This window comes from Lontra canadensis, unplaced genomic scaffold (genome assembly GCF_010015895.1).
Source record: "Lontra canadensis isolate GAN:19392208 unplaced genomic scaffold, GSC_riverotter_1.0 scaffold53, whole genome shotgun sequence".
Classification (NCBI taxonomy): Eukaryota; Metazoa; Chordata; class Mammalia; order Carnivora; family Mustelidae; genus Lontra; species Lontra canadensis.
The window spans coordinates 6,223,579-6,345,474 of record NW_022631047.1 but is presented as its reverse complement, the minus strand read 5'-3'; the positions used below and the strand labels follow the sequence as shown (position 1 = coordinate 6,345,474).

Below are 121,896 nucleotides of genomic sequence, written 5' to 3'. Positions count from 1 at the left end.
TTATGGCTCTATCTCAAGACTACAGAACAGGATTAGTAGGTGCATAAATAAATGTTTAATGAATATTTAAATTAAAAATCAACTTTGAAACACATCCTTAAGAGGATCTGCTTTACTCTGACATGCTTTCTTTTCTATCTTTAATTATACAATAACTAAAAAGTCTATCATATAGTCACCCACCCATAAAAATAGGGGGTTTTTATCAAAAGATTCAGAGTAAGAAATAAAAGACTAAATAAGGCCTTAAATAGCTTTATTGAAATCTGTATAAATAAACATGCACATTTCAAATGTAAACTCAAGTGAACTCAAGTGCAGACAAAATTTTAACCTCTGTCATGCAGGAGGTTAGTTTACATTAAAAAAAAAAAGAAGAAGAAGAAAAGCAAGAAAAGAAAGGAAAAGAAAAGAAAAGGAAAAAAAAACAAAAAACCCAAAGCAGCTTTTAAAATACCAGGATGAAAAACCAGCTTTAATATCAAGGTATAAAGCAAAGCCATGATCAACATACCTCATTTATCCTGGTCAAATGCATCTTTTTTTTTAAACTTTTAAATGCTAACATAAATAAATAATTTACCAAAATGTGCACTCACAGAGTGAACTTTTATTTACAATACACAATTTATAATCTATTGTATTTGATTAGTTCAAGTGAAGAACATTATACTTTTTGCTTTAATAACAGTGGGACACAAAGCAATTTCTCAGGTAGTCGATATGTGAAATGTGCCCCAGCATTTAGATTTTCTATTAAAGGCAGTATTGTATGCCAATCGACAATACATTCTTTCAACTAGATTAAAGGGAAAAAGCAGCAAATGAAAAATGTTTCAAATGTTCACACGTATTTTTGGCATCCTGGATCCTTGAATGTGGTGAACGTAAATCAAATTCAAGGTTTGTATGCTTTAAATACTATACAGGTTCTGACTCTAGAACATGCAATGCCAATTTTCTTATAACAAGTTACCTTCTGAGAAAAGCTGTAAGGCTATGGTGAATTCCATCAGGAACACACAAAGAAAGTTAACAGACCTACCTTTAAAGCCAATTGTCCATTAATGATTTAAAGGCCAGTATATGAAAAAAATTTCTCATCTAAGCTTGATGTAGTTATTACTATGGATACAGAATATTCTTAAGTCTGTCCTTCTATTACAATAATTGGAAGAGCTAAAAGTTGCCAAATTACCAAAAAATGGGGTAGAGAAAAACAGACAGCAAAAATTTTAATTTTGGAACACACCAGATTAAAGATGTGCATTTTAAAGCAAGTCAAAAAAATTTTGAGTATCTAAGGAACAGATCCGAATAGCAGTAAAAAATACTTACATTTAACTGAAAAATGATTTTAGATGGAGTGTGAAATCTAGAACCTGTTTCCACAGCAGCAGTAAGATGAACATAATATTCTGGATTTTTAGTGATATTACAAAAGAAAATAACTTTTCCAAGATTGTTTCTTATATCATGATTTGGTTTTTTAATAGGCCCATGTAGATTACCAGGGATAGATTTGAAAATTTGGTTTTCCAAGAATACTACTGCAGTATTTATGCCACATTGATACCGCAGCTAAATATTATAGTAATATATGTGGCAGCCTAATGCACATGAACTAGATTATCCAAAAACTAAGTTCAGCCATAGTTTTCTTGCAGTATTATTAGAGCAAAATAAATGACCAACATCCACAAATTTAACATTTGTCATCAATTAACTCACATCCAAAAAATTAAAGAAAACGTAATTCATCAAAACAGCAGCAAACTTAAAAGGGATTTATTTGTGATTTCCTATATATATTTAGCTTGTAATTACAAGACTGTAAATGTATTAAGAGACAATTTCTGTTAAAGTTTTCATTGTGTTTCACTTCAAGTACTGCACAAGTTAAAATCTGATAAAGGATTTACATTCGGTTATCTGAAACTCCCCATCTCAGACTTTTGTTTAATGTGGTGGGTAACTTCATCATTTCAATAGATACCACCAGCAGGAAAGTCTCTCTTTTATGGCTTCTAGGACTTTCATTAGTTAGTGTGCATACAGTTTTCATTTTCTATATCATTGTCATTATCATTGCTATCTTCATCACTTTCTAATGGGATGCCTGTGGCAGCTGAAGCACCTTTAGTTTCTCGGTCAAGAGGAAAAAAGCCAGTTCCACTGAAAGTGTCTTGTCTCTGGTAGAAAAGTACATATGCCGCTTTGGACTGTTGAAACAAATAAAGCATGTTAAAATCGTCATGATTCTCAAAGATCACATTAAGTATACTACGTATTTTTCAGCTGGTAATCCATTTTGGTCACAGGGCATAAATCAAACAGAAAAATCACACATGGTCAAAAGGAAGTTACTAAAATTGGTTTAAATATAAGATGACATCTATATATAAAGGAGGAATAGTCAACAGAATTAACATTTTTTTTTATTCTCTATTACATTGGTTGAACAGATAAGTAAATGCAACTATTTCATAGATTGACCTATTTACTCTAACATGAAACAATTCTATGCTTCTTCCCTCCCATCTCTAAGGAAAAGGTAAGCTTCTTTCTAACACTAATCACTAAGTTTGCTTTAGAGTCCAGCTTTTCCTACTGTTAAGGATATTGCTCCATTCATCATCACTACATATCTTTAGTAAGTTCTTTATCTACTGGACTTCTTGGCATAACAAATACTCAAGTCTTTTCCCATCCTAAATCCCTCTTCATTCTACTGCCTTCTTCTAGTTGCCAGGCTGGCAGATAAAGCTGTCGAATATTCATTTTTCACTCTCGTGCACACTTCTCAATTCAGTATGATCTGTTGCCTCAATCATTCTAACGAAATGCCTTTCACTAGAGGCAATAATCTACTATAGACAAATTAAATGGGTGCTTTTTAATGTCCTTTTAGTCAATCTCTCGGTAGCATTTAATGCTTTACTCCTCCTCTTTCCCGCATCAAATAATTTTCGGCATTTATGACACTATTTTTTCTTAGATCTTCTATCTCCATGGTTGTTTCTTTTTTTGTGTTCTCATTAAGTCCTAACCTTAAAAAAAAAAAAAAATCACGTTCTGTCCTCTGCCCACCACTCTTTCTCAATCTATATCTTCTCACAAGGTGACTTATTCAAACCTATGGCTTCAACTGCTACCTAAGACCAATAATGCAAATTTGTAACTTAAACTAGTTCTCACTTCTGAACTCTAGTCCTGTTAGTCCCACTTTCTAGTGGAAAATTCCGCAAAGCTATCATAAAAGTAGCTCAAATTTCAACAGCAAATATTCTTCCTATATTTCCTATCGTGGTAAATGCTGAAGTAATCTTCAACTTCTTCCTCTTTGCATTTCTATGTCTTTATTTATATCCAATCTTGATCAAGTTCTAATAATTCTATTAAGGAACTATCTTATAAATCTATTTCCGCCTGGTCTATACATTATATCACAACCTTAAATTTAGAAGCTTGTATTGCAGAAAGGACACCCTTCTTTTAGCTGGAGGCTGTAATGGTCTGTTTCTTTTCTCAGTGCCTTCCAAATTTAATACTGTTCTACTGCTTAATAATCACCCATGCTTCTCAGTCTTTAAGAAAAGCTCTAAACCCTGAAGAATATCATCCTTTTTGATCTAATTGCCAAGTTTAAGTTTAGCCTAATTTCTGCCCCATATTCCTAACAAGTATGTCCTTTCAATAATACCAAATTATTTGCTGTTTTCCTAAATGTCATGTTCTGTCATGCCTCCTTGCTTTTGTAGGTATTGTTTTTCTGCTTAGAACACCTTTATTTCTTTTGTTTAATTTACTTCCATTTGTAAAGTTGCAGACTCAGGTCAAATACCACTTTCTCATGCAATCTTCCCTGCACTGGTCTTATCTCTAAACCCTAAATCAATGGAGAGATGGCTGTCCTGTTTCCATGCAGTCAAGATGTTTAATAGTACTTATGATTTAACTGTTAATTTACTTCTCTATCATTTCTGGACTTCAAGCCTCTTCAAGTCAGAGATAGCTGTCTTTTAATCTTGTTTTGAATTGAGTCCTATATAAAGAAGGTACTCAAATACCTGCTGACTAAATGAAGTATCATCACTGTAGGTAATTTCAGGATGTTTTGGTTGGGAGATTTAGAGAGAAGAACACAACTGAAAAGTGATGGTTGAGACCTGAAATTAGGAGTCTAAATATAAACTGGAAATGTAATTAATTTAGGTACATACATATTTAAAAAATATTAGTGTTCAAGTCTCTTTGTTAGGGAGTTAAGTAACAGTACATAATATATATACACACATAGATAAAGATATAAGATATCTGTAGAGAAGCAACTCAGAATTATTTCATATCTGTTCATGTAACAATGGATTAAAACTATGTCAATAATAGGGCTCAGAAGTTTATTAATTTATTAAACTGGACAATATATGTTGAAGACTTAAGGCATTACAAACTAAAGAAAAAGCTAGTATCATCCTTAAAGAATGTAAAATTTAAACTGGGAAATATGAGTTCCATGCTCACAGGAACAAATAATACATTTCTCACTCTTTGTACTATTGTGATCAAATAGTAAAATTTTAGGAATACAAACTTTAATAGAAAAATAGACCCTTATTAAGCCAAGTCTTCACTTTCTTCTTAGAATAAACTTGTCATCCCCTCACCAATCAATATTTGTTAACAAAAATATGCTTTGCTGGGAAGCAAAACAAATGCCAATATTTTGGCTCCATCTGTGGCTGAAAAACTGATGCAAATATGAACAGATATTACTTCCTCATTTTTCTACTATTCAGAAAATAACCAAGTAACAGATACTCATGGCCAATTTAAAAAAATTTCTCTAATTTGTTTCATCCAACCATGTAATTTTGAGTTTAAATGTTTAAGTGTCACAAAGCATAAGACTTTACTTTAAAAATCATAGGTATGGTAATGGAAGGCCCTTAAAGGTTTTTCCTTTTCTATTTTAGTACTCTAAGTAGTCAATGTCCCCAAATGTCTGAACCTATTTTCCAAAGGAAAATTTTATTATTTTCATTAGAAAACTCCATTTTTCATGATGAAATTTATGCTTCTTTTAGTAGGCAAATTTGGAGACAAATTTCCACTTAGAGGACAACTTTATATTTCTTTAAATCAGAGAAAGTCTCTCTTAACTATTAGAAACTGCTAAAATACAGACTGTAGTGTTTCATGGGAGGTTTTAAAGTGGCTCTTGTGATTTTCAGGAAATAAAGACATACTTACCACAATCTGGTCTTCAGATGCAGTTGAGACACTACTGTCATCAAAGTAGTACCATTTTCCATCATCTTTATTTTTTGCGAAAGCAGTATCTAATGAAAAAATATAATCACTTCTGTGACTGAAATGATCTATGGTTTCCTGGGGGGAACCCGCAAAACTTTACAATCATCTATATAAGGAATACATATTAAAATTACATGACAATCATCTACACAAGACCTAAAGACCTATCTATTACACATTCAACTGATTCCATTGATTACAGGTTTTAATATATTCCCTACAATCTAAATGCCTAATTTTCAAAGACATTGAAATTTGTGACTTTTTCATCCCAAGGACACACAGAATAGATTTATTATTTTTCAGTTCACAGAATAATACTACTGACAATACATGGGAATTAATATTTATGTAGTGCTTATGGTAGACCAGCTCTAGTGCTATGTACTTCACATGTATTATCTCATAGAGAAGGTATTATTATTCCTCTAACTTTAGAAATGGGGAAAGTGAAACATTAAGAGAAGTTTAATATGTAACAGTAAAGCTGGTAAGTGGTTGAGTGAGCATTTAAACCCAGCATTTAAACCCAAGTTATTTAATCGTAACTTAAATTTTGTATGACAAATATTTTTTCAGTACCATCCTATTAACTTGTAGTAGTTTTTACACCAAAATCTTTTTTAGTCTTTAACAAAAATACGGAGCAAGAAAAAAATAAAAAGTAATTTATTTGTACAACTTTTAAAGATTTGCTTTATCATTAAAAGTTAAAAATGCCCCCTTTACACATTTCATGCTTTGTCTTAACTATCCAATAACTGAGGAAACAAAGTTGCAAAATGTCTGCAAAATAATTATCTGTCATCATAGTTTCTAAAAAGTGACACTTTACAGGTTATATCTTCTAAATTGTTCTACCCCTCACAAAACAAAATTGTTGCTCTTCTGGGTGGAGCCTATTGTGGGTTGTAAGTTTGTCAGTTGAACTGCAGACCACTGTATCCACAATTAAAAATAAACACTGAATAAAAGACAAGATCTAGCAATAAAATGATTTATAAGAGAAAAACTGAACAAAAAGGCACCTAGAGTTTGCAAACCAAGTGATACCAAAAGAAAAAATATGTCAAATACTGGTAAAAGGAACAATAGAGAAAGAAGAGCTACCATTTTAAACATAAATGCAACTAATAATGTAAAACAATTAATAAAATTATTAGTAGAAATAGATAAATCAACATTTTAATAAGAATCCTGACAAATTCTAAGAAATATAACAAATATCTGAATATAACTGATAAGCTTCAAATATAAGAGAAATATAGAATTCTATGTCTGGACAGGAACTACATATGTTTTTCAGGTACAGAAACATTTAAGAAACAGACCATGTATTAAGGTACATGAACACTTTAATAAACTAAGGATTAATATAACATAGGCAGTATCCCCAACTGTTATGTAATAAAATCAAAATTAAGACAGAAGGAGAGGTTTAAAAAAAACATACATTTGGAAAAGCGTATGATTAAGTGCCCTGGACTAATAAGAAAATCATAAAGGAAATTAAAAATATATACAGAATTAAAAGTAGATGAAAATACTATATTTCAAAGTTAATGGAATAAAGACAAAGCAGTAGAGGGAAATTTATAGCTTTAATTATAAATTATACCCTTCAACAGAGGAGAAAAAAAGTAAAGATCAGGAGTCACATGCTACTGACCAAGGCAGCCAGGCATCCTACATTTTCCCTTTAATAAATATCTTAAGGAAAAAGTCTGCAGTAATCAAACATCATGATTTTGGCAAAACAGTAAACTGTCAACTTACAGTGTCCTCCTCCCATCCCTCCATAGTGGTTGGAAACAGCAATCAAATTATAGCGACAAGGACCTGCATTTGGATTAATTAGGAATTCTGACATATCCAGATCACTGTTTAACAAAGAGATCAAGTTAGTTTTATGTTTTCTCTAAGTGTCATGAATTCTATTATCTTCTGTCAATGTTGCTTGACTCTCATTTATATAAAAAATCTCCCTCACTAAAGAAATAAGAGTCAAATAACTGTAAAACATATCATATGTATGTGTAAATACATACATATATATAATTTTATATATATATACAGACACACGCGCACCAAAAATATGCATACACCTCTAAGTTTTGAATATTTTGGCAAAAATTTTCTTAGGGGTTAGGAATTTTAAAATTGTCTACTGACTGCTGTTTATTCAGATTTATGTTTTATGCTAATACATTTAACTCTCTAGTATATAGTAAAAGAGTCATCACCATTTGCCATTGGGACCCTTTTAATTTTTCATATTTCTGAAGTCATTTTTAGTAATTACGTATTTAAGGATTATTCTACACTTTCCTGGTTCTGATGATCTATATACCCCAAGTGGGCAATATTTTTTGAAACGCAACCGTTTGTAATCTGTCATGCATGAAACTGGAACATGACCATCTTATAACATCATTATTTTTTTTTTTTTGACTTGCATCATTAAAAAGCAATAATGATTCAAATTCCAAATATATCTCACAGATTCCAGCTTTTCATTACTTCAGTTCTTCTTGCACTTAAACTATCAAAATGCTATATTCTTTTTTTTTTTTTTTTAATGCTATATTCTTGATAAAACTTTGATGGCTCATAATTTTGTTAAGGAGAAAATTACCATTTTTTTTCTGGTAAAAAACTGCAAAATATTTTTAATTGTAACTTTACAAACACCAATCAGAATAATCCAAAGAATGTTTTCAATATTACCTCTATTTCTTTCTAATCACACACACCTGCCAATGGCAGCTGTCTACTTGTTAACTGTATCAAACACCTGGTGCACAAATACAAAATATAAAAGAATACTATCAATGTTCTTTTAGTAAAATAGGAGAGTACCAAGTTATTGCTGCAAAATATTACGTGATGAAGTCCTTCCTGGACCATGTGAACAAGAATACACAATTTCATTTTTGTCTTTATGAATTCTCAATTAAATTTAGTGAAAGGTTTAGAAAAAAATAAAGGACTACAAAGATGCTGTCTCCAGACTTTTTACAAAAATGATGTAATACCCTGACCAATGCAATAAACTGAAGTATGACACAAAAGGGATGACTGATTATACTACTGGTATCATCCTTTTCAACAATTACATTATTCTGTTTCACATTCAGTCTTTGTAAAAAAGTGTACTTAGGAATAACTGATGATTAATGATGAAATAAATCCTAGGAAAAAATAAAATCAGTACAATCCCACAGAGTACCTTAGATTTATTTATAAACAGTGCCAATGAGCCCATATAATAATGTAATACAGAATTACTTTTATTCTGTTTAAAAAGGTGTATTTTCTCTTTATTCTCTGAAAAATACCTGTTTTTAAAAAAGATTTTATTTATTTTATTTGACAGAGAGAGATCACAAGTAGGCAGAGAGGCAATCAGAGAGAGAGAGGAGGAGGAAGCAGGCTCCCTGCTGAGCCGAGAGCCCGACGAGGCACTCGATCCCAGGATCCTGAGATCATGATCTGAGCCGAACGCAGAGGCTTAACAAACTGAGCCACCCAGGCGCCCCTCTCTGAAAAATATCTAAAAAGGAATAAAAATTTTTACTGATCCTTACAAATTTTTCGGACTACTCACAAATACACTAAAAAACTGAAGTTGGATCCAATACTATCTGATGATTTTACGAACCTACAGTTGCCCAATGTTTATAAAGCATAATCAAAACTTACTTGATGGGAAAATCAACTAAAGTATCCAATTTGTCTCTCATGTATCGACTGTAAGAAAATCGCTTGAGATGTACCACAAGTACTGGAGGCAGGGACCATAAATCCAGTTTCTTTGTGGCTTGCTGATGTTCTTTACAATTTGGACAATACCTAAAAATAAAGTGAAATATTTAAAACTTGCTAAAGGTAATGAAAATAATAGATTAAAAAAATGCGTGGCAAGTTTCACATTTATTCAGTGGGCAATTACTATGTGCCTAATATACATCAGACTTAGATATATATATATATATATATATATATATATATATATATCTTCAGTAAATCAAATTGATTTAGAATATTATAAATTAATATGTATATAGGTATTCAAAGAAGTGATGAAGGCTAAATTATTTACATTTTAGTAGGCTAAAAGAACACAAAACTATGCTGAGATATAAGTATTAGAAAATCTCAAAACTTCTGGGCTCTAATGAAATTAATAACACCTAAAACATGATTTTCCTAAAAACGTTTCTATCAGAACAGCTGCACAGCAAAAAATTCTTGGGAAAACTAAAATTATCCATAGTAAAATTGCTACTGTAGAAAATACAGTACAAAGATTAAAGCTTAACATTATAATAATACTTCTAAACATCTGAGTCACTTTTCTTTTTAAAGATTTTATTTATTTATTTGAGAGAGAGAGAGAGACAGACAGTGACAGATAAAGTGAGAGAGAGCACAAGTGGGGAGGAGAGGAAGCAGCAGGCTCCCAACTGAGCAGGAAGCCTGATTCAGGGCTCGATCCCACGACCCTAGGATTGTGACCTGGGCCAAAGACAGAAACCTAAATCCACTGAGACACCCAGTGCCCCTTGAATCACTTTTAACAGACTATTATCATTTAAAGAAGTGCTTATTATTTAAAATATCAAAAGGAATTTAGTTACTGCTTTTTCAACTTGATATATCACATACCTCAGTACAAATCCTTACAAAATAATTAGATGCAATTTTTTAACTTTGTCTCTTACCAGGGATCTTCAGCACCTAGCTTTTCTTTTGTTGTAAAAAGCTCAATGCAATCTTTTAATTTCACAAAGGGTTTTTTAGGAGGTTTATATTCCACACTTTCATGTTTTTCAAAATCCTAAAGAGAAGTATTTCTTGAGTTAAGAGAACAAATGAAACAAAACTCATTTTAGTGATACCATCTTACTATGAATAGCAATGAAAAACTCCTAAACTTTCTCAAAAGAACTATAAAGCTTATTTCAGCTGAGATTTATACCACTCTTCTAAAAAAACTTCTCTATACACACCTACATGGATGATTAAAACTGTTAATAGAAAGCATGTGTGTAAACCAACAAGACTTTTCTAGTACATAACCATTTTTCTACTAGCAAAGTAACCATACTTGGTAGAAGGAAAAGAAAGTAACAAAACTGCAATCAACCTGGGTAGATATGGAATGAGTGATGACTTACCTCAGCAGCATTTTCATCAAAATATCGTTTTTTCAAATCAGGATCCCAATCCAAAGCAAGAAAAGATCTTTCTAAGATGAAAAACACATTTTTTTTCTTTAAAACTTAATATGCCTTCATTAAAATGAGTATATTTTAATGTTAAGATATATACTAGAATAAACAATCTTTTCTACTTGGACTACTTTTCTACTTGCTGTTTCCAAGCCATTAAAAATTTAAGGAGTTAAAAAAAAAAAAAAGACTGAAAACTTAAGCATAAGTCTAACCTCCATTTAATAAGCAGTGATGTGTTTTAGTACGCTTAGAAATTAAAACTTTTCATTTAAGATACGTAGATTTTATATAGATAAGTGAATGTTATTTTTCATGACTATTGAATTTCAGTTTTCACCTAAAATAATAACATACTTTGCTCAAGTTCAGTGTTCAAGCCAGTTTTCATACTTACCATCTAGCCTAAGCTGCCGCTCGTCAAATCTTATATGCCTGGTATCATCTTTGATGTAGTTGATATCTGTATTGCCTAAATTGTTGAACTGGAATGTAAATAATCTTTTTTTGTGTCCCGTGAGTTGACCTTTGCAAATTTCCTCAGTACATAATCCATTTTCAGAATCATTATCTCCTCCAACTGAATCTTCAGACTGACTATTTTCATTCTCGGAGGGAAGTTCCTGATCCTGGCTGGATTCATCATCTGGCTCATCTGTTTCCATTTCACCTAATTTTAGATATTAGAAGTCTTTAAATAAACCCAATGCTACATTTAAAAGTTATTAATATTAACAATATTTTTCCCAGGCTTGGAGAGATTTTTTTTAGTTCCTTAATCCCCATCTTCTTTTTTTCTGAGGCAATAATCCAAGTGAAAGGTTTTATAATTTAACAGGAAAGTCTTACTTGGTGAGCCTTCTTCATGTATGCCATTTGGGCCATTCCCATTAATATTTTGGTCCTTACAGCAGTGTAGGGATCCTTCAGTTTCTTCAGTTTCAGTAGATATTTTGACATATCGGCTTAAATAAAATCAGAAATCATACAAATTTAGTTCTATGAAGGTAAAAACTAAAAAAAAAAAAAGTTTTCCATTCTTTCAGTACTTTTTAATGAAGTAATAGTGGTCATTTAGTAGATTCAAGGATAAATCAAATTCAGGATATAGTACCATAAGTGCAAGTGACTAATCATTTCTGTTGTGGTTGTCTTTATAAAAAGAAAGGAGTTGATTTGTTACCACTAGGGTTTTAACATCTTTCTATGATAAAAGTTTGTGGCAAATAATTTCTTGACTTAAAATTATTTATAAATATCCTCATTTAGGTGATATATGTATTATTGCTAAGATCACTTATAATTGTATAATGGGATCTTTATGTATGGGTTATGGGACTATAATGATTAAAATAGTTATACAAGAAAGAATATGTCAGTTACAAAGGATAAAATCAAAGGGATCAAATGGCAGTTTTGATTACATTTCAAATCAAGGTTTTTAGGAAGACAAAAAGGGGTTGGCTTAAAATACTCTCAACCCTGAAAGTTTATTCTTTTAAATAAAACCATTTGTAGGAGTTCCTGAACCAGCAAGGTGTATAAAGAAATGAAGCATCTGAAATTTGTTATATTGTCAGAGTGCATACATGACAAATTCTTATTTTCTTCCAACTGTAAACTTCTGGTTTAAAATAGCTAAAAGATTCATGCTTTCTGGGTTTGTAATTACCTAAGTAATGTGTTTTACATGATCAACAAACTGAATTAAACTATAATTTGATTTTGTAAAATTTCTGTTTAAATAGTTGAGATAATATAGGCTTATCAAATTATATTCTGATAGACACTGCACATTTATTTTTATTAACTATTCTAACACTCATTTTGTTAATGTAGAATTGTTTGACACTTACCACATTCTCAAAAGCAGGAGATTATAGAGTTTATCTTCAGTATTATTTCGTGGTACAGCCATAAGAAAAGGCTGGCCAAAAAGTGAAGAACCAGTATGGTGGGTGTAACTTGAATGTCTAAATTTTTCTCTTAGGCAAACAGGAATAATCACATGCTCTGTATCTTCTGTCCTATTGATGTTAATTTCAAACCTATAAGGACAAAACTGACCATAAACTCTGAAAACTTTTATGTTATTTCTTCTGAAATTTTCCCAATTAATATTTTGCACAATGAATTTTATACTTACACATAAATATCATCCCGTTCCATAATACTACTAAGGTTTTCATCCATAGCGAATATTCTGTGAAATCTATGATTGTATATATCAGTAACTATCATCTAAAAGGAAATAAATTTCTATTAAGCTGGTTTTATATCACTGAAAAACTAAACTCCAGTTTACATACTTCAAACCCAGAAATACCTTACCTTATCTGCAGGTACTCCTGACAAAGCAGACAATGCTGTACAAAGATCAAGTATGTTTCCAATTTTGGGGACAACCACTTTGTACTAAAAAACAAAAAAAATGTAATGAATTTATTACTTTGGAAAAAATACTCAGTAGATGAAAATGAACTCATGGTTGCTTCCTCACATTCACTTAGTATTTGTTTTACAGTGTCTTTCTCCAATCCTACCATCATCCTCGCTGGCAATGTCTCTATGGATAATTTAAATTAGCCTTATTGTTCCCTGGCTCTTTGATTCAAAGACCCACACTTACATTCAACTGTAGTTCACCTCTTGCACCTTGCCATAAACTCATTCCACCTCCGGTTTCTTAAACTCTTATCAAGCTACTGACTAACCATTAATTACTTCTCCTGGAAACTCATTCTTCCCCATTCCTGGCTTGCACTTAGAGCTTTAGTCCTTTTAATTCTCAATTTTCTCCTGTTTTTCCAGCTTCCTACTGTCTTCATGGCCTTCCATCCAGATCCCACATGATTCATCACTTCAACTACTGCACTGCAAAACCTTTAACTATTTTGTTATTCAATTTTATTCTTGCTATAGTTTCTAAGAGCTGTTTGATATGCTGGAGAAAACTGACCAACTTAGAGATTGGTTTGCTACAAATTCACAGTGCCCAAGTCTTAACTGACTGTTCAACACTAGCCAGAAATTCTGTGCCTCTTTTATTTACTTCTTCCCTCATTTCTCTCAGTAACTATATAAAATCCTCACCATTCCTTAGGCTTCCTATTTCCCCACCTCTCCCTTCACCGTCCACAGAATACCAAAACAAAAAAACCAAAATACAAAACAAACAAACAAAAAAACACAAAGAAAAAAGAGAAAAAGAAAAAAAGAGGTTACTGGATAGGAAAATCTCCAACTTTGTGTCCTTCAACAAACTTCTAAAAGACCCTTTTCTCCATCTTTTTCTACATAGGGAAAGAGAATCAGGTGTCACCCTTCCCATCTAAGGCTAAACCTAGCACCTATGCTCTGAATCTCATCCTGTTCCATTTCCTTGGGAACCAGCAATCAGCCTTTATTCCATTTTGTTCTGATCGTTACATAAGCAGTGAAATAATTTACAAGCCTCTCAAAAAAAAAAAAAGGAAAGAAAGAAAGGAAAAAAGAATGAAATAAACCACTCCCTCACTGCCTCTTCCCTCTATCTCCCTTTCTATCTGCTTTATAAATAACCTTGCTAAAAGTAATGTCTACACTATCTTAACTTCCTCACTTCCCATTCACTTATCAATCCACCCCTAGCTTTTGTCCTCATTTCTTTCTTTTACCTGTTACCAAGGTTGTCAAATTCCTTTAGAATTTTACCCTTAATCTTTTTTTCTTATTAAGATTTTATTTATTTGTCAGAGAGAGAGAGAGAGAGAGAGAAAGAGAGCGTGCATACACAAGCAGGGAGAGCAGAAGGCAGAGGAAGAACAGGCACCTCCTTGAGCAAGGAGTTCAATGTGGGACTTGATCCGAAGACAATGGGGTCATGACCTGAGCCCAAGGCAGATAATTAAAGGCTTAACGAACTGAGCCACCCAGACGCTACCCTCCCCCACCCCCTTAGCCCTCTTGACTGTATAGGCTCTCTTTTTAGAACAGGTGACAATATACCCCAGTTTGCTTTGGCCAGTCCTGGATGAGCCTGCTGTCCTGGTATAATTATTAATAATGGCCCCTTTTATTTTTAAGAGAATTCTGGTTTAGATGATACATTACAGGATCACCCTAGCCTTAAGGAATCTCATCCTTCGAAGACATTCACTATTATTTTCATAGAGTTCACTGCCCAATTTCTATCTCAAGCACAGACATCTCTCCTCCAGTCTAGATAGAGAAACTCAATGCCAACTGATAGCTCTACCTAAATTTTCGTCATGCACCTCAACATGTACAACACTTAACACAGATTTAGGTCATGTTAGGTCAGCATACCCAATATTAAAACAGGTTTCTTTCTAAACCTTTCTTCCTGTATATCCCATTAAAACAAATAGCACCTCTGTCTCCTCAGTTCTGCAACCCAATAAGCTTGGCATCATCTTTGAATACTCTTAAACATTTTTACTTCTTGTATTCAACTATTTCTTCTAATTGCCATCCTGACACTAATCTTAAGAGGTCAAGCCCTTTTCATTTATCATCTGATCACTGCAAAACTCACTTACATGGTCTTAGTACATCTGACCTAAGCTTTTCCAATACAATCTTTGCACTAGCCTGGGTCTTCTTTCTCGAATACAAATCTGGTAATGTAATCTCTCATTTAATAATCTTTAATTGCTCCCCTCATTTTTAGGATGAAGTCCAAACTTCCTTTCATGGCAGCAAATTTCTTTATTAGCTCACTTCTGCTTACCATATTATCTACTTATAATTTCCAGATGTGGGCCATATCCTCTTTGCCTTTAGCTCTTTGTATATCCCACTCTTGTGCTCTACAATGTCTTTATTTCCAGCTTTCACACACTTAAAACCTAATCCTCCTCAGGATTTAACACAGGTGCATTGGTAGGTTGGGGTATGTCACTCCTGCATACTCCTACAGTACCCTGTCACAGCATTTTTCACAGTATATGAAAAGCTTCTTGGGAACAAGAACCAGGAACACCTTTGATTTCCAGCACTTTGCAGAGTGTGGGAGTCCAATACCTAATACATGTTCAGTACAATTACTAATAAACTATGACCTAAATCAACTTCAGTGATGGGAAAACTCATCAAGTAAGTTAACTCAGTTAATTTCCCTTTCCTCTCCAGCTGGTTAAAGCACACTGTTAATGAGCCCATCATTTTGTATTTGAATTGTTACCGCCTCCAAGTAGGAAAAAAATGCCCAATTCTTTGTGCTGACCATGGCTCCAATCTCCACAAATCTGTAGTTTTGGCCACCAAGTGAAAAAAGAGGTACAGTGGGTGGCTTAGTAGTTAAGAGTCTGCCTTCGGCTCAGGTCATGATCCCAGGGTCCTGGGATCGAGTCCCAGACTGGGCTCAATCCCAGCTCTGAGGGAAGCGTGTTTCTCCCTCTACCACTTCCCCTGCTTGTTTTCCCTCTCTCACTGTGTCTCTCTCTGTCAAATAAATAAATAAAATCTTAAAAAAAAAAAAAAGAAAAAGAGCTATACTAATGGAATTCATATTACTGGGAAAACAATTTAAAACTCAAATTATGGGAGAACATTCAGTACATGCCTTATAGGCTAATGTGAAATTTGAATGCAATCTGTCTCCATGTAATAAAGATTACTTTGTATTACTAGCACGGGAGAGTACTGTCTGTAACAAATGTAACGTAGAAAAACAGTATATTTATTTTTTTGTTGCGATAAATTTTACTTATTGTTTTATGCTTCTCTCTCATTCCATTATACTCATTGGCATATATTTACAAACTTCCAAACTAGAGGTACGAGTGTAGTTTAGCATTGTTACTGTTTCCCTCCACTGAAAAGAACATTAACAATTCTATGCTTATTAAAGGGTGTGATTTTAGAAATGTGAACCTATATTCCCCTGGCCAAAAATAAAAGCAGGCCTTTTCTGGCCCTGCTCAATATTCTTAGTACTATTGAATGAGATATTGACATGAGGGCATCAGGTTCAATGAGTTCATGAAGGAAACATATAAAGTAGCAAAAGAAATAGGGCAAATGTGCATTAAGTGTATGACTAGTCTTTACTAGACTTTAATCACTCTGAATTAAAGGACTATACTTTTATCATGAACACTTCATTTATTGTGTCCTTGTTGAGAGTAAACCCAAACACTTACTAAATTAATGGTAAGATTTTAACTTTGCTCAAAAGTAGACCTTTCATACAGATCTCATGATATTGCAATTGACTGAACTGCGTCCCCTTAAAATTTAGTGTTGAAACCCTAACCACTAAAAGTAATGGTATTTAGAGAGGGGGCTTTTGGGTGGTTTATAGGAGATCAAAAAGATGGGGTCCTCACGATGGGATTAGTGCCCTTATACGGAGATGCGACAGAGCTTATGTGCAAACAGGTGCTCTCTTTCAACTGTGCTCTCTCTAAACACAGTGAGGACAAGGTTGTCTGTAAACCAGGAATAGAGTCTGCACTAGATACCAACCATGCTGGTACTCTTGATTTTAGTCTTCTAGCCCCCAGAATTGTGAGAAAAAAAATTTCTATTGTTTAAAGCCACTCAGTTTATAACTACTATGCTCTAAGAAACTGCACTATCTGGTTGGAACTCTAAGCTAAAGATCTTCAGTAAACAGTCTTCTAAAGTAGGAACCATGTCTCCTGTTTGTCAGACAGAGCTTTACAATTTCATGAGGTGCCCAACACATATTTATATATATATAAATTTTTGAATATTTCTGCATCAGTAGTACTACAAGTTATGGGGGTTGGAAATACAAAGATTTACAAAGTCCCCATCTTCAAAGACTCATGGTCTAGTGGAGAAAAGATAAGTAAACCAAAGGTCATAATAAAATTTATTAAGTGTGATAACAGAAACTGAAGGTAGAAGAGGAAGAACTACTTTTTTTAAGGGTGGTTCAGGTGTCACAGAAGGATTAATTGATTAATGAAGGGAGAAAATATAGTGCTTTGCTTAGAACATTAGTGAAGCAAGTATTTATAGCCAAACTAAATTTCTATTTCTCTTCCAAGTTAACATGCCTAAATATCAGAGGTATTTAAGTATACTATTATCAAATCATGAATCAAAATGTATGCTATTAGTTCTACTTCTAACAGCCATTAGAAAAAATATATAATTAACATTAAAGTTCAAGTTGGAAAATGGGAAAAATAATGTCATTAATCTTTGGTAAGCTCATATTTATCCTAACACTGTAAATTGAACAACCTATCATTTTTCTTTCATACGAAAAAGACTTTGAGAATTCTGCTTTTACAAATAATACTTTACACATCCCTCACCTTTTCAAAATTCTAAAAAGCTGTACTAAAATTTCCAGTATTTAGTTTATAAAATCTCTTACACAAATAAATTTATTATTGAATTGTGCTTGAGCCACAAGGTCTGAACACCAAGTTTTTATAAAAGTAAGAAATGCAAAGAAAATAATCATGATTTACCTGCATAGGTTTAGTAAGTGGATCCATTCTAACTAAATATACTTCCAAGGTACGTTCTTTTTTCATGGGCAATGGAAGTGTCAAGTAACAAAAAGGATCAAATGTTACAGAAATCTTAGCACATTCAGGACAAACTAAAGTTGATTTGAAAAGGCCATGAAATATATCTACTATGATAGAATCATTTCTTTTTAAATGGTTTTCCCAGGCTTCTTCAGCAACAATCTGTAAGAAAAATAGACACATATTACACAGAGATATAACATTATTATAACAGTGGTGACAATAATATCATTAAATTTACCTTGTCTGGCCTTCCATCTGCATCTTTTAATTGTATATATGGTTTTTTCCTAATTCTATTCAAATCTTCGTGTAATCCATCTAATAGGAAAGCTAATAGCTCTTGACAGTCCTGCTGCTGGTATCCGGAGAACTGAGGTGCAAAACGTCCTACTTGTGTCTGTAAGAAAAGCAAAACTATAAAATCAGTTATAGGTACAAGGCTGATTAAAAAAATTTGCTTCTCACTATTCACAGATCTCATATTTTGTGAATTCATTGACTGCTAAAATTTGTTACCCCCAAATCAACTTGTGGCACTTCTGCAGTCATTTGCAGATAATGGCAATTACATATAAATACATACATATAATTACATATCTTAAAAACATTTTTTAAATAAACATTTTTAAGTAACTAATCTGTAATACAGATAAGACCGGAGGACAGAAAATATAGTAAAGTTTTGTACAAAGGATTTGGAAATACTAAAGCCTATCAAAATTCAATATTACTTCTGGGTCACTAGAAAAAATTACAAAGCTCTCATTTTGTTTCTGTGCGTAAAAAGAGGATAAATCTCAGGGATAAGAGGAATGTTTGTGTTCATATATAATTTTCCTAGTCTTTGCAATACTAGTATTTTTTTGATAAAACTGAAGAAATGTGAAAGAAAAAGTCAGATATCAGGACCCTGTTTACACATAATTTTAAGATAGTATCTAGTAAAATAAAACTAATTGGAATCACGGGTAAGGGTTAAGAAACAGTTTGTCTAAACTAGGTTGTCCAAAGCTTAGAAAGTTAAAGAAGATACATAAATGCAGTAGTGTTTTCATTTGTTGTATTTTTTAAGAACTAGTATATAGTTAATAAAATGTTGCCTGGTAGATATCCTATGTGAGTATCATTTAAGTTTGTTTGTGTTAAAAAACATCTGAAAACTGCTTATTCTCTTTAAAACAGAACTCACCTGTAATAAATAGAAAAATTATTTCCCTGCTTTCTGTGTCAAATAAATAAAATCTTAAACAAACAAAAAATAAACAAAATAAACAAAAATCTTAAAAATTGGAAAATTTTTTTAACTATATAAAACTAAATTTCAGCTCAATTCTTATTTGAATGGCAAATAAAACTTGAGGTTTTATTGGTTCTAAGAGGTAACCATTTCATAAATAAGAATAAACTTAAAAGTTTAAGGATTATATTGAAAATATTTAATTAATATGTAGTGCTGGTTTTGCAGACTAGTTTCATTTCAATAATATTTCAAACTTACAATGACTCTCAAAATAAACTGAGTTTTTAGACTTCAATGACATGCTGAAATTTAGCCTTTACATTTGTAATAAAAATTTATGTAGGTTTTTTAGATATGAACTGTATTCTAAAGCAACCTACATATGCTCTGCTGTTTTTTGTCACTTCGTACCATAAGTGTTTTCCAGCATTTCATTATTTCCCTACCCATCCCCTAGAACCTTTTTGGACATTTTAAAGTAATCATCTGTCCCATCCCCCACCCAGGAAATTTAACAGCACAGATATATTGTGTATCTGTTTGTGCTGGGTCCCTATGGAGGGCCACAAATCAATTTAACAGCTATGATTTTTTTCACTCCTTCCCCAAAGAACCTGTTTTTGTCCTCTTGGGGATGATATAGCCGTTATAGAAAATGTATTTACTATACTAACCTTAAAGGCTCTTGGAGTGACATAGCTAAATTTTCCAGACCACATTTGTTTGATCAATTCAGCGTAAGATTTAGCTATTTCGCCTCTCATTCCCAAGGGATTGTCAAAATTCAGTTCTTCTTGATACTTATCATTGAGGAAGTATTCAGTAAGTGGAGGTGTATTGCTCAAACACTGCAAAGAATAAAACACATTTTCAAGTAAAAGTAATCACACATTAAACATGTTAAAATGAAGAGAGAAATAAACTGACTTGCCATAATATACAGAGAAAAATTTACATGATGGTCTCTTGAACTAATAAGTAATTAGTCAAATAAACACTCAAATGATGCACTCAACTATTCATTTCCCAAATTTCAAATCAATTACTTATAATAAATGAAAATGCTAATTTGTTGCTGTAAAATCTGCAATTATTTTAACCACAGCAAACTACCTGTTAACTGGGAGAGAAGCTCAGAGTTTTCTTTCCTTCTTTTACTTGATTGGTAGAAATTATGGATTGTCTACTCATCCCAGGCACCTGCAAATTAGCCTGAGTAGGTAAAAACTGAGATAGAGTGCAACAAGAAATTAACTTTAAAGAGGTATTTACTGTGTCCATTGTCAATTCCTTATCACGAAAGAGCAGCCTTTACGTTTTCCATTTGGTCAACCATTTTTAAAAGGGACAGTACAGATTAGCTGAGCCTGAGGAAACCAACTTTTGTTATGTGAACTCTAGCTAAGTGTGTTCTTACATCATCAAGTTCTTCAATACTGTAACAATCCAATTTTCCTTTATGGCAAGATCAAAACTATGAATAAGTTAATTCTCCATCTCTATTTCCATTTAGAATTAAATAATTTAGGATTTAAAATAAAATAGATGGCAGAAGTATAGTTTTTCTATATTATCTCAAGATGAATAATTTTAAGTCAATAATACCATACAATTTGACTTAACTATAAACCCAGTATTACTTTATCAATTAGATGTCTAGGATCATCAAATAGAATATGTAATGAATGACAGACATATGGTCATATAGGTCACTTTCTTTTGCTGCAGGAAGACATTTGTTTTGGGAGTCAAGTGGCAAGGTACTTAAGTGAAGGCAGTTGCTTGCATCTAAAGGATTCGAAATCTATTCTTATGAGAGCTCGAATTTATATGAATGGAAATCAAGATTTTTTTTTTTAAAGGTTTTATTTATTTGACAGAGAGAGAGAGAGACAGCAAGAGAAGGAACACAAGCAGGGGGAGTGGGAGACGGAGAAGCAGGCTTCCCTGCTGAGCAGGGAGCCCCATACGGGGCTCGATCCCAGAACCCTGGGATCATAAACCGAGCTGAAGGCAGATGCTTAATGACTGAGCCACCCAGGCATCCTGGAAATCAAGGTTTTTCAAAGCTTGCTTACTATTCATTTGGATTAAGAGTCTGGGATTAAAATCTTGGTAGCTATTAAAAGTTCAGCCTGCTGGGTTTATGTCAATAACTTGGGTACCATAAACTATGTCTAAATACCATGTACTATTTGGCTAAAAATTCAGAATTAGGCATATTTGTTTTTTTGAATTAAATCATAAAGTTCTATTCTGTGGTTTCAAATATGAATTAATTTATATTTACTGAAGTAATATATATATGTATAATATAGTTACTGAAGTAACTATATCTATTTTGATATTTTCAATGAAATAAAAATAATACAGCTCAAACTGGTAATCTGGCCCCTGTCATAAGGCAAAAAGAACTATTTACAATGCGGAATCTGTTATTCTATAATTCTTGGGCAATGAAAGCAACATAGAAACAGTAAAAAAAATGTTTAGGGTAGACTATACAGACTTTACTGTAATTTACAAGTCATTTTTTAATGTGAGCAAGAGGAAGATTAGGTTACAGTGTAGGAGGCAATTTGGGAAAGGATACTTTCATACTTCTAAACTCTTTTTATACCTCAACCTTTCATAAGCTTACACACCTTTTGAGATTCATTCTCTCTTCCTTTTCCATTATATGTTCTTTTAGTCATAAACCCAGCACTAGAGGTAGGGTCAGGCAACCCAGAATATACCATGGCTACACTAAATGCCATAACTTAGTAGCATCATCTGATTTAGTAAAAATAGGATCAACACTATATAGTCAATGAGGCAAAGGGGAGGCGGTCTGACAGCATTTCCAACAATAAGTTTTCAAATCCTTATATATATTTTTTTCAAATCCTTGTCTTTGATCAGTTCAGAGTTATACGAAGTATATGATATTCCACTACTGTCTGCAACACCATTATACAAAGAACCTAATTGGTGGTTTGACCAAACTAAGACCCAAGTTGTACAAACACAAATAGTTTTTGAACTTTTTTACTTATTTACATGTATCATTATCTTGCAAAGAGCTTCCAAATATAACTGAAAATTCTGTAGCTTTCCAGTAGCATCTAGAGTGATCTTTCTAAAATTTTGTCTAATCATGTCATTTCCTTGCTATAAATCCTTTAATAACAATTTCAGGTAAAAATCTCAAATTTTTGGAAGAGTGTCTTTTGCTTCCTATGTAGCCTCAGGTTTTGCTAATCCCTTTGTCTGACTCCATCCTAGCCTCATTTAATTACTTGTGGTTCCTTGACCTCCATGCAATCTCTCACTCTGTAAATCTGCAGTATCACTCCATCTATGAGAAATATACCTTCTTTGTCCTACTAACTTCTACTAAAGCATCAAGAGTCATGCATCCTGTTTAGGAAGTATTCCTATATTTCCTTATAGTGTTTCCATGTGTATGTTTCCACAATGCACAATGCTCACTTTTATTATAGCACTTATTTTATAACATAGTGTAATTTCAATTTTTAGTTTGTCTGTCTTGCCAAATGGACTAAGACTTTCATGAGAGCAGGAGCCATAATATCAATTATACGTATATCTCCAGCACTCAGCACGTGTACAATAAATGCACGATTAATAAAACATGTTTTCCCCTATATTAACAAATGTTTTTATCCTCTTAGTTTTTTTTTTACTCTTTTCCTTCAATGTTTAGTACAGAGTACTTAAATTTTTCTTGAATGAATTCTTACTAGATGAGGCAAAAATATATTAGCTGGTAATAACTAATCTCAAAAGTTTCTTCAAGCACTTTTTTACCTGAATACTAAGCCAAAGAAAGACAGTATTTATTAAAAACTTCCCCATGCTTTTGTGCAACTCTTAATCTCAGAGTCATGAGTTTGAGTCCCACAATGGGTGTAGAGATTACTTAAAATAAGTAACTATTAAAAAAAACAAAAACCAAACAAACAACCTTCCCATGCTTTTGTTTCACTTTCATTCAATCCACTACCTGCCTTGTAGGGGGTCTCTGCTTAGATTTTTTTAAGTCCCTGACAGAGACCAATGATTATTTTCAAAGTGACACATGCGGTTTTGAAGCTGACTATAATTCAACATTACAAACTAAATAACAAAAAAAAACAAAGAGTTTTAATGATAAGTGCTTGCATTATTATGTGTCAAGATATCATAACCAATATATTTTGAGATAATCATATTCAAATTTCAACCATTAAGGCCTATGGTCCAAAAAAGCATTCTATTTGTTAAACACAATTAAAAAAAATATCTATAGTTGACACACAATGTTACATTAGTTTCAGGTGTACACCAGAACATAATATTTTAAGAAACTCACAAGCTGGAAAAAAAAAAAAACAAACTCACAAGCTGCATTTTTAAAAAAAGTTATACAAAGACATATAAATACAGAAATTTAACAGACAGCTTAAGTGTTCTACTAATGCACGTATCATAATAGTTTAAAAACTGACACTGAATCAGACTTTTGTTTCTCATGTTGAAAATACCTTCTCTCTCACCTTGAAAATAATATATTATTCTCGAAATAGTATAAAGACCACTTAAAATAATAAAAGTTCTCTTTATAATTTTTAGTACAAATTTCAAGGTATAATTAGAATACAGGTCAAACAACTAAAATTTTTCCATGCCTTAAGTGTTATCAGTATTCAATGCCATCACTGTGGCAGAAGAAGGTCATTTCTTAATACTGGTCAAAATGAACTCTGAGTTATAATTCATGCAACTCATTCTATCTTTTAACATGAGGTTATCTTAAAACATGAACATCTTTGACAAGTACATGAAAACTGGACACTTGGACCGGTTGCCATTAAATACAATGTTTTGAAGAATAAATATTTTGGCTGGTTCAAGAATAAAAACCACCATAACCATAGTTCTGAAGTATTTCTCTCAAAGATTCCTCTATTATAACAAACATCACACTTTTCCATCTGATTGGGACTGTCCCAAAACAATTCCTTTTTTGAGACATATATATATTAAAAGCCCTACATATGTAGACATAGGGAATTTCCTTTTCAACCTGTAAGAAACTTTACTGAGTGACAAAATATGGACCTGAAATCACACATGTGTTGTGTGCCTATGTGGATGTATTTCTTGCTCTCAATGATTCTTGAACTGTAAAACAGAACAAAACTCATCCTTTCTTAACATGCATGGTTATTCCTAGTAAAATCTGAGAATATAGATATAAATCTATCATAAAAACAAAAGAGATTACAGAAACATTATTTGTATGTTATTTTTGTGGCTACTTATGAGTTTTGTGACATTCTACCAGTCACATGCCATTTTGAGCTTCACCTTCGTTAATTCAGATTTCAACTCCCTACGACTGACATACCAATACTTCAGTATTTCAAGGAGAACTGCCTCTGGCAACTCATCACCAAAAAAAGTGAAGTCCAAATATGAGGTAATGTGACTGATCTTAAGACACATATCTTAAACCACATTTTGTTTATATCATAATGGTTCCTACAGTTGTTCCTAAACTGGGTAGAATTTTGTCAAATACCCATGTTAAAAATAAAGCTATAATCAGAATGAAGAAAAGGATTCTGTACCAGTAGTTTCAGTTCTTAATGTAAAAGAGAATAAGTAAAAACTCATAATAAAGAACAAGCAAAAATGTACTTGTTATAGGCTAAGTAGTTCTATACTTAAATATTTTTTATGATTCCTAGGCAAGTTAATAATGTGTGAAATTGACAAAAGCAATTGAAGATCTAAGGATTAAAAAACTGAATTTCATATTTAGTACATGTTAGTTTTGGCATTCATTTGTTTATTAGCCTTTGTGATAAAACAACCAGTTGGTTAACTGGAAGGTTCAGGATACAAGCAAATATGAAAAATTGTTGATCCATGAGGAATGAGAATGCCTGGGTAGGTGGCAAGCCAATCATTTTGTAAGCAGACATGACTGCTAAGCACCTGTTCCTGAAAGTGGCTCTGTGGTTCTCTACTTGTGCTTAGATATGCATTTTAAATGGAAACTCCAAATAATAAAGAATATTCTTGAATGTGAATTTGAATTAGGAATCTTAAGACATAGTTAGCCCTTAGTTTAATGTGTTAAGATTGAAACTCAGCATGTACTATTTCTCCTCCCTTTCTTAGAAAACTCTTCCCCTGTTAAGAAATTCCTACTCATTCTTTAACACTCCTCTCAGCATCTCTTACAAACATTACATCTTCCTCAACACCTCAAGGAAGAATAATATTCCTTCCTCTGAGCTAACTCTACACCTTGACCTCACTTATACTGCACTTATCTTGAGAGCAGTGTCCATGTCTAATTCACTTCTGTACTTCAGGGTCTACAGCACAATGCCTTACACATACCTTGATAAAGGTGTGCTGAATGAATGTAAACTTATATGACAGAAAGACTGGAAGCAGTCCTTAGAGAAATTGAGAGCAGTAGGAAAACACTAAAGAGATCTGAACTGCACCCCATTATAGAACTATAACCTATCTGAAAGTTGTCTAAGTTCAAAAAATAAAAGTCCAAATAGTGCCTAGGCAGGCTTCCCTAATGAAAGAAAACAGCTATTGTGAATGCTCCAAACTATCAGGATCAATCCATGTAAGTAAAAGATATGTAAAGGAAAAATATTTGGAAATAGATTTTTATAAAGACTCTTCCCCATTCCCTATTTTTATAATAGACTCTTCAACCTATAACTAGACATAAAAATTCTAAAGATAATTCTTCTAAATAATCTAATGTCTCATTGAGTGGACATTCTGCTATATGGTTCAACTATAGAACTTTAACCACTGCCACCATGAAGAACTATTTTTAAGAAGAATGCATATATCATTCAACTCTTTCATAAAATAATAATTCTCTATGAAAAATTCTCTAGTTATAAATTCCCACACATCTAAAATTGTACTATTATGTAAGGCTACGAATTTTCTTTCATTATTTAATTAGTTGGAAAAGCTACTATGCTCTGCACATAACTTTTCCTTATACACACATGTACAAATCCTATTGCTCTTACATTATTTTCAAAGAGTTCTACCATTAAATATGTTGTGATCAATAAGAGTGTTTTTAAAGTTCTCTGAAAAAAATAAGTGACCCATGTAAGTCTCAATTTTGTATTTCACTATAAATTTCTACATCATTTTTTTAATTGATGAAGTGAAATAAAGTTCTACTGTATAACAAAATCTCAAGTCTGTAATCAACATATTTTAGGAAATGAATAATTAATAGCCATCCCAATAACTTTGTAATGAATCTGGAATTTCCCCAGTACCTGGAAAATAGCCAAAGTAATCCCCTTCAAAAAGAGAAAGTTGTCTTTTGTAATGCTGAATATGAACCACTCCCTTTCTGTTCAGGTGCTCCAGAAGCCCAATTTTCAAGTGATCATGTATGCTCACTATTTTAGTAAACCGGTAACTAGAACAGGAAAGAAAACAAACTTAATTTTTGATTACCTAAAGCTTTGAGTTGTGTAACTCATTCTGCAACTGATCAAAATGTAATGCCACTCACAATCCCTTTAAAAAAGGTAGCTAAACCTTCAAACTAACCAATTCTAAAAATAAAAACCCAATCTTAAAATGAAGAAACCATTTTATCTTATGATTTAAAAATAAAACCTGAAGTAATCCATGGTGAAAGTAACCTTAGAATAACCCAATATTTTTTTTTTCTTGGATTTTAAGATTAGATGGAGTAAGAACTTTCAGATGTGCCATGCTATTGTTTTTCACTTTGTCATGACAACAGTATAAACATTCTGAAAAGGTACTGTATAATTCTGAAGGTTTCTGTTAATACTGGGATACTGGCTCTAGTTCTGTAAAAAATAGTGGATAAGAAAGGCAAGTGTGATGTAGACTTTTGCAATGAAGAAGTATAAATATAAGCCTGTATATCAAGTAAATTTTTAAAATGAGATATTTTTATTTTATTTTTTGTTACTTTTTTCCCTAGGAAAGGTAAATCTCCTATCTGAGAGATCAATTCTAAAACTTCTCCACATATTTTGGGAAAGCAAATATAATTACTCTATTTTGTTTGTCTATTTCCAATCTTTTTTCAAGCTTTCTTTAAAAAACATATTTAGGTAAATAAAATATAAGTGGATATAACTTTAATTCATTTATTTTTAAAAAACTTTAAACTGTTTTTTCCCCCATCCAACTAGTCAGAGAAGAGAGCACTGGCATATGCTCAACTTGAAATACTGAAATTTTACATAAAATAGTTTCAAAGGCAGCAGTTTTGAATTGGACAAGGATATTGTTCTAATGTTTTAATGTATGTCATTAATCTGGGCACAATGCTTAAGACCTAAATAAAATTAAATTTCATTTAAAGTTCTTGCTGTTACCCTTTCCTTCAAATTCTATGAAATTTCTTCATACACTACTTAAATTCAATGAAGAATTATGAAATCTCTGGGAAGCAGGAAAATTAATGGGAAACGTTTTGTTTGCTAGCAAAGAAATATCAGTGCTTTATTTTTCTCTCATCTACAGGATTGAGGGAGGAGAATTCTAAGCTTCTTAAAAAGACTACCCTGTTACTAGCAGTGAGTAAATCTTAAAATGTTAAAAAAAATCACGATTACGTAAAGATCACTAATTTTCATATTAAATGCTATAATTAGAAATTAGAAGATCCACTTGCAATATAAATTTTGAAAGCTTCTGTGATAATGATTTCACCAACAACAATACTATAATTTTCAGGCAGATGTATTTAAGGTTTTCAAACTACTAGACTATAACAGCAAATGTCTGAATTTTTTTTTTTTTAGTAACGGCTATTTAATGAGTGATTTTATGTTTAAAATTCAGTTTATAGGAAGTAAGCTAAAAACAAATGGTTCCAATAACATTAATAAACTTTAATGTAAGTTATATTTATTTTAAAGAACTAAAGTGTATAAATTCAATTTTAATATTTATTATTATATCTGCTCTACCCCTTTAATAATACAAAAATGGCTCACAGTGAAATGAATGCCACTATTTTAGTCAAGCAAGAGAAAGGATTTAGGATAAAAACAATGGTTCTTTAAAATTCTATGTGTGGTTCAGTACCTTGCACATGATATTCTGTAAAGAAACATTTTTTAATAAATGAGTATTATGAATTACGTGATTTAGTGATCTTTTAGTTCTCCTGTGAAGGCATACAGGAAAGGATAGCAGAAAATTTCTAAAAAGTTTAACTGATTTTTTAATATTTGTTAAGGGAAACCACCATGTCATATACTTCTCTGCATCATTTCATTATATTAGGCCCATAACTGACTATAAATACTTCAGGTGAGTTGAAACAGAAGTTTAAATACCATGTAATAGCATGAACTATGAAGGTTTCTGATTATTTTTTAAAATCAAAAAAGAACTTTAAATTTATCTAATCACTCAAAAAATATTTATTAAGAAAAGATGATCATTATTTCAAGAGTCTCTATAAAAAGTATAAAAGTATAAAAATAATGTTCTAAAAGGCTTTTTTCCTATAGTTCACTGTGAACTCATTCAAGAAACTATCTGCATGGTAGTGGGGGTTTCTCTGCCAAGCTGTGATTAACATGGCAGCCCAATCCAAGAGTTACCAGATTGGTTACACTGCTGGAGCATAAAGCTGTAGTATTACTTAGACTTTATATATACTGGTAGGTTTCTGACTCTTCAGCTGCAAAAAGTAAAGATAGATACTATATGCTATAATTATTTTTAAAATTAATGTGCTCTTTTGGAGTTTAGACAGTTTCAGAAATAACAATCTGTTACAGGTCAAGTTCTAAGCATTTCTGGTATATTTTCTAATGCAAATTTTCTCTAACCATTTGTGTGAAAGAACTTATTATTTTTTTTAAATTTTCAAATCATCACAGACTGATAGTTTCATAAGAAACAATAAAAATGAACCATTAGAAAAAATAAAAAATGACATACAAAAAACAAATCCCCACTTTTTATTGAGATTCAATAGATATAAAATTACCCTGACAAAAAGCTAAAAAAATTTTAGATCACGTATGCTTAATTTCTACACTTTTTTTATTGCTAACCATGCCGTCTCATCCATAGACACCCTGTGAGAAACACTGTTCCGATGTATTATTATCTGGCATTATATTAAACATTGGGGATATAAAAGACAATCAAACACAGACTCTATTTTCATAATTCTCACTGCGTAATGAGTATTTATCCAGAAGAAAGAGACAGAGGAAAGGGGGCAGAGGTAGAGGTGTGGGAAAAGGAAGAGAAAACAAGTATACACAAAGAAGTCTGAAACTTAACAAATTCCAAGAACCTCTAGTTTTGGCTAAAGAGGAGGTAGGGTCCCATTTGGGTTTTATCCTTAAGGTGACAGGAAGCAAGTTTTAAGCAAAGAGATAACATAATTGTATTTTCATTTTAAAACAATTACTCTGGAATCAGTGTACTAAATGTAGTGGAAGAGGATAAATGAAGGAACGAATATTATGAGTTAGAGATATATTTCAATCGTTCATAGAAAAGATGCTCAAGTATTGAAACAGTGTACTGACAATGTAAGAGAAGATGGGTATATGTGACATTAAGAGGTAGTGGAATGAACAGGATTTGGGCAGTAAGTCTCAAGTTTTTGACTTGGGTTAGTGGGTGGATAGTTGCAACTGTAAGGGAGTATATGAGATAAAAGGATCAGGTTCCTTCGGGGAATATGTTTGGTCCTAGCAGACATATTTAGTTTAAGTGTATGTCATATACTTCTCTGCATCATTTCATTATATTAGGCCCATAACTGACTATAAATACTTCAGGTGATATATACTGTAGTATTATCTAGGCAGAAATATCCATCTAATAGTTATATACTGAGGGAAACTCACAAGGGAAAATTATGAGACAGGTTTGGGATTTGTTAAAGTGGATGCCAACTTCTAAAAGGTAAAAAGGCTACAAAGAACTCTGCAAACAGAAGGTAAAGAATGACCTTATCAAAAGCAATTTCTACGGGGTGGTATGACTGTCACAGCAATGATGTAACAGTAGTTGATACTTACATATGCTTTTCTAGGTACCAAGCAATTCTTAAGCAATTTATCTACATTTAACAGACAAACTAATAAGTTTATTATCCAAGATTATACAAACAAGTAGCAGAACTAGGATTTAAATCCAAGCAATCAAGGTTCTAAAATCCATGCTTGTAATTACTCTTGCTATGATGCAGAGGACTACTGGATGGGAGATGAAAAAATAGGGAGAAAGCAGAGACCATTATTTTCAATTTTCAAGATCAAGAGTCCTCCTCACTCTATCCTCCCCGACCCCTTAAAGAAAGAAAAAGGACTTGACCATGTATATATATGTTTAAAGAAACACAGTGAAGAGGTAGGGTTAAAAGTCTGTAACAATGATATGATGCTTGATGGAACAAGTCTCAGGAAAGATGGCAGAGGTCCCCAGGAAGATGATGGTATAATCATGACGAGACAGACACTGAGGATAAGAACAATCTTAAAATATGTTCTGTTTTACTATTAACAAATTCCTTATAAACAATTAGGAACATTTTGGTAAAAAATTTATAATTTCTTTTAAAAATAGTTACTGAAAGCTTTTTCTGTATTTAATACTTGAATGGCCTTGGGCAATTACTGAAGAATCATTCATAATACTTCAATTATATAACAAATCAGTAAAAAAAAGTATATATATTCATTTATACATAATGAATATACACATGTGTATTATATTAATATATGTATCAATGATTCAGTTTATATTCAAAGCAAAATCTCTCTAAATGAAGGCCACTGTGTTTTAATTTTATACACGACATGGTTATAAAGCTGTGATTTTCAGTAAACCCTTCAAATTCAAATGAACATCAACATTGATATAATTACTTTAAGAGACCATATGCTTATTCTCTTAATATTGTCATTGCTCAAAATATTTCAGGTACTTCTCTTCAGAGTTGGCACACATATGAAAAAGCATCAATACTTAGCATACAGGGGAGGCCAATATGTTTTTAATTTAGGTATAAACAATGTGTTTTTTGCTACGGTAAAACAGGTTTCTAATGTAGAGATTTCTGTGGTGGAAAAAATATGGAACAAGTATGAGATATAATACTATATTTGTACCTCTGGTAATCCATTGTTATTTTTATGACCAAATGAACAAAAAAAGAAGTCATTATGAATAATGTACTCTACCAAACAAAATCAAGGCTCGACTCAGAAGTCACCTCTTTGGTGAAACCTTATTTCCCAAGGGCTCTCTTTTCTTTGCTTCCACAACATTTAGCTGATCATGCTTTCTCTGCTATCACATACTGTATCATATTTATTTATATGTCTTTTTTCATTCGTTACACTATCAACTCTATTACTACTGGCTGGAACAGTGCTTGGCACACAGTAGAGACTCAATGGTTGTTTGTTGGTTTAGCTAAATAAATTAGCCCAATAAAAACAAGAAAATTAATTTAGTAGCTCTTAATTCCTTTGCCCTTTTTCTCTCCAACCCTAGATGAACCCAGTGACTTATTATATGAACCCAGTCATCTACTCTATGCACCACGCAGCTGAACACTGCTAGAGAAAATTTCAAGTGAATACATTTCCACTGTTCTGAATTGATGATCTTCAGCCTCAAATGAGATCTCAGTACCGCTAAGCAATCTTACTCTTTAATTCTTAGCAAATAACTGGGCCTCGTATTTTTAGGACAATGGAATTCGAAACTACTTGCAAACAATCTTCTTTTCTCCCACTGCAACAGTAGTGTCTTTCCTCCACTCGAATGTTGAACTGTGAGGCTTAGTCCTGGGACCTCTTTTTCACAGATGCCCTCATTTAGATGCAATCATCCCTGATTTTAAATATCACTACAAGCAGCCATATTTCTGTTACTAACCTAAGTCTCTGGTCTGTATTCCCGACCAGAATATCCATCTGCTAATGACATATCTAACTTGGATATTTCATGGGCGTCACAAACTGAACTTGCCTAAAGTTAACTCATATTCTTCTCCCTACCCCAGATCTACTTCTGCCATTGTGCCCCTCCTACCATCACTCCGATTTCATTAAATGGTTCAAACTATGATGCACAAGCCAGAAACTAAAGACAAAACGTGACTTCCCTCATTCTTCATTAATTTGAGTGTCTACACTGTTCTAGGTAATAGGGCTACAGCAGTGACTAAAACAAAGCTCCTGTGCTCATAGAGCATGGGTGAGTATGAGCATGTGTGAGAGAGAGAGGTGGGGGGGAGGCAGACAGATAAATGGGGCTATAGCAGTGAGTAAAACAAAGGCCTTGAGCTCACGAACTGTGTGTGTGAGCATGCATCTGTGTGTGTGCTTGAAGTAGGTGAAGACAGACTGACAAAAAACCCCAACTACACACACACACACACACACACACACACACATACACGAGCATGTGAGGTGGTCATGATTCATGTATGGAATGCTGCAAAGGCAGTTACTACTGTATATGGAGTAGAAAAGGTTCTGACTGATTTTATACCATTCCCCCTCAAATATTATTCCACAGGTTACTCACCTTTTGGTTCCTCAAACTTGCCTGTCCTAGAGGCACTGCACATGTTGTTGCTCCATCTAACTACAACTTTCACCTGCCTAACTCATACCCATTCTTTGGTCATAGCTCAAATGTTACTTCTGGAGAGTAAGACACCCAGTATAAAGCAGGTACTCTCCAAGTTCTTGTTATTTACTCAGAGCACCTCAGTTTTCCTCTTGATGATGCTTAGCATAATTCATGATTTATTTAATGTTTATCTTCTCTACTAGACTATGCTCCACGGAAACATACTGTTTTCGTTACAATGGTGTAATTAGTACCTATGAGAGTGAAAGGAACTTAGTAGGCCCTCAGTAACTAAGTGCTGAGTAAATGAATGGATGACTTCATAAGTATATTTGATTTAAAAAAAAAATTACCCAGCTTGATTGCCTATAATATTCTGAGGACAATGCTCTGAATAACTTCAGGTTTTTGAAAATCAACTCCATCATCAAAGCAAGAAAAACACCTACTGGTGACGTTATAAAAAAGGAATGTAATTCCAAAAGGAGTTCTTAAAATGTTTTGAACACTCTTACTATTAAATGAGTTAAGAGTGTTTATGACTTCCTAGGAAACTGTTTTGATCTGTACAACAGTTAATAGTACTTCAGGGGAGCATCTTGTATTAAGGGGCATATATTTGACATAAACATAAAAACACTGTTAATGGTTGTATAATCTGCATATATCTAATGCCACTGAAACACATACTTAAAAATGATTAAAACAGTAAATTTTGTTAAGTATATTTGACTACACTAAAACATTTTTATGCATTCCTTACAAGTTGACAAGTATATTTTGAAAGACACATCATCTCAGAATGTTTGAATAATAACCCAGTTTTAATTCATTTTTTAACTTGTCCTAGTGAATGAAAAGTCACTTAAACCTTCCTTGCCTCAATTTTCTCATCAGTAAAATAAGGATGTTTTATGCCTTAAATGATAGACCTCCATGACGAGGAAATTAAGAAAGTGACAATGATATGAAAAACCTGCACTATGTAAAGAAGGGCAGTGCTGTTCTCAGAGGCTGCAGGTTCATTACTGGGATGCTAATTTTTTAATATGACTTTGAGAATTAGTCATTTTAAAAATTTATTTGTTTGTTTATTTTTTAATGAGAGAGGGAGAGGGAGCATGAGAGCGGAGAAGACCAGAGGGAGAAGCAGACTCCCTGCTGAGCAGGGAATCCAATGTGGGACTTGATCCTGGGACTCCAGCATCATGACCTGAGCTGAAAGCAGTTGCTTAACCAACTGAGCCACCCAGGCACCCAAGTAATTTATTTTAAATATTATGAATTAAACAATGATTTTCAGAACGAACTCACTGAGCCTCTCCCTACCCAGTATAGCATAATTTACAAATCACCATAAGGACTGATTGATAATACTTAATAACTGGTTTCTATAAATATAGTATTAAAAGAATATTGAACTAAGCAATTATTTGCAAAGTGACATTAATGAAGTTGTTCATGAGCAATAAGCATAATCACAAACTATTTCTACTCACAAACTAAAATAGAAAGGTGATTTTTTTTTTAAATATTTTATTCATTTATTTGACAGAGATCACAAGCAGGCAGAGAGGCAGGCAGAGAGAGAGGAGGAAGCAGACTCCCTGCTGAGCAGAGAGCCCGATGCGGGGCTCGATCCCAGAATCCTGGGATCATGACCTGAGCCGAAGGCAGAGGCCTTAACCCACTGAGCCACCCAGGTGCCCCTAGAAAGGTGATTTAAAGATAAATGACATCAAAAGAAAAAAAAGTCCAACAGATTAGGAACTTTTTAGTAATAAATAAAGCACAGCCTCAGTTGACTAGAATTTAAATGTACACATTAAAACAAACAAAAAGTCAATAAAACAAGCCCTAAAGAGGGATTTAGTGTGCCTTTCCTTTTTTTAAGGCTCTAATCACACCAATATCCTATCTTTCCTAGTGACACTATTTAGTAATAGCAACTTTAAATTTAGAATATTAGCCAGACATATTTTATAATCTTCTAATTATTAAAGTGTTGAATGATATTAGTATATATTTAATAAGGGAGGAAACAGATCTTAGAAAGCATTTTGATGTCCAGAAAATAAACTGTTTGATTTTTGGGTGATAGAAGTAAATTTGGAACCATGTTCCCTTCGGTGGTATTTTCTTTTTGGAGGGGAACAAATGTGTAGTTATCATTATAAATTACAGACTGACATTTCTTACATTTTCCTTTATTTATTAAAGATTTTATTTATTTATTTATTTGAGAGAAAGAGAGAAAATGCGCACAAGGAGGGAGGAGTGATAGAGAGAGAGAGAAGCAGACTCCCCGCTGAGCAAGGAGCCCCACACGGGACTTGATCCCAAGACCCTGGGCTCATGACCCGAGCCAAAGGCAGATGCTGACCCAACTGATCCACCCTGTCGCTCCTTACATTTTCCTTTAGCTACAAATAAATATCCTTTAAACAACTATTAAAATCAATACAAGAGGGGCTCATGGCTGGGTTGGTGGAGCTTACGACTCGATTTCGGGGCTGTGAGTTCAAGATCTATGTTGGGTGTAGAGATTACTTAAAAATTAAAAAAAAATCTTAAAAAAATCGATATTCACTCTGATTATATTAACTGCTGTCATAAGGTATAATCACTATAAGTAATCCTACCTAGTAAGTGTATGTAAATTGGTGCTGATCTGCCAGAGCAATGTAAAAACAATTCTGTATTAGAATCAGGTATAATTATTTACAACTCCTTAAAATAATCCCTGCATTTTTCTTGAATCTATATTCATGTCATTCTCTATTACAGAATTAAGGGCAGATAAAACATTTAAGTCTACACTAATTCAGAAATAGAGGCATTAATCCTAGAGATACTTGCATATTAATTCAGAAAATGTGAAGAATGAACAAATAAGATTATTCCCTTCAGTATTTGGTCTTAAGAAAGGCATGTCTTCATGACAAGAAATCATAAACAGCCAAGTTACATAGATGCAAGTTATGCTTTTAGAGATACCATTTCTCCCCCAGTTATGAAAACTATTTCTCAGAGAACTATGATATATATACTCTTCTCCAAAATAATATGCCTGAGAATTCAGGTTTTGCTTTTCCAGCCCCCTTTCTCTTTCTAAAAGAAGGAATACTCTCCTACCCTAGTTCAAACAAAGGGAAAAGTAAAACTATTAGCTCCTGTATTGAGAAAGTGAATGGTTCTAGTGTAAGTAAGGCCGTTTCCATTTCTTTACTTTAATCAAAATGGAAAGAAGACCCAATTGAGCTGTCATTTAATAGATGATTAAACACATTTCTGATGATAGTGCCATGTAATTTTGGGCACATAATACAGACAGTCAAATAACTGAGTTTAATTTCCTGGATCAGTGTCAAGTACAGCACAGGGAATATAGTTAATAATTTTAGAGTAAGTTTGTATGGTGACAGATGGTGATTACATCTATCATGGTTATCATTTTGTAATGTATAAAAACATCAAATCACTATGTGGTATACAAAAACCAATATAATATTGTATGTCATTTATAATTTTTAAAAAGCCTGCCCTAGGAAGAAGTATTTGAATTTTTAGCTATATTCTCAGTTTATCAGAATAAGGCATTTTCTTCAAAATCCTAAACTATTTTTAAAAATGCTTATGTCTCAAGGGCTAATTGATTCCTTTTTTGATGAAAACTATTTTCATTTTTTTTTTTAAAGATTTTATTTGTTTATTTGACAGACAGAGATCACAAGCAGGCAGAGAGAGAGAAGGGGAAGCAGGCTCCCTGCTGAGCAGAGAGCTCCACGTGGGGCTCGATCCCAGGACCCCGGGATCATGACCTGAGTTAATCTGGACTTCAAAGAATTGGTGTTCCAATAAATGCAAAAAGAATGTTTCAGGGTGACAGGAGAACAGCATTAAATTTAATCATATGCAAATGATAAAGGACTACAACATAGAAATTGATAGTTTAAGTAATGACTTTTCCACTGTTTTACAATATAATAAGAACCTACTTTCTTAAAAAAAATGTTATTTCGGTGTAGCATTACTCATTCTCTTTTAAGTTTTTTTTTTAAAGCTTTAAGCTTTCTATTTAACATTCTTCAGAATTTACTGAATAGATTGAATAGATTTTTTCCTAATCCAACAGACCGTTAAAAAAAAAAAAAACTGACTTAAAAATGCTTGGAATCCCAACTGATTTTACACTGTATGACAGGAATAATGAACAGAGTCTTGATTACTATCATTTTTTTCAATGACTTCCTAGAGCCCTAATACTTCCAAGTAAAGAGTTTGAAAACAACCATCTTACGCCATGCTGCTTTCCAGTGGAAAAGACCATATCACTCCCCTGCTTCAAATCCATCTGCAGAGTTGCTTCTTCCAGGAAGCCAATCATGAGCCTCCTAGGCCTTGACAATGAAAAAGACAAGGGTTGGAGTGCTCCTGAATCTACTCAACTGATGCTAATTAAAATTACCTCCAATAATGCAAATTTTAAAATTAGACATTCTCTCAAAGATTTAGGGCATTAAAAAACTATTTTGTTAACTTATTTGTACCACTGGGACTTAGCGGTGTATGCCTGCAATCATAACTACTCAGGAGGCTGAGGCCAGGGATAACCTGAAATCATGAATTTTGTGTTCTCTGAATATTGAATATGCACAAACATATTCCTTGCCTACTAGTTTGCCTGGGGAGAGTTAAACTAAAACAGTTCAAAAATGGAGATGATAAATGCCATTATTGCAGTAATACTAAGTGAAAAAGAATTAAAAATATGATTAGTTTTTTCATTCACTAGGTACAAGCCAAGTGAAATGAGACTTCTAGAAAAGGAGAACAAATACAGTGGTTATCAAAATTAGATTTTTTCTGGTTACTGTGCTTAGCTCTTTGAATCGAAACAAAACAACACAAGACAAAATATCAGCCTACTCACTACTGATTTATGATGTGCTAGTCACTATTCTAAGAACTTTATATTCTTCACCTCATTTAATCCCCACAAAATTCCCAAGATACGGATCCCACTATTTTCCTCATATGATGTGAAAAATGAATTGTGAAATGACTTCTATAGGGTAACACAGATAATAAATAAGACAGACATGTTTTCAATCCAGGCAGTATAACTCCATAAGCTGTGCTCCTAATCTGTATTGTTAATTTTTATTGTGTTCTTTTCTTTTTTCTTCCTATACTATAGTTTTTAGACTGTTTATCTTAGAGTCCTGGGATCCCATGAGAATGCTTCCACAGCCATTAAGGAAAGTAAGAGACAGTAGGTGGGATTCTATATCCTTTACCCAACCAAAGCAACTTCGCTAAATCTCTTTAAATATTGAGGATAAAATCAAACTTTTCATAGTAATAATTAAAAAGAGATGTCCTTACTAAAAGGCAAAAAGTGTGAAAACCACAGTATCTAGATTATAATCTTCATGGACACAGAATCTGTGTCCAAAAGTGTCTCATGTTTCATATTCAATAAATATTAACTTAATAAATTAAAACTATATAACAGTACTATTCTCATCAAAAAAGTTTAATACTCATTCATACTATTACATCAGAGAAAATCTTGAATACAAATATAATTAAACAGTAAGACTAATAATATTAAAATCAGACTCAGATTGGTGCCACTTAGTTTTTAACCATAAGTAGTCAAAAAGATTTCATTACCTCAAGGCTACTGATGGGTTAATAAGCATAATCCATTCTCACATACAAAGAGTAGGTATGCTTTCCACAAAGTTTTTTGGCATATCAATAATCCTACTGCCCAAGGTATTAAAATGTCTATGTATTTTTTTAAGAATTATTGACTATAAGAAATTATAATAAAATCCAAATTATCAGTAGAGATATTTTCTAAAGCTCATGAATTGTCTTCAATTTCAGAGAAGTTATAAGGAAACTTGAAAAAAAAAGGATAATTGAGGAAACTATCTAAAAAAATTATTAAAAAAAAGAATCTACTCTATTAGTTATCTTTAACCCCTTTCACCTGTGGACCTAACGACTTACATGCATGTTCATGAAACAGGGATAAAGCCTACTGACATCATTTTACATTCCCTTTAATGACGAATTCTCAGCTTCAGAGTAAACATCTAAATCAATAAAAAATCATAAAAGCTTTAAGAAAATAAAACTGAAGTATTAGCTTTTCTAATTGTGGATTTGAATTAAAAGTCAAAAGTAGCAAAAATAAAAACTCATTTTTTCTCTTGCCCAAGGTGATTAGAGATTTTAATTTCAGCGAAAAGTACAGTTTTCAGCCAAGACACAGACATGAAATAATATCCACTGCTTAAAATGTAAAAACCCCTGAAGTTTTCATCTGAAATTTTTCTTACTTTATGACTAATACCAGAAAGTAACAAACTATCACCCTCATGACTACAAACCTCACCCTCATGGCTCTAATTTCATTTGAAATGGAACATGTAAAGGTGACATATATTAAAAGGATCAGCATTAAATTTATAAACTTATTATAATGGTTTTGAAGTGAGGCAATAACTAATAGAATGAATTTTCTGATATCTTAAACATATATAAGAAAGTCGAACAAATGCCAAATCTAGCCCAACATAAGTGATTAGAAGATTTCATTTTAATACTCATTTTTTAAGGAATTATAGTTAACCATATGGATACAAAACACTAGTACGTCTGTATCAAAGGCATAGGAAACTAGAACTTAATAATCTCCTAGAAGGAATTCAGTTTGAATGAAAGCCAGAGCCGCTTCTGAATGATTAACATGAACATTAACTCTTGTTCTCTTCTGACCCTCTCAAATTTAATGCCTATGCTTTTAAAGTATTTTCTTAATCCTTATAAGAAAGCACCAAGATTGGTTTTAGATTAACCCCCCCCCCAACAAACAACCCCTCTCAAGTTTCATAAAGTGTCTAGAACCAAAATAATTCTGGCAGTGCAAGGATAGGAGTGATCTAAAAATTAATACGACTTAGTGATACAAGAAGAGTTTTCTGGTACTGACATACCATTTATATAAGACATCTTACAGAGATGGTACTAAAGATGTTTTTCCGTGGTCAGGTAGAATAGTCCAGAAGATATCCAAATAAAATTACAATCTGTCTGGCCTGTTCCTGTCTCTGAAAGCCTACCACCCACACCCTTTACTTTGTTATTTAAATAGCTGCCAGAACAAAAGTACGTTTTGGCTTGCTCTTCTCAGATGAGTTCCTTTTCTCCTCTCCCAGAAATATAAAGATACAAATTTCTTAAAATTGTTTATTTAACTAGCACTGGGATCCTAGAAAAATAATTTTGAATAAAGTAATTCACATTTAAAGCATAAATTAATCATCAAAGGTTTAAAGGAAGAGTTTATGAACCCTACACAGTATCTGCTTGAGCATAAAGGGTATTTTCTGAGTGGATCAACTCTAAAGCAAGAAATCAGAAATTAAGTAATTATATCCTTTAGGCATTTCTAAAAGATTGCCAATTCTTGGTCTAGACAATTATGACAAATACTAATTTTCCAAGAATACTGTAAAGACAATGGTTAATTTAGGAGACAAATATATTAATGCCAATGTACAAAAGGAATTATTAGAGTTTTGGATTTTGGATGGTAAAAAGTCCTATACTGTTTTCAGATAGTGAAAAAGAGTTGTAATAATGTCCTTAATTAATCCATACTCTGTATTTAATCTACTATCTTTGGAGGATGCCTCCTAGGCATAGGAGATTCAGTATTAAAATATGAATTGAGAACAGAAAATTACAGATTTAAAAATAAAATTTCTGAATTTTCAAAAAACAAAAACACTCCAAAACAAAAAAAGGATCCCCCCAAAGGCTAAAATTGAACTATCAAAAACAGTATACCATTATTTTGGACTTTCTGAAATACAGAATTTGTAAAAAGAAAATGAAATAACTATTTCTAATTTTATAATTAGTGATAGTGATATTAAGAAATATATAGATCTCATTACTTCAAAGTCAATCAAAGACAAACATTCAATAAGCTGTAAAAGGGTGTACACAGAGCAGGAAGACAAGGGAAGCTCCATGGAGAGATAAAGGGAAAAATGGGGCAGTGATCAATTATATCCCTAAATTAAAAACATCTTTAAGGGAAAGTGATTTGTTAAAATATGTATGCAAAAGGAAGTTCGTAAAATTTTCTCATTAAAAAAATCTTAAATTTCACATTAAGTTTAAAAAAAAGATTTAAAAATAAATTTATTTAGAGTTAAAGAACTGGTGACCATAAAAGATTTATTCTCTAAGATTCCCACCAATGTTCAAAAAAAGCATGACACTTGTACTGAAAATATAAAGGAGTGATCTCACTTTTTTTTCTTTTCAGAGAGCCTAGCTTTTCTGCTTGAAATTATATTTTGTATAAGGGATACTTAATCTTCTACCATGTGGTAATCAATCATATGCCACCTAATTGAGGAACATAATATTCTATTAGCACTAGAATAAATGATTCAAATATGCATGTTTAAATCTTCCATGAAAACAGAAACTCTCAAAACATATATAATACTCATGTTCTGATAGGTAAAACTCTACTGGTCTTTTATTGCTGATTTCCATGAAACATGTGAATTTCACTTTGGAATGACCTACCTGAATAGCTGAGTTCATGAAACACGTATTTCCCAAGTTACTTAGGCCACAGAGGCCTGGCTGTTCATTGTTTCTGCCAGGTTCTGAATAATCATAGTTCTTATAAGCAGTATATGATGGGAGACAATAATTTGAGTTTTTCACACTAGAAGAAAACAAAGAATATTTTTCGTAATGCAGCTAATTATTAAAAAAATAGTTATATGAACAGAGTACTTCAAACCAATTTGAGATAGGTGGTCAGTCCTTAAATTTTTTATTAAAAAATTATCTCGTATTTTTAAAGATATGAACCTAATGAAAATAACCCCTTTAATTAAGATACTTCTCATTCAATCAACAAAATCACTGCATACATATGCCACACCAACCAATACAAACCACTATTATATCTTTCTACCCTTGATCAGCTGGAGCAGCTCCACAGCTCGCTCCATTCTTCATTGCTCCATCAAATTTAAAACATTCAGATTTTAAACACCACCCGCAGCAATAAATCATCTCATTTATGTCCCTTTTACATCCTGCTACTGTAATAGAATGAGAACAGTAGAAACAGGAGGAGTTGTACTTTAGTTACAGGTGAGAGCAGAGATTTCCAAGGCCTCTGTGACATCACTGGTCTGATGCATTGAAGATTCTATTTATAGTTTCTATGCTACACCAGCAAAATCTAGTAATCAAATGCAGAAAAAAGCCTGGGGTGATCAGAAATGATTCTAAGCAAGTACATTCCAGTATTTGCTTTATTTTTCTAGTTTGTTAGAATAATTTAGGTTTTTTTTTTTTTTTTAACCTAGATGAATATAACCTCAGGATAATTTGGACTATCAGCATAATAAATACTAATCATAAAATAAGCCAAATAATTTTCAACCTTAGAGAATCAGAGTAATTTTAGGACAAAGAAAACTCAGTAAGTTAAACTGTCCCTCTTTCTTTCTACATGTAATAAAACAATAATTTTGTGGCGAAGGATGAATTCTCCCTTAAATTTTAATAGGTTATCTTATAAAATATTTACAATGGACACATTAGATATAACTCAAAGCCATTCTCTCAATCATCACTTTTTTATTCATGAGCGCAAACCTGAATGAGAATCAAGGTCATACTAAAAGTAAATCACAATTCAAATAAAAGAATAGAGTGTTACAAATAAACATGATGAATTAGTAACCCTGATAATCTCAATTAGCTACAATTTATTCCTGGTATTCCTTTTAAAAAGTATTTTTTACTTATAATTTCAAATTTTTCATACTGTAGCTTCTATACTAACGCTTTATTATTATAACAGTTTAAGAGAACTGTATTACTGCCAGTTACAACAAAGCCTTTAGTAAACACACACACACCCACCCTTCAACAAGCTTCACAGGTAAAACAAAACCACCTCAACCCCAAAACTATACACACAAGGCTTACCCAATATTTTCACATAATTTAAGAACATACCCGTAACACAAACAAAAAGACCAGTTCCCGGACTCAAAAAGCAAATTATCCTGATACTTTAAAAAAAAAAAAAAAAAGAAAAGGAGGGCACAAAGAAATGGAACCTGATCAATTCTATTCTAGAACTTTTAGACTTGTAATTACATTTACTTGTTTTAAACTAAAAAAAAAAAATATAAAACAAAAAATAGACTCAAGTACCTTTTGTTCTGGCAGATCACTAACCTTATGATTCATATTTTATATTCCCAATAATTACTAAAATGTAAGACACCTATATGTTCATTCAGTGATTGATGACTGAACTCTTGAATCTAACTTTGAGGACATGTAACAAAAGCTAAGTCCTGTTTTTTGTTTTTTTTTTTTATTTCCAAAAGAAGTGCTTAAAATCAAGGTCTCTACATACAAAAATGAAAGGCCTTCATTTTCTACACATCCTCCACATTTAAAAAAACCCCACACTTATACCAGGTATAAAATTAAAGTGAAATTTGAGCAGAGTTGGGGCACCTGCGTGGCTCAGTGGGTTAAAGCCTCTGCCTTCAGCTCGGGTCATGATCCCAAGGTGCTGGGATTTAGCCCCATATAGGGCTCTCTGCTCAGCAGGGAGCCTGCTTCCTCCTTTCTCTCTCTCTCTCTCTTTTTTTTTAAAGATTTTATTTATTTATTTGACAGAGAGAGATCACAAGTAGAGAGGCGGGCAGAGAGCAAGGGGGAAGCAGGCTCCCCGCGGAGCAGAGAGAACCTGATGCGGAGCTTGATCCCAGGACCGAGAGACCACCCGAGCCGAAGGCAGAGGCTTTAACCCACTGAGCCACCCAGGTGCCCCTCTCTCTCTCTCTCTCTCTCTGCCTGCCTCTCTGCCTACTTGTGATCTCTATCTGTCAAATAAATAAATAAAATCTTTAAAAATTTTTTTGAGCAGAGTACACAGGGAAAGTATGCTCAAATGCATGCTCATGCCCCCGTACCCCCCAACCCCGCCACACACACACACACACACACACACACACACACACACACAGGCAAGTGAAAAGACTAAAAAAGCACATTTACATGCTTATTCCTTAAGTATATATTCATATAGCCGTGTCTGCCACAAGTAATACAAATGGATGCTGGAAGCTCTTCTCTTCTTAGTGGCAACAGGATGGAATTTGCTGGGATAGGGATTTTAATTTACTGAGAAATGAACAAAAACTTAATTGCAAAAGCAGTTTTTTTGTTTTGTCTTTTAAAATTTGAATCTTAAAGGATATCTACATTTCAGTTTAAGTGACAGAGTAAATACAAGCACTGCCCAAAGACTGAGACAGTCTAGATGCTCAATGACAATAATAAAAACTGATAAATTAAAAATATTTTAACACTATATTGACTGGCTACTTATAACCCACATGCTATGTGCCTCCTAAAGCAAATATTAAAGTAAGTCATGGAGAATACCAAAACCAGGAGTTCTTAAAACGCTTCCAACAAAATACACGGAAATCTAGACCTATGACTTTTTTTCCCTAAAGGTTACAAGCTAGTCCTTATCCTCTACGGCTGTGCTGTTTTGCAAAAATAAATAAGTATGCCTGTAATCTTAATGGGAATTTTAGTATTATACTATGTTAATTCTGTATTATAAATCTATCACCCTAAATGAAGATACATTGAAAAAAGTAACTTATTTTTTGGTAAAATTGAGCCCCATCTTTCTATACAAATTTCAGATTGGCTTTTCAATTAGCACTTATATTTGACGTTGTATTATAAATCTATAATTTAATCCTCATAATTATAATTATGCTCATTTTGCAGTTAATGAATGATGCTTTCAGTGAATAACTTGCAAAGAGCCATATGGCTGGCTAGCTCTGGCAGTCTCCAAAATCAAGTTCTTTTTCATAGTTTAATCTCTTATAGGGAGTCATTTCCATTTCTAATAAAAGTTTTAAATGAATTAACATAAAAATAGAAATGTGCTCTGATGTGGAATGCCAAGAATTGTGACAATACATACATTAAAAAGACTTTTCAAAGACAGCATTATATTAAAGCAAATGTAGCAAGACAAAAAAATGCAGGGAACAAAAAGAGGAAATGGCGTACATTAAAAATGAACTTAAATTATAATTGAGGCAAAACCAAAAACTGTATAGAGTAGGAGGTAAAACTACTACATTAGGATAAACAATTGACTCTTCATTAGTCTTTAATAAAAGCTTTATTAAATTTATATGAAATAATTCTAAGTATACTTTGTTATCTGTATGACCAATATCCGTATTTCTGGAAGTGAAAACTTTTTATCTTAGTAATGTATCAGTTTAATTCAAGTCTTGAATTTATAAATAATGTCACATAAACTTGTAAGTCATAACTACTGATTTTAGTATATACTTTGGTACTTGTAGAGTATCTCCACATATGTGACGTTTCAAAAATGCACTTAATCTAAAAAAGGTCACTACCCATTTTACATTTAATTAAAGAAATTATGCTACTTCCATAGGAAGTCTTAAATGCCTATGCATTTCTACAAGTTGAATGGAAAGAAATAAATTTTATGTGAAATAATTTATTATGATAATATTAAACCAAATAGTAATTCAGATTCAGATTAATTCAAATTGAAAGTAATTAAAATGTTGATTCAAATTAAAATTTAAGAAAACTTTCCATTTTACAAATGTTTAAATTTTATTCCTTACTAAGAAAGGTAAGCTTTATTGTTAAAGCTTCACTTTTAAGCATGGTAGTACTTCAGTAGCTATTTGCTATAAAAATTTCCTATAATGAAAGGACTATTTTAGTGCCTAAAATAAACAAATATAAATAGCTAAAAATAAAATCTAGCCACAGAAGTAGAATTATTAAACATATCTCAAACTTAATACTCCAATTTCTCTCGGTTATCTTCTACAGTCAGAGGTTTTAAGATCCAATTATACCATATTTTTACTATGGGAGAGAAATAAGACAAAAACAAAAATGCACCAGACCACATATACTAACACGATGACTACAATCTATGGTTAATGCAGTCTACAATGTTAAAAATTTCTCCAAAGAATAACTATAAATACATGTTAAACCTGGAACTGAGTTCTTTTATAGTAAATGTGGGAGCATCTGCAATTGGTAGAAACACAAGAAGTATTTTAACTCCCATGAAAAAATTATTTTTTATGAATTTAATTAAAAGATACCATATAAAGCATAAACCAGATTAAAGGGGTATTTCCTTTCACTTTTTTGCCTGTGAACATACATTTTTAAGTAGTAAAGAACACACTACATTGCAGTTTTGGATATTCACAGTGTCTTCAATATTTCACTATTACACTATAATGTAATGTTATTATATTATGATACACATGCCTTTTTATAAATTACTAAAATAAGAGAATTAATGTTTTAATAAATCTTCTTGACATACATATGGTAAATTCCTTCCTAGAAAAGTTGGACTAATACTCCAACCACTCTAATGAAATCCTTGCAGGAATAAATATCATTAACTCTTCCCAGTGAGACTGAGGTGGAGAGTAGTAGATGGAATTTTTTATGGTTTTAATTTGCATATCTCTAGTTAGTTGTGAATCTGGGTATTTAAAATGTTTATATTTTAATTACCTTGCTTTTATTGCCAGTTGCATCATTTGCCCATTTTTCTACTTGTCTTAGAAAATTTTTCACTGATCTTTATGACTTTGATATATTAGGAAAATTTATCCTTTGTCATTTGTAGCAAGTGTTTTTTCCATTTATTTGCCTTTTAATTTTTATATGCCTAACAATTAAAAGGTCAACTTAATATAAAGTTTTAAAGAGAAATTCTCAATAGTGATCCAATTTTCACAATAAAATTTCCTGGATAATCTGCTCATTCTCCATTAGTCTACAATGTTTTTGGATCACATTAAATTCTTTTATGTATAAGGGGCTGTTTCTGGACTATCTTTTCTATTTCACTGATCTGTAGATGTATTTTTGGATCACTACCATGCTGTCTGAATTCTTATTATCTTTGTAACAGGCTGTGATATTTAGTAGGATTAATCCTTTCTCATTTTCCTTTCCAAAATTATTTTGGCTATTCTTACGTATTTATAATCTAGGTATACATTAAAATCATTTTGTCAAGCCTTCTCCCCATCCCAGATATGAATTTTCAGGGAAAATTAATTAAACCTATAAATTCAATTAATGATGTTATTTTAAAAATTATTTCACAAATAGCCTTAGTCTTTTCAAATTTACTCTTTGGGCAATCAGATGCCATTTATTAACTGGAAAAGTAGGGCAAATTAAAAAAAAAAAAAGGAAAACCACATACAATTATAATAAAAAATAAATCACAATGTAATGTATATATTCAAGAAATAATAAAAGGGTAATTGTCTCTAGATTAAGGTTCTTCCCTTATTACAAATAACAAAAGCTTTCTTTTTATCCTTTTCTATAAAATAAAAACCATGACAATTTTCAAGGTAATATACCCATGTCAGATATTACAGTAAAGCCCAAGTGATTTTTAACCTTCTTCTATGGCAATATAGCACACACTTTCATGTAACTTTTATAAATTCTGAGATTCTGAATATTATTCATGATGGGGCAAGGGAACTGTTTCTCTAACCTTTTTAAAGAAAAAGTGATTGCCTTTTTGATAAACATAAAAATTTGTGTATGCTTTCCAGGTAAGAATCACTGATATATACTTAAAAAAGAAATACTACATATTGTAGGTGATTATATATCTAGTTCTCAAATGACATCTGAAATTTATACTCTTACTAAAAAATTGAGTTCTAACAGACTTCTATATATATTTTCAACAGTTGGTGTTTAAAAAGTAAAATTCTGAAAGTGCTTTAATTCTCTTTTAGTGGATTACTGTAGTAGATGTATTAAATCAAGAAGTTTAGAATAGTCCTTTCTTGTAAAATTACTCTTAGAAGAACTGATCAGTAATTTAAAAAAAATTCTATTTGAATGCATTAAGACTTTTATCCTAAGTTTTAGATACCAGAGATTTTTTGCAACCACAATAGGGCGATCAATTAAACAAAGAGTTTTTAAGATTCAGTGCTTACTTTCTGTTGTTGATGTTGTTATAATTATTTGATAGAGATGAAGGAGAGATCTTTGGTAAAGCTGAAAAATTGGATGCACCTGGGGACCTTTAAAAATATGAAAATGTTAAATTAGATAAAAAATGCTGAATTTGAAATTAATTATGAAATAAAGAAAAAAAACAGATGACAATGTATGTAGTAAATGAATGCTGGAAAACAGATTCATGAGCAAAATCACTGTATCTCCTTTGTTTTTCTACTCCCTATGTATTGGTACAAAAGGGAATTATTTTCAAAAGAAATTTATCAAATTAAATATATAACTTGATATTTATTATTCCTATAAATCTACTAATATACCCATTTCTGAGTTCAGGTAACCATTTTCAATATTTTACAACAGTAATTTCCTTAAATCGGTAGAATTAAAATATCAATTTTTTAAGGAAGCATGTAAATGAAATCAATTTGTATCTCAGTAGGTACCATTTCATTTTACTTATACACAACACTGACAGAGAGATCCGAGGATTTACCAGTTCTTTAAAATGTAAGGCAACAGGGATACAATAGCATAGAAGAACTTCAAAACATAATCTTGAGAAGTAATTTTTGGCCAAAGTTATTGCTACAAAAACTGAAAAGATATACATCTGACTATATATTACACACCTCACTAATTCAGAATCTTTTCGGAGAAATTTCAATTACTAATAGCTTTTAATCAACCAATATGCTTTAAGGGCATGATTTATAATCAACAAACTCATTACACAGGAATGATTACTTTAAAATACTTAACAGGTCTCTTAAATATTTAATTTCCCTTGTAATTTTGTAAACAATTTTAATTTATTAGGCAACATCCAGGCCATGGGCTACAAAAAGCTGTCAGTCTAGTATCTCATTCATCATAAATTCTAAATTAGTGAGGCCCAAAGTGATTAGTTTTTAAAAATTATTTTATTTCCTTTAATCAGGTGCTAATGAACAGTGAAATGATCAATGGGCATGGAAGTATGATCTACAAAATCTGTCTAAAGTCTACAAATTTTAGGTGATTTGGATTATACCTAATCTATATGCTTGCAATGCATTATGCAGAATACATGGTGGGCAGTAACATTTCTTACACATAAAAATTTTTATTTAACTTTTGAAAATTTTATACATTATGAAGTCTTAGTAAAAATTTTTTATTTTAAAGGAGTTTTTTTTGTTGTTGATATAGGTTGGATATAGGTAGAATATATCAAGTAAGACCTCTATTTAGATGCCTTTCTGACAGAAAACCTTGTAAGATATTATTTTACTGTACTAAGATCAACACATAAGACACAGTTAACCAAGTTTTAATATAAAACAATGTAGAGGACACATTTAAAAGGTTATCTTAGTATTTTACAGTAGTAGTTTTTAAATAGTAATAGAAATACAGAAGTATCCTGGCATTTTTGCCTTCATGTTAAGAATGCTGTTATCAAAGGAAAAAAAACCCATATTTATTAGAGAAAAGAGTTATAATGAATTAAGGAGGTTAATTTTTCAAAACGTGATCCATTTACCTACAATTTAATTCACTTCACCTTTTCAGAAACAGAAATAAACTGAAATGTTCTCTTGAATTTTAATTATAGTCAAATTTATGGAAATAGAGATTCATTACGTTATTCAATAAAGTGGGTCAGGCATATATATATATTTTTTTTTTTCCTTTTTCTGCCCATTTGTGGCCTTTTTACTATCCATTAGCAACTCTATCCAAGAACTGTGTTAGAAGTTCCTGTTAGAAGAAATTCACTGAAATACTCAAACATTTATTAAATGACTACTATATGCCTTGCCCTTGGTAAGTACTAGGAATACAAGGACAGACATAGTTCCTGACATCAAACAGCTCACAATCTAATGGGAGAAAATAACACATAAGCAAAATAACTATAAAAGAGTTTAAAGACCTATAGAAATTTTAAAACTAAAATATAAAGTTTTGTGGGTAATAACACGAGGTGATTTAAAATGATGTGCAGAGTTGGAGGGATGAAGGAACAGCACATGCAAATGTATGGGACTGTAGAAATGAAGATGTGTTCAGGGAATTATCAATAAATTCAGTTTGGCTTAAAGAGTAGGAAACAAGTAGTGACAAGAACAGAAATTAAGAAGGTAGGCATGATAATAAATGAACTTTGATGTTCTATAAAGAATTTAGTAGATCTTATTCCATTGTACTGGGCATGCTGAAAGAGTTTAAAAGGGTAACTACACAATCAGATTTGTACTCTAGAAAGGTAATTCTTGAGAAAGAGAAAGGAGACTGAGAGATCATTTAGGAGATCACATTAATAAAATTAATAAAGGCTGGGGCAAAGACCACAGGGTAGGCAAGGGCAAAATGTCTTGGATGTTTAGGAAGTGGTTCTCAAAGAATAGTCAGTGGACCCTTAGAAGGCCCTGTGATTCTTTTGGTGTGCCCATCTATGAGGTCAAAACCATTTGCATAATAATATAAAGGTGCTACTTAAGTGTTAGCTGGGTGGGTATTTTTTCACTGGGTGGGTATTTGCAATGATAGTGCAAAAACAATGGTGGGTAAAACTGCTGATACCTTAGCATGAGTTAAAGCAACAGCATCAAATTACATACGAGAGTCACTGTATTCTCCACTGTCTCCTTACAGTGAAGAAAACAGTTTCACTTAAGAATATCCATCTTAAAAAGATAAAAAAATATTGATTTTATTAAATCCTAACCCTTAAATACACTTCTTTTTAATATTATGTGACAAACTGGGAAGTTTGCATAAAGCACATCCGTTCTATACTGAAGTAACATGATTGTCATGAGGAAAAACACTTGTGTAAATATTCGAATTAAGCAGAACTAGCCCTCTTTTCACTGCATCACTCTTCCACATAAAGGCTATCTGGCAGACATCTCAAAAATGAATGAAGGAAGACTGTAACTTCAAGGAAAAAAACTGAAAATATTTGTTGCCCATGATAACATTCAAGTGATCAAACAAAAGAGAATTCTGGGAAACCTGACTTTGCCACTGTGAGGCTTGATAGCTTCCCACTATTTAAAGACTTTCATTGTTTAAGATTGGTGATGTTTTAAGAAATGTGATTAAAAAATACTATATGATGAAGAAGATACTATCTGATGAAATATGTCAGTATTTGGAATATCTGCATAACTTAGTGAATCATTTTTCCAACTGCATCAAGTACACATGATAGATTTTAACATAATAGAATTAAAAGTTCATTGATGTGGTTTCAGATTCCACACAGCAATTAAATTTTCATCATTAAATCACCACTAGTCAAGTTCTGATGTGGTATCAATTATCTGAAAATATCTCTCTGTGCTCTAACTATGTATCTGGGTGAAACTGAGTTTTATTTATGTACTTCAATCCAAACAATATATCACAATAAACTAAATGCAGAAGCATATATGAGAATTTGTCTTGTTTAGTCAGATACTGAAGAAATTTCAAAAGTGTAAAACAATTCTACTCTTCTCAGTACATTTTTTTTTGTTTTGAAGATTATTTTTCACAAAAATATTATTTATACCAAAATGAGCTTTAGTATTATTTATAAACAAAAATTTTTATAAATAAAATTAGTTACTTTTCTTCAGCCATTATGAATCCCAGTACCAAATGTGCAACCCATTTTTATTTTCAACCTATTACAGAAATTTCCAAACTTACACAAGTCCTCATGTACCCAGTACCAGACACTCAGCTTCAAAAATTATTAACATCCTGACACTTTCGTTTTATCTTTATTCCCTCGACCTCCCTCTCCCCATGTTTTTACTGGACTATTTTAAAGCAAATCCTATACATTTATAATTTCACCTGTAAATATATATTCTCTCTATATATACATACATATAAAAATTTATATTCACCTGTATGTATATTCTATATATATAAAAATAAATATATATAAATATATAATGGAATATTACTCAGCCATAAAAAATGAAACCTTGTGATTGGCAATGATGTGGCTAGAGCTAGGGGGTTTTATGCTAAGTGAAATAAGTCAGAGAAAGACAAATACCACATGATTTCACTCATATGAGGAATTTAGGAAACAAAATAGATGAACATAGGGGAAAAAAAGAGAGGCAAACCATAAAACAGACAACTATAGAGAACAAACAGAGTCGCTGGAGGGATTCTGGGTAGTGGGATGGGCTAAAAGGGTGATGGGTATTAAGCAACGCACTTGTTGTGATGAACACTGGGTGTTATATATGTAAGTGATTAATCTCTGAATTCTATTCCTGAAACTAATATTATACTTTATGATAACTGGAATTTAAATAAAACTGAAACAAACAAAAAAATTACAATATATATCCCTAAGAGGTAAACAGATCTTTTGATACCACTATCAGTGCCAATTGAATACTCTGTTCATGTTCACTTTTTCCCCCAAGTGTCTCAAAGTATCTTTTCTCCCCAGTCGGTTGATTTGAATTAGGACCCAAAACAAGTCCATACATTTGCAGATCAATTTTGATAACTTCAAAAGCCCTTACTTGCTCCTCCCAGCTAACTTCTCCTCTCATTTCACCTTACAGTGACTAAGTTTATTTTACATTTGAAGGATTTCTGTATCTATTCTTATCGTTAACCTTGCTCATATGTATTATTGCAAATTGCTCAAATCCTTTTTGGATCAAACCAGGGAAAAACAACAACAAAATATCCAATAATTATTTGTCAGTACCTGTGCATATCAAGCATCTATATAAGAACTGTAAACTTAAATTATATTTATGCATGAAATATGCTGTCTTAATTTCCTAACTTCAATTAAATCTGGATATGGCTTTTAAATATCAAATCTAACACTAGTTACTGAACTCAACTGTGACCATGCTCTGTTTGACAAAACTTGGGAAACATGGTACAGGTACTAGATTATATATCATCTTTCCACAACAGGAAACTGGTACACTGTTTAGATGAAGAAAAGATTTATTTAACCCATGTGCGTTTTCAGCATTTCAAAGGAGTGTGCATAAAGGCTCAGGATCTTAATAAGTATTAAAAGGAGAAACCTCAAGTCACAGGGAGTGTGCTGATGTGCATGCCTTTCCAAAAAGGATTTGGAATTTGGATAGCCAAAATAACAAAAAAATGCAGTTTATTTGGTAAATGGCAGCACACAAGAACTTCCTTCTAACATTATTATGATGCCTATCTTTAGGTGACAAATACCTAGGAAAGGAGGTATACATTCAAATAACAACAACAAAAAATTATATACAAAGCAGTTTCTCTCCCTCTCTAGGAATCCTGCCTTTCCAAACAAGTACCCTCTTCTGGGTACTTATCTTCCTTCTTTCACTACATTTCAAGATGAGTGATCTGTACCACTTGCTCCATTTTCTGATTACTCAATTCCTCTTTTCCTATAATCTATTTCTCATTCCCAATATAAGTTTCCACTTGTCAAGTATGTGGAAGCTTTCTCTTCTCCCACCATTCTCTGGATCATTTTAGCAATGCTGACCATTCCCTTTCTTCTAAAAGCTTTCTCCCTTGGCCTCTCTGACATAATGGGTTCCAAGTTTTCCTGAATGTTTGGGAGTATTCTTTCTCTTTGATCTTTTTGTTTTATGTCATTACTTCAGGACACTCTTATAGTATATAGTTCTTTACATTTTTGATTAGATAATTCATATATGTTTAAATTTCTCATTTCTAGGAATATAACTCCACATCTGCAGTTATTACTCTCCAAACTTTGGTTCCCTATCTTCAACTACATCCTAGGCAGTTTTGTTTGGCTGTTTCATTACCTTAATTTAGAGTCTCAGACAAAGTCATTCTACATCTTTTTCTTAAGGAGAAAAATAAGAACAAGATAAAGTGATATTAAGTAGGAAAGAAAATTTATAATGTCCTTAAAAATTATAACAAATTATAGATTTGGGGGAATATTACCTTAGATTTATGGTTCATAAGGTTGCATTTTAAATTGAAGATACATTATTAATTTAAAATATGTGAATATAAATGAATTACAAGGAATCATAAGCTGGCTTATGAGTCCTCTCTCAACTCCCACAAACTCAAATCACTCAATCCCCAACTTCATGTTTGAACAAGATTAAAACTGATAACACATTTTCTGTGAACTATGATAAATATAGCTTGTTTAGTACCCAAAAACCCTGCAATAACCAAATCTACTGTTTCAAATAAGCAGAAACTATGCCTATAAATACTTAAAAAGTCTCAGTACAATTTGTTAAATTGTACAATTGTTAAATTTAAACTCAGTACAATTTGTTAAAATGAAACCAATACTTTACTTTAGTAAGAGTTTCCTAGTATGTAATTTAGGAATTTTCAACCAAATAGCTCTATGCATCATTTCTGAATCAATTTATACAGTTAACCTTCTAATTACATATGCAAACTGGGTTTAATCACTCTTAAGAAAATTCTAAAGCATACATTAGGTTTTTCTGAATGTATTTAAGCAAATACAGAATTGAAACAGGTGGCGTAAAAAGCAAAAACAGAATATTGCAGAGTCACCTACATGCTTTTATTATTTATCTTTAGCAAAAAGAAATATGCAATAGTTTTATTTATAAGTGCTCCCTCTTGCCAAGCAGAGCACTCAGGGACACAGTGCTATAATAAAAACTAATAAGGTACCAGATTTAGTTTATACTTGGTGTTTTGGTCACCAATTTGGAATTTTGTTAATCGGAATGACACAGATGGCAAAAAGACAATGTATGAGTAAGAACTACTAGCTTAGTTTTCCATTTGATTATTTTTGGACTCTCGTGCCTTATGTGGTTAATTTTAGATTCTTTTCTGGATGTTTTCTAGCCCGTGAAAACTGCCTTTTCACAATCATCAATGACCTTTAACTTTTATTCACCAGATAATCACATGTCTTTTGTCAGTATTTTTGAACAACTAATGAAAATATCTGAATTAAATCCATTTCTTGTGCTATTCTCACAAGAGTAATTTAGATTTTTTCTTTAATATTAATAATATCAAAGCCATCCTTTAAAATAACTATACCTAAATACAACCATAGGGGAAAAAATTAATCGTACAACTTAGTCAAAATTTAACGAGTTGTGTCTCAGAAGCTATGGCTAAAGAATAAAGTGTTAACATTCAACAAACTCTGGAAAATAAGAGGTATAATCTACTGATTAGGTTTCTCCTCTCTTTAGGAATCCCTGTGCTTTTACAATTATTAAAATAATTTTTTAGAAATACAAGATTTAACTAGCCATGTATCTCCCACTGAATAATCACACTATGTACCTGATGCCAACATCTTTAGAAAATAAATGGTCAAATTTAACAGAACAGAAAAACTTGGGATAAAACTTTTTAAAGATATTACTGCAAAACACTATGTTTTGAGAGTTTAAGAAATCAGAAAAACTAGATAAGAAATGCAAGTTCTGAAAAAACTAAGCACTTGAGTATTTTAAAAACATAACATGAATATAAAGATGTAAATTTCAAATCACATCTTGGTATCTAGCAGAAAAATCCAGACAAGAAAACTCTCGAGTATTTTTTAGTTAGCTTCACATTTCTAATACAGATTATGGGTTGTTTCAAGATATATGCATTTTTGTAACTACAGGATTACATGTTTCAAACAAAATTATATTTTGCCCTTAACATATAATATTTAGCATTCCTTCTCAATCAAGTAGCACAAAAATTCAGCTTTAGCTAAGAATATATGGTCTCCATTCTGATAAAAATGGGCCCAGGACATTCCTCTGTTTCAGGAAACATATACCTATCATACTGGTATTTTCTTGTTCATAAGCAGCACGTAAAAATGCACCTGGACCCAAAATAAAGATTTATCTTTATATTCTGTTCATACTACGGTGGTCCACATAGTAAATATTAAGAAACATTACCTACAAAATTTCTCAAAATGTGATCCTAACATCAAAAGCTTTAGAATCACCTGGGAACTTACTAGAACCATTAATTCCAGAGCTCCACTCCACCCAGTGCTACCAAATCAGAAATTCTGGTGATGGAGCCTAGGAAACCATTTTTAACAAAGTCAACAGGTGATTCTTCCTTTTATCACCATATTATAACTTGTAATGTTTTCTCTCAACTTTTGATACCCTATGTAGGAACTGGTTATGTAGTAAGCAATATAAGCACTGGACAAATCCCAGGTTAGTGATGTTTATTAGAACTAGCATCTTTAAAAAAAAAAAAAAAAAAGAACTAGCACCTTTATACCATGTTGAGGACCAGGGGTTATATCCTGACACATAAAATAGCAATTTTGAGCTTATAAAACAGAATGTTCTATGTATTAGTACCTTGAAATTTCCTTCTTGAGGGCCTAAGATTATAAGCCCTTTGCAGGTGTTGAATTTGTCTAAGTTACAAGTGCTTATAACGTGACTTCAATAAATACACAGAATTCTACTTTTTTAAGCTGGCATTCATCCAGAAAAAAAAAAATGTGCATCCTTACTTTACTTACAAACATATAAATAAGTGATAATTCCTTAAACTTTTCTAATCTGTATTCCTATTTTCTTGTACTGTTTTATGTTCTTAAATATATTTTCATGTAATGTGTTCTGTTTTAAATTTACCTAAATAGTACTGAATTAAAAATCTCATTTTGTTTTTTTCTTTTCCCTCAACTGTGTATTTTAACTTTTTCCATTTATAAATATCTCACCATTGTTACTTCTACCTGCTGCACTGGTGTTCTACAGCATACCACCATTCATTTTTCTCTTTCCTTTTTTGGGATGGAGGGGCAAAGAAGAGGGAGAGAAAAAATTTTAAGAGGGATCCATGCCCAGAATGGAACCCCACACTGGGCTCAATCTCACCACTCTGAGATCATGACCTGAGCCAAAACCAGGTGCCCCCTTTCACTTATTTTTTTAAAAAGATTTCTGCTGTGTTTTTCTGTTAATGTACAGTAGTTCTTTCTACATTATAGGTATTATTGTCATGTAGGTTTTAGATACTAAAAAACTGACATCTGACCATTCACTTCATGTATGGTTCCTGAGTATTCCTAACAGAAATACTTAATTTTGATGTAATCAAACTCACTAATTTTCACATTATGTTCTCTGTCCCTAAAACAAAGATGTTCTCTGAAATTTCTTATGGGGTTTAAAGTTTTATGTTTCTTTCTTTCTTTTTTAAAGATATACTTATTTATTTTGGAGAGAGGGTACAAGCTGTCCTACATGAGTTGGGGAGGGGCAGAAGTAAAGAATCCTTAAGCAGAGACCCTGCTGAGTGAGCAGCCCAATGCAGGGCTGATCTTCTAAGGTCACGACCTGAGCTGAAACCAAGATGTGGATGCTCAACAGAATGTGCCACCCAGGGGGCATGTGGGTGGCCCAATCATTAAGCATCTGCCTTTGGCTCAGGTCATGATCCCAGGGTCCTGGGATGGAGCTCCACATTGGACTCCCTGCTCCGCAGGAAGCCTGATTCTCCCTTTCCCATTCCCTCTGCTTATGTTTCCTCTATCACTGTCTCTCTCTCTCTCTCTCTCTCTCTCTCTGTCAAATAAATAAATAAATAAATAAAATCAGATCTTAAAAAAAAAAAAGAAAAAAAGAAAAGAAAAGAAAGAATGAGCCACCCAGGTGCCCCAAAATTTTACATTTTTTTGAGTGTATCACATGTAAGGTGGTGATTCTGTTTTTTTCTACAAATAGCTAGTTCTCCTAATAAAATTTAACACCTATCTGCTTTAAGCAATCTGTTTCTCACTGCCTAGTGGTGCCACTTAATCAAGTTCTCATATATACATGAGGTATTTTTTGAGCTCATTTATTTATTCCAGTGTATTTATCTTTCTTTCACTAGCATCATACCATTTCATTATTATAACTTTGTAGTAATCCTCACTATCTAATAGGTCCAGTTCTTGCTTCCTCTTCTTTATTAAAAGCGAATTAGCTAATCCTGGACCTTTACTGGTAAATGTTAATTTTAGAATGAATTTGTGAAGTTTCTCCAAAAAAAAAAAAAAGTCAAGATAGAATTTTTTTTTTTTTAAAGATTATAATTATTTGACAGAGACAGAGTTCAAGCAGGGGGAACAGCAGAGGGATAGGGAGAAGCAGGCTCCCCTTGAGCAGTGAGCCCCATCCAGGCAGATCCCAAGATCCTGGGATCATGACCTGAGCAGAAGGCAGACGCTTAACTGACTGAGCCACCCAGGCATCCCCAGGATGGAATTTTTAATAGGAGACAGTGACATGTTAGATTTAGAGAAATAGGCATCACCAGGTTAAGGCATATAGTACATGATAATCTTTTGTCTTTTAATAAAGTTAGTTATTTCCCATGCCGGTTTTATACATTCCTAATCAGGTTAATTTCTAAGTAGGTTACTAATGGTCTATAGGAGGGGTCAGAATATGGCTCACAAGCCAATTCCAGTTTGCCTCATTTTTTTTATAAATAAAGTTTTACTGGAACACAGCCACACCCATTTGGTGACATAATGTCATAGACTGAAAGCAGCTATATTGGTAGAGTTACAGTTGAGTCAGGTACCACATGGCCCACAAGCTGAAAATATTACCTGGTTCTTTATTAAAAAGGCTGCTGACCTCTGGGTATAAAAACATATTAATTTATATAAAAAATTTTAAAAGATTTTATTTATTTGAGAGCGCATGCATGAGTCAGGGAGGGGTAGAGGGAGAAGCAGATTCCCCACTGAACAGGGAGCTAGAAATGGGGCTGGATCCTGGGACGCTGGGATCATGACCTGAGCTGAGGGCAGATGCTTAACTAACTAAGCTACCCAGGCACCCCTAATTTTTATAAATTTAGTCTTAGAGAATGTTGAATTTTCTTGGTTTTAGTTTTAGATGGGTTTTGGATTTTAAGCAGATGACTGTATTATATGCAAGTAGTGTATTTTTTCTTTTTTTAACTTCCAATCCTATTTAGTTTGTGTTCAAAATTTCTCAGTGTAATATTTGCCACAGACTTGGGTATACAGACTTTATTGAGAATTTCCTTTTACTCTAAATTTTCAGAGAGTCTTTTCATACACTGGTGCTAATTAAAAATTTTTTTTGTATTCTAATATACTATCATTGGACAATTTATGACATTCTATTACATGGTTTGGGCACATTTTATATTAAGTAGATACTTAACTTTTCATGCTTTGAAATTTGGGTTTCCTATTACTCTGGGTGATTCAGTGAAGACTGGGGCTCTTAACTACTTCAGCACATTTTTAGCAGTACTTTCATTCACCAACATTTACTGCATGTGTATGATGTTAGGTATTATGTAAGAATCCGTGTTTTCTCTTATAGAAGCAAGTGCTACAGTTCTTAAGTAAATCCTTAGAACTCAAGGTACTTTTCAGGGCACAAGCAATTTTGAAACTTCAAAAATTATTTAAAGCTATAGCAAGTACGTAAAATCTAAAGATAAGCTAGGAAAAAACAACAGTTGTTCTGATCTAAAGACCAAAAATATTCACAAAGAAAACATTTCTAACTTCTAGAACTTTATCAATCAAGAAATTTACATGATTCTAACCATGTGCTTTCAATATCTTCTTAAACTAAGTTCTACCCTTATTCTAAGTGGAGTAATAATAAAATGTAATTAATATACTTAATAGTCTCGTAAAAAATTTAAATGAAAAAACCTCACCTAAGATAAAAAAACACAGAGAGCCACTCATTAAAGGTGAACTGTAGGTTTGTTGTTGTTGTTTTGTATTTCAAGGAACATTTTATAACAAGGTAGATAACATATACTTAACTAACTTGGTACTTTTATAACACTGAAGCTAAAGCAAAATATCCTGTTACTTAATGTGTACACTGCAGTATAATTTTAAAAAATACTGTAATTATAATTTCAGAATGTCAGAATATGGGTGTCAGTGTTCTCTCTTTTTTTCATATGGGAAAAGAAAATGCTTTTGAAAATCACTGCAAGCTTGGACAAAAATTCCAAAGCTATTCTTAGGATCACTCTGTAGAATCTTCATGATTCAGATGATACAAGGGAAGCTTCAATTCAACATTTTCAAAGATATTCCAGCTCTCGTGATCTCATCAACCAGGAGAATGTTGGTGGCAATCATACTGCAGGACTGTTATAAAAAAAAACTGTTATAAAGCTATTCTTTACACAACAGTTATCCCATATGCCTACGTTGCCTGCTACCATTGGCTTGACCATGTTCAAGTTCACATGCACAAGCTGACCTGATTTTGAATGTTCTGCTTGAATTTTAGTGTTTCCTGAAGGTCAAAACCAGAGTGAGCAAGAACCTTGGGAATAGTGAGTAATTTATCAGCAAACGCTTGAACTCCAAGTTGGGCCCTGCCCTTTACACTGGGCTTATATTTAATCAAGGCTTCTGTTATTGCCACCTCCATTGCTCCAGCACCTAGAACTACACAGCCATCATCAATAGAATTTTTAACAGCTCTCAAACCATCCTTATTGAGTCTTTGAGTGAGTGTGTGCTTATTTGGTCCTTTGACCAATAATATGATGGACTGATTCAATAAAATTTAATAAAGGTGAATTTCTCTTCTGCCAATGTATACTCACAGACAAGTCCTGCATGTCCAAAACAATCAGGATTCAGATGATCAAAAGAATTTAGAGCTACTCCACCACAAGCAAGAGTCAGCCTTTCCACATCTCTCCTTTCAGCTCTACACAAGAGCATCTAAGAAGAAGGGGCCAATTCTCTTTTGAATGCTTTATTTGAATCACACAGACTTTTTCAGTTCTATTATTTTTAAACTGTATCTTCAATGAATTTTCTTTCACCTTTTACAAGTTTCTCTCCATCTGAACTCTTGTAAAAAAAAAATCACTTGTTTTTTCATATTCTAATGACACACTGCACGTGAGGATGCGCGCATCTTCTATTTGTTTTTTTCACATAAGGATGCACATCCCAAGGTCCAAAACAAGACTTCTGATTAAGCTTGTATCAGCTTCAGATTTGTTTCATTTCCATGTTCTCAACCATGAAAAGGTCAATAGGTTCACCTTGTTTTTTAACGGCCCAAATAGAGTTCACTACAGCCTCTGTTAAGACATCAGCAAGTTCAGCATATACTTTAGGAGGCAGACATTGTAAGTGTGGCCATGGTCACATTTGTGTTTCTCTGTCCTTCTCTTTGCTTATTTTGACTTGTTCCAAAAACCGAACTGCCTTTTCCTTTGCAGCTTCAAATCCTTCTGTTATTCTGGGATGAAGATCTTCACAAATGTAGAGATCTGCCTGTTTCAGTAGGTCTCCAGTGATTAAGACATTGGAAGTGGTATCATCACCAGTTATGTCATCCTAGGCTGTTGCCACTTTTGCTATTAAGGAGGCTGCTGGGTGTTGAATTTGCATTTCATGGAGCAGCGCAATGCTATCTTCAGTAAGAGCGCATTGCTTCTTCAGTAAGCTTGATGTCTTCAGTACCAGAAACAGGCATCTATCTTCACAGTGCTCTTAGGCCCCAAGTTTTACCTCAGGATGTCCTGTAGTTCCTGCGCCGCACTGATTAACTGCCAGTGCTACCTGGGTTTGGGCCACCTTGGCCTTGGGGTTCAGGGTCTTCATGGCCACCATAGCTAACAAGAACAGGAAGAGGAGGAGACCTGGTGTGCAGAGCACCCAAAGCTGGCTCAGCGCAGCCACGCATTTCTTTCTTTCTTTTTTTTTTTTTAAGATTTTATTTATTTATCTGACAGACAGAGATCACAAGTAGGCAGAGCAGCGGGCAGAGAGAGAGAGGCAGAAATTGGCTCCCCGCCGAGCAAAGAGCCCAATGCGGGGCTAGATCCCAGGACCCTGAGATCATGATCCGAGCCAAGGGCAGAGGCTTCAACCCACTGAGCCACCGAGGCACCCCCACGGATTTCATTTGTAAGGATCATTTTTCTTTTTTTTGCTAGGTTAGCAATCAATAAGTTATTTTTTATTCAAGAATCATTATTTTAAGGATTTCAAAATATAGCTTTATAATCCCTTATCAGAAAATCTGAAATTCCAAAAACTCTGAAAATTTAAAAATCATTTGATAATTCGCTTGAGGGCAATCTAGCCTAAACTGATATGAAACTATTTATAGTCCTTTATGCTACTCAGGGTGAATATTTGCTGAATATTAATGTGTTTAAGAGAGTCTCCCTAAATCCATAGGTATATGAAAATTATAGGTGGCATATGCACCATATTACTTTTCAAAGGTTTGAAAGTCTGAAATTGAACTATAACTAGCACTCAGTATTTTTGATAATGGAGTGTAGATCTGGTAATTCCAAAGAACATTAAAAATATTTTCTCCCATGGGCGCCTGGGTGGCTCAGTGGGTTAAGGTACTGCCTTCGGCTCAGGTCATGATCTCAGGGTCCTGGGATCAAGCCCCGCATCGGGCCTTCTGCTCAGCAGGGAGCCTGCTTCCTCCTCTCTCTCTGCCTGCCTCTCTGCCTACTTGTGATCTCTGTGATCTCTGTCAAATAAATAAAGAAAATCTAAAAAAAAAAAAAATTTTCTCCCATTCTGTATACAGTTTTCACTCTGTTGTTTCCCCTACTGTACATAATAAACTTTTTTTGATGTAGTACCATTTGTCTATTATTGCTTTCATTACTTATGCTTTGGTGTCATAGACAAGAAATCATTGCCTGTACAGATACGATGATGCTTTTCCACTAAGACGTCTTCTGGGAGTTTTACAGATTCAGGTCTTATTTTTAAATCTTTAAACTATGTGTTTGATAAGAGGTTAATATCCAAAATATATAATGAATTCCTACAATTCAGTGGCAAAAAACCCAAATAACCAGATTAAATAGTGGGCCTTAAGACTTGAATAAACATTTCACAAAAAGAAGGCATACCAATGGTCCAACAGGTACAGATGCTCAACGTCAGTATCACTGGGGAAATGCAAATCAATATACATTGAGATATCACCTCATACCTGTTAGGCTGGCTATTATCAGAAGAACAAAAGATAACAAGAGCTCACAAAGATGGGCAGAAACTGGAACACTTGTACACTGTTGGTAGAAATGTATAATGAGGTGGCCGCTATGGAAAACAGTATGAAGGTTCCTCAAAAAATTAAAAATAGAAGTACCATACAATCCAGAAATCTCACTCCTGGGTATATATCCAAAGGAAATGAAATCATCTCAAAGAGATACCCACACGCCCATGTTCACTGCAGCACAATTTACAATAGCCAAGATAGGAAAATAATTTAAATGTCTACTGATGGATGAATGGATAAAGAAAATGTATATACAGGCAACAAAGAATTATCCAGACTATTTTATTTTTTTTAAAGAACGTTAAGTCTTTTTTAAGGAAGGAGATCTTGCCATATGTGATAACAAGGATGAACCTGGGGGACATTACATTAGGTAAAATAAGCCAAACATAGAAAGACAAAAACTGTATGATTTAGATATATGAGATATCTAAACTAGTCAAACAGTCATAGAAACAGAGACCACAATGATGGCTGCCAGGGGCTAGGGGAAGGGAAAATGGGAAATTACTGAGCAACAGGAATTAAGTTTCAGATATATAAGATGGTTAGATTCTAGAAATCTATTATACAACAATGTGCCTACAGTTAACAATACTGTATGGTGCCCTTCAAGATTTAAGAGGGTAGATCTCAAGCTCTCAAGATCTCAATATGGTTCTTACCATATTAAAAAAAAAAGCTGAAAGATTTCTAATTCTTTCATTCCTCATTTACCATCAAAAGCAATTCTTATACTCCTCTATATCTACTTGGGCTTTTATATTCTAAAACATTTAAATAAATAAAAATATTTCTTTCATATCAGATTCATTTTGATAGAGTATTCTTTAACAGATACTTCAAAAAACACAAAAAGCTTGAAAAATAGTAAATAAAATGTTTAATAGTGATTTGACATATTAGACAATGCAACATCATATTTACAACATATGTACACTGTTCCTTATTCTAAGAGATTTGAATTGGAAGCCTTTTAAATTTAAATGCAAATTTAGATAACTTCTATACTGAGAATAAAATATTAATATATAAAGCAAGTATATATACTTGCAACATACAATTAGGTATCTTCTATCTTTCTGGATTTTGTTATCTGAAATTAAAGCCTTCAAAACATGCAATCAGCCATAAAAAGTGGGAGCACTTACTTAGGAGCAGAAGGACCCCTTGGCCATGTTCCATCTTCATTTTTCTGTTCTATCACTAACACCTGTAAATATGACACAACAGAAGAGTGTTTTTCCTTAACTCCAAAGTTAAAATAGCTTTAGAAGATTAGCTGGCTACACTAAGAAACTAGAGTAAATCTGGAATTATTTCAAGGACAGAGTAGACAGGTGAAGAAGTATTTGCATTTTGGTTCCAAAGCTGGGCAATATAAATAGAATATAAATTCCTTGAGTTTAGGAAGTATGTTTTCTACTTCTTTCCCACTTGCAGACTGTAACACAGAACCATGCAAAAAACCCCAGATGCCCAATAAATTGTCACAGCTGTTAAAATACTGATGTATAATCTTAGCTAAGTATTATTACCTAGATACTCACTTTCCACTCTTTTTCTTAAAGTTTCAATTTTGTAACCTACTCCACATACTCTTAGTAAAATACTTTTGTGGACTATTTCAGGCCATTTGTAAATTGGCATTTGGATCCTAATCATGTAAAATATAAGCCTGTTTCCAGAACACATACAACAAACTAATCAAAAGAAAAATTCACAGAACCAGGTTGTTGAAAGAATATGCTAATTAAAATATTAAAGTTATCAGAGAGGGAGACAAATCATAAGAGACTCTTAATTATAGGAAACAAACTGAGGGTTGCTGGAGGGGAGGGGGTGACAGGATGGAGTAACTGGGTGATGGACATTGGGGAGGGTATGTGTTGTAATGAGCCCTGGGAATTACACAGGACTAATGGATCACAAGACCTGTACCCCTGAAACAAACTGACAAACAAATTGACACTATATGTCAATTAACTGAATTTAAATAAAAAAGGAAAAACAAATAAGTATCTCCTACATTCAAAGAACATGTATGAAGTGTACAGCATATAAAAAATAAGAAAACTGGGTACTTACTACCCTGGTCCCTCCCTGATCATATTCCTCTTCTTACTTATCACATACAGTTAGTGATTCTCCTCAATTTTCTGATATCATTCTGATATAATCATATATTTATATATTTTTATAAAATTGAATTTAGTAAATGATTTTTAACTGCTGAAGAGTTTTCCATTACTGCAACTTATTAAGACATCTGCATCTGAACTACATATATATATAGAGAGAAAACATGACTTGAAGTACATTTAAATACAAATTTGAATATACATATATATATAAACTTCATACTACATATATATGTGCATATATATAAACTTCACAGTCATTTAGAAGACAAATCAGTTATAAAATGAAACACTTTAGTTACAATAAAATTTCAAAGTTATGCATTTAGTATCATTATTTATGGTTTGCTTTTTAATGGAAGGTCCTAAAACTGAAGAATCATATAAATATATAAAGTTGAACCATAACAATTTAATTCCTAATGGTATGTGCAATTAAAATGTTATGTTTTTACAATCACAGATATTAATGTTGAAGGCCATCAGAAATGTTAATATTCACTCCTTTATTCAAATATCTTATTTTCTGAATAAAGTTTTGCTCATGGTTAAAACTTTCAAGATGAGAATTTTTTAGAAAGATTTAAAAATTTAATTTAATTTAATTTAATTTAATTTTGGAAGGGAAGGGAAAGAGATAAAGACCACCATTTTGGGAGGGAAACTCTTCAATAATTATCTTTGTTTTACTTTCTGATGTTTTCATTTTACTTTCGATTTCAGTAAAAATTTTAAAAAGTCCAGGACAAGGGACCTGGGTGGCTCAGTTGGTTAAGTGACTGACTCTTGATTGCAGCTCAGGTCATGATCTCAGGGTTCTGAGATTAAGCCCCAGGGGCTTTGTGCTCAGAAGGGAGTGTGCTGGAGATTCTCTCTCTCCCCCTCTGCCCCTCCCCCTCTAAAATAAATAAATACATCTAAAAAAAAGTCTAGGATAATGTTTAGTTCATTTATCATCAGTCAGAAAATAATTGCAAAATCTGGAAAATTTAAGGCATGTTCTTTGAAACATTCTTATTTCAAAAGATCAAACGTTTTAAGGAAATTTAATCTCTTTTTAAAAGATATTTGTTTATTTGACAGAGAGAGAGATCACAAGTAGACAGGCAGGCAGAGAGAGAGGGAGAAGCAGGCTTGCTGGGTCCCAGGACCCTGAGACCCTGAGATCATGACCCGAGCCTAAGGCAGAGGCTTAACCCACTGAACTACCTAGGCGCCCCAAGGAAATTTAATCTTCTTACTAAAATAATTTACTGTTACCTGCAATGTGATAAATGCATTCCATTTTTTAAAAAGATTTTATTTATTTATTTGACACAGAGACAGAGAGAGAAAGAGAGATCACAAAAAGGCAGAGAGGCAGGCAGACTGAGAGGAGGAAGCAGGCTCCCTGCTCAGTGGGGCTCTATCCCAGGTCTCTGAGACAATGACCTGAGCCCAAGGCAGAAGCTTAATTGACTGAGCCACCCAGGTGCCCCAATAAATGCATTCCTATCAAGAACATCAAATTACTTAAATTCTCTAAGCCTCTGCTTTCTAATGCACAAGACAGAATAAAAACCATTACATAGGCTCAATCACTGAAAAGTTTTATAAAGAAATGGTTCTATGTATTCCAAATTGTACTCCTGGAACTATCTCAAGACCTACAGATGGTAACTAAGAAGTGAAAGAGGGAATTGGCTGGCTAAGGAGGGGAGTGTTGACTAACCATGAGAGTTCCAAGTTCCTTACTCCAGTTTTAATCAGGTTAACTCAAATTTTGATTATAATACATATTACTTTTTATAAGATTTCATTTAAGACTACAATAGCTGAAGTAAGTCCAAAAATCACTGTTTTATTTATTATGTTAGTCACCATACAGTACATCGTAAGTTTTTGATGTAGTATTCCACGATTCATTGAAAAATCACTGTTTTTATAGCATAATACAATACATGACATATGGTAGGCATTTACTAAAAATCAATTTCCTCAGTTGTTCTCAATTTTTTTTTTAAAAACTTTATATCATTATACTGGGTCAATAATAATTTTTAAAAATATTTTATTTGAGGGAGAGAGAAAGAAAAGAGAGAGAGAGATATATAAAGAGATAGGAGAAGGAACAGAGGAAGGACAAGCAGACTCCCCACTGAGCAGGGAGCCAGATGCAGGGCTGGATACCAGGACCCTGAGATCATGACCTGAGCTGAAGTCAGATACTTAACTAATTGAGCTACCTAGGCGCCCTTGTCAATAATTATTTTTAATAAAACCAAGCAAAATAAAAATCTCCGTGTATCAGAGGACCAGGTTCTGTGTCGAGTACTAAAAATAAAAACAAAAATAAATAGACACAAAGTCCAACTAAAATAAGGAACTCAAAGTCTAGTGGAGAAGCTCAACACATAAATAAAGAACATAATGAATGACACAAAAGACATATGCATAAATCATATGAAGTGAAAGGACTAATTTTTTCCACAAAGTAGAAAACTCCTATACTTCAAAGAGATATTGAGAAAAACAGATCAGGAAAGGCTGAAGAGAAGATGTGATATTTGAGCTGCAATCTGAAGAATGAACAGTCTGTTCTGATTAGACTACATGATAGAATGGAAGGGTTAATTTGAATATTTTGATGTTTAAAAGGATTTTTGCTGGATTGATGCAGGTATTGGGAAGAAGGGTACAATAGGCAGATGGAGTAACACAGATGAAAACACAGGAACTGGGAATAGCATAGTATGCTTAGGGAAATACAAGCAGTTCAGTTTGGTATTGTTAGAGTATAAATCATGAGGCAAGGATAATCTAAAGATGCTGGAAGACTAGCCAAAGGGTCATACCTTGACTTGCATGCTGTATTAAGGTGCCTAGACTTTATTCTACAATTGTTAGGGAACCAGGAAAGGTTTATCATAAGGAAACATCGAGTTTTACATTTTAGAAAGAGTGTTCTAATAGAAATATGGAAGACTGAGGATGGACAAACAGAAGACTAGACACAGAGGGACCCGTTAAGACACTACTGAAAGGGCTGACAATGGAATAGAGAGAATAATTAAAAAAAATATTTAGAGGATGGAATCAGTAGGACTTGCTGATTATGTCTAAATGTCTTCATTTCTTAACACATTCACTTCTTTGGATTATATTATAAAGAAACACCAAATTGGGGTTGATACCTTATCAAGTGCTGGCAAACTAGAGTTCACTTAACTCATTGACTGCTTTTGTAAATGAAGCTTATTGTTTACATATCATCTGGGACTACTTTTGTGTTACCACAATGGAAGAATTGTAGTTGTAACAGAGACCATATGGGCTACAGAGCCAAAAATACTATTTGATTCTTTACAGAAAGTTTGCTGACCCATCTTATTATATTAGCTGTTTAACTGATGGAAAATAATTTCTTTTTAAAAAGTAGGTTATTCTCAAACTCAAGGAGTAAAGCAAGTTATTGCTAGTGATCAGCAGAACAGGGAAGAGATGAGTTAGAAGACAAAGCCAGGGTGCCTGGGTGGCTTAGTAGTTAAGCATCTGCCTTCAGGCTCAGGTCATGATCCCAGGATCTTGGGATGGAGCCCCACCTCAGGATCCTTGCTCAGTGGGGAGCCTGCATCTCTCTCTCCCACTCCCCCTGCTTGTGTTCCCTCTCTTGCTGTAACTCTCTCTGTCAAGTAAATAAAATCTTAAGGGAAAAAAAAAAAAGACAAAGTCAGAGACAGTAGAACCCATTATAGATTGTCAAGATAGTCATAAAGTTTGGACTTCAAAAAGCTTCATGTATAGTATGCTTAAAATAAATAGTATTGCTAAACAATACCTGTCCTTGGTATAAACCAGCATCCTGAATGGTGCTATCTGGTTTATTCAGTGGTTCAAATGTGTTACTCATGTATTTGTTCCACAATCTGGTCTCCTTTTCATCTGGAATATTGAAGATTTTTCTTATTTCCTTTTCAATTGTATCTAGATTTAAGGAGGAAAGATACATAAATATAATAAATATTTTGAAATATACCATACATAGCTAAGTGCTCACCAGCATAAAAGCCCTAAATTTAAAATACTGATATAATAGCAAGAATAGATGAACAAATATGTAGGACATATATAAAGAACAATAAAGATACCCAGTATGCTTTTTAGGAACAAAATGGTAATTATAACTCTGACAAAAAACTACTTGGGGAAATTAAGATCTCGCAAGGGAGAAGAGTTCAATCATGTAATACTACAGTATAATTTATATTATACAGGATGACCTTTAACTTTTTACACACTATAAATTCAATATATTTTCTGATGATATGCTGCATTTAGAAAAAGTATGAGTCAGACATGCTATAGATAGAAACTATTTTTAACTGTAATATAACCAATTTTAGGATAATGTATATTAAATTGAATATTATTTACAGTTTGAATAGTTAATTAAAACAGAATATATGGACACAAAAGAAAGTGCTTCTTTGAAGGGATGTCTGTATTGGTAAAAATTTGGTTTCACAGGAAAACCATGTATTTTCCTTATTTCTAAGTCATTTATGTGAGTGGAGAAAGCCTTTTTTTAAACTGCAGCAGGTTAACTTGCTATAAAATAAGATACAGGAATACACACATATTTGAGAGTAGAGATGCAATTAAATTTCAGTGCCACATAGTTAAACGAATCTTTAAAATCTTTAAACATGAGAAAGAGATATTAGAAAATACTATTAAACCTACTGAATTCTGGTCAATAACTTGCCTACCTTAGACTCAAGAAAATAGTAAAGTAACTAATAACATACAAAGAAATATAAAATACTTCTACATTTTAGAATACCTGGTTAGTTTGGAAAGAAACATTAAAATACTAAACCTAGTAATATATGTTCTCTGAAGAATCCTACATCATTAAACCCTGCATCATTAAATTTAGTCTGATAATACTGTTTATGTTCTACTTAGTAGCTGAAGTTCTATAATAGTCATAGTCAACGAGATTTTGATTAAGGCATTAAATAAATAGGAGATCTTACAGTGTATCTGAAAACTCAAGAGGAAATTAGCCAGAATATTTAAATAATTACATAAAATATACTAACTGCTTTCTATTTTGGTTTTTTTTTTTTTTGCTCTTCTTATTGAAGTGTAAATGTATGCAGAAAAATGCATAGGTCATTAGTATATAATGATAAATTTCCAAAGTGAACACACCCACATAACCAGCACACAGATCAAGCAACAGAACATTATGCAGGAAGGAGGCTAGAGGAAGAAGCTGAGGAAGGGTGGTCATTTTAGTCTAATAAAAATGAGTACTTTTTCCCTGATTGCATAAATAATTCCTGCTCACTGCAAAAATTCAGGAAATACAAATAAAATGTCTATAGAGAGAGCCACTGTTAACATTTTGCTATTTCTTTCAGAAAAAATATCTTGTCTATTAATATACACAAATATTTACATATATAATACAATACATACAGAAACATATAGGAATTTCCTCTTCATTGAGTTTTATAAGATACTTCATACTGGAGAAAAATATTATAAGCAGAAGAAAGGAGTGCAAAAGGCTCTGAGGTGGGAATGTATCTGGCATGTCTTAGAACAGCATGGTGCACCAATGTGGCTGAAGTGAAATGAGCAAGGTGGAAACGAGACTTTCGTCTAGAATCTTGTAAGTTATTAAAGAATTCTATTTTATCTGAGTAAGAGGAGAAGCAACTGAATTTTGAACAAAGAAGTGGCATGATCTAACTGACACTGTAGAAGTTCACTTCTGCTGCTAGTGGGAAAACTGCAAGATGTCAAGTGTAGGAGTCTAGACTATGCAGCAATCAAAACTAAGGGAGAAGCAATGTTAAGTGGTCAGACTGAGAACAAATTCTGAAGAACTGCTGAGATGATATGCTGCTAGATAACATGCAGGGTGAGAAACAAAAGAGAATCTGAATGATACCAAGGTTTTTAGCCTGAGCAATTGAAAGAATACAAGTGGTGAATACTCAGATGGGGAAGGACAGACTTCAGTTGCATATATGTTACATCTTGAGATTCCTATCAGATGGAAGTGAAGCTATGGATTGAATGAACTGGAATTAGGGGAGAGTTCTGGGCAGGAGAAACAAATACAAAAGATACCAGTATGCAGAAAGTAAAAAGTTAGGGCATGGAAGGAAATCATCAAACAAAAGAGGACATTAAAGGACTAAGCATGGCAACACCCCGAAGAGGATGTTTTTAGATTTTCTGAGGAGATGTAGGCAGTGAAAACTTGTGCTGTGGAAGCCACATAAAAAGAAGTTATTTCTAGATGGAAAAGTGAATAAGTATAATTTTTGCTGGCAGGTTAAGAAAATGGAAGGCTAAAATTACCATTAGATTTATCAACATGGAACTAATTAGAGACCATCACAGACGCAGTGCCAAGGGAGTGGTAGGTTTGAATGTCTGATGTAGCAGGGTCAAGTGAGAATGGAAGCAGAGTAAATGGCAGGCAGAAAGCAGGATGATCAAACGGAGATCTGCCAGATGCAGTTATAGATAATGACAGGCTAGGGTATAGCTGGGAAACTGATACCTGAAGTTGAATACAGATTAAGATCACTTGAGTTGAGAATGTCAAAGTATTAAGAGTGTGTGTAGATTTTTCCATATATGAGTCTGACTGTATTAGGCAGTTAATGAAAAGCTTACAGAGGTAGGAAAATATTAATTCATATAATAAAATAAAATTATAACAAAATTTCTATTAAGAATATTTAATAACAAGGTTAAACAATTTTTTAATAAATTTTATATAAACACAAAGCATTTTCTAGTAATTTTATAACAAAAATTATTTTTTCAGTATATCCTTAAAGAAAAAATTTTTAAAAACCCAAATTTTATATTTCTTATTGGAACGTGTTCTACACTCAAATATGTCAATTTAATTCACTTCTTGCACATCCTACCTTAAGGGAAAAAAAAACCAAATATGTAAATTTAAGGAGAAAAATACTCAAAGCCAAGATATTTTGGCTCTGAATGAGGTAAATTATTTAGATCCTGCCTATGGCAACTATATCATAAGTCAGTGTAGGTAGTATTAGCTGAAAATGAGACATTTTATTAATTTGGCAAAAACAGAAAACAGGTGCTTCTATTTCTTAATTCTATTTTTATAACATATCTATGTTTTATGTACCTTATGTATTTGGGTCATTTTTAATCACGATGAGATCATGAGGGAAAAATATACATCCCATACTTATTATCCTAATTTTTTATTATTTCAACACTCACTTCCTTCAGAAAAACAAAATTAGCCCAATTAACTTTTGCACAGATTGTATAAGGCAGCAGCCAAGAGATGAGACTGTGTGGAGTTTAAATATGGACTCTCACGTAGAACCAGGGTGAACCTAAATAAATATTTAAACTTCCTAAGCCTCAACTTCATCCCCTAACCAATGAGGATACAGTATTGTTGAGGTTTAAACTTCCTAAGAAGTGCCAAAAACATAGGAAGTATTCCACAATGGTTAAATACTATGATAATTGTAATCATGAAGTCTCTAAAATTCCCAGTTTAATTTTAATTTTTGCAAAACCTTTTGCTTAGAAAGCAAACTTGCTCTAATATAGTCAGACTTTTAAAAACTAAGACCTACAGTAAGAAATTGTGACCCAAAATACACATATGTGTTACTATTTTCTATTTTGATACTTTTCATTCCATTTTTTTTTACTCCCAAAATATGTAATGGCCATCCAAAGTCTTGACAAACATTGCTCTAATTTAGTAAGAAATTTCAGCTGTATAAAAATTAAGTTAATTCACAATTTTAAGGCATATATTCAATGTATGTAGCTTTTTAAAATATTAGTAAATTTAACTATGCTGACTAAAATCTATGCGAATTATAAACTTTTTGAAGCAGAGATTCTTTATAAATTAACTATCTCCTAAAAAAAAAAAAATTAACTATCTCCTTGACAAATTCTTACTTAGTACTTAATATGAGAACACCATAGGGCTTGTACTGAATTCAGAAATTAAACCAGCTGATCTTCATATAATGAGTTAAAAATATTATTCAGTGAACTAATATTCTAAAATAAGATTTTTGATTGTCTCATATTTATACATAATTTTTCTATAGAAATTAGCTAAGGAGAAAGGGAAATAACTTTTAAAATAACTAGAAAACATTACTGTATGAAGTGCTTTAAGAAGTAGCTTCTCATTTATATTCTAAATAGTTGAACATTTCAGACATTAGTTTTTTTATTTAACTTTAACAGATTACCCTTGTTGGATAGATGATTCTTATTGTGCATACTTTAATATCATGATTAGTGAAGTTTTATACATATTGAAAACTTTCAGTTTTTAGTATGAAGCAATGTTTTATTTTCCTGAATATGTTCCACAAACCTAGAAATTCAAAAATTAAGTAATTATATATATTAGTATAATAAAATGACATTTATATATGGAATTCTTAGTATTTTAAGCTTTCATTTTAGAAAGATGAATATACTAAAGTGCACTGCAAACTTATAAATGTTCTAGGTATATAAAGAGGGGGAAAACAGAAATTCATACATAATATTCCATTTCGCAAAAACATGAGGATCAACCAAGTACTGGGTACTAAAGAATGATAATGTTATTTCATGAAAAATACAGGTTTATAAATATCTTCTGCTGTGAAATGGGTTAAGTAGTAAAAGTCAAATATATTTGTGAAAGTCAAAAGTAAATATTCTTATTTACTTTTAACCAAAATATACTTAAACAATTAGTTTAAACAAAGAAAGCTATACATAAATTTGCTAACCTTTTTCTTGCTGAGAAGTTCTGCATTAACTATGTCTCTACTGTCTGTTTACATTTTCCAACAACATCAGTGTTATTACCCTAGTCTTATTTTATAATACCTTTATTTGAAAATAAGTAACTTTCATAATTTGAGTTATGATTTATCAAAAAATGCTGTAATTGTTATTAAATCCATGATCATTTATTTAAAAAACATCTCATTCAACATATTCTTGATCTTAAATTAAAATGTGGCTTTTAAATACAACAAATACAACAAAAACTCCACATTTTAATATGAACTTATATGTGCAGATACATAAATATATAGGTATATGTAGATATAAATATACAGTGGGAGTTAGGTATAGTTGTATTTGTACCTACTCATTGTTAAAAAAAGAAAAAAATCAATTTGTCATAAAAATGCTAAGCCTACTGCCTTATCTAAGAAGCTACTTAATTTGCATTTCAAGTCCAGAGAATAAATAGGAAAAAAGAAAATAAAAAGTTTGTCATTTTCCATGCTAAGAAGGGGAAACATTATTATTATTATTATTATTATTGATATCTATATTATATTACCTGAAAAATGTTTATTTAATCAAGTTTTTATTTTTACTTACAATTCTACTTTATACCCAGGTTACAAACGTATGTATTTTTTCAAATGCTCAATTAAAACAATAATTATTTGATTTTTTGGGGCACAAATAATAAACTCACCTAATAATGTATAGTAGATCTAGACATGATAAATAACTCAAATCTAGGCTAAGAGATATTGCATCAAGGTTGGAAATCTGTAACGTTTTAAGTATAAACCGTTAAAAATTAGTTATCATCCTAGTAGAATAACAACTAAATTTCTGATAGCAGTGGTTCAACAGAGAGACAGATCTTGCATTACCTATTGTGTCAGCTTTGCTAAATCTTCGAGTTACAACATTGTTCATGTTTCCATTTTCACAGAGCTTCAATTCTGTGAGATATACTTCCACTTTGCAGTGCTTTACAAACATACCCTGTTCAACCACCTAAAAACGAAAACAAATCAGTGTTAGCTGTAGCTCAATATTTTTCACTGTCTCTAATAGCAATAGATTTCTCTAAAGAGGTTTTAGAAACTGCAGATCTCCAAAAAAATAACTATTAAAAACTGTCAATATGAAGTAAGAGATACTAGATAGTTGAAAAAGCCAGAAATATATTTGGAATATTTAAGAGAACATGAATAATCATATTAAACATTAACAGATAGTTTGGAAAGGCATTCTACCCATCTATGAAGATATTTTGGTATACTATAAATAATGAATACATTCAGTATTTATAATGAGAAAGTTTATTCCCAATGTAAATACAGCTCTGATTAATGATCCAGACCGACTCCTAGCTTTTATTACTTGATCTCAAGCAGAAAACCCTTAAAAATGATAAATTTTATAAAATTTCAGTTAGCAACAGCTAACTCTGTATGTTAAATCACTCTGTATGTTAAAATAATCTTTTAAAAGAACTCCAAATTACTGCGGCCAAAATATTCAGCAATGGCCTGTAAGTGATATGTTAGTTTTCCAACGTAAGATGACTTTCTTTGACCTTTAAATACGCTTAGTAATTCTATGCAACGAAAGGAAAAAGAAAAAAAGCTGCTAAACATGCAAGCAACAAAGCAGGAAAAGAGAAAATATGTATATATTAGGGTCACCTTTTAAGTAAGTATATTTCCTTTTGATCTTCTAAAGGTTAACTGTAGAATTTCAGTCATGAATACTGTTTCTGAAAATAGTAATCAGCTTGATACGTGATACATTAGACAAATATGGCTAAAGGGAGGCTCCAAGTAACTGCTGTAACTCACAAGCTTAGCATCAGTTCAGCAAAGGCCTTACAAATTTGTCTTTCACTTGCAGGGAAATTGTTTTAGCTCAAAAACTTCAAATGCGGTTTAGCCAATATTTAATTTCCAATCCAACACTAATTTTTATAATACTTGGTTATTTATAATCTCTTAATTACACTTGTTATATTCACATTTCTAAAACAGGCAACAGCCTGTACCTCTCTAGATTTTAATTACTTTTACAGACTAATATATAAATTATCTCTTAACTAATGAAATTTGTTTTAAATCTCTTATGCTTATTTATTTTTGAGGTTAAGGACGTAGTAAAAGCTACCTTATCATTTAATTTTACAGGATTATGTGTAGCTATATTTAAGTAGAAAAAGCAGAAATCAAATATTCTATCAATCAGAAATTTTTGCTCTGGGACTCAATATCTGAGTAAGAATCCTAAAATATATTAATACTAATCATTGGTAAGTTGCTAAAACTGAGGTGCCCACAGGCCTCATTTTTAGGAGGAAAAATAGAATGATCAACAGAGCAGGTAATGGCATAATAAAACAGGATAAAATAACAAAAAAGAAAATCCCTCATTATTATTTACATTGAGAAATATTTTTCTACATAAGCATAGCTTTTAAAAAATGAGGATTAATTTTCATAACACCAACAGAAATTTTCCTGGAAACTAAATCACTAAATCTAGTGATTTAGCTGTTAGTCATTATAAACAATGAAAACAAAACACCAAGATTATTTCAAAATCCACTTTATTGGGTTTCAGGATTTTTCTCACCATTTTTCTTCTTCTCTCCAACAATATCTTATATTGTTAAAACCCTCATTATCAGCACTCAAAATACTACTATGTTCATAAGACATTTTTACTACTTCCAAAAGCAGTGTATTAAAAAAGCTGTTTTTTTTTTTTTAAAGATTTTATTTATTTATTTGACAGACAGAGATCACAAGTAGGCAGACAGGGAAGCAGAGAGAAAGGGGGAAGCAGGCTCCCTGCTGAGCAGAGAGCCCGATGCGGGGCTCGATCCCAGAACCCTGGGATCATGACCTGAGCCGAAGGCAGAGGCCTTAACCCACTGAGCCACCCAGGCAACCCTAAAAAACTGTTTTTTTAAAGAAAATATGAGTTTGTCCTCCCTACTTTTATTTGAAAGAACCATAGTATATGAATAATTAAAGCTTGAACACAGTAGCTCCATAGTAGAGAAAAATAACTAGCATATTTATGTATTAGTGTTATTATGTTTGTATGTAGATTATTTAATTATATAATATCTTCTTTATATTTGTTTATATAAAGTCTACTACCTTATTAAAAATGCACTAAAAATAATTTAAAATAATGGCTACGAAAACTGTGTAACAGGAAGAAACGAGATTATAAAATTATAACAAGGTACAAAGTTATACTTACCTAATTATTATGACCATTAAAATACACATTTGAAATAAGACTGGAACATGAATATTCAGAAATAATAGTTATGTTTCAGAATTAGAGGTGACTGCCAAACTATTTTTTTCTAAGTGAATTGTGTTATATTATTATAAACAAAGAGCAAGCATAAGATGAAATTTGGCTTCCTGTCCAAAATGTAAAGCTTATGGCTAAATAAAAATAGTCCCATAAACTAACAGCCACAATGAAGGTAAAATCTCTTTACTAAATTAGTGAGGGAAATACAAGTTTACACTGAACTAAAATAAATACAATTTGTTCATTTTGCTGCGAATATTAAGAGAGCATTTTGTAGAAAGTCATGAAATATATTGATAAATTTCATGTACTCTTTAAATTGTCATATGAGGGGCATCTGGGTGGCTCACTCATTAAGCATCTGCCTTCGGCTCAGGTAGTGATCCCAGCGCCCTGGGATTGAGCCCTGCTTCGGGCTCCCTGCTCGGCAGGAAGCCTGCTTCTCCCTCTCCCCCTGCTTGTGTTCCCTCTCTAGCTGTGTCTCTGTCAAATAAGTAAATAAAATCTTTAAAAATAAAATAAAATAAATGGGCATATGAAAGTTTCATAGAAACTTTCCTTAATTCCAAGTGCTTACTTCTCCCCCTTTGGAAACAAAGTTATTTCTAAAGAAATCTGGTACTCTAGAATGGTTTGATGACATGGCCTAATGGGACACATTTACTATTTTTGAGGAGTTAGCAACATTCGTTTTTGTAGTGCTTACTGAGTACTACGCTTACTAGTGGTAAAAAATAGACAAGTAGAGAAGTATAAATAAATTCTACATGTAGTATTTCATCCACAAATATTTCAGGATATATTTCTTCAAAAACAAGGACTCAGAAACCACAATACCACATCACACCTAACAAAATTAAAACTAATCCCTTAATATCAAATATCCAGTCAATATTCAAATTGTCCCCATTTCATTTTTATTGAATCAGGATCCAAATAAAGCCCATGCAGCACAACTGACTGATAAATCTCCAAAATATAATTTAATTGAAAAGTTCACCATCTATCTTTTTATTCTTGCAATTTTTAGTAAGACTACTTCATAGATGGTGAGATATATTCTAAATAAGATACAAATAATATTATTTGTGATGTAGGTAGGCATTAACTAACCAGGGCCAAGATAAGGGATGGGCCAACTACGACCCACAGGCTACATTTGACTTGTATTATTTTTGTAAATAACATTTTACTAGAACAGAGTCAAGCCCATTCATTTATATATCATTTATGGCTGCACCCAAAACAGCAGAGATAAACAGTTTCTACAGAGACTATCCTGGCTCATAAATATTCACTATATGGCCCTTTACAGAAAAAATTTGATGACTCCCGTCCCCCAGCCCTGGGCATTATTTTATTTTTGATCACTCTTGCCAGGACTCAAGTTTATTTTACTTATCTAACTTCACTGTTTTTTTAATCAACTTTGTTCATTTAATATAGATTTTTTTCTACTTTATTAATGTCTATTTTTATTTCTCGATTAGCTTAATTTCCTTTTCTTCTCTCAACTTCTTGAGACAATAGATTTTGACTTTCTTTTCTAATAAATGCATTTAAGCTATCACACTCCTTATAAGAGTGGCTTTAGTCATTCTTTCACATAGTACTGTTATTACCACTCAGTTAAAAATGTTTAATTTTACTTTGTATTTCTTCTTTGACCTAAGGATTACTTTGGAAGTATATTATTCCACTTCTAGAGAGCTAGGAGACAATCTTGTTACCTTTTTGTTAATGACTTCTCAATTCCACTGGGGACAGAAAATACACTGAATAATTTCTATCATTAGAAATATAGTGGAATTTGCTTGAGAGCCCAGCAAATGGTCAATTTTGGTAAAAATTCCACTTAAGAAGAATTTGTATTCTGCATTTACTAAGTGCAATGCATGTCAGTTAGGTCATGCTGCTTAATCATGTTGTTCAAAACTGCTTCCAAGCTCAATCATGTGGCAGTCCTCAGATCCTCTCCAGTTGCTGGCAGAGAATTCAGCTCCTCATCATGTGAGTGCCTCTATAGGCTGCCTGCATGGCAATATGGCTTCACTCAAAGCAACTGATCTGAGAGAGAAAGAGAGAGCATGCATGCAAGAGAGTGCAAAAGAGCACTTCCCACCAACATCTTTTAGAGACTAATCCCAGAAGAAACATACTATTACTCCACCATATTTCCTGGTCACAGAGACTAACTCTGGTACAATGTAGGAGATTACACAAGAGTTTGAATACCAGGAGGTGGTGATCACTGTGGAGTATTTTGAGGATGGCTACTACAGTTCACTCTCTGGCTCCCAACAAGTCACAGTCCCTCCCTGCAACATGTAAAATACATTCACTCCCTGCAAAGCCCCCACTAATATCATCCCATTATAATATCAACTCCAAGTTCAGAAACTTGTCATTTATATCTGATCCAGGTACAGATAAGGATCCTTGGGTATAGTTTCTTAAGCATTTGAGTACAGTTCCTCTTTATCTATAATTCTGTGAACTACAAGATAAGATAAGCCCCAAATATAGCCAAAAATAAAATGGTGGGACATGCAGAAAATAATTTTTTTAAGATATTCCTGTTCAAAGGGGTATGGGGGTAAGAGGAACAAAGGAGGCAATGGTCCACAGACATTCTGAAATCCACCTGGGCAAATACTTAAAGTTCCTTGATTAGGGCTTATTCTGCCATTACCTAAAAACAAGTCTTCAACAACACTTGATTCTGGTTCTGGGTCATACGATTTTCATGAAAGTTAGCACATGTTTGCAGTTTGTAAATTCTTAGTCTGATCCTGATTTCTGTAGAAGTCTAGGAGACACTTTGATTTTACACTGTCTCTGTAGTCCAAGACGGTAGTGGTTCTTAAAAACATCGTTAAGTCTCCAGTGCATCTCACTGGAGTCTCATTCCATTACACAAAAAGGCAGATCCTCAAATGTCCTCTAGATATGTCCTATCTTGGGTTTATGCTGAGAAGACTGAAGGGCAATGCTCTTAAGCTTCTTAGAAGCCCTACTGTTCTTAGAAGCCACATATTGAAAGGAAGTGTAAAGTATACCTGAAATCCTTTAAAGGGCCTTTTGTCTGAACACTATTGTGAGGCACTATCTTTGATTTTTCTGAGGTCTTAAAGAATTTTACAGTCATATCCCCGTGGCTTTAACTTTTGGTTAAAGTTGAGACTGCCTTGAGTTTCATCTTTGCTTGGGAACACATCATAGTTTCAGCATTGTCCGTCATCTGGAGAGGCCAGAAATCCTCAAAACACTAGTAGGTCTTGGCTCCTTTTTTGCAGCCCTTTCTTTAGCTTCTCTCTCCCTTCTCTCTTCTGATTATGTGCGCACAAGAAAACCAGGCAGTTCTGGCAGATGATTCAGTTCATCAGCTACAGTTTTTCATCTTTCAATTTACTGCAGTTGACATGTTGCTAAACTTTCTGCTACCTTATAACAAAGACCACTTTCCTCTGGGTTCCGGTAAGATTTTCTTCACTGTCCTGTAAGTCCTCCTCAAAGTCCAAAATTCTACTAGCAATTTATTCAAGGCACCTCAGGCTTTCATTAATACTCTTACAGGTTCTTACAACTTCTGCTCCCTGCCTGGTTCTACCACCACAGTTCAAATTTTGTTAAGGCAGCACACTACTTCCAGGTGCCAAAATTAGTTATCAGTTTTCTACTGCTGCCTAATAAATCACCCCCCAAACCCAGGAACTTAACAGAGTAAACATTATTTCACACAGTTTCTGAGGGTCAAGAATCTGGAGCAGCTTAGCTGGGTTATTCTGGCTTGGGGTCTTTTGAAAGACTGATGTCAAGCTGTGGGCTGGGGCTTCAATGATCTGAAAGCTGCATGAAACTAGAGGATTCACTTCCAAGGTCACTCACATGGTTGTTAGCAGGCTTCCATTTCTCACTACTAGTCAGAAGTCTTAGTTCCTTACCATATGAGCCCTGCCACAGGCTGCCTGAATATGCAGCTGAATTCCCCAGATTGAGAATTGAGAGAGAGCAAGAGAAACTTTTTTTCTCTCTGTGTGAAGTTTTCATGATTTATATTTATTTATCTACTTATTTCAATTTGCTGTTGGACACAGATTTTAAGAAATTCCAACATGGCCTCTTTCAAAAAGTAATGCCAATGAAGTTGTTGGTTGGTCTGTTTACCATACCAAATGTGTGTGTGCACCCAAGTGCGAGTCAAGGTGTCTTTTATAGTCTGATTTTTTCTATTTTAATGAGGTACAACTGACATATAATATATTAGTTTCAGGTGTAAAACATAATGATTCAATATTTATCTATGTTGTGAAAAATGATCACAATAAGTTAACGTCCATCATCCTATGACAAATTTTTTTCTTGTGATGAGAACTTTTAAGATCTACTCTTACTCTCAATAACTTTCAAAAATGCAATACACTATTATTAACTATAGTCGCCATGCTATATATTTACATCCCCATGATTTACCGATTTTATAACAGGAAGTTTATACCTTTTGACTCCCTCAACCCTAAAAGCTAATCTTGAAAGTGATACACATGCTATAACTTCTGCTGTATGTTGCTGGCCACAGGGGACTACCCAAGGATGAGGATATAAGGAGGAGCTCATTGGAAGTTACCTAGGAGGCTACTATCTTAACTTATATGCAAATATCACATATTTTAAATTTATGCATATACTCATCCCAATTAAGAAATACCTATCATTTTAAATAGCCTGACTTAACATTTATTTGTAATATTTACTGTTGTCAATCTACATTTTCTCTTGTGTCTCCAAGCTGCCATACGGAATAATTTCCTTCCATTCTAAAGATTGTTTTGTTTTTCCTTTAGCACAGTTCTGCTAGTTACAAACTCTGTCAATTTGTTTATCTGAAAATAACTTTTTCACCACCTGAAGAATACAGCATTCTGAGTGCACAGTTATTTTTCTTTCATCATGTTGAAGATGGTTGGTTGTTTTTCAGCTTTCATTTCTCCTGAGAATTCGTTTGTTTATTATTACTTTGAAGGTAACAGACTTTTTTTTTGGGCTACTATTAGGAATATATATATTTTTTTGCCTTTGCTTGGTTTTGTTTGTATTTTTTTGTTGTTGTTAGCATGGGTTTCACAGCATTTCTTAATTCTATATAGCATGTCACCTTTCATCAGTTTTAGAAAATTCTCAGCTATTAACTCCAGTGTTACTTCTACTCTATTTTGACTTCCCTCTCCTTCTAAGAGCCCACTTATGTGTATGTTAAAATTATGCATTGTGCTCCAAGTGTATTTGCTTATTTCTGTACATTCCATCCTTCAGTCTCTTTAAGTTTTAATCTGTATACTTTCTACTGATGTTATTTAGTTTACAAATTTTCTCTTTGGTTCTATTTAGTGTTTTAATTAAACACTGAGTATTTACTTAATTTTTTCAAATTACTTTTAGAATTACAGAATTATATTTGGATCTTAATAGTTTTGGAATAATATTTGTTCTTAACAGTTTTGTCCTTCAACTATCTTATTTTTTTTAAACATAATAAAGCACAGTATTTTGAAGTTTCTGTCTAACTCCACTATCTGGATTCCTTATGGTCAGTTTCCACTGTCTATTGTTTCTCTTAGATTTTGGTTCCACTGTATTTCTTGTTCATGTATGTTTATTTTTGCCTTTTTTGTTGTTGTTTTAACTGAGTGTCTGACATTATAAGTGAAACGTTTTAGAGATGATTCAAGGCACAGAGAGATGGTTAACTACTTTGTTTCTACATCACATCTACTAATCCTAAATTCCTCAATTCAGAGATTAGTTAAAATTCCCAGCTGGGCTTCAGACCCTAAAAAAATAGTAATTCTTTAAGTAAATTTCATTGTCATAAGAGTCACATGGGGGCAAAGTAGAGGTGGAAATTCCCAGACTTACTAATTTAATTTTGGAGGAAGACTTCTTAAAAACAACTCCAGATAATTTTACGCACACTAAAGCTTAAGTATTATCTTACAGGTTGAATAATTCTAAACTATCTTATTACAAATATATGGATGACCTCTTAACAGAGAAACTTTTTTTCTCTCTGTGTGAAGTTTTCATGATTTATATTTATTTATCTACTTATTTCAATTTGCTGTTGGACACAGATTTTAAGAAATTCCAACATGGCCTCTTTCAAAAAGTAATGCCAATGAAGTTGTTGGTTGGTCTGTTTACCATACCAAATACTAGTACTGTATAATATGCTACCTTTATTAAGAAAAAAAAAAGTACATCATTAAGGTTAAAGTAATACAGGTTAGCATATTTGAAGATATTCCAGGCATAGATTTTCTTTTATCCCAGGAATAAAGTTCTTCTTCTAAACAGTTTTAGAGCTAAATACTCAATCCTTTAATTGAGCAATAGGTTATTTTATATGTATAAGGCTAGCATTTCTAAAAGACAGAAATCCTAATTTTGAAGTGGCTGTAAGAGAAGGCTGAGTGAAGTTAAGGGTCAAAACTAAAATGAACTAGGGTGACTGAGTGGCTCAGTTAGTTAAGCATCTGCCTTCAGCTCAGGTCATGATCCCAGGGTTCTGGGATCGAGTCCCACATTAGGCTCCCTACTCAGCAGAGAGTCTTCTTCTCCCTCTCCCTCTGCCCTTCCCCCCTGCTCGTGTCCTCTCTCTCAAATAAAAAAATAAAATAAAATAAAAACTGAACTAAATCAAAGGTACACTCACATTCTATTTAGAAAACAGAACTGAATTCTATCCCTAAACCATCAATACATACATACAAATCATTAATATAACTAGTCTGTAGCAACAGTTCCAAATAAATCTATGTATGGTTTGGTCTACTAGAGGTTTGTACCCTGTGTTACATAATTTGACTTTTTAATTGTTTCTGTGTGGAAAAACCAACACAGATAAATAATTATATGCTCAGAGATCCTGGTCCCCAAACCCTTCCTTCTTTCCCTTTCCCTGCCTGATACCATTAACAAATACTTATGTAAGACTGACAGATCTATTTTAAACACTTAGTGTTCTGCTATGATGACAACATCCTCACTTTCATAAATGACTTTTTAGTTCCAAAAAGTAAAGATAATGGATCATTTTTAATGTTTCTAGACTATTATTGTAAAACTTGCAGTACAGTGGTTAAGAAAAGAGGTTGCCTGAATTTCTAAATTGATGTGACTTTCTCTACCTCTGTCCTCATTTCCTCATCTACATGAAGATAATAATACCTACCCTATAGAGATTCCTGTGAGGACTAAATTAATAATAATGTATAATCTGCTTCTAACAGTGGCTAGCAAATAGTAAATCCTCTATAGGTATTAGCTATTGTTATTATACAATATAAAAGTAACATTTTGATGGTCTTTTTCTCTTAGATATTTGATGAGGATTCGTGTCATTAAATTATAACAATAAAATGTGACTTCAATACAAATATTTTTATTCACTAATTCTAAATATGTACCTTTCGTGCTATTGGTTCCTGACCTTCCATCAAAGTGTACCAGCTGACAAGTTTATTCCAGCCCTCAGTTGGCAACAGTATGTAATCTAATTCATCAATAAGATGTTCCTTAAGTGACTGGGCATCACCATCTGTAAAAGAAAAAAGTAAACCCAATAAATAAAAAGAAACAATAGTTCATGAAATACTTTAGTGTGAATATCATAAATTACTTAAACTCACAGAGACTAATTTAAGTATTTAAATGAGGCCTAAAGAAAGCTCTGAAGAAGTTCACATATAAATCTACATATTCCAAAATAAACTGTTGCTTTAAAAAGATTCAATGTGTACCAGTAGTCAATGAACAGTATTTAAAGACATAATTTTTTATTAAGCTCTTAAAATAACAAGGGATCTGAAAGAAGAGTGTTTCCCGAATATTTAAAGTAGGAGATCCCTCACATGGTAACAGTGGTCATTCTAGTACTAGCTAATGAAAGAAATTCAGGCGCAAACTGATAACTTTTTACAATGACTCTAAAGCACATGGGCTGGGAACCATGATGGAAATCACAAAAGGGCATCCTGTGAAACAAATTATTCCAGAAGGCCCATGATCTAGATTTCTCCCAAAATCTAAAGTGGAGGAAGTTGTTCAGATGTGGTTCTAATTCTATGAACATTTTCAAAATTCTGGTTAAACTAAAAATTTAGTGCAGGGCAGGCCAGAGATCTAGAAGCAATACCATGAGTTATACCTAAATGACAGTCCTAATCTGAGATTCCGTTATTATCTTTACCTGAATTTCCAAAGTACAGAAACAGATACAGTTAACTGAGTTATATACAACATAAAGAAGATTTTCTCAATTTGAGCCAGTCTTAAATTATTTAACATGAGAAGCAAAATTATTCTCAGTAGCATCTCAAAAATGAGAGCCCACTATTTTTTTTTTTTTTTAAGATTTTATTCATGGGGCGCCTGGGTGGCTCAGTGGGTTAAAGCCTCTGCCTTTGGCTCGGGTCATGGCCTCAGAGTCCTGGGATCGAGCCCCACATTGGGCTCGTTGCTCAGCGGGGAGCCTGCTTCCTCCTCTCTCTTGGCCTGCCTCTCTGCCTACATATAATCTCTGTCAAACAAATAAATGAAATCTTAAAAAAAAAAATTAAAGATTTTATTCATTTATTTACAGACAGAGATCACAAGTAGGAAGAGAGGCAGGCCGAGAGAGAGAGGGGGAAGCAGGCTCCCCGCTGAGCAGAGAGCCCGATATGGGGCTCGATCCCAGGACCCTGAGATCACAACCCGAGCCGAAGGCAAAGGCTTTAACCCACTGAGCCACCCAGGTGCCCCGAGAGCCCACTATTCTTAATTAGACATAACAATACAAATCAAGAAGCATGGAAAATTCTGAAAGGATTGAGAGAAAGTTATTTATTCCATCTAGGATCAATCAACAGGTCAGAGAATTACACTAAACTTTTTTTTTTTTTTTAAGATTTTATTTACTCATTTGAGAGAGAGAGAGAGCAAGAGAGAGAAAGCACAAGCAGGGGAAGAGGCAGAGGAAGAGGGGGAAGCATACTCCCTCCTGAGCTGGGAGCCCAACATAGGGCTCAATCCCAGGACCTGGAGATTATGACCTGAGCTGAAAGCAGATGTTTAACTATCTGGGCTACCTAGGTGCCCTGAATTACACTAAACTTTGAGAAAACTTTCATATAGAGCAGAAGTGATAAAACTCTGAATTGTATAATACAAACTTCAATAGCCAATACATTCTAAGGATTAATTTTTAAGTTCAGTTTTTTAAAATCTTAGTTGTAATTTTATTTTATTTATTTATTTATTTATTTTTTAAAGATTTTATTTATTTATTTGACAGAGAGAGATCACAAGCAGGCAGAGAGGCAGGCAGAGAGAGAGGAGGAAGCAGGCTCCCTGCTGAACAGAGAGCCCGATGCGGGGCTCGATCCCAGGACTCTGAGATCATGACCTGAGCCGAAGGCAGCGGCTTAACCCACTGAGCCACCCAGGCGCCCCTCTTAGTTGTAATTTTAAAATCTTGTTGGGGAAACTGATAATTTGGAACATATTTTTAGAGCCTGCTGAAGGTGAAAGAAACTTACATATTCTAAACCCCTATATGCATCATATTCTATGAGACATATTACAGTAAACAACCATGTTATCTCAGTTCTCAAAACAATCCTTAAGCTAGGTGTCTCCATTTTAGATTGGAAAATACTTTTAGAGAAACTGAGTAACTTGTCCAGGATCATATATGCAGAAAGTTGCAGGTACTCTGAAAGTGTTACTAGAAAACACTGCTATCTCAGGTGACTTTTCAAAACAACATTGAGGTAAATATCTCCAAATTATTTAGTAAGCAGATCCAGGTATTGATTAACCTGCCGAAGGTTACACATAGAGAAGATCATAGAAACTGGATTCAAATACAAATTGGTTTACTCTAACATCCACTTTCTTCCTACTATTAACAGACTACCTTGAAGAAAACTTAGGAAAAGAAAGAAGAGTCTAAAAATTAAGACTTTTACGTTGTCTTCCACAGTTTAAGAGTTTGGGTAAAAGACTTTATTATATATGAGAATCCAATAGTAATTTTATATCTAATGGCAAAATAAAACAATCAGTTTATTTTTAAGGGACGAGAATACCCCTAAGCTAAACACAAAAGAGCTCCTATTTGTTACTTCTGCGCTTAATGATATATAATTGATACAGAATAAACTGCACATATTTAAAGTAACAGAACAATGCAAGTGTGAAACCATCACCACAACCAAAATGATATATCCATCCCCATTCAAAGGTTTCCTAGTAGTCCTTTGTAATCTCTCCTTCTTGTCTATCCAGGTCTCCTGTCCTATCCCCAGAAAATCACTGTATTGTGCAACTATAGACTAATGTGCATTTTGTAGAATTATATATGAAAATTATGTCTGGATGAATGGATAAAGAAGATGGGATACACACATACACACACAGAGAAAATCAGGCAACCATCAAAAAACTTAAATCTTGTTATTTGCAATGACATGGATGGAACTAGAGGGTATTATGCTAAGCAAAAAAGTCAATCAGAGAAAGACAATTATACGATCTCACTGATATGTGGAATTTAAGAAACAAAGGCTCATAGGGGAAGAGAGAAGAAATAAAACAAGATGAAACCAGAGAGGGAGACAAACCGTAAAAGACTCAATCATAGGAAACAAACAGAGGGTTTCTGGAAAGAAGGTAGGTGGAGGGATGAGGTAACTGGGTGATGGACATTAAGGAGAGCATGTGATGTAATGAGCACCAGTATTATATAAGACTGATGAATCACAGGCCTGTACTTCTGAAACCAATAATACATTATGTTAATTAATTGAATTTAAATAATGTTTAAAAAATTTTTTTAAATAAAATCCAATTTGTCCAAAAAAATTGTCTGTTTTCTATTACTACAGGCATTTTCTTGGATCTTATATAAAAATTAGATTTACTGTTTTTGTTTGGCTTCCTTTACACTGCATAATCATCTTGAAAGTCATTGTTTTTATGTATCAACACTTCATTCCTTTCAACTGCTGTGAAGGATTCCATTATATGAATATACAATAATTTGCTTATCCATTGAGCTATTGATGGGCATTTGGGGTTGCTTCCAATTTTCTCTATTACAAATAACATGGCTATAAACATTTATGTAGAAGTATTCGTGTATGGATATACATTCTCATTTCTTTTGGGTAAACATGCAGGAGTGGAATAACTGGTTCCTACAGTAAACTCATGTTTATCTTTTTGAGAAATTTCCTGATTATTTCATTTCCAAAACCAGTGTATGAAAGTGCCACTTGTTTCACTTCCTTGTCAACACTTGATGTTGGTCATTCTTTTAAACTTTAATCATTTTGATATACAATAGTGGTACTTCATTATGGTTTTAAGCCTCATTTCTTTAATGACTAATGATGCTGAGTATCTTTGCAGTTATGCAGTTTTAAAAACCCCATTTTCTTTGGTGAAGCATCTGTTCAAATCTTTTGTCTACATTTTCCACTACATTTTATGTTATCTTAATATAGTTTTGAGAATTCTTTATTCGGCATACAAGTCTTTTATCAACTAGGTGATCTGCAAATATTTCCCCCACACTGTGGTTTTTCTTTTTTTTTTTCTTTCTTTTTTGTTTTTTAAAGATTGTATTTATTTATTTGACAGAGAGAGAGATACACAGTGAGAGAAGGAACACAGCAGGGGGAGTGAGAGATGGAGAAGCAGGCTTCCCACCAAGCAGGGAGCCCAACGCGGGCATCGATCACAGGACCCCAGGATCATGACCTGAGCTGAAGGCAGATGCTTAATGACTGAGCTACCCAGGCGCCTCATCTTCTTTTTTTTAAAAAATAGTTTTTTGGGGGCACCTGGGTGGCTCAGTGGGTTGGGCCACTGCCTTCGGCTTGGGTCATGGTCTCGGGGTCCTGGGATCGAGCCCCACATTGGGCTCTCTGTTCAGCGGGGAGCCTGCTTCCCCCTCTCTCTACCTGCTGCTCTGCCTATTTGTGATCTCTCTATGTGTCAAATAAAATCTTTAAAAATAGTAATAATCATAATTTTTTTATTATGTTATATTAGTCACCATACAGTGTATCATTAGTTTTTGATGTAGTGTTCCATGATTCATTGTTTAAGTATAACACCCAGTGCTCCATGCAATACATGTCCTCCTTAATACCCATCACCAGGCTAACCCATTCCCCAGCACCCCCTCTCCTCTAAAACCTTCAGTTTGTTTCTTGGAGTCCACAGTCTCTCATGGTTCTTCTCCCCCTTTGATTCCCCCCCTTCATGTTTCCTTTCCTTCTCCTAAGGTCCTCCATGCTATTCCTTATGTTTCACATATAAGTGAAACCATATAATTGACTTTCTCTGTTTGACTTATTTCACTTAGCAAACCCCCTCCAATTCCATTCATGTTGATGCAAATGTTGGGTATTCATACTTTATGATGGCTGAGTAATATTCCATTGTATATACAGATCCCATCTTCTTTATCCATTTATCTGTTGAAGGGCATCTCGGCTCCTTCCATATTTTGGCTACTGTAGACATTCTGCTATGTAGACATTCTGCTATGAACACAGATGCATATGGCCTTTCTTTTCACTACATCTGTATCTCTGGGGTAAATACCCAGTAGTGCAATTGCTGGGTCATGGGGTACCTCTATTTTAAACTCTCTCTCTTCACAGATGACATGATACTTTATCTGGAAAACCCAAATTACTAGAACTCATACACCAACTGAGTAATGTGGCAGGATACAAAATCAATGCACAGAAATCAGCTGCCTTCCTATACACTAGAAAAGTAACTGTAGAGAAATCAGAGATCGATTTCAATTACAATAGCACCAAAACCCTTAGGATACCTTGGAATAAACCTAACCAAAGAGGTAAAGGATCTATACCCTAGAAACTACAGAACACTTATGAAGGAAATTGAAGAAGACACAAAAGGTGGAAAAAATTCCATGCTCATGGATCAGAAGAATAAACATTGTTAAAATGTCTATGTTGTCCAGAGCAATCTATAACTTCAACACCATCCCAATCAAAATACTAATGGCATTTTTCAAAATACCCTAAACAAACAATCCTAAAATTTATATGGAACCAGAAAAGACCCTGAATTGCCATGGAAATGTTGAAAAAGAAAAACAAAGCCAGGGGGGCATCACATTGCCTGATTTCAAGCTGTATTACAAAGCTGTGATCACCAAGACAGCATGGTACTGGCACAAAAACAGACAGATAGCTCAATAGAAATGAATAGAGAGCCCAGATATGGATCCTCAACGCTATGGTCAACTAATCTTCGACAAAGCAGGAAAAAAATATCCAATGGAAAAAAGACAGTCTCTTCAATAAATGGTGCTGGGAAAATTGGGACAGCTATATATAGAAGAATGAAACTTGACCATTCTCTTACACCATACACAAAGATAAACTCCAAGTGGATGAGAGACCTTAATTCACGTGAAACAGGAATCCATCAAAATCCTAGAGGAGAACATAGGCAGTAACCTTTTCGACAATGGCCACAGCAACTTCTTTCATCACATGTCTCCAAAGGCAAGAGAAACAAAAGTGAAAATGAACTATGGGACTTCATCAAGATACAAAGCTTCTGCACAGCAAACTAAACAGTCAACAAAACTAAGAGGCAGCCCATGGAATGGGGGAAGATATTTGCAAATGACACCACAGAAAAAGGCTGGTATCCAAGATCTGTAAAGAACTTCTCAAACTCAACACCCAAAAAACAAATAAGCAAGTCAAAAATTGGGCAGAAGACATGAATAGATACTTCTCTAAAAAGAGGTACAAACGGCTAACAGACACATGAAAAAAATGTTCAATATCATTAGCCATCAGGGAAATTCAAATTAAAACCACAGAGATACCACCCTCCATAAGGCAGAATGGCAAGAATTGACAAGACAAGAAACAACAAATGTTGGAGAGGTTGTAGGGAAAGGGGAACCCTTTTACACTGTTGGTGGGAATGCACATTGGTATAGCCACTTTGGAAAACAGTGAGGAGGTTCTTCAAAAAATGTTTTTTAATTCTTTTAACAGTATCATTTATTACTGATCAAACAATTAGTGGCAAAAGTTCATTCTTTTATCAATTGTGCTTTTTATATCACATTTAAGAAACCTTAACACAATGTTACAAAGATTTTTCACCCATTTTTTTCCTATAAGTTCTATAGTTTATATGATATGTTTTGAGTTTACTTTGTATATGATGCCAAATATGAATCAAAATTCAGTCTGGGTGGTTTTTTGTTTTGTTTTGGTTTTTGGGTTTTTTTGTTTTGGCAAACAGACACCTAATGCTCAAGCAGCATTCATTTAAAAGACTATCCTCTCCCTACTGAAATCCTCTTATATCTTTGTCTAAAATCAATTGAACACATATATGTGTATCAACTTTTGGATCCTCTAATCTGTTCAGTTGATCCTTACATCACACTATATACAAATATTAACTTAAAAATGATCCAAGTCATAAATGTAACAGCTAAAGCCATAAAACTCTTAGAAGAAAACATAGGTATAAATCTTGTATGACCTTGGATTAGGTGATGCATTCTGACATAACTACAAGTAACCAAAGAAAAAATATAAATTGGCCTTAGAATTAAAAACTTCTGTGCTTCAAAGATACCATCAAGAAAGTAAAAGACGATCTATAGAATGGGAGATAATTTTTGGAAATCATATATTAGATAAGGGGTTAGTATCCAGAACATATAAATAACATTTGAAACATAAGAATATAAAGACAAGTAGTCCAATTAAAAAGAACAGAATCAGAATAGACATTTCTCCAAAAAAATATATGTAAGCAGCACAGATAAGATACTTAACATCATTAATCACTAGGGAGACACAAATCAAACTGACAATGAGATACCATTTCATATGCAATAGGATGGCTATAATAAAAGGACAGACGATGTGTTGGCAAGGATAGGAAGAAACTGCGAACCTTCATATACTGCTGGTGAAAACGTAAAAATTCTGCAACTATTTTGGAAAACAGTCTAACAATTCCTTAAGTAGTTTAATATAGAGTTACTATCTAACCTAGTAATTGTACATCTAAGTACGTACTCATGAGAAATTAAAATATGTAACTACACAATAATTTGTATGTGAAAACGTTCACAGCATCATTAGCCAGAAAGTGAAAACTCAAATGCCCATCAGCTGATGAATGGATAAACTAAATGTGGTATATCCATACAATGGAAAATTATTCATCCATAAAAAGGAATGAAGTACTGCTACATGGATGACACCTGAGAACTCTATATTAGGTGAAAGAACTCAAATGTTAAAGGCTATATATTATATGATCTCATTTAGATGAAACGTCCAAAATAAGTAAATCCAGAGACAGAAAGTAGATTAGTGCTTGCTGAGGGTTGGGGGTTTTAAGAGGGAATAAGGGGTGACTGCTAATGGGTACAAAGTTTCTTTCCAGTGTGATGAAAATATTGTGGAATTAGATGGTGGTGATGGCTGTATAACTGTGAATATACTAAAAACCACTTAATCATACAATTTAAAAGGATAAATTTTGTGATAGGTAAATTCAATCTCAGTTTTTTTTCTATCTCAATTTTTTAGACACCTACTAGAAATGTAATTTGGAACTGTGCTGAATCTATAGTTTGGGGGGGGGAATTTAACAATATAGAGTCTTTGGATGTACCTACAGGATCTCTTATTATTTAGGTTTTAATTTATCCATATTTTGTATTTTTTTGATATTACTACAAAATGTTTTTTTATAATTTCTATTCATGTTAGCTCACTGTTAGCATATAAAAATACAGTTAGGTTTTTAAATAATGATCATATCCCATAAACCAATCTCATTTATTAGTCCGTAGGAACTTTTTAAAAAATATTTTATTTATTTATTTGAAAGAGAATGTGAGAGCGAGCAAGAGCACAAACGGGGTTGGAGCAGAAAGAGTGGCAGAATAAGCCCCGTTCAATAGGGAGCCTGACATAGGCTCATGATCTGATCATGACCTGAGCCAAAGCAGATACTTAGCCAACTAAGCCACGCAGGTGCCCCTACCAGCTTGTTTTTCTCTTCTGTATATTCAATCTAATTTTCTATGTGATCATAGCTATCTATGAATAAAGCAGATTTATTACTTCTTCCTATACAATATGTATGCTTTTTATCTCTTCTTTCGCCTTACTGCATTGGGCAGGACACCTCCAGTAATGCGAGCTGAAGAGCTGAGTGGACACCTTTGTCTTTTCCATGTCACCTGTAGGTGTTTCACAGATGCCCATTATGAGGACGAGGATGTTTCTTTCTATTTTACTCTTTTATCTTACATGATATGTTATCTTTTAAATACGTTATTTCTAGGGGCGCCTGGGTGGCTCAGTGGGTTAAAGCCTCTGCCTTCTGCTCAGGTCGTGATGCCTGGGTCCTGGGATCAAGCCCCGCATCGGGCTCTCTGCTCAGCGGGGAGCCTGCTTCCCCCTCTCTATCTGCCTGCCTCTCTGCCTTCTTGTGATCTCTCTCTCTGTCAAATAAATAAATAAAATCTTAAAAAAAAAAGAAAGAAAGAAAAATAAATACATATTTCTATATAACATATATATCCTTTTCATTGTTGGACTTGATTTACTAAACTTCTGCTCAGACAAGATACTGGCCTAGTGTTTTCTTGAAATGTCTCTAAGATTTTGGTATCAAGGTAATGATGGTTTCAAAGCATGAGTGGGGAAATACTATCTCCCAATTTTATCGAAGAGTTTTGTAAAATAGGTATTATTTCTCCCTTAACTATTTGGTGGAATTCACCAGTGGCACTATTTGGATCTGATGTTTTCTTTGGGAAAAATCTGAAATAATTTCTGCACTTGATACAGGGCTATTCAGGTAATCTTTTCTTCTGGAATGAACTTTGGTAGTTTTCATCTTTTTCATCTAGTTTGTTGAGTTTAATGGCATAAGGTTCACAATATTCCTTTATTGTCCTTTTAATATTTGTGGATTCCATACTGATACTACATCTCTTATGTTCCTGATATTGGTAATTGTGTCTTTCCTTTTTCTTGTAATCAAACTAGATATGTATCAATTTTATTATTTTCACAAAGAATCAGCTTATTTTTTCTTTTTTATAATTGACATATCATATTACATTTGTTTTGAGAAGACAAGCTTTGGGGTTCATTGATTTTTGCTATTTTTCTCTTCTCTAATTTCTGTTCTGAACTTATTTTTCTTCTTTCCTTTCTTCTGTTTACTTTAGGTTTTATTTGTTCCTTCTTATTTCTTAAAAACCAACACCACTGATTTTGAGACTCTCACTTTATTTATATACTCAGATATTATACAATTATATATTAATAGAGCCAATTCAGCTTTCTTTTGATTAGTTTTGGCACATGTATTACTTTTGTTTGTTGCATAAAAAACTAATGTAGGGGCTGAAAACAATACTTTTTTTTTTTTTTTTAAGATGTATTTATTTATTCTGAGAGAGACAGAGAGTACTGGGAGGGCAAAGGGAGAGGGAAAGAATGTCTTAAGCAGACTCTGCTGAGTGCAGGAGCCTAACACAGGGCTTGATCTCACAACCCTGAGATCACAACCTGAGGTGAAACCTGGAGTCAGATGCTTAGCCAACTATTAAGTTGAAAACAATACTTATTTACAATCTCACAATTTTGTGGGTTATAAGTTCCAGTGGGCTCAACTGGATCCTCTATTTAGGGCTCATAAGGCAGAAATTGAGATGTTAGACGGGGTGATCTCCTATCTAAAAACTCTGGGGGAAGAATCTGCTTCTAAGTCTATTCAGATTGTTGGCAGAATTCAGTTTTTCATGGTGCCGGGTCTGAGGTGGTTTGTTTCCTTGCAGACTTGGGCAATGTCTCTCTCTTTTCCTAGAGGATGCCGGCCGGAATAGTCACATGGCCTCTTCCATTTTCATAAGAAAAATGATGCACTAAGCACTTCTCATGCTTTAAATCTCTGATTTCTCCCACCAGCTAGAAAACAGTCTGCTTTTAAAGGGCATTTGTTGTTAGATTAAAACCACTGGGACAGGGCGCCTGGGTGGCTCAGTCTGCCTTTGGCTCAGGTCATGATCCCAGGGTCCTGGGATGAAGCCCTGCATCGGGCTTCCTGCTCAGTGGGAAGCCTGCTTCTCCTCCTCCCACTCCCCCTGCTTGTGTTCCCTCTCTTGCTATCTCTCTCTCTGTCAAATAAATAAATAAAATCTTAAAAAAAAAAAAAAAACATTGGGATACTCTCCCTCTGCCATACAACATAAATAATAATGGGAAGGATATCTTATCCTATTCGCAGGCTCTTCCCATATTCAAAGGGAGAGATGATTATGTAAGAAAGAAGTCAGTAGGAGTCAGAATAGAATTCTGCATAACATAACATAGCACACCTTTTTCAATTTCTTTTAATCCATTTGGATCTTTATATTAAAAGGGGCACTTTCTTATATACAGTGCATAGTTATGTCTTTTTTTTTTTTTTTAAGATTTTATTCATTTATTTGCCAGAAAGAAAGAGAGAGAGAGCATGAACAAGCAGGAAGAAGAGCAGGCAGAGGGGGAAGCAGGCTCCCCCCACTGAGTAGGGAGCACAATGAAGAACTTGAATCCAACACCCTGGGATCATGACCTGAGTTGAAGGCAGACACTTAACCAACTGAGCCACTCAGGTGTCTTAGAGTTATGCCTAATTTTTTTTAATCCAATCTCTATCTGTAATTGGGGATATTTACATTTAATGTGATTGTTCATAAAGAATAATTTTAGGGGCGCCTGGGTGGCTCAGTGGGTTAAAGCCTCTGCCTTCAGTTCAGGTCATGATCATGGGGTCCTGGCATCGAGCCCCACATCAGGCTCTCTGCTCAGCGGGGAGTCTGCTTCCTCCTCCCTCTCTGCCTGCCTCTCTGCCTACTTGTGATCTCTGTCAAATAAATAAATAAATAAATAAATAAATAAATCTTTAAAAATTTAAAAAAAAAAAGAATAATTTTAATCTACCTTCTTGCTGTTTTGTATTTGTTTCATTTGTTCATTTTTCCTACTTAAATTTTTTTTTTTTAAACACTGACATTTATCTTCATTATGCATCTCTTTCTGCTTCTTTGCATGCCAGGTAATATCTGATTGGATCCAAGACATTATAAATTTTAACTTGTTGATTGGATGCTGGATATTTTTGGATCCCTCTAAGTATTTCTGCATTTTGTTCTAAGATATAAGGTTTGACACTTTCAGATTATATGGACAAAAGGATTAATTTGCTCAATTACAGTGGCAAAACAGTTCTCAGTTGTATACTCCATGAATTATAAGATTTTCCACTCTAACTGCTATGAACACATTATTCTTGGTTCTAAATGAGCCCCAATGACTTGTTCCCTCAAATTCTTTTGGATGGTTCTTTCCCTGGCCTTGGGCAGCCCCCTCACATACATGACCTTGATCAACACTCAGCTGAAGACCTGAGAGAGACCCTCTGTATGTCTCTAGGTGTCACTGTGTCTCCTCTGTCTCTTTTTGCTGATCATTCCTATCTAGTACTCTGCCCTGAAAACGCTGGTGTTATGGCTCTCCCTGGACTCCAAACTCTTTCCTCAACTATGGGAGCTTTCCTCAAACTAATGGGTTTCCTCTTCTGTGCCTTGTCTTTAACATTCTAGCAACACAGTAAGCTATCACTCAAGGATCACTATTCTTTGTTGCCTGGTATCCAGTGTTTTGAGAACTGTTATTTTATATATTCTGACAAGGTCTTAGTTTGCTCATGTGGAAGAGTAAAACTAGCCCCTCTCACTCCATCTTGGCCAGAAATGGAAATTCTGGTACTTATGTTTTATTCTCTTCAAGTGTAATGAGAGGTATAGAAGACTGATGTAAAGGTATAGTAGTGAGGGGTATAGAAGACTGATGTAAAAATCCAAGAACGTAAACATGTATCAATGCTCCCCAACTTAAAATAAAAGTCATGTGTCCATTAGGAAAAACAAAAACAATATAGCATTTCCCCCAAATAATAATATAGTGCTTTTTAACTTACATTCTTCACTTAAAGGGTTAAAAAATAATAAATGTTTCTTACATAATAAATGAAAAAAATTGTCATGATACAGAGTAATAACTAATTATGATAGAATAATCTGAGTTCATTAGGTCAAATCTGTAATACGAAGAAATTTTTCCAATTTATTTACATAAACGTTTTCCATATTACATATATTGACTATAACATATTCAAATGAACACATTTTAAACCTGACTGAAGAAAGAAAATAATGACCTTTGAGAAGTCCAGAATTATCAATGGGTCCAGGATAAACATTTTGATCTCCCATCTGGTATTTGTCCCAACTGTCAAAGCCAACATATTTTTTCCACTGTTTGAACCAGCGACTATCGACTAGGTACCTAAAAAGAGAAAAGAAATCAATAAAGGAAAATACCTGTAACTAGAGGAATAGCATAGAAGCTATCTATTTTTTATATTTCATTTTATATTAAAGTACATGCCTACTTCAAAGGATTATTGAGAATAACTGCAATGTGATTTACAATCTGGAAAAAAAATTTCACTTATACAAAAGTGTTATTCCTATTGTTCTATAAATATCTACTATTTGAGGACAAGTATTGACATACACATTGAAAAAAATCCTTAACAGCACCTCTTAGAAAATGCAATAGCTATTCCATAAACTGACAGTTGAACAAAAATTCAAATGGGAATCATAAAAATGAAACAAAACAAAATTTTAAAGTACAACATATAAAGAAATAGAAAAATGGTTCTTCTGCAAAAAAAATTAAAAAGAGGGGCGCCTGGGTGGCTCAGTGGTTTAAGCCTCTGCCTTCAGCTCAGGTCATGGTCTCAGGGTCCGGGGATCGAGCCCCCCATCGGGCTCTCTGCTCAGTGGGGAGCCTGCTTCCTCCTCTCTCTCTGCCTGATTCTCTGCCTACTTGTGATCTCTTTCTGTCAAATAAATAAATAAAAAATCTTAAAAAAAAAAAAAACTTAGAAAGACAGTATGTTTATTTTATATATTTTACTCTATCCTTTTGGGGATAAGGAAAGTGGATTATTAAAGGCTTGCGAGACTGATTATAATAATTTTAATAACAAATTTTTAAAAACTTTAGTTAGCTTCTTTACCAACAAGAGTTAATAACAATACTACTTCCATTTATTTCCCATAAAATCTGCTGGGGCAAGCAGGATAGGTTTTTTTTTTGTTTGTTTTCAAAAGTGTGGTACACCAAGCACTGTAGGCATTACTGAAATTATATTCATCTTATTTTCAAGTACCTACAAACTGGCTTCTCATCAGATGACCAGTGACAGAAGAAGTAAAATACTGGTGCTCTAGGAAAGGAAACTCACAAACCTAAAAAACTTTACACATTTTTATATATTATTATATATTATACCCATTATGAAATACTGCTTTGCCATGCACTCATAATTATTTTAAATTCTTTTCCAGAAACATTTTCCCCACACTTAATCAGATTCAATCACAAACAAAATCAAAAGTAAAAGTTAACAAGATGTTTAAAGCCCACATGTGCATTAACAGAGGTAACCAAGTTATTTTTTGGAGATCATTCTAATGTATCTGTGCTTACTACACACAGCACTAAGTATAGTAATGAAATCCTACAGTTTTACAGTTTACACAGTTGTTTATATCTGAAAATGTCTGAGGCAAAGGCACCAATCCAACAAAATCCCACAATTCCTAGAGAATATTCATCAGCAGTTTAATTCCCTTAAAGTGGGTACTGCAGAATTATCTACACACTAGTATTCCAAACCTACTGTCAGGATTATGTAACTCAAGGCCCTAAATGGTAGAATTGGAGACTAAAGAAGAAAAAAAGCTCAGAGACTGTCTTAAGAAAACCTTATTTTTAAAATAAAGAGATTAAACCAGCAGTAGCTTTACATATTAAACAAAATAATACTTAATTATTTATCACCCACTAAACATTTTTTAGACTCCCTCCTGTGATTTAAACAAAATATTCAGATATTTCATTTGCTTTATTTGCAAATTAATGTCATACTATGTGGCCTTTCCTGTGTTCCATCTATTTTGTTTTTATCATTGTGCCAATTTCATCATCTCTTTATTACTTTAATCTTGATTTTTTTGGAGGGGGGGCAAGTTTCCCCAGCTTGGTGTTCTTGCAAATTGCCTTAACTATTCTTGACCATCTTCCACATGAATTTTAGAGTCAGTTTATCAAGTTCCACAAAAAGTACAATTAAGATTTTGATTGGATATGTGCTGAATTTATCAATCAACAGTAATAGTATACACAACAATGTGACTTATAGAACTGACATTAAAACTATTTGGGAAATACTATCAAAATTCTATTTATTTAAAATATATTTCTAAAAGATGGGGTTTTATCTCTCAGAGTATTTAATAAATCCTTTATTGTATGGTAGACGTTTGCACTGGATAGTATTCATCTGATGCTATAATATTTCTAGTTCACATCTCTTTCCTAGATCTTGAAGTGACTAGTAGTTTCTGTATAATGATACTATTAAGAGAGGAGATTCTCACACTTGATGGATATTTATCTTTCAACATTACTTTCAACTGAAAAGGCCATCACATCTATTACAGGCCACCGTATCTTATTTGCAAAATTTTGTGGTAATGAAATATGAGGGAAAATATAGGAAAAAACAGAAACATCTATCACAGAAATAATTGTACACTTCTTAGATGTACTTAAGAAAGACAACATTAAATGAAGTGAGCTAAATAAAATTTATTTTAGGACATTTACATAGATTTATTATTAAAACTCTACCTCTAATCTGTGAATCTGCCAAAACATAAGAATCCTCAATTTGAATTGATAAAAGCCTACAACAGAATCAATAGTTAATGATTACAAGTAAGTGAACATAGATCTAACTTACAGATTCTCAATAGTACTCTTATTAGGATCCAGATAGGACCAATTTTAGCTTCCAAGGTTTTTTGTTTTGTTTTGTTTTTACATAGTTATAACTATTTGTAAAGACTGATATTTCATGACTTTAATCTTAGACCTCTGAGAAAGAATAAAAGGCACGTAACAATCTTTATAAAGTTAAAACAATGATCCTAAGATGAAGTCTAAAATACTTAACATTGCCTACTTGGTTTTCCATGATCTATCTACTCCTGCCTGTCTAGTCTCAACTGGTACCATTTTTCTTTGCTGAGATGTAACTATAATAACCTTTTAGTTACTAGACACTCCATTTTTTGCCATATGGTTCCATCTGCCTAGACGCTACTCCTATTGCTCCCAACATCTATTTAATTCCTATCATCTTTCAGATAGCCTACACCTCACTTTCCCAGGGAATCCTCCCACAGTATTTCCCACTTCCTTTCAAATAGTTTGGAAAAGGAGAAACAAGATGACAATTATTAGCCTACTAGATACCAAGACTGTTTACTAAGTTAAAGAAATTACTTTTAATTACAAAATTACTAACATTTGAGCTTTATACTTGGGCCAGGTGCATATTTCTAAGCACTTTAATATATTGGTTCATTTATTCCTTTAACTACCCAATAATGCAGGTACTATTATAATTTCAAAGGCACAAAGGAACACCTTGACCAATGTTACAAAGTGTCAGACCTGTGATTAAAAAATATAATACTGGCATAGAGAAACAAAAAGGCCAATGAAAACAGCACAGAGAAACAGGATTTGGATTCATATATATGGGGAACCATGATATATACGAAAAGCATCACCATATTAGTGGGGAATGATGTAGCTAAGTATATGGGAAAAATCAGAGCTTTACCTCACATATGCAGTCAGTTCTACTCTAATGCTTGTTTTAAAAACTTGAATATGTTAAACATGATTGATACATTAGGGAACAAGAGCACAAATTTCAATATATGCTCAAGCACTACTTTAATCCACAAGCAGGACCAGGACTAAGGGTAAGGCAAGTGAGATGCCTAGGAACCTTAATAAGAAGTGCCTCCTGAAATTCTGCCCCGTAAGTGTCTAGCTTGCTTTATTGTAGTCCTAACTGAAACAAAAATAAGGTGAATGAAGAAGACTACTCAGCCGTAAAGACCCACATAGGAATGCACAAAACATACACATTCAAACATTTTTTTTTTTAAGATGGGGGATGCAGAGGGAAAGGGAGAGAGAGAATCTTAAGCAGGCTCTACACCCAGCACAGAGCCGAGTGTGGGGCTCAATCTCACAACCCTGAGATCATGACCTGAGCCCAAATTAAGAGTCAGACACTTAACTGACTCAGCCACTCAAGCACCCCCCCCACACACACACACTTTAATCATCTTCAAGTGTGTTACATCTGCAGTTACAACTTCTTGGAAGATTTAAGAAAACTTTTCTTCCACCACTTGCAATAACTCAAGCTGCAACCCTTTAAATCCTACTTCTACATGTTAACTCCATCCTTTTCAAAATAAAAATGTCATATTTATTGTGGTAGTTACATACTTCTTAAAAACTGTGCTACCATTTTTATTATGTTTTTAATGTGTCACTGGCAAAATTTTTTTGTCCCAACCCCAATTTTCCCATATGCCCTGTGTATTTTTTATTGCATGATTTTGCATATAACATGGTGATTTTTAGGAACACGTGCTATGTTAGGTACAGCAGAACTAACTGTACAAAAACAAGTTATAGTTGGATTAAAAATGTAAATGTGAAAGTAGAAGTACAATTTTGTAAAAAAAGATATGAGAAAATCCTCATTACCTTAGAATATAGAAGAGTTAAGACAAAAAGCAAAAACTTTAAAGATTGATAAACTTGTCAAGGTTAAAATGAAAGGCTACCTATCTATGAAAAACCCATCGCAAATATCATTCTCAATGGAGAAAAACTGAAAGCTTTTCCTCTAAGGTCAGGAACACGGCAGGGATGTCCGTTATCACCACTGCTATTCAACATAGTACTAGAAGTCCTAGCCTCAGCAATCAGACAATAAAAAGAAATTAAAGGCATCCAAATCGGCAAAGAAGTCAAACTATCACTCTTCGCAGATGATATGATACTATATGTGGAAAACCCAAAAGATTCCACTCCAAAACTGCTAGAACTTGTACAGGAATTCAGTAAAGTGTCAGGATATAAAATCAATGCACAGAAATCAGTCACATTTCTCTACACCAACGACAAGACAGAAGAAAGAGAAATTAAGGAGTCAATCCCATTTACAATTACACCCAAAACTATAAGATACCTAGGAATAAACCTAACCAAAGAGACTAAGAATCTATACACAGAAAACTATAAAGTACTCATGAAAGAAATTGAGGAAGACACAAAGAAATGGAAAAATGTTCCATGCTCCTGGATTGGAAGAATAAATATTGTGAAAATGTCTATGCTACCTAAAGCAATCTACACATTTAATGCAATTCCTATCAAAGTACCATCTATTTTTTTCAAAGAAATGGAACAAATAATCCTAAAATTTATATGGAACCAGAAAAGACCGCGAATAGCCAAAGGAATATTGAAAAAGAAAGCCAAAGTTGGTGGCATCACAATTCCGGACTTCAAGCTCTATTACAAAGCTGTCATCATCAAGACAGCATGGTACTGGCACAAAAACAGACACATAGAGCAATGGAACAGAATAGAGAGCCCAGAAATAGACCCTCAACTCTATGGTCCACTAATCTTCGACAAAGCAGGAAAGACTGGCCAATGGAAAAAAGACAGCCTCTTCAATAAATGGTGTTGGGAAAATTGGACAGCCACATGCAGAAAAATGAAATTGGATCATTTCCTTACACCACACACGAAAATAGACTCAAAATGGATGAAGGACCTCAATGTGAGAAAGGAATCCACCAAAATGCTTGAGGAGAACACAGGCAGCACCCTCTTCAACCTCAGCCGCAGCAACATCTTCCTAGGAACATGGCCAAAGGCAAGGGAAGCAAGGGCAAAAATGAACTATTGGGATTTCATCAAGATCAAAAGCTTTTGCACAGCAAAGGAAACAGTTAACAAAACCAAAAGACAACTGACAGAATGGGAGAAGATATTTGCAAATGACATATCAGAGAAAGGGCTAGTGTCCAAAATCTATAAAGAACTTAGCAAACTCAACACCCAAAGAACAAATAATCCAATCAAGAAATGGGCAGAAGACATGAACAGACATTTCTGCAAAGAAGACATCCAGATGGCCAACAGACACATGAAAAAGTGCTCCATATCACTCGGCATCAGGGAAATACAAATCAAAACCACAATGAGATACCACCTCACACCAGTCAGAATGGCTAAAATGAACAAGTCAGGAAATGACAGATGCTGGCGAGGATGTGGAGAAAGAGGAACCCTCCTACACTGTTGGTGGGAATGCAAGCTGGTGCAACCACTCTGGAAAACAGCATGGAGGTTCCTCAAAATGTTGAAAATAGAACTACCCTATGACCCAGCAATTGCACTGCTGGGTATTTACCCTAAAGATACAAACGTAGTGATCCGAAGGGGCACGTGCACCCGAATGTTTATAGCAGCAATGTCTACAATAGCCAAACTATGGAAAGAACCTAGATGTCCATCAACAGATGAATGGATAAAGAAGATGTGGTATATATACACAATGGAATACTATGCAGCCATCAAAAGAAATGAAATCTTGCCATTTGCGACGACGTGGATGGAACTAGAGGGTATCATGCTTAGCGAAATAAGTCAATTGGAGAAAGACAACTATCATATGATCTCCCTGATATGAGGGAGAGGAGATGCAACATGGGGGGTTAAGGGGGTAGGAGAAGAGTAAATGAAGCAAGATGGGATTGGGAGGGAGATAAACCATAAGTGACTCTTAATCTCACAAAACAAACTGAGGGTTGCTGGGGGGAAGGGGTTAGGAGAGGGAGGGTGGGGTTATGGACATTGGGGAGAGTATGTGCTATGGTGAGTGCTGTGAAGTGTGTAAACCTGGCGATTCACAGACCTGTACCCCTGGGGAAAAAAATATATGTTTATAAAAAATAAAATTAAAAAAAAAATGAAAGGCTACCTTTCAACAAAGACACCACTGAGTAAAGAGAAGATACAGACTGGAGAAGATACACCTACTCCAGATAACTGACAAAGGATTAGAATACATGAAGAACTCCTTTAGGTTAATAAATTAAAAAAAAAAAAATTTTTTTTTAAGGGGCGAAAAGAAATCAATTCACGGAAATGAAAATCAGAATGGCCTCCATACATACGAGAAAATGCTTAATCCCATTAGCAATGGGAAAGCTACAAATTAACACCATACCGTATCATCTCATGAAGCTGGTGAACAGATCATGTGCACACGTGTCAACAATATCAAGCTGTAGAAAGATGTGTAGTAATAGGAACTTGTATACAGCCAAAAGGGGAATAAATTGGAACCTTCACTTGGGATGGTAGTTTGGCCACATAATCTATTAAGAATAAAGATGTGGAGCTCAGCACAGGTCATGATCCCAGGGTCCTGGGACTGAGCCCCACAGCGGGCTCCCTGCTGAGGAGGGAGCCAGCTTCTCCCTCTCCCTCTGCCTGCCACTCCCTCTGCTTGTGCACTCTCTCTCTCTCTGTCAAATAAATAAAAGCTAAAAATAAATAAATGAAAGAACCGACTTACCACACCTTAAAAAAAAAATGTACATACCATACATCATGTATTGCCATTGCTAAGTTTTACCCTACAGAAATTCTTGTACAAAATTACAACTATAAGAATATATAGTGCAGGGGCACCTGGGTGGCTCAGTGGGTTAAAGCCTCTGCCTTCGGCTTGGGTCATGATCTCAGGGTCCTGCGATCGAGCCCCGCATCGGGCTCTCTTCTCAGCAGGGAGCCTACTCCCGCCCCCCCACCCCCGCCGCCTGCCTCTCTGCCTACTTGTGATCTCTGTCTGTCAAATAAACAAAATCTTAAAAAAAAAAAAAGAATATATAGTGCAGCATAATTTATAACAATAAAAAGATGGAAAACACCTAATATCCATTATTCATACCCAAAAATATTACACAAAAATTATAAAGCAAAATACAACTACATGTACCAAGGATAAATCTCAAAACTACAATGTTGAACAACCCCCCAAAACTGCAAAGGACACATGTAATATAACACAAATGTATAAAGACAATAGATGTACAATTTGAAGAAAAATTAAAAACATGCCACCAATAGTATATATTATTTACAATCCATGCATATATATTAAAATGTATACATAAAATATTTTGATAATTTAATTAGAAAACTAAGTAAAATAATATATAAATAATTTAAGGTAATAATAAAAATCTGTTTCAGGATGGTGGCTCCCTCTGACAAGGGAGGGAAGGTGATGGGACTAGGGAAACACAGAGGGACATTCAACTGTTTTTGTAATGTTTTATTTTTTTAAACTAAGATATGTGTGCACAAGTGTCTTGTTATATTTTTCTTTATACTCTTCTTTCTTCCTGAAATAGTACATTAAATATGATTAATATTTTCTACTTAATATAGAATAATTTATATATACACATATACATGGGCAAAAATGAAGTGGAGTCAAATGTATAGACTGAATATTGAGGTCAAAACTGATAAAGTTAAGTGATAGTCAACAAATGAAAAGACTTTCAAGCATAAAAATAAGTAATTATAGGGGCGCCTGGGTGGCTCAGTGGGTTGAGCCTCTGCCTTCGGCTCGGGTCGTGGTCCTGGGGTCCTGGGATCGAGCCCCGCGTCGGGCTCTCTGCTCAGCAGGGAGCCTGCCTCCACCTCTCTCTCTCTGCCTGCCTCTCTGCCTGCTTGTGATCTCTGTCTGTCAAAGAAATAAATAGAGTCTTTAAAAAAAAATAAGTAATTATAAATACAACTTGGATTTTTTTTTTTTTTTTTAGATTTTATTTATTTTGGCAGGGGAGGAACCAAGGGGGAAGAAGAGGGACAAGCAGACTCTGCACTGAGTGTAGAGGTCAATGTAGGGCTCAATCCCAAGGCCCTGAGATCATGACCTGAACTGAAATGAAGAGTCCCACACTTAACCAACTGAGCCACTCGGGCGTCCCCTTAGATTTTTCTTTTTAATTGTGATAAAAATATGTATAGCAAAATGTACAAAATACACAGTTTGTTTTACTATGTATTTTTGGAAGAAATTTGTAGGTTTAAGTTATCTCTTATATTTATTTTTTCTGTCTTATATTATCTCTTCCAAACATGAATTAGCATTAAATTTAATTAAAAAACTGACATAAGCTTTGGAGAATTTTCTTTGGAAAAATATGATTTATTTGATTATTTCTAAATTTATCAAATTATGTTTCTGACATATAATAATGTATTCATTCTGAAGAAATTATTTCTTTTCGGTAACTACAGCAACCAGTAAGTAAACCAGAAAAATAGAAATGACTGGGTGATATCTCAAAAGAAAAAAAAAGCACGTAAGAAACAGAAAGTACAGATTATAATCCTTGATATCTGGGAAAATAATACCAGCAAAACAATAAAAAACCCTACAATTGACATATATACTTATTTTAAGTCGACTTAACTTTTAGTATGAAGTGTTACATTATAAATTTGCGACTATCTAAAATTCATGTAAATATTAATCTGCAAATATCCAGAGATCCCAAAGTACGGAAGAGAAATTAACTGCTTTGTGACAAATGTACCAATTTAAGTTTCTTGCACAAAGGAGTCTATGCCTTATAGATGAGTCCAAAGGTGAAATATTTGTAAGTAATACTGAGACATGTGACTGTGTTTCCATATAAAATGCCATGAAGTACATGTACCAAAATATGATCAAGATTATTTATGATTGAGGCCTCTGGCTGTAGCTTAATTATTTCCATTTCCCTCTGTTTCATGGGTTACAAGGAATTTTATGAGCACCTCACACTTACATTAATCACGATTCTCTCATAGTAGTATGCCAATTGGAAAAATTTTTATCATAATGTTAATATGAGTTCAAAAATTAGTAAAGAAAATCTTACAGAGATAAAGGTCTATCGTCATCAAACTCTCAAATCCTTCCGAGATGACCCACAATCCTCCAGCGTATCTCCAGACAGCCTTCTCCATTTTTACAGTAACTTCAAAAGTAGAATGTGCTAAGACCCGAACTTTGGGAGTTTGGTATGTTGGAAGAACTGACTAAATGATGTCGGAGTTCATGACAAAGGGATAAGAAATACTACATAAGGCTAAACAGGTAGACTGACCCGAGACTATCCAATGCCTTTAAGGTAATGCTAAGGATTTTATCCTAAGTGTAAAGAAAAGCCACTCTACGATTTTTAGCACGGAAGAGATATGATCTGATTTACATTTCATGAAGACCACTGGAAAAACCTCACAGGACTGCTGGGAGGATCAAATGTTTAATAAATCAAAAAATCACATAAAGCTATGAGTACTTCAAAAAGGTCTAAATTATATGGTGCTAAATATTCTGAAGGCATCAAGAAAGACAGTTTGTATTGTGGTCTGGCCAGAATAGTTTGCAATGGCTCCAGAGAAGATGGGTCAATTTTAGGACCCCACACAAATTTAAGTTAATTTAACTTAAATTAAGTTAAATTAACTTAAATTAAGTCCTCAAATGCTGAAAAGTTACTATAATTATATATATATTACATAATATATATATAATTAACTTAAATTAAGTCCTCAAATGCTGAAAAGTTACTATAACAACTAAAAAGGCCAGATTTTTTTTTCCTTTTCTTTCTTTCTTTTTTTTTTTGGTGGTGGTAGGGTAAAGATAGTTCTAAAAGTTTATACTATTTTTATACACACCACAAGCAAACTTAAGGGAAGATATATACAAGCTAATGAAAGATGGAGAAAACAGCCCTAGACATAAAGTTTAAAAATATGGGAAAAGGGGAAATCTCAACAGCTGCATTTAAGAAATCGTAGAGCTGGGGTGCCTGGGTGGCTCAGTGGGTTAAAGCCTCTGCCTTTGGGTCCTGGGATCGAGCCCCACATCGGGCTCTCTGCTTGGCCAGCAGCCTGCTTCCCTTCCTCTCTCTCTGCCTGTCTCTCTGCCTACTTATGATCTCTGTCAAATAAATAAATAAAATCTTAAAAAAAAATCATACAGCTAATGAATGCATAGTTCTTTCCTTTTTTTGATTAGCACATTTATACAAACAACTTTTGATAAGTGATTCCTGCTTAATTTCGTAATACTGACATATATGTAACATCATTTATTTTTTAAAACCCTACCTTTTTCTCTGTAGATATAAAACATTCTTCAAAACTAAGAAAATACACAAATATTTCAGCCTAATCCAATGTAGCACACAATTTCAGAAAAACATGTATAACTATCTTACACAGGATTAGCGGAATAAACAAATCTTGATGTTAATTCACTCTAAGATTAATTCTCTTATTTAATGATATACTATTTAAGTTAGATTTACACAGCAAGAGCATAAAACCATTTTCAATACTAAAGGAGATATCGATAATTTCTAGCATTTTAAATCATTATAAGCCAGATAATTCACAGGCTTTTTAAAAAGTACCAAACTATAACTCAGGATTTCATTGTTTCAGCAAAATTTAACTGAAATCTGAAAGCTATAATGAAAGCTATACATAACTGAAAGCTATGGAGTTTTTTCAAATAAAACAATGGCTTGGTTAATCTCTTTATATCTTCATTTTAAATTTCAAGGATTTCCAACCTATTTTCTACTTTGCACATCAAATTCATCAGTTAGCAAGAACTAATTATTATGACCTCTTTTTACTTCTAAACTAAGACAAAAAAGGGACTCAGAAAGGAGGCCAAGTAGGATTGTGAAAGTGAAAAGAAAACCCATAGAATGGGAGAAAATTTTGCAAATCATCTCTATGAAAAGCGATTTGTATCTAGAATATATAAACTCTTAAAACTCAATAATACAAATAATCTAATTTAAAAATGAGCAAAGGATCTAAGTAAACACGTGCCAAAGAAGGTATACAAATGGCTAATACACACATATGAAAAAATGTGCAACATCATTAGTCATTAGGAAAATTCAAGTCAAAACTACAATGAGATACCACTTTGTATCTGCTAAGATGGCTATAATCAAAAGACATTAACAAGTGCCATCAAGGATGTAGAAAATTGGAACCCTCATACTGTTGATGGCAATGTAAAATGCTGCACCCACCTTGGAAAAGACACCAAGGAATTCCACTCCTAGGTATATACTCAAGATAGATCAGTTTTGTATATATAAACAAAAGTATGTATGTACACATAACAAAAAGTTATGTCTACACAAAAACTTGCACATAAATTATTCACAGCAAGATTATTCATAAGAGCCAAAAATGTGAAAAACCCAAATGTCCATCAACTGATGAAGAATTCAATGTGGTATATTATCTATACAATGGAATATTATTCAGTAATAAAAAGAAATGAAGTACTAATACTTCACGAAAGAAGCCAGACACAAAAGTCACATATATGATTCCACTTATATGAAATATCCAAAACTGCCAAATCTATAGAATAAAAAGTAGATTAGTAGTGACCTAGAGCAGGGGGATCCAAGGAGAAACTGGAGGAAGCAGAGGACTACTAATAGGTATGGAGGATTTGGGGGAGGGTGATAAAAAAATATTCCAATACTGATTAAAGTAATGGTTGCACAATTCTGTGAGTATACTGAAACCCAGTAAATTACACGTTTTAACTGGAAAAATTGTACAATATGTCAATTGTATCACAATAAAGCTGTTATTTTTTTAAGAGTGAAAGGATATATATCTGCATGAGATTATTAGGGATGATTTTACAGAGTTTTTTTTTTTAAGATTTTATTTATTTATTACAAAGAGAGTGCACACACAAGATGAGAGAGAAAAAGAGAGATCAGGGGCAGTGGGAGAGGGAGAAGTGGACCCCCCGCTGAGCAGGGAGCTCCACACAGGGCTCCAGGACCCTCGGATCATGACCTGAGCCTAAGGCAGACACTTAACTAACTGAGCCACCCAGGCACCCCTAGGGATTGGTTTTGAGCTTGGTTTTGAAGTAAAGTCAGGAATTAGTAAAATGTATTTGAAATAATATGAATAACGTGTAATGGCCTATGAGGCAGAAATGAGTAAATAATTTCCAAGAAATGGGAACCACCATCAGTATTAAAGCAGAGCTATATTAATTAGAAATAAAACTGCTAAGACTAGAATGCGAAACCAAGGACAGAGCACCCCAAAATCCTACAGGCTCCTCAAAATATAACAGATGAAAAGCCTATTTTTAATATGCCAAAGCTGAGTTCCTGGGTGGCTCAGTGGGTTAAGCCTCTGCTTTCACTCAGGTCATGATCTCAGGGTCCTGGAATGGAGCCCCACATCAGGCTCTCTGCTCAGCGGGGAGCCTGCTTCCCCCTCTCTCTCCACCTGCCCCTCTGCCTACTTGTGATCTCTCTGTGTCAAATAAATAAATAAAATCTTTAAAAAAAAATGCTGAAGCTATCATTGCCTGATTTTAAAACTTCAAAGTATTCATCTCTCAAAAAGTTGTTTCCATAATATGGGTATGTCTCTATCACTCACAGGCAAGCAACACAGTTTAAAGTGCAGGCTTTCAAGATGATTGTCTAGGTTATAATCTCTGCTCTATCACTTCTGATTATGTACATGTAACTCTATACCTCGGTTTTTGTATCTGCAAAATGAGAATACTATCACTTCATATATGTGTAAAGCTCTTAACATGTAATAATTTTTGTAACCATCACAATAACTATATGGTACATGTAACTACTTTACCTCTCCAGAGAATTAAGTTTCTACAGCTTGAAATCCATTCAAATTTGTGAATATAAATTTTCTATCTATATCCAAGGTAAATCCCTTGATTAAACTGTTAAACTCTGTCAAGCTGTTAAAATATATTGTTAAACAATATAAAGCAACCCAAATTATCAGGTCTTTTTTTTTTTAAAGGTTTATTTATTTTAGTTGACAGAGATCACAAGTAGGCAGAGAGGCAGGCGGGGGTGGGGGGAACCAGGCTCCCCACTAAGCAGAGAGCCCGATATGGGGCTCGATCCTAGAACCCTGAGATCATGACTTGAGCCGAAGGCAGAGACTTAACCCACTGAGCCACCCAGGTGCCCCTCAGGTTTCTTTTACCATGATCATTTCACCCTATCATTCTTAATCTTTTTTAGTAAAATTTTACTCAAGGAATTTGATGATTTTTTTCACTCAAGTAAGTAATTTTGTCTCTAGTGCTCCAGGTTTTGATTTACCTGGCTCTCTAAAACTTAGAATTGCCTGGCCTCAAAGCCACTCTTAGACTTGTCTATGAGAGCCTTTGACTTCTTTCACAAAGGAAGTCCTTTCTATGGCTACTTCTGCTACAAGATTTTTCTTAAAAGTAAGGAATTACCAAACTAGTATCTGGGTCTTCCAAAGTTAAAAGGAGAGAAGAGACAGCTAGCTCTCCTCCTCATGGAGAAGAAAAGGGAGTCATTACCCTCCTTTTGTGGGGGAGAGCTATAAGGAAACCATGCAGAATCCTATTGATGAAAGCAGTAAAAGTGTTGTAGGTATAACCAAATACAGGTTAATTCTACAGAGGTTTTCTGCCTCATATTACAATCTGAACTTCTTTACTTCTTTTTGAGGAGCAATTCTTAATTATTACTCCAGATAAGTCATTTTAATCTGTATCCAAAACTAAGATCACTTACTACCAGTCTTATTCTAGGTTTCTTTAGTAGTGACTTCTATATAAACTGGATAAAACTGAAAGGAACTCGCTTGTTTAAAGAATAGATGGAAAAAGAGTGTGGAGAAATGACTTCAAGGGAAAAAATAAAAGACAAGAGTATGAATTACAGTGGAAACTGAGGAAATGAAAATGAAAGGCACAAACTGATTTGAGTCAAGGAAGAAAAACAATTTACTAACTGCTGAGTAACTCTACATAGGAAGAACTAAGAAGGAGTAATAATTTAATGAAATACTGTTTGCGTTATATTTAAATAGTGACAGCATGAAAACATTTTTTAAAAAGATTTTATTTATGTATTTGAGGGAGAGAGAGAGAACAGTGGGGAAGGGAGAGAGACAAGAAGGCTCCACGCTAAGTGTAAACCCTGACTCAGAGCTCCATCTCACGACCCTGAGATATGACCTGAGCTGAAATCAAAAGTTGGATGCTTAACCTACTGAGGCACCCAGTACCCCCAAAACATTTCTAATACTAAGGAGATACTGATAATATCTGGTATTTTAAATCATTATAAACCAGGTATTACACTACCTCTGAACTCATCAAACATTTGTAAAACGAGGTAAATAAGAGCACTTACTTTAAAAGCTGCATTAATTATAAAGCATTTAGAACAGCTTTCCAGAAGCAAAACATCAAGATTTTCTATACATGCTATCGTATCTGAACTAAACAGTCATAACACACAAATTTACAATAAAATGGTAGAACTCTACTAAAATAGATTCCATTTAAAAAGAAAAAATGTCCATTTTTTTTCCTTTTGAAGTGAAACTAACATTTAAAAATGCATCTTCGGGGTGCCTAGGTGGCTCAGTGGGTTAAGCTGCTGCCTTCGGCTCGGGTCATGATCTCAGAGTCCTCGGATCGAGCCCTGCAGCAGGCTCTTTGCTCAGCGGGGAGCCTGCTTCTCTCTCTCTCTCTCTCTGCCTACTTGTGATCTTTCTCTGTCAAATAAATAAAATCTTTAAAATAAAGTAAAATAAAATAAAAATGCATCTTCAAAATAAGTGATTTTGGGGCCTGAATTAAAGCCCTAGACTACTTGTGTTCAAATCCCAGATTACTGTGTGAACACTTCAGCCTAGGCTTCCTATTCTCTCCAATGTGAATTATATGACATTCACATTCTAGTGTCCTAGAATTATAGTGATAAGTAATTAAGTTAACATAATAAGTACTTAAAACAGTACCTAGCACATGGTGTTTTCAAATATAATACTACACATCATGGCCTGAAAAACTAAGTTTTTCTTAGTATACATATGTGTGAGCAAAATTAGTATTTGTCACAAAACTATTCTGCAAAAAGAATATTTAATAACTCAAGTATGTTAATGGGAAAATGGTATCATTTAGAAAAAAATAATAAAGCCTAAATGTCACTCAACAGATAAATGAAATCACAGACTAAAAAGCTCTGGATCCTCCTAGCAAGTAAGGTACACAATTTTAGATTCACTAACAACTTAGAAGTGATTTAAAAACTTATAAAGCTTAAATTAGGAAAAATTGCCTTTCTAGATTTTAAGCAACTAAAATGTGAAAAATATGTTATAATAATGTCACTATTTCTGTCCTTATTTTCACTGATTTATCAACACAAAAAAACCCCATTTTGCTTTTTGGTCTCATTTCCTGCAAATGATATGACACATACCCTAATTTAATAATTAACACTTTGGCACAACTAAAATTAGTATTTACAGTAATAATAATGTAAAAATTCTTTAACAAATATATACTAAAATATTTGTGGAGTTTATATTAATAGTGTCCCTTTACATTATGAACTGATTTGTCATTACAAGGTTATTTTCTTTTAGTATTAATTAAGGTTGCACAAAAAGAGACCATATAAAATAAAGCCTCAAAGATTTCTAAGTAAAAGAGCAGGAATCGAAGGGAAGCCCTAAAACGGAATCAATGTCTTCTAATATGAAAAATCTCAAAGATCTGATGGACTATTCCTTGCCTATTTATTGAAACAAAAATATCATATACATTTGAAATTACTCTAAATACAAATTAAAGTTACTCTCTGAAGTACCTTAAATCTACTAGAGTTATTAGGGTTTATGCAAAAATGACACACACAATTTACTTTGTAAAGTTAGCTATGCATTACCATTGAACATACATAAAAATTTAAAACACCACACATAAAAGTTAGTGAAAATGACTGGTAGAAGAGAAACTTTTAATAAAAATGGGGAAATAAAGCAGTGATTTTGATGATCTGTAATTATCTGTTTACTTATATATCCAAAGAGTATTCCATAACCCATAACTTGTCTTTGTAACTCATTTATTTAATTACCCATCCTCCATAAATAGGTTCCTCTATCCCTAATATACTTAACATGTAATGTTCTTTAAAAAATTTTCCTTTTGTCTCATGAAGAAAAATCACCAAGTACCTGAAGATTAAGTTATCTTTCATTCAATCTAAGTTAAACAAGTTCTAGTTCCTTTATCTTTATTTCTATAGTAACTAAATTCAAACAGTCTTGTTCGTGGTTTTCTAATTACCTCCTCTGAGCTAAAATAAAGATTAGGAAACAGCATTATGAGACTACTTTACTCCTTCTAATGCAGATCAGTGTCACTTTCATACCTCACCTTTTTAAGCATCAATCTGGACTTGTCACCATAAAGTCTAGTATTAAGTTTGTTAGTAAATATATTAATAACTTTAATTAATAACTTCTAAATAAAGTTCGTTCTTCCTCATCTTAAGACTTGTGTCCTTATTTTCATCTCTAGAAACTCAGTCTGCAGATAAAAATCATTCACTATTTACAAATAAACAGAAACTCTAGTTTTCAAGCAGAATCAAACCTTGTGTAAGTGTTAGTTATCTACCAGGATAATATGAAACAATCCTATCCAAAAACTGCTTACAAACTACTTAATGAAATTAAGTTTCATTTTCATTAGTTTATTCATTTTAAAACACTTTAAGGCACTTTATTCATTTAAGGCACCATAACAACAAAAATTAGTATAAAGTTTTCAAGAATAAACTTAGAGTAAACCTTCCATTTTTTCTCAACAGTCATCAGTCTTTTTCAAGATGGTTAGACACACATACCAAGATAATGTTCCATCTGCATATGGCCCATTTTAGCTACAAAACAGCAGACTGAATTTGCCCAAATAACCATAAATGACTAATCCAATCATCTTTTAAAAAGACATTAAAAAGAGAAACTTTTTAACAAGTTAAAAACAAGTTTTAATGAGTCCCCAACATGAGCCCAAGTAACAACTAAATTATTAAATCTTCACCAGTTCTCTAATCATGCGTACATAATGAAATGTGTACTTATCAAATTATTCTCCTTAAACTCTGAATCAAACTTTTGCTCTAAACTATTTTCTTTTTTTGACAGATTTCACCTAATTGCAAATTAACTGGCTTACATATAAACCAAACTGGTTTTTGCAAATCCTCAGTACCATCCTATCCCGGCATTCTTCCCCTTTAACTAATAGAGGTAATCAATCAAGGACAAAAATTTTCACATTCTGGGGCACCTGGATGGTACAGTTAGCTAAGCATCTGACTCTTGATTTCAGCTCAGGTTGTGATCTTAGGGTCTCTCAGGGTCCTGAGATGGAGCCTGCTTTAAAAAGATTAAAAAAAGATTCTCTCTCTCTCTCTCTCCCCCACTGCCCCCTCCACCCCTTCTCAAATAAATAAATCTTAAAAGAAAAAAAAAAAAAAGTCCACATTCTGCTGTTCTCTAAATATGTGGGCTTCAGTTTCCTTTTCTTTAATATGAAAGCACTGACTTTCATTTTAAAATGAAAATCAAATTTATGGACTTCCTGTATTCTTTACAACAGATGTTTAAAACGATTTACAGTAACTGTGAAAAAGCAAAAATACTTTTATTTGAAAAATGTCAAACTTCAAGTTTAATGCTCACAATACACACGCTGTTCATATCATCCCATAGTGTCAACACCAATTATTACCCAGAATACCAAAAACATACATTAAAAAAAAGTAATATCCATCTGAATAATAGCCATATTTAAACTTACAGATTTCTATTTTATGGAAATCCACATTTATCTTTTTATGAGGTGGTAATAGGCTAGGTGAATTAAGAAAATTTAAGTGTTCTTTAACAAATAAAAGGAAGCAAAGATTTATCTTTAATAATCCACAGACCAAGGTAAACATGTGTCCTAGGAAATAACCAATTTCTGCACATGAATAAACATCTCACACTTACCTGAACAATAATGATTATTAAATCATCTAAAGATGATTAAGATATTTTTTGTTGTAATGCAACAAGTGCATGCTTACACCCTTAGGGATTTTTATCATATAAACACAGAATCTATGTAGCCTAACAAAGTATGAAAAAAGTACCAAGACTTAGATCAAAATACTTAAGTTCAAGTCCCAAGACTGCCATCTACTAGCTTACTTGAAAATCTCCTAGTACTACAGCATTTTATCAGAAGTAAACGAAGGTGACAAGAAAGTAAAATTTAATGTTATCTCATAAAAGTATTATTTTGGAATATGTCACTGAATCAAGATAAAACCCCGACAATGAAATTATTGTCCATTTCACAGATGAAGACATTGAGATACAATGATTTAAATTAACTCTCCTCTAAGTCGTATAGCAGGTTAAGTGGTGAAACGGTGACCTAACTACATCTAAATCTTATGTTGCTTCCATTAAGTCATAGAGGAGTACGTGGAAAAAAAACTCCGTAAATTATACACCACTGTTATGGTGACAACGGGACATGAAAATAATTATTACAGTAAAGAAGCACACTACCCTTCCTAATAAACAGAGCACTTGCTCTTTATGTTACATACTCACATATTTAAGTTATTCTGAATACCACTTACTATGGCCGACAAGTATTAAAATCTACACATACTTCCTTCAGTATTTTAAGTATATCCTTTGGTATTTTATAAGTCTGAGTATTAGCAAGTGACTTAAGCCTCAAGCAGACTTATCTACTTTTTGCAGGCCTACGTTATCCCTCAAACAGGAGGGAAGGGCTGCGCTTCTAAGAGAAACGCTGCCGGTTTCTATCAAGCCTCCACTAAAGCACAAGACCACGTGGTACTTCTCATTAGCCTAAGGTTCCGTACTCCTCTCCCTCCTTTTGACAAGGAACTGGAAACTAGGGTTTCTTTCTCTTAAGTGGCGCCCTGACACATGCCACCTGTGTAGTAAGAACCGCAAACATCCTGCAGCCTGCCTCCCGGAAGAATACAAGAATCAGAACAGCAAGGAACTTGAATGCCGACAATGCCGGGAAAGGAAATGACCAGAGAAGGAAAGAGGGTGAGATCTTGATAAGCCGCGGGACCTCGACCTGTCAAAAATTGAGAGACTCACGCCGAACGACTATAACCTATCATTCGGGAAGGCCTGAGGTGGGAGCGGCACTAAGGAAGGAAGGAGGACGGAAAGAACTGTGTGAGTCCCCGTCGCCGCTCCCCTTAAGTCTCTCAGCACGCCCCGACAAGCCACGAACCCTGGACTTCATCTCGGGTCCAATCTTCTCCCCAACATTTCGGGAGCAGCCAAAATCCTGCTGCCCAGTGCGGCCGCCGCCGGACCTGCCCGCACCTGTCACTAGCTAAAGACACCAGCCCGCAGTTCCCGCCCAGTTCCCCACCATCCTCCCGCAACCGCGACCATCTCAATCTCTTTCTCTCACCAGGTGTCCCCTTTCCGGAGCGAGGTTTTGAGCAGCGTCGCGATGTCAGACCGCTGGATGTCCAGATCTGCCGCTCCGCCTTCCGCCATCTTCTTCCACTAGCGGTAGCGGAGGCGGCAGCGACGGCGGCGGCACGCCCCAGAGCATTGTGGGAATGGCGTCCCGCGGCCCCTCCCAGTCGGCAGGTCGAAACCAAAAGAGACGGTGGGGGGTGTTGGGGGAGCGCCTCGGGACAAGAGTTGGTCCCGGGGGTGGACTGAGTACGCTGCCGTGGTCTGCTGCCCCCAATCGGCCCCCGCCTGTCCAGCATCTCGCCTTGGCCTCCTCTGGCTCGGGACAGCCGGGTTTTAACTCTTCTCTGTGAGGGCCCTCTGTCCTCTCTCAGCAGCGGTGCCACCGCCCCGTCCATCCTCGACTTCTGCCTTCCCCTCCTTCTTTCTCACAGGCGCCTGAGAGCCCTTATTTGCGCATTCACTCACGCTTGAGGGTGGGGTGGGGCGGGGGGCGTGGGGACGGCTAAGATATGGCAGAAAATTTTAACAGCTCTGAGGCATTAGTCCTTCCGTCGCTAGTCGGGGAACCTAAGCTTGGTGAATTTTGGCCCCAACAAAGAACAATCCGAAACCGAACGCTTGGTCTCAGTGCCCGTCTTGGGCTCCTTCCTGCCCTCCTACTCCTGCTGTAGGTGGAAACCTTTTATAGGCTCTTTGTGACGCCTCCCCAGGCACACCCAGACGCTAAACTGCAGTGAAAAACATGTCCCAGTTCCTCGGTGAACACGGAGTGAAATATGTATCAAATAATGCCAGGTACTAAAAGGGAAGGAAACGTGCCCGAAAACCTTTATCCTCGATGTTATAAAGTAACATTTTCTTAACCACATCTTCCCATGTGTGTTTACCGGCCATTATTTAGTAATACCAGCTTTTATTGTAGCTAATTATGTTACAAACGGGGAAATCCAGTCTCAAAAATCAAATGCTAAGGTCACACAGTAGGTGGAGAGGTAAGTTTATAAAAAACCCAAGTTCCAAACCCCGGGTGCTGTCTGTCCGCTAGAGCACACTGACTACCTCTCCTTTTGGAAACCTGGCATGTATTAACGGGGTTGCCCTGGTTTCATCTTTGTTTTTTCTTCTTCTTTATAACCTCTGTACAGCTGGTGGCTAGCATTGTGCTCCCTAACATATAAGCACCACCTAAATATTTGTTTCAAATGAACTGGGGAAAAACTTCTTGAATATTTCCAAGCATGAGGAGGTCCAGAAATTTGACTTAAGGATAATAAAAATTATGTGAAAAGTCTAAAAGATAGATAAGAATTCATGCAGTATCTGCTGTTTCCCTATTTTTAATGTGGGAATTTGGAATCTGGTGGGAATTCAATAAAGAAGAATGCAATTATGCTAGTAAGAAGTGTTGAGTCCTTCCAAGTTAGTGCATACTGGCATTATGATGTGTATCAGCATCGTAGTTGCTTATTTTCCTCATAATAAAACTATTTTGCACTATCATGTCATCCTTGATTTGAGAGTCTGAAAGAAGCTTCCAGTTACTGCTCTTTCTTACATTATTTGGTTTTTCTTATGACAGGTTAAAAAAATTAGTTTCTCTAACCATGAGTATCATCAAAGGGTCACATTTCCCTCCTCCCAGCCAACTTCTGAAAGACAGCAAAGTATTTTTCCAAGGAGAGGCAGCATGATACGGGAAGAATATTGGAGTCATCTGAACAGGGGTTAAAACCTCACCTCAACCTCTAGCTGCGAAGTACTTAACTTTTAGTTTAATCATGAAATTAGGGATGTTAATACTTACCTTAAAGGCTCTTTATGAAGATTAAATGGAATAATCTATGTTTATTGCCTGAGACATGAAAGCCAATCAGTGAATGCTAATGTTGTTTACTGGTGACAGGATGAATTTTATAGTATATAAATTATATCTCAATAAAGCTGTTAAAAAAATTGTCACAGACTTTGAAGCAAAACCATGCTATCATTTTATAAACACAGCATAATTGAGAAGCAGTGCCTCATGCACGCTCTGCTATTCAGTTTCCTTTCAAAGAAAATGCACATTTGAAATGCTGAAGCCTGTACCCATGCAACAAAGTACCATTTTCATTTGTACCACATTTAAGGCAATGAGTTACCTGGACATACATATATAAGTTCAACGTTAATTTGAATTATACATCAGGTTTATGAAGTCATTTTGTAGACCTAATTAGTTGCCTTTAGAGATAGAAAAGAAGTAACAGTTACATTATTGTATTTAGTAAGCATTACAGAGAGAGTTCTAAGACCAGTTTTAAACATTTTAAAATGTTAACTTGTTCCTCGTAGCAATCCTATGAGGTAGGTATTATTATTATTATTTTTTAAAGATTTTATTTATTTATTTGACAGAGATTACAAGTAGGCAGAGAGGAAGGCAGAGAGAGAGGAGGAAGCAGGCTCTCTGCCAAGCAGAGACACCAATGTGGGGCTTGATCCCAGGGCCCTGAGATCATGACCTGAGCCAAAGGCAGAGGCTTTAACCCACTGAGCCACCCAGGTGCCCCAATTATTATTCCTATTGTGTAAAGGTGGATTGAGGCAATTGACAGAATTCTAATTTGAAACCAGGAAGTCTAGCTCCAGAATCTAGAAGTTTGGGTAAGTTTTAATTTTTCTACCAATCTTTATGATCTTTTCCCCTCAGTTATATTTAGAAACAGTTGACATATATTACTGCATAAGTTTAGCGAGTACAACATAATGGTTTATTTACATATACTATGAAATTGATCTTGATTATAGCAGTCAACTTTCTAATGACCTCAGTTTACTAATTTATGGAAATTCTGATTATTTTACTCATGCTTCTTTCAATTATGAGGCAAAATGAAATTGTAAACATTGAATTGGTTGAGGTCCACTTCCCTTCTAAATTGGTAGTAATTGATGAGAAATGTAACTTTCTCTTGCATCACATAGATAAATATAAGCCAGGACTTACATTATTTATACAGAATCACTGTCTTAATGCTTCCCTTAGTTAACTTTGCAAGAATGTACTTGCTTTGTGCAAGTATTTGCTTGGTGATCATCATCATATTCTCACATTCTCTCATACTTTTCTTGTCCACTAAAACTTTAACCTAGGGCTTTGAGAAGGGGAAAAGAGTATGCTGAGAAGTTAAGAAATTAGGCTGGGTATGAACAAAGTGTACCTTACAAAAAGGCAGAGTCAGTTTTGAAATTAGAGATACTCTAGGAAGGGTTCCTTTATCTTCAAATAATTCCCCTTTCTACTCATTGATGTTTAAAAAATCCCTTTCAGAGAGGTTCTTATATATACCAATTAAAAGATAGGACTTCAAATGTAAATACTTTGGGAAAGAATAAGGTTTAGACCTGAGGTGTCAAATGAGAGCCAGTTTTCAGCCTGGGATGGACTAGAGAGAAAAAGAAAAAACACTGTTTTGTTGTTTTTTTTTTTTTTTTAAACTGAATGGAAGAAAATACAAAGAAATTCAAGACAAGTTCTGTCTAACTCACAATATTGTTTGACACTGGCTACATGAGCCTAAGGAAAAATCTTCCAGAATGAACACATCCCTGTACAGAACAATGATTGATACCTTGCTTTCTTTATTTTTCAATTCTTACCATCTTTGTTTTCACAAGCACTATTTCACTTTTCCTTCCACCTTTTTATTCCTCTACAGCTATTCCCTCTGATAAACCCCTCTCCCCCTGATTTTATTCACCCCTCTAAAACATCCTTTTCTCTTTT

At 33.7% G+C, this 121,896-nt stretch overlaps 1 protein-coding gene and 1 pseudogene across 10 annotated transcripts; both read right to left on the bottom strand.

The window, feature by feature from the left end:
- Positions 1–239: 239 nt before the first annotated feature.
- On the bottom strand, positions 240–118,270 carry USP15 (ubiquitin specific peptidase 15). Of its 10 annotated transcripts, XM_032874630.1 has the most exons (23): positions 118,114–118,262; positions 97,876–98,003; positions 84,978–85,108; positions 75,072–75,198; positions 69,185–69,330; positions 64,378–64,439; positions 48,149–48,235; positions 41,601–41,745; positions 19,985–20,158; positions 18,309–18,467; positions 18,005–18,229; positions 12,882–12,965; positions 12,697–12,791; positions 12,407–12,598; positions 11,400–11,515; positions 10,948–11,220; positions 10,497–10,567; positions 10,041–10,156; positions 9,019–9,168; positions 7,093–7,196; positions 5,254–5,342; positions 4,071–4,130; positions 240–2,222 (listed from the first exon to the last, which is right to left on the bottom strand). In XM_032874630.1, exons 1-23 carry the CDS (start codon positions 118,200–118,202, stop codon positions 2,040–2,042), a joined length of 3,006 nt encoding a protein of 1,001 aa, XP_032730521.1. In that variant the 5' UTR covers positions 118,203–118,262; the 3' UTR covers positions 240–2,039. The 10 variants fall into 10 exon arrangements, 9 of the variants coding, with proteins under 9 accessions (XP_032730521.1, XP_032730523.1, XP_032730522.1 ...); XM_032874632.1 differs by lacking the exon at positions 48,149–48,235; XM_032874631.1 differs by lacking the exon at positions 4,071–4,130 and having other exon boundaries at positions 118,114–118,261.
- LOC116877731 lies at positions 60,202–61,862 on the bottom strand (annotated as a pseudogene).
- Positions 118,271–121,896: the final 3,626 nt, after the last annotated feature.

Bases quoted from the DNA above. Each gene is read 5' to 3' on its own strand.
- USP15 (XM_032874630.1), bottom strand. From the start codon at position 118,202: ATGGCGGAAGGCGGAGCGGCAGATCTGGACATCCAGCGGTCTGACATC. The intron at 10,568-10,947 runs GTAAGTATGAAA...TTTTCATCTTAG, and splicing joins GCGGCAGCTTAGGCTAGATG to AAAGATCTTTTCTTGCTTTG. The intron at 2,223-4,070 runs GTATTTGAGTAC...TTGTTTCAACAG, and splicing joins ATACTTCATTTAGTCAGCAG to TCCAAAGCGGCATATGTACT.